General features: G+C 39.5%; 3 protein-coding genes, 2 long non-coding RNA genes and 2 pseudogenes across 6 annotated transcripts; 2 read left to right on the plus strand and 5 right to left on the minus strand.

Annotated features, from left to right (window-relative positions):
* The first annotated feature begins 12,327 nt into the window (after positions 1-12,327).
* Positions 12,328-13,257, plus strand: LOC138379675 (olfactory receptor 7A17-like). The gene has a single exon (XM_069464815.1). The coding sequence runs from the start codon at positions 12,328-12,330 to the stop codon at positions 13,255-13,257; it is 930 nt and encodes a 309-aa protein (XP_069320916.1).
* A 3,562-nt stretch (positions 13,258-16,819) lies between these two features.
* Positions 16,820-17,837, minus strand: LOC138379669 (olfactory receptor 7A17-like; annotated as a pseudogene).
* Positions 17,838-33,899: 16,062 nt separating this feature from the next.
* On the minus strand, positions 33,900-34,832 carry LOC138379670 (olfactory receptor 7A10-like; annotated as a pseudogene).
* A 16,928-nt stretch (positions 34,833-51,760) lies between these two features.
* LOC138379671 (ankyrin repeat domain-containing protein 26-like) lies at positions 51,761-113,213 on the minus strand. The gene is made up of 14 exons (XM_069464814.1): positions 113,162-113,213; positions 104,719-104,792; positions 100,355-100,521; positions 93,947-93,980; positions 93,526-93,667; positions 80,018-80,216; positions 78,476-78,674; positions 64,411-64,563; positions 58,545-58,615; positions 58,120-58,213; positions 56,946-57,019; positions 56,513-56,606; positions 52,220-52,398; positions 51,761-51,869 (listed from the first exon to the last, which is right to left on the minus strand). The coding sequence occupies exons 1-14, from the start codon at positions 113,172-113,174 to the stop codon at positions 51,761-51,763; spliced, it is 1,602 nt and encodes a 533-aa protein (XP_069320915.1). The 5' UTR covers positions 113,175-113,213.
* LOC138379672 (uncharacterized) lies at positions 59,756-62,140 on the plus strand. The gene is made up of 3 exons (XR_011232264.1): positions 59,756-59,806; positions 60,589-60,862; positions 61,707-62,140. It is a non-coding gene; the product is annotated as an uncharacterized lncRNA (long non-coding RNA).
* Positions 74,311-77,647, minus strand: LOC138379653 (chromatin target of PRMT1 protein-like). 2 transcript variants are annotated; one of them, XM_069464804.1, is made up of 3 exons: positions 77,317-77,647; positions 75,641-75,978; positions 74,311-75,502 (listed from the first exon to the last, which is right to left on the minus strand). In XM_069464804.1, the coding sequence occupies exons 1-3, from the start codon at positions 77,379-77,381 to the stop codon at positions 75,297-75,299; spliced, it is 609 nt and encodes a 202-aa protein (XP_069320905.1). In that variant the 5' UTR covers positions 77,382-77,647; the 3' UTR covers positions 74,311-75,296. The 2 variants fall into 2 exon arrangements, with proteins under 2 accessions (XP_069320905.1, XP_069320904.1); XM_069464803.1 differs by having other exon boundaries at positions 74,311-75,978.
* A 117-nt stretch (positions 113,214-113,330) lies between the features above and the next one.
* On the minus strand, positions 113,331-119,057 carry LOC138379654 (uncharacterized). The gene is made up of 3 exons (XR_011232262.1): positions 118,990-119,057; positions 115,192-115,285; positions 113,331-113,360 (listed from the first exon to the last, which is right to left on the minus strand). It is a non-coding gene; the product is annotated as an uncharacterized lncRNA (long non-coding RNA).
* Between the last annotated feature and the right edge of the window lie 25,122 nt (positions 119,058-144,179).

Here is a 144,179-nt window from a genome sequence, read left to right on the forward strand (position 1 = left end):
GCCACGCTCGGCGTGGAGGGACATGGCTGAGCTAAGGCATAAAAAAACAAAGGATTGCTGAACTACAGATTTTATATTTTTATTTTAATTTTTTTTTCTTTTTTGCCTTGCCTTGCCCTGCCCTGCCCTGCCCTACCCTGCCTAGCCTTGTCTATTTATTTTTTATGTTATTTATTTATTTAGTTTTTTCTTCTCTCTTTTTGCCTTCTAACTGGGGAGTCCTGGTGGGCTTCAGAACTCACCAGGCCCCTGGCTCTGGTACCTACCAGACCCTGAGCAGTCACCCCCAGCGTCGGCGATCTGCGGGCACGCGATTGCCATCTTGGGGCCCACAGCCAAGTTGCTGTGGAGCCATAGGGTGCCAAGAGTCTCCCTGGGCAGCTCCCTCCCCTGGTCCACGGACCCTCTATAGGGGCCCCACCCTTGTGTAAACACTGAGTACTTCTCCAGATGCGAGAGTGTGGAGCCTCGTCCCTGGGGACATTGGGCCAGGGCAGACTTTTGCCCGTGGGAGCTGCAGCAGCTTGGGCGCTGAGCAAGTGAGGGCACCATCCGCTCCCCATAGCTAGTATATTTCCTGCGGAAACAGACAGAAACCACCCCTATAGAGGAAGAACCAAAGGGAAACAAACAAATAAACAAACAAACAGAGAGTATTTCTGTCTGCAACTAGTGTGGACCCTGCCTGCCTACTGAAAGACCACAACACAGTGTCCTAATTCGCCAAAGCGGTCTTGGATCACTCCAATCCTCTAGGGCTGGACCCACCAGACGCAGCCCCCCAACTGAAATAGAAAAAACTCTAAATAATACACAACAGTCTCCCCCTCTTGACAAAGGAAGCAACATACCTAGACTGCTTCACAGCCTAAGAACAGAGTACAAGGTTGCTGTTAACCAGACTAAATCTATAAGAAAAGATCCAACGATATATCTAGATGGGAAGGGCCCAGCGAAAAACCACAGGGAGCACAAAGAATCAAACAGAAATTTCACCCCCAAAGAGAAATACCAGCTCTCAACCATTTGACACAAACCAGACTCAAAATACCAACATGTTACAGGAAGAATTTCAATTACGGTTTATAAACAAGCTGAATAATATACAAGAAACAATGGATAACCAACACAAAGAAACCACAAAAAAAAAAAAAATACAGGATTTGGAGGAAAAATTCACTAAAGAAATTGAAATATTGAAGAAAAACCAAACTGAACTCTTGAAATGAAGAATTCACTCAGAGAGCTACAAAACACTGTGGAAAGTCTCAAGAGCAGGGTAGATCAAACAGAGGAAAGAATCTCAGAGATTGAAGATAACTCTTTCCAACTAAATAAGTCAGTCACAGAGATAGATCAAAGAAATAAGAGAAATGATCAGAGTCTTCAAGAAATGTGAGATTATGTGAAGAAACCTAACGTGAGAGTTATTGGCATTCCTGAGGGTGAAGAAGATAATAAGTAAGGGTTGGACAAGCTATTTGAAGACATAATTGAGGAAAATTTTCCAGGCCTTGCTAAAACTCTAGACATACAGATTCAAGAAGCTCACATGACCCCTGGGAGATTCAAAGCAAATAGGAAAACACCACGCCACATAGTCATCAGGCTGACCAAAATATCCACTAAAGAGTCCCTTCTCTGAGCTGTAAGGAGAAAGAAACAAGTAACATACAAAGGAAAACCCATCAGAATTATGCCAGATTTCTCAACTGAAACCTTACAAGCAAGAAGAGGTTGGGGCCCCATTTTCACTCTTCTGAAACAGAATAATGCCCAGCCTAGAATCTTGTACCCAGCTAAGCTAAGTTTTCTATATGAAGGAGAAATTAAGACATTCTCAGATAAACAAAGGTTGAGGGAATTCACCAAGACAAGACCAGCCCTCCAAGAAGTACTCAAAAGAGAGTTACACATGGATCAGCACAAGAAAGACCCACGAATGTAAAACTACTCAAGAGCTAAAGATCAAATCCCAGATACCACAATGGCCCAAGAGAGAAAACATAGCAATGAAGTTCTACCCAACAAGTGGAACAGAAAACTGTCCCACTTTTCAGTTTTCTCAATAAATGTGAATGGCTTGAATTCCCCGCTCAAGAGACATAGACTGGCCCAATGGATAAAAAAACTCAAACCAAGTATCTGCTGTCTTCAGGAAACTCACCTAACCTGCAAAGATGCATTTAGACTGAAAATAAAAGGATGGAAATCAATATTTCAAGCAAACGGTAGCCAAAAGAAAGCTGGTGTGGCAATCTTAATTTCCAGTAACTTAGCTTTCAAACCAACAAAAGTAATAAAAGACAAATGTGGTTACTATATACTGGTTAAAGGCACAATTCAACAAGAAGACACGACTATACTCAATATATATGCACCCAACCTAGGTGCACCCAGATTCATAAAGTAAACCCTACTTGATCTGAACCAAATGATAGATAACAATACTGTAATAGCTGGAGACTTTAACACCCCACTGACAGTACAGGACAGATTCTCTAAACAGAAAATAAACAAAGACATAATGGACTTAAATAGAATGCTGGAACAAATGGGCATGACTGACATCTACAGGACATTCTACCCAAAGTCCACAGAATATACATTCTTCTCATCAGCTCACGGGACATTCTCTAAGATTGACCATATCCTAGGATATAAAGCATGTCTTAAAAAATTTAAAAAAATAGAAATTATACCATGCGGAATAAAAGTAATAGTGAACCCAAACAGAAACCCTCACTCTTACTCAAAGTCATGGAAGCTAAACAACTTTCTCCTGAACAATTATTATATAAAGGAAGAAATTAAGATGGAAATCAAAAGTTTCTTTGAATTAAATGACAATGGAGATACAACTTATCAAAATCTATGGGACACAGCTAAAGCAGTCCTGAGAGGAAAATTCATATCCATAAATGCCTATATCAAAAAGACAGAAAACTTGCAAATAAACAACCTTAAGAATAGACTCAAAGAGCTGGAGAAAGAAGAACAGAGTCACCCCAAACCCAGCAGAAGGCAAGAAATTACTAAGATTAAATCAGAATTAAATGAAAAGGACAACAAAGAAACTATAAGGGAAATTAATAAAACAAAAAGTTGGTTCTTTGAAAAGATAAACAAAATAGACACACCCCTGGCTAGACTAACCAAGAGCACAAAAGTAAAATCTCTAATAACCTCCATTAGGAACATGAAAGGAGAAATCACAACCGATGCCACAGAGATACAAGATATCATCTATGAATTCTACAAAAATCTTTATGCACACAAACTGGAGAATGTGGAGGAAATGGACAAATTTTTAGAAACACATAGTCTTCCCAGGCTCAACCAGGAAGAAATAGAGTACCTGAATAGACCAATATCAAGAACTGAATTCAAAACAGCAATAAAAAACCTTCCCAAAAAGAAAAGCCCTGGTCCAGATGGGTTCACACCTGAATTTTACCATACATACAAAGAAGAACTGGTGCCCATCCTACATAAACTATTCTCCAATATTGAGAAGAATGGAATTCTCCCCAACACGTTCTACCAAGCCAATATAACATTGATACCAAAACCAGGAAAGGATGCAACAAAAATAGAGAACTACAGACCAATTTCTCTCATGAATATAGACGTAAAAATTCTCAATAAAATACTAGCAAATCGAATCCAAGTGCTTATCAAAAAAATAATCCACCACGACCAAGTGGGCTTCATCCCAGAGATGCAGGGGTGGTTCAACATAGGTAAATCTATAAATGTAATTCACCACATAAATAGAAGCAAAAACAAGAACCATATGATCCTCTCAATAGATGCAGAAAAAGCATTTGACAAAATTCAACACCCTTTCATGATAAGAATGCTTAACAAAATAGGAATAGATGGAATGTACCTAAAAATGATACAAGCCATATATGACAAACCCACAGTCAACATCATTCTGAATGGGGAAAAATTGAAAGCATTCCCACTTCGAACTGGAACCAGACAGGGCTGTCCACTGTCCCCATTACTTTTCAACATAGTATTGGAAGTCCTTGCAAGAGCTATCAGGCAAGAGAGAGAATCAAGGGAATCCAAATAGGGAAAGAAGAGATCAAACTCTCACTCTTTGCTGATGATATGATGTTATATCTGGAAAACCCCCAGGATTCAACCATGAGACTCCTGGAATTGATTAACGAATATAGCAAAGTCTCAGGCTACAAAATCAATATACACAAATCAGAGGCATTTATATATGCCAATAACAGTCAATTGGAAAACCAAATTAAAGACTCAATACCCTTCAAAATAGCAACAAAGAAAATAAAATATCTAGGAATATACCTAACTAAAGAGGTAAAGGACCTCTGTAAGGAAAACTATGAAACACTGAGAAAAGTAATAGCAGAACTTGCAAATAGGTGGAAAACTATACCATGCTCGTGGATCGGAAGAATCAACATTGTTAAAAGGTCTATACTACCCAAAGTGATCTACAGATTCAATGCAATCCCTATTAAACTACCAACATCATTTTTCACAGATGTAGAGAAAATAATTATACGCTTTGTATGGAATCAGAAGATCCCGTATAGCAAAAGCAATTTTAAGCAATAAAAACAAAATGGGAGGTATTAATTTGTCAGACTTCAAACTATACTACAAGGTCGTGGTTCTTAAAACAGCCTGGTACTGGCACAAGTGCAGGAACACAGAGCAGTGGAACACAACAGAAAATCCAAATATAAAACCATCCTTATATAGACACCTAATTTTTGACAAAGCAGGCAAGAGCATACTGTGGGGACAAGAATCCCTATTCAATAAATGGTGCTGGAAAAATTGGTTAGCCACATGTAGAAGACTGAAACAGGACCCACAGCTTTCACCTCTCACAAAAATCAAATCACGGTGGATAACAGACTTAAACCTTAGGCGTGATACAATCAGAATTCTAGAAGAAAATGTAGGAAAGACTCTTACAGACATTGGCCTAGGCAAAGAATTTATGAAGAAGACCCCTAAGGCAATCACAGCAACAACAAAAATACATGAATGGGACACGATTAAATTAAAAAGCTTCTGCATGGCCAAAGAAACAGTCACAAGAATAAACAGACCACCTACAGAATAGGAACAAATTTTTGCATACTACACATAAGATAAAGGTCTGATAACAAGAATGTATTTAGAACTCAGGAAAGTCCATAAGAAAAAATCAAACAACCCTCTCAAAAAGTGGGCAAATGACATGAATAGAAATTTCTCAAAAGAAGATATAAGAATGGCTAACAAACATATGAAAAAATGCTCAACATCCCTAATCATCAGGGAAATGCAAATCAAAACCACAATGTGATATCACTTAACTCCAGTGAGAATGGCCTTTATCAAAAAAACCCAAAACAACACATGTTGGCGTGGATGTGGAGAGACAGGAACACTCATACACTGCTGGTGGGACTGCAAACTAGTGCAACCCCTGTGGAAAGCATTATGGAGGTATCTTAAACAGATTCAAGTAGACCTGCCATTTGATCCAGCAATCCCATTATTGGGCATATACCCAAAGGAAAAAAGGTCATTCTATAACAAAGACACCTGTACCCGAATGTTTATAGCAGCACAATTCACAATTGCAAAGATGTGGAACAACCCAAATGCCCATCATTACATGATTGGATTAGTAAACCGTGGTATATGTATACCATGGAATATTACTCAGCTATAAGAAATAATGAAGATACGACATCTCTATGGTTCTCCTGGAGAGAGTTGGAACCCATTATATTAAGTGAAGTATCCCAAGAATGGAAAAACAAGTATCACATGTAATCACCAGAAAATTGGTTTCCCTGATCATCACCTAAATACACATCTGGGATCGATACCAATTGGATATCAGACTGAGGTGGGGGGTGGGGGAGGGGATGGGTGTATGCCTACATAATGAGTGCATTGTGCACCGTTTGGGGAATGGTCACGCTTGAAGGTGCTGACTCGGGGGGTGGGGTGGGTAGGGGATGGATATATACCTACATGATGGGTGCAATGCGCACTGTCTGGGGAACGGACACGCCTGGAGATTTGACTTGTGGGAACAGGCGGTACATGGGCAACGTATGTAACCTGAAATTCTGTATCCCCCATAATAAGATTAAATAAAAATAAATATAAAAAATAAAATAAAATGTTACACAATATAAAAAAAGTTCAATGAGATCATCCTTATAGGGTGCTAAACTCAGGATAACTTGCATAAAAACATCTAGACATATCTCTTAAGATGTCTAAACTCTTTTACAAATGAAGGATAAACTAACAGCTCTTAACCCTGTTTTATAAATATGAAATTTCTAATTGTTTTGGCAAAAGCTTCACGAAAGCAAGCGATCCAGTTATCAATGGTTTTCGATCAAGAGAACACAGTTTACCCCTTGGCAAAGAGGGGAACAGCAATTTTTTGGAGATATCAAAGTCTGTGTTCCAATCAACTGTCAATGCTTTGGAGATCAAAGTGACCTATTCAGGACAGATTCCTCAGTTTATATTTTGGAGAACATTTCAGGTTTGGGTTCAAGTCTTAACAGGTTAGGTCTCTGGAAGGCAAGCAAGTCCGTGGAGAAGCAGCAATGAAGACCGGATCCACCTCATATGTAATCCAGTGTCTTGGGGACAGAGTATGCAACAGAAAAACAGTTCTTTCTGTGCAGAGCAATGTCCCTGAGGGAAATGATGTGCACAGGGTTGGAATCGCAAGAGGGAAATGTGCCTAATGAGCAGAAATACAAAGCTGGAAATATCTCCCCTGCTGTTGGCCCTATCATACACAGCCCTGGGCTGGATGAGACATGGTTGTCTCTTTTGGAGTCCTACATCTGCCTCAAGTTCTGATGTATCCCCTTTCCCTTCTGCCTTGTCTTTGGACTGAGTTTCGAAACCCATGGTCAACCATTCAGGAAGGAATTCTGACATGCACATGGAGATCTTCCTTTCAGAAAACCCATCAAGGTGAGTCCAATAGTCGAGTAGATGTTGTAGGAAAGGTCATGAAGAATGGAAGCCATGAATATATCCTTGAGGTCACCTGGGAGAAAATCTAGCTTAGCCAGAGTGGAGAGCTTGCTGTGGTTGTTTGCTTGCTTGCTAGATTAATTAATTGATTCATGTATTTACTTATGATGCTAAAAAGAGAAGTGAATATTGAATGCAGCAATGGAGGATGATAGGTGACAATTAAATGATGATAATGGAAGCCCAATTAGAAAAGAAACTGGAGGATTTAAGATGGTTCCAGAGGAAGCAGAACATACAACCATGTCTTAGCAACTAAGTGCAGAAGAGAAATGGGGTCTTCACCGTGGAGGGATATAAACTGAAGTACAGGCATTTGGTTTTTATTCTTAAGATGGGGCATATTTAGGCATGGTTCATATTGATGAGAAAGATCCAGACCAATGCATTTCCTCCAAATACTACTTGACAATAGCAGTTCATGATACAAACGTTTTGCAGTATCTTCCCCCATGCTGGCTATTCAAATGAAAAATGAAATTTATTTAACAGGTGAAAGGTGGTATAATAATGACTTTTACATTGCAATTATTTCCTTACCTGGGAGGCTCAATTTAGTTTTGTGTGTGTTAGACATGTATCACTGTGTTGAAAACTGTGCACATTCTGTGCTTTCGTATGGTGGCTTTTGAGTGTTTTTATTCCTTTTTTCATGCATTCTTTAAACATTTGGATTTTTTCACCAATTTTGGCATTTTGTTGTTTAGTTGATTTATGTAAGTGTCAATGTATTTGAGAAGAATGCATTAACAATATACATCTCGTGTAGCACAGTCATAGTGCATTGACTAATTGCATTGTAAATATAGAAAGTTCTGTGTGATTTGGCTAAATAAATTGTCATTTATACATACATTTTGAGTTTGTTTCCATGCCTTTCTTATTTCTAATTGTGCCTTTTGGCTTTGTATTAGGTCTATTTCTAGAGGTTGCCTCACCTTTGGCCATCATTTGGAAATCATTCTTTATCATCTGACTAAAGTGATATGTGGTTTTTTCTCAAGGTGGAGGTGGGGATTTTGTCACCCAGGTGACATTGAACAATGCCACGTTTGGCTTTCAACCTGGAGAAAGGTCAGCAGAGAACAGAGAAGCTTGGAAACTAATGCAATGCCCAGGACAAACTCCCCCAAAATAAATGACCTGAGCAAGAATTTCAGTAGTGCTGGGATTGAGAACCTCAAGTTAATGAATATCCATATTTTTAATATGTATAACTGTATTCAGATTGTTTTCCCAGGATCTTGTAATACTTCACATTTCTGCCAGGAAAATTAGAGTGTACTACTTTGCCACCTATTTAAAAGTTCTGTCCCCATTCAATGTGGCAGCTAAGTTATTTCCCAGGCTGAAGGGTTTGAAAGAGATTTCTTGTTGTTTTAAACTATTACTGGGCTTGAGCAAAAATGCATGTACAAGATCACGCTTTTGATTTGCTTATTGTTGTCTACCCAGTGTTCTACAGTCATCACCATTTCAGATGATTTTTACAGATTATTGTTTCTTCATTGCCACTTAGCAGTATATTTCTGGTCATAAAAAGTTTTAAATTTTATTATCTATATATATATGCCTACCTTCCCTTGTTTCTTGCTTTAGATAAGATGATTTGCCTATATGTAGATTTTTTATGTGGTTTTCTGCATATTCATCTAACAAGTATTATTTACTTTTACACTAATATCTTTAAACAAGATAGTTCTTTGTAAGATGTGAGACCAGGACAAATTTCTATGCCTTCCAGGTCCATAGACATTTATGCCAGCATTTATTCCATAATCCAGTCTTTTCCAACCAATTTGAAATATGGCCTTGTCATATATTAAATATGCATATATAGTGAGACCTATTTCCTGATTCATTCAATAAATAATGAGTATCTGCTATGTGCCAGAACATTCTAGGTGCATTATATGTTGTTTAATTCTATGCCTAGGGTTTTTTTGTTTTCTTTTTTAATTCAGGATATTATGGAGGTACAAATATTTTTGTTACATGAAAGGCATTTGCCTTACTCAAGACAGGCCACATGCATGTCCTTCCACCACACGGTGTGCCCATCTCCATTAGCTGTGGGTTTACCCATCCCCCACCCCCCCGTACCTGACTGGCACCCAGTTAGCGTTACTAGCACACGAGCACCTTAGTGTTGATCAATTACCAGTTTGACGGCGAGTACATGTGGTGCATGTTTTTCCATCCTTGTGATACCTCTCTTCGAAGGATGAGCTCCAGCTCTATCCAGAAGAATACAAGAGGTGATAGATCACCATTGTTTTGTGTAGTTGAGTAGTATTACATGGTTGCTAGTTAAATAATTTTTCTATTTTGATATTATTAAATTATTGTCATTATATATCCTGTGTCAGTTAATTTCTGTTCCGTCCAGTTTTGTTTGAGATGGTAGTTTTGAAATAATGTGGCTTTATTCCCCTGGCATTCTTTTTATTTCACTTCTCTTTGCTTTAATTTTGCTCTATAAAAAGCACACTTATGCACGTACATTTGTGAAAATGCTACAGTAATCAAAGCTGGTGAAGTTCCCACTGATTTGGATCACGTATATATCCATCCCCTCCCCCCCATCTGCCTGACACCAGATGAATGGTATTCCTATATGTGCACTTAGGTGTTGATCAGTTAAATCCAATTTCATGGTGAGTACATGTGGTGCTTATTCTTCCAGTCTTGGGATACTTCACTTAGTAGAATGGGTTCCAGCTCTATCCAGGATAATACAAGAGGTGCTATATCACCATTGTTTCTTGTAGCTGAATAGAACTCCATGGTATATATATACACACACACACACACACACACACACACCACATTTTATTAATCCACTCATGTATTGATGGGCACTTGGGTTGTTTCCACATCTTTCACCTCTCACAAAAATCAACTCACGGTGGATAACAGACTTAAACCTAGGGCATGCAACTATAAGAATTCTGAAGCTCAGACTCGGGGGGATGGGGAGGCATGGGCAATATATATAACCTGAACTTTTGTACCCCCATAATGAGCTGAAATTAAAAAAAAAAAGAATTCTAGAAGACAACGTTGGAAATAGTCTTCTAAACATTGGCTTAGGCAAAGAATTTATGAAGAAGACCCCAAAGGCAATCACAGCAAGAAGAAAAATAAATGAATGGGACCTGATCAAATTACAAAGCTTCTACACAGCCAAAGAAATAATCACGAGAGCAAATATACCTTTGTCTTTTAATATTTTTGCTGTACATTAGGGGATATGCCAGGAGTTGGAATGTCTTGCAAACTAAGGAAGTTATTTTTTCCTCACTGTCCCTTAGAGGCTACCTGAGTTTATTGGGTTCGCCTCCCCTTGAGGTCCAATTAATTTCTCTCTCTCTTTGTAGCTGGGCAGATTTTTAAAATATTTTGTTTTTATTTATTTATTTTTATTTCAGCATATTATGGGGGTACAGAAGTTTAGGTTACATATCTTTCCCATGCCCCCCACCCCTCCAAGTCAGAGCTTCAAGCGCGTCCATTCCCCAGACTTTAAACACAAGGCAGAAAATGGCCATACCAAATCAAGCCTCAAGGTTAAATGTATATGGGAGATTTCCAAACTGGAATTTCTGGGCACCATTTCATTATTCTCTTGGGAAAAGACAATTTGACATTGACAACTTGCCTGTATTCCATTCTTTTCTACTAGTGTGAGCAGGAGTTAGAAGAGCATGGGAGTAACATGTCTCTGGGAGGCCACAGTGTGCTGCATGTGTGGATGCATTAGGGGTGTTTGTGTGTGTGTGTTTGTGTGTGCATGCTTAGGGTGAGGCCGTCTTTCAGGGAAAGGGCACCTGGGCTCTGTGCTCCAAAGGTACTCATACTATAAAGGCTAAGATTCAAGGCCACAGTGGGAAACAAAGAGGGGATGCATTGCAATTCCTGGGACACCTTTGTAACCAAATGAATAAAGTACAAATGCAACAACGTCTGGACAGAGGGACTCCTTGTGTCTTCAAGTTTCAGCAGCCAGGAGGCCACCTCATTCCTCGACATCCCCAGACAACATCTCTCATCACTCTGCTCTTGCTCATTCCCCTGCCTCACTGGCTTCCTTGCAGGCTTTGAACACCTGAGGAACAGTTTCCTCAGGGTCTTTCATGATCATTTCTACTGCCTTGCACACACTTCTGCAGAGAGCACTGTGATTCCCTCCTGTCTGCCTCTTGGTGTCGATTGAATTCTCACCTTGTCTGCTGCTCTTTCCTGAATGTCCAGTAAAAAAGAAAAGAAAAGAAAAGAAAAAAACTCCCATGCTTTCCTTTTTACCTCTTTCTTTTTCTTCATAGGATTCATCACCATCTAACACAGCATGTGGTGAATTTTATTATTTGCTTGTATTTTGTCTCTGGTCGTTCGATTGCAGGGACTTCTGTTTCATAGCATCATTCATTCATTGTCTAGAAAGTGCCTGGAACATGTCAAAATTTACTTTATATTCCTCAAATGTGTGAAAGATTTTCTCATTAAAATTTTGGAATACAGGCCAGGTGAGGCGGCTCACACCTGTAATTCTAGCACTTTGGGAGGAGGAGGCAGGAGGATCACTTGAGCCCAGGAGTTCGAGGCTGCAGTGAGCTACGATGATGCCACTGCACTCCAGTAGTGAGAGAACGAGACCCTGTCTCACACTAAACAAACAAAAAAACAAGAAAAAAAACTCCTTTAGAATATATAGCCTCAGGGAAAGGCTGTGAGTGGGGCAGAAATTCTTAATGAGAGATTCCAGGTGATCCCCTAACAGGGACCAGGTCCTCACACAAAATATAGAAATTAAGTTCTTGTAGAATGGATGTTACCAGAGGCTGGGAGGGCTGGGGTGAGGGGTGGGGAGATGTTGGTCAGTAGATAGAAAATCACAGTTACATAGGAGGAGTAAGTCCAAGAGATCTATTGGACAGCATCATGGTGACTACAGTTGATGATATATTGTATTCTTAAAACATTCTAAAGGAGTGAATGTTAAGTATTTTCACCTCAAAAATGAGGACTTCATGAGGCAATGGAGATGACAATAATTAATAGCTAGATTTAGCCATTGCATAATTTATATGTACCTCAGAACATCATGTTGTGCAAGATACTTACAATTTTACTTGTCAAAGATAATAAAAATTTAAAAACAGAAATTAACTTTTGACTTTAAAATATAAGTGATAGCACTTCTGACAGGTTTGTAATGCAAGCTTGTGTCATGCTCTCCTTCTCACTTTTAGTTTTCCCATCAACCAGATGGAGCCAGAAAATGATACACGCATTTCAGAATTTCTTCTGCTGGGATTTTCAGAGGATCCAGAACTGCAACCCCTCCTCTTTGAGCTGTTCCTGTCCATGTACCTGATCACTGTGCTTGGGAACCTGCTCATCATCCTGGCCACAGTCTCAGACTCCCACCTGCACAGCCCCATGTACTTCTTCCTCTCCAACCTGTCCTTTTCTGACATCTGCTTGGTCTCGACCACTGTCCCAAAGATGCTGGTGAATGTGCAGACCCACAGCAAAGTCATATCCTACGCAGGCTGCATCACCCAGATGTACTTCTTTGTACTCTTTGTAGGGCTGGACAGCTTCCTCCTGACCGTGATGGCTTATGACCGGTTTGTGGCCATCTGCCACCCACTGCACTACGCGGTCACCATGAACCCCAGGCTCTGTGGGCTGCTGGTGCTGGTGTCTTGGATCATGAGTGCCCTGAGTTCCTTGTTAGAAAGCTTAGTGGTGCTGTGGGTGTGCTTCTGTCTGGACTTGGAAATCCCCCACTTTTTCTGTGAACTTAATGAGATAATCCACCTTGCCTGTTCTGACACCTTTCTTATTGACATGGTGATGTATTTCTCAGCTCTACTGCTGGGTGGTGGTTCCCTGGCTGGGATCCTTTACTCTTACTCTAAGATAGTTTCCTCCATACGTGCAATCTCCTCAGCTCAGGGGAAGTATAAAGCATTTTCCACCTGTGCATCTCACCTCGCGGTTGTCTCCTTATTTTACTGCACAAGCCTCGGGGTGTACCTCAGCTCTGCTGCTACACACAACTCACACTCCAGCGCAACAGCCTCGGTGATGTACACGGTGGTCACTCCCATGCTGAACCCCTTCATCTACAGCCTGAGGAATAAAGACATAAAGAGGGCTCTGAAGCAGTTCTTCAGAGGGAAGCAGTAAAAAAATACCATTTTGCAAGAAGTGTGTGTGATTTCAGTACTCTAAGCTCTAGAGCCTGAAATGGTGATTCATGAGTCAGATTGTGCAAGTACAATTTGCTCCTTCTAGTTATTTTCTGATATTTCAACTTCTTTGATCTTAGCTGCATTGTAGAATTTAATGTATTCTTATATAAAGATTACTGCTCTATGATATCCAACTGATTTTTGCATTATTTTCAAACTACAGTTCAAAAGGATTTGGAGATTCCTATTCATCCCACACTGTATTAACCCTAAATGACCAACCGCATTTGAAAAGTATAAGATCATTTGTATAATTTTATTGTAGATAAATATCTAATACCACGGATTTTCACTTTTGAGTTTGTCATTCCTGTCTCTTTCTTTTTTTTATTTCAGCATATTACAGAGGTACAAATGCTCTGGTCACATAAATTGTCTTTGCGCCACCAAGTCAGAGCTACAAGCGTGCCCATCCCCCAGATACTTTCCTGTTCCAAGATACTCTCTATTTTTGTCTTCTGCTATATGGCTCTTTTTTAAATGTCAGAATATTATGGGGATACACATATTTTGGTTACATAATTTGCTTTTGTACAGTTTGAGACAAAGTTACAAGTTTGCCCATTACCCAGTTAGTGTGCTTTGTGCCCATTAGGTGTGAATTTACCCATCCCCTCCGCACTCCAACCTGCCTGACACCCTATGAATGGTATCTCCATATGTGCACATCAGTTGTGATCGATTAGTACCAGTTTAATGTTGAGTACATGCGATGTTTGTTTTTCCATTCTCGTAATACCTCACTTAGAAGAATGGGCTCAGGCTCCATCCAGGATAATACAAGAGGTGCTAGATCACCGTATTTTATGGCCGAGTAGAACTCCATGGTACACATATACCACATTTTATTAATCCACTCATGTATTGGTGGGCACTTGGGTTGTTTCCACATCTTTGCAATTGTGAATTTTTCTGCTATATACACTTGAGTGCAGATTTTTTTTTTTTTGTAGAATGTCATTTTTCCCTTTGGGTAAATACCGAGTAGTGGGATTGCTGGATCAAATGGTAGTTCTACTTTTAGTCCTTCGACGTATCTCCATACTACCATCCACAGAGGTTGCACTAGTTTGCAGTCCCACCAGCAGTGTATGAGTGTTCCTATCTCTCCACATCCACACCAGCATTTGCTGTTTTTGGTAAAAGCCATTCTCACTGGAGACAAGTGATGTCTCATTGTGGTTTTGATTGTCATTCCTTGCCCTATCATACCTAACTGCTCATCCTGTGTTTTATAGCCGTCATGACATTTTATTGTCCTGATTAGCACCTGTCCTCTATTCAGCTCTGTTCCTACAGTGCCTGCTACATTCCTTAGCACAGAGTAGGAAGGCAAAATTTGGTCATCAAATACATATACCAAGTGTAGTCTATACAGAAAGAAAAACGTACAATGAATCAACTGACTTCATATGGCCCTAGATTCAGAGATGACGTTAATAATGACTAGTAAAAGTTTCAGTCAGATGTTGAACTATCATGGACAATTTGTTTTGATGATGCACATTATTCATTGAAGTGTGGAAGCTTGGTGTCCATGTGTAAGGAGGTTTGTTCATCCAAGTGAATGTTTTGGTGTCGTAGTCTATATTGTTTCATTGTATCATCTTGCTGTTTCCACTTAAAGTTTTCCAGTGCCACCCACAAATATGACTCCTTCCATTGTTCTAACAAATATATTCTTTGTTAAAAATATTTTTCATAAGCATTTGAGTCCAGGTAAGTGAACAATATGTGTATCCACACTATCATCAGCTGTGTTTTTTTTTTTTTCGCTTTTATACTCTAAATTCTCCCAAATCTTCATGATCAAAGTATGACTTATATAATACCTTCAGTTTCTTCCCATTATTGCCTCTGGGAATAGAGACTTCTCTCTGAGTTAGAATTTGTTCCTGCAGAAACATATATGTCCTTCCAAATTCGCCTCAATATCTAGAATCAATCTAAACTTATTTTTCTGTAAACTAGAACATGAACCTCAACATTGAAATGGAAGAAACTGACCACAAATTGGCTCAGGACAGAAGTGCTCTACTCCCACACACGACAACGTGAATGAACCTTAGAAACACAATCCAGAGACTCACGGCTAAATACAGTCTCCTGGGGAGGCCACCCGCTCCACGGTCTCATTAGGCACTAATGGCATTATACTAAACAAATTGATTTTAGGATGTCTTCATACACAGCAATAGTTAACTAGACAATAATTGAAGCAAACAGAACTGGGGGCAATGATAATAATCTGCCATTTTTATCTTTGGCATTTGTTCTGATATTTGAAGACAGCATCCATAATTAGTTTGTGATTCAACTTTATTTCAGATAACTGCATTCAAAAGTGACTACATGGAGAGTTCCTCCCAGGTTACAAGGAGCGGTTGGGAGGAAATGCACGTTTGTGCAGGAGAAGTTGTGAGCCTGAGTCACGTGAGTGGCCAGGAATTCAAACACACTTGTGGGCCCTCCTTTAAGCATGAAGACTGAAGAGGTTCCTGAGGCTAAGAGAAATATAATGGAAGGTATTGGTATTGTTCATTCATTGCCCCTTTAGTGATGATGACAAAATTTAGAAAAGGGGGTGATATGTCATCGATGGCAAAACAAAGAGCCATTGTTTTAGGTAGCACTGGATGTTTTCAAGCAGAAACAGAAAGATAATTCAATAAAAATTAAAACCCACGAACCGAACCGACACCCCACTGAATAAACCCTCACACATGGACACCGATCCTTCATACTTCAACAGGGGGCTGTACAACTTAAAAAGGAAATATTTTGCATAATAATGCAATGTGTGGTTTAAAACTTTGCTTCATCATCTTTGAGGTCCTCTGTCACTCTGTAGCCACATTAGGTGAATCTACTTGTTCAAATTTGTCCCTTGTGTAGACTCCACTTGGAGACATGTCATCAAGAACCAGTTTTTTCCAGTGACTGTGGTGAGCTCTGTGGACATGAGCAAGAGAACAAGACCCCAATGAGAGAATAAAACTCAGCGACTAATTATAAAATACTAACATGCTAAAGTCTGCATTTCAGGAAAAGAAGTTAAAATAGGAATATAAAAATGGTGGTAGAAGTGCAAGTAAAAAACTATGGTCTCAGATTTTCTTATACTATAAAATTATTTAGGTGTCCTCAGTTGCTAAGTGTATTTTTTTCCCAAAGGAGCAGTACAACTCATGAATATTCCTTTAGTAAAACTTAACGAAGAAATGTGGTATGACACATGCCACGTGAGAAGAAATTATACTTTAAAAAATCCATGTTGTCTTATGATATGAATAGGAATTTCCAGGTATTTCTGATCCAAGGTTGGGAATAACATTGGGGGGAAAAAATAGGAAAACAACAAAAGAAAAAATAATCAGATATCAGAATGAGCAGAAAGCCTAAGGAAGTATGTTATTTCAATTGCATAGAGATGTCAATGTCAAAAAAAAAACAAAAACGGAAATTGCAGGAAATAAATAGAAGAAATAGTTCTACTTTCACAATCTGACCAAAGAATCGCAGTTTCTGGCTCCAAGGCTTTGAGCCCTACAATCACGGCTGCCTCCTCCGTTGCAATACAATTGGCCCCTTTCTAGTTTCCCTCGGAAGAATCGTTTCAGAGCCCTCTTTATGTCTTTATTCCTCAGACTGTAGATGAAGGGGTTCAGCATGGGAGTGACCACCGTGTACATCACCGAGGCTGTTGCGCTGGAGTGTGAGTTGTGTGTAGCAGCAGAGCTGAGGTACACCCCGAGACTTGTGCAGTAAAATAAGGAGACGACCGCGAGGTGAGATGCACAGGTGGAAAATGCTTTATACTTCCCCTGGTGTGAGGAGATTGCACGTACGGAAGAAACAATCTTAGAGTATGAGTAAAGGATCCCAGCCAGGGTACAACCAGCCAACAGCACAGCCGCAAAATAAATCACCAAGTCATTGAGAAATGTATCAGGACAGGCAAGGTGGACCACCTGATTAAGTTCACACAAAAAGTGAGGGATTTCCAAGTCTGTACAGAAGGGCAGCTGCACTACCATTAAGCTTTGTAAGAGAGAATGCAGAGCACTGATGATACCAGATACTAGAACCAGCAGTCCACAGAGCCAGGGGTTCATGATGACCGTGTAGTGCAGGGGGTGACAGATGGCCATAAAAGGGTCATAGGCCATCACAGTCAGGAGGAAGTCATCTAACCCTGCAAAAAGCAATAAAAAGTACATCTGGGCGATGCAGCCTGCATAACTAATGACTTTGAGCCTGAATGCTCACCAGCATCTTCGGGATGCTTGTGGAGGTGAAACAGATGTCTACAAAGGACAGGACAGAGAGGAAGAAGTACATGGGCATGCGGAGGTGGGAGTCTGAGATGAACGCCAGGATGATGAACAGGTTCCCAAACACAGTGATCAAATACATGGCCAGGAACAGCCCAAATATGAGGGGCTGCTATTCTGGTTTCTCTGAAAATCCCAGAAGAAAAAATTCTGAAATCCATGTATTATTTCTTGGCCCCATGTGTTTGCTGTGGCTAGCAGTGAAGAGAAAAATAACATGATTTTTTTCTTGCTGATTTGCTTGAGTTCTTTATAGATTCCAGTTATCAGCCCTTTATCAGATGTATAGCATGCAAATATTTTCTCCCATTATGTAGGTTGTCTATTCACTCTAATGATTGCTTCCTTGGCTGTGCAGAAGCTTTTTAATTTGATCAGGTTTGATTTATTTATTTTTGTTGTTGCCTTGACTGCTTTTGGGGTCTTCTTCATAAATTCTTTGCCTGGATCAATGTAAAAAGTGGGGAAAAGACATGAAAAGATACTTTTCAAAAGAAGATAGACTAATGGCCAACAAACATATGAAAAAGTGCTCAACATTTCTAATCATCAGGGAAATGCAAATCAAAACCAGAAGGAGATATCACCTAACTCCAGTGAGAATGGCTCTTATCAAAAACTCCCAAAACAACAAATGCTGGTGTGGATGTGGAGAGATAGGAACACTCATAAACTGCTGGTGGGACTGCAAACTAGTACAACCTCTGTGGAAAGTAGTATGGCGATACCTCAAAGGACTAAAAGTAGACTTAACATTTGATCCAGCAATCCCACTACTGGGTATTACCCAAAGGAAATAAAGACATCCTATAAAAAAGACACTTGCAGTCGAATGTTTATAGCAGCACAATTCACAATTGCAAAGATAGGAGTCTCATTTTGGAGTACGACATCAGGTACCCCTGTTCTGAGGGCTGTTCATGCCCCACAAAACACACACACACAAACACACACACACACGCGCACAAACATGAACACCACACATTAGCCTCCTGGAGCATGTTCCCACCATGTCCTTCTCGCCCCCAGCCATGCTGATTAGGAAAAGAATGGACACAAGGCAAACTATCAACATCAGATGATATTTCCCCTAATGAATGTAGACAGACAAATTCCAGATAACTTCCCATGGATGTCCCATCAATGCTCCATTACAATATGACCATTTTGTGCCCTGGATTTAAAGAAGCATTTAAAAAATCTGCTCAATATAAACAGAGAGAAAGCTAAAATGAGCAAGGGGGGAGGAAAAATACTTAATATACTTAGGTGGTCCCTGAGAAACTGTAAGAAAGAGAAAGTTTCCTGGACTCTGTAGCCATTCCAACTCTGGTTTTATCCCCTTGGTGTGGAGAATAAGTAACAAAGCAACAAAATATTTATCTGAAAGAGAAAAGAGGGATTTCTATACAATGTCAAGTCACCTTGCAGATTGAACACTGCAGTAGAAAATGAGCAATGGGAGTAAACACACCAGTTCACAAAAGGAAATATACAAAACAATAGCAAAAGTAGAGAATTTGAAAAGATGAAACAGTCAAAGATTTTAATAAATGATATTAACTGCAAATCTTATGGAAATCAGAAAACCTGGTTTTGAATCTTTATTTATTTATTTATTTATTATTTTTTATTTTTTTGCTTTTTAGCTCATTATGGGGGTACAAAAGTTCAGGCTATTGCCCATGCCTCCCCATCCCCTCGAGTCTGAGCTTCAAGCGTGTCCATTCCCTAGACAATGCACATCGCACTCATCATGTAGGTGTGCACCCAACCCCTCCCCCCACCCCATCCCCCCAGTCAGAACTTCAAGCGTGTCCATTCCCCAGGCAGTGCGCATCGCACTCATCAAGTAGGCATACACCCATCCCTTCCACCCAGCCCCAACCTCTGTCCAATACCCAATTGGTGTTATTCCCAAATGTGCACTTAGGTGATGATCAGGGAAACCAGTTTGCTGGTGAGTACATGTGGTGCTTATTTTTCCATTCTTGGGATACTTCACTTAATAGAATGGGTTCCAACTCTCTCCAGGAGAACCAAAGAGATGCCATATCGCCATTATTTCTAATAGCTGAGTAATATTCCATGGTATACATATATCACATTTTGCTAATCCATTCATGAGTTGATGGGCATTTGGGTTGTTTCCACATCTTTGCGATTGTGAATTGTGCTGCTATAAACATTCGGGTGCAGGTGTCTTTTTTATAGAATGACTTTTGTTCTCTTGGGTAGATGCCCAATAATGGGATTGCTGGATCAAATGGTAGGTCTACTTGAATCTGTTTAAGGTATCTCCACATTGCTTTCCACAGGGGTTGCACTAGTTTGCAGCCCCACCAGCAGTGTATGAGTGTTCCTGTCTCTCCACATCTATGCCAACATGTATAGTTTTGGAACTTTTTGATAAAGGCCATTCTCACTGGAGTTAAGTGATATCTCATTGTGGTTTTGATTTGCATTTCGCTGATGATTAGAGATGTTGAACACTTTTTCATATGTTTGTTAGCCATTTTTATATCTTCTTTTGAAAAATTTCTATTCATGTCCTTTGCCCACTTTTTGATAGGGTTGTTCGATTTTTTCTTACCGATTTTCCTGAGTTCTAAATAGATTCTTGTTATCAGTCCTTTATCTGATGTGTACTATGCGAAAATTTTTTCCCATTCTGTAGGTTGTCTGTTTACTCTCGTGACTGTTTCTTTGGCTGTGCAGAAGCTTTTTAATTTGATCAGGTCCCATTTATTTATTTTTGTTGTTGCTGTGATTGCCTTACAAGTCTTCTTCATAAATTCTTTGCCTAGGCCAATGTCTGTAAGAGTCTTTCCTACATTTTCTTCTAGAATTCTAATAGTTTCTGACCTAAGGTTTAAGTCTGTTAACCACTGTGATTTGCTTTTTGTGAGAGGTGAAAGCTGTGGGTCCTGTTTTAGTCTTCTACATGTGGATATCCAGTTTTCCCAGCACCATTTATTAAATAAGGAATCTTTTCCCCAGAGTATGTTTTTGTCTGCTTTGTCAAAGATTAGATGGCTATATGAGGATGGTTTTATATTTGGATTTTCTATTCTGTTCCACTGGTCTGTGTCCCTGCACTTGTGCCAATACCAGGCAGTTTTAATAACCACAGCCTTGTAGTATAGTTTGAAGTCTGGCAAATTAATACCTCCCATTTTGTTTTTGTTGCTTAAGATTGCTTTTGCTAAACGGGGTCTTCTCTGCTTCCATACAAAACATAAAATTATTTTTTCTATATCGGTGAAAAATGATGTTGGTAATTTAATAGGGATTGCATTGAATCTGTAGATAACTTTGGGCAGTATAGACATTTTAACAATATTTATTCTACCGATTCATGAGCATAGTATGATTTTCCACCTATTTACATGTTCTGCGATTTCCTTCCTCAGTGTTTCATAGTTCTCCCTGTAGAGGTGTTTTACCTCCTTAGTTAAATATATTCCTAGGTATTTTATTTTCTTTGTTGCTATTTTGAAGGGTATTGAGTCCTTAATTTGGTTCTCTGTTTGACTGTTATTGGCATATATGAATGCCTTTGATTTGTGTGTATTGATTTTGTATCCTGAGACTTTAGTGAAGTCATTGACCAATTCCAGGAGTCTCTTGGTTGAATCCTTGGGGTTTTCTAGATATAACATCATATCATCAGCAAAGAGTGAGAGTTTGATCTCTTCTGTCCCTATTTGGACTCCCTTGCTTCTGCTCTCTTGCCTGATAGCTCTCGCAAGGACTTCCAATACTATGTTGAAAACTAATGGGGACAGTGGGCAGCCCTGTCTGGTTCCAGTTCTAAGTGGGAGTGCTTTCAATTTTTCCCCATTCAGAATGATGTTGACTGTGGGTTTGTCATATATGGCTTGTATCATTTTTAGGTAGGTTCCATCTATGCCTATTTTGTTAAGCGTTCTTCTCATAAAAGGGTGTTGAACTTTGTCAAATGCTTTTTCTGCATCTATTGAGAGGATCATATGGTTCTTGTTTTTGCTTCTATTTATGTGGTGAATTACATTTATAGATTTACTTATATTGAACCACCCCTGCATCTCTGGGATGAATCCCACTTGGTCGTGGTGGATTATTTTTTTGATAAGCACTTGGATTCGATTTGCTAGGATTTTATTGAGAATATTTGCATCTATATTCATAAGAGAAATTGGTCTGTAGTTTTCTTTTTTTTTTGTTGCATCCTTTCCTGGTTTTGGTATCAGGATTATGTTGGCTTGGTAAAAGTGTTGGGGAGAATCCCATCCTTCTCTATATTGGAGAATAGTTTATGTAGGATGGGCACCAGTTCTTCTTTGTAGGTACGGTAAAATTCAGGTTTGAACCCATCCGGTCCAGGGCTTTTCTTTTGGGGAAGGTTTTTTATTGCTGTTTCGATTTCAGATCTAGATATCAGTCTATTCAGGAATTCTATTTCTTCCTGGTTGAGCCTGGGAAGGCTGTGTGTTTCTAAGAATTTGTCCATTTCCTCCAGGTTTTCTAATTTATGTGCATAAAGATTTTTGTAGAATTCATAGATGATATCATGTATCTCTGTGGCATCAGTCGTGATTTCTCCTTTCTTGTTCCTGATGGAGGTTATAAGAGTTTTTTTCTTTTCTGCTCTTGGTTAGCCTAGCCAGAGGTGTGTCAATTTTGTTTATTTTTTCAAAGAACAAACTTTTTGTTTTATTAATCTGCCTTATGGCTTGATTTTTGTCCTTTTCATTTAGTTCTGATTTAATCTTAATAATTTCTCTCCTTCTGCTGGGTTTGGGGTTGGTCTGTTCTTCCTTCTCCAACTCTTTGAGTCTATTCATTAGATTGTCTATTTGTAAGTTTTCTGTCTATTTGGTATAGGCATTTATGGAAATAAATTTTCCTCTCAGGACTGCTTTAGCTGTGTCCCACAGATTTTGATAAGTTGTATCTCCTTTGTCGTTTAATTCAAAGAATCTTTTGATTTCAGACTTGATTTCTTCATTTATAAAATGATTGTTCAGGAGAAGGTTATTTAGCTGCCATGACTTTGAGTAGAAATGAGGATTTCTGTTAGGGTTCATTGTTACTTTTATTCCACTGTGATCTGACTAGATGCATGGTATAATTTCTATATTTTTAAATTTTTTAAGACATGGTTTATGTCCTAGGATATGGTCAATCTTAGAGAATGTCCCAAGAGCTGATGAGTACAAAGTATATTCTGTGGATTTTGGTTAGAATGTCCTGTAGATGTCAGTCAGGCCCATTTGTTCTAGCATTCTATTGAAGTCCATTATTTCTTTGTTTATTTTTTGTTTGGAGGATCTGTCCTGTACTGTCAGTGGTGTGTTAAAGTCTCCAACTATTAAAGTGTTGTTATCTATCGTTTGGTTCAGATCAAGTAGGGTTTGCTTTATGAATCTGGGTGCACCTAAGTTGGGTGCATATATATTAAGTATAGTTATGTCTTCTTGATGAATTTTACCCTTCACCAGTATATAGTAACCATCTATGTCTTTCATTACTTTTGTTGATTTAGAAACTAAGTTATCAGAGATTAAAACCACCATGCCAGCTTTCTTTTGGCTTCCATTTGCTTGAAATATTGATTTCCACCCTTTTATTTTCAGTCTAAATGCATCCTTGCAGATTAGATGAATTTCCTGAAGACAGCAGATACTTGGCTTATATTTTTTTATCCATTGGGCCAGTCTATGTCTCTTGAGTGGGGAATTCAATCCATTCACATTTAATGAGAGAACTGATAAGTGAGACCCATTGCTGTTCCTCATGTTAGGTTGAATTTCATTGATCTGTTTTCTCTCTTGAGCCATTGTGATAACTGGGTTTTTATCTTTATCTCTTGATTAGTTTTACATTCGTGGGTCCTTCTTGTGCTGGACCATGTGTAACTCTGTTTTGAGTACTTCTTGGAGAGCTGGTCTTGTCTTGGTGAGTTCTCTGAGTTTTTGTTTATCTGAGAATGTCTTAATTTCACCTTCATATATAAAACTGAGCTTAGCTGGGTACAGGATTCTAGGCTGGGCATTATTCTGTTTCAGAAGAGTGAGAATAGGGCCCCAATCTCTTCTTGCTTGTAATGTTTCAGTTGAGAAATCTGGCGTGATTCGGGTGGACTTTCCTTTGTATTTTACTTGTTTCTTTCTCCTTACAGCTCGAAGAAGGGCCTCTTTAGTGGATATTTTGGTCAGTCTGATAACTGCATGACGTGGTGTCTTCCTATTTGGTATGAATCTCCCAGGGGTTCTTTGAGCTTCTTGAACCTGTATATCTAGAGATTTGGCAAGGCCTGGGAAATTTTCCTCAATTATATCTTCAAATAGTTTATCCAACCCTTGCTTATTGTCTTCTTCACCCTCAGGAATGCCGATAACTCTCATGTTAGGCTTCTTCACATAATCCCACATTTCTTGTAGACTCTGGTCTTTTCTCTTGTTTCTTTGCTGTATCTCTGTGACTGACTTATTTAATTGGAAAGTGTTATCTTTGCTCTGTGAGATTCTTTCTGCTGTTTGATCTACCCTGCTCTTGAGACTTTCCACTGTGTTTTGTAGCTCCCTGAATAAATTCTTCATTTCCAGGAGTTCAGTTTGATTTTTCTTCAATATTTTAATTTCTTTGGTGAATTTTTCTTCCAAGTCCTGGATCTTTTTTGTGGTTTCTTTGTGTTGATTATCCATTTTTTCTTGCATAATGTTTAGCATGTTTATGATCCATGTTTGAAATTCTTCCTGTGACATGTTGCTATTTGGAATCTGGTTTGTGTTAATTGGTGGCGAACTAGTAATCCTCTTTGAGGGCGAGGTTTCATCTTGATTCTTTATACTTCCAGAGTTCTTTCACTGAGCCCTTCCCATCTGGGTGAATCCTTAAGATCCCTTCTTTCAGCTTTAGTCTGGATAGGGGCACGCCGTGAGCGCCAGGTAAGCTGCCTCCTCTGTCGCTAGGGGGAGCCCTTCGCGTGTTGTTCAGGATTTTGCTACCTCCGCTGGGGGGGGGCTGCTCCTCTTCCTCTCCCGAGGTGGTTTCCATCTCTCTCTGCGAGAAAGACAGTGGATAGGGGGAGGGGAGCGGCGCCCGCGTTCGCCCAGCACCCCAGCCGCTGCAGTTCCCGCGGGCGATGGTCCGCCCCGCCCCAATGTCCGCAAGGTCCACGCTCCACTCCCTCGCGACTGGGGAACCACTCAGTGTTCACACAAAGGCTGAGCTCCTAGTCGGGTCCCTGGACTAGGGAAGGGAGCCACCTGGTACCCAATGGCTCCGCAGGGTTTAGGCTGCGAAACCCGACAATGGCAGCCAGCCGTCTGCAGCACTGTCACTGGGGTTGAACGCTCAGCGACCGGCAGAGGCCAGAGGAGCCGGGTCGGGAGAATCCAGCCGCCTGCCTAAAGGAGACAGATCGGCGTCTGCTCCAGCCAGGACCGAGGCAGCCCGGCCGCCCGCATATAGGAGACAGTTGCTCGGCACCTCGGCCGCGCACAGCACTCCAGGGTCCAAAATGCCTCCCGCCAATGTCTCTTCTGCAGAGCCCCCGTCTCCCGCCGGGCGATTCTGCACCGACTTCGGGCAGATCCCCAATTGAGTGGGTCTGGAGGTCAGAGGGGGAACAAGATGCTTTCTTGTGGGGCTGAACCCACCCCACTCTCTGGTGAGGTGGGTACAGCCGTCCCGCGCTCCCTTCTCTAATGACCGTCCTGCACTCTCCAGATTTTCACGATTTCTTTCCCGATCACCTCAGTCCTTTCTCGCTCTCTCTCTGTCCCACGTTGATTCTCCGTGGGTTCACACGGCCGTTTTTGTGGGGGAGTGAACCTCTAGCATTGTGGCAGTCAGAGACCCATGCCTTCCACTCCGGGAGCACGAATCCAGGAGGTCACCACCATTCCGCCATCTTCCTTTTTTCCCAAATTTTGTAACCAAAACCTGTGTATCTCCGTAATAGTCTGTAATTCAAAAAAAGTTAAAAACTCCTTTAAAATTTGATGGAATCCTTTTTTATGATTTAATGACTTCTTTTTTTTTTTTTTTTTTCCAATGGATCATGCCAAACCTGTAGGAGTTATCATTGGGAATGTGATTAGAATAATTTGTGTAATAAAGCCCTTCATAGCTTAAAAAAAAATAAAACTCTTGGAACAGAGACTGGAAACTTGTAAATACTCAACAAATGAGAGTAACAATAGCTAAAATCTATTAAGGACTTCCACATGTCAAGCACTTGTGCTGTTTTATATGCCTTGGGTTCATTTTATCATCATGATCACTATTTTTTTTGATTTAATGAATGAAATATTTATAGCAATGCAGCAATAATAATTAACACGAACAGGTGATCGCTAGATGTTAGAGACTATTAAAAAACTGTCAATGCATGGTATCTTTGGATTTAACCCTCATATTTTATTCAAAAATATTTATGGTAATTATTTTAAAAAATTGAGACATAATTGTACATATTTACGGGGTCCATGTGATATTTTGATATAAGCATACAACGCGTAATGATCACGTCAGGGTAATTGGAATATCTATCACCTCAAATGTTTATCTTGTTGAGAACATTTCAAATGTTCTCTTCTGGCTGTTTTGAAATATACAATACATTACTGTTAACTGTAGACACACTACAAACACTGGAACTTACTCCTTTTGTCTGACTGTATTTTTATACCTATTAATCAACCTCTCTTCATCCCTCCCCCTCTCCCTACCCTTCCCAGCCTCTGATAACCATCATTCTACACTTGACCTCCGTGAAATCCCCTTTTTTAGCTCCCACATATGAGTGAGAACATGCGATGTGTGTCTTATTTCACTTGGCGTAGTGACCTCTAGGCTCATCCATGTTGCAGCCAATGACAGGATTTCATTCTTAATAGTATTCCATTGTGCATACACACCACATTTCCTTTACCCAGTCATATGCTGATGGGCACTCGGGTTGATTATGTGTCTTGGCTGTTGTGAATAGTGCCACAGTAAACACGGAAGTGCAGACATCTCTTTAATTACACTGATTTCCTTTCTTTTGGGTATATACACCCAGCAGTGGGGTTGCTGGATCGTAAGGCCAATCTAATTTAATCCTCGTAGCAACCCTATGAAGTTGGATATCACTATTATCCTCACTTTACAAAGGTGGAGACGGAGACACAGAGAGATTAAATAAACTAACGTCAGAAGACGTACGCTATGGGCTTGTCAGTGCTAACCACATGGAATCCCAGGGAAGGTTTCTTGAATGAATGAATAGATGAATGAATGAATGAATAAGATATTACAGATGAAAGAAAATGGGAGCATCTTTGATAGAGGGAATGAAGGTACTTGTAATGGCTCCAGAAATTCGGCTCAGATGGCTGGGTTAGAAATTTTGGGAGATACTGGGGATCTAAGAGAAGGTTGACCACTGTTCAGGAGGTGAGAGATCCTCAGAATTGGGTTCCAGAAGAGAGAGAGGGGAAGCAAGCTGAGAGGAAGCTAAGAAGAAAAGAAGATGAGAGAGACACAGGAATTGATTGGAATGCTTTAAGTGAATGGACTCTTAGCATCACATTATCCGCACTTGTGCCGACAAAGCTCTTCCTTTGACAGCTCTGCCTGCCCCCATCCACACCTGTTTTTCACACCAGGTGCTCCAAGGGCATTGCTGAGGTTCTAGTTCCCTCGATCCTTTCTTTCCTGGGTAGTGAAGGTTCAATTCAGCTTTGAGGAAGGGCAGGGATGTGGTGTCAGGAGTCCTCTGAGAGGGTCCTGGAAGAGTTGAGCTGTAGGAAAAAGGAGAAAGGGCATATTTACAACGTCTGAGGCCTCAGAGGTTGAATTCTCATGAATGCTCATTAAATTAATTGTTCTATTGTTACTTTAGTCTCTGAGCAATTTGGTTCCTGTGAACCAGGGAACCAAGATAGAAAGGAACTTCTTTTCTGCAGTTTTGGATCTTTGGGAGCATCTTGGATACCAGATAGGTATGTTCCTTCTTCTGGGGCTCTTTGTTTATGATGTTCGTTTCTTCTCCCTGGGTTTAACTCCCTTGCTCACTGGACTCTCCCATGAATGTTTTCTCAACATTTAAGGTGGAGTTTCTTGGCCAGGTGCAGTGGCTCATGCCTGTAATCCTAGCACTCTGGGAGGCCCAGGCGGGAGAATCGCTTGAGGTCAGGAGTTCCAGACCAGCCTGAGCAAGAGCAAGACCCTATCTCTACTAAAAATAGAAAAAATTAGCCAGGTGACTAAAAATAGAAAACATTTAGCTGGGCATGGTGGCACACACCTGTAGTCCCAGCTACTCAGGAGGCTGAGGCAGGAGGATTTCTTGAGCTCAGGAGTTTGAGGTTGCTATGAGCAAGGCTGATGCCAAGGCACTCTAGCCAGGGCAACAGAGTGAGACTGTGTCTCAAAGAAAAAAAAAGTGATGGTGTTTCTTTGTCTATCAAAGGCATGAGCACACATTTCAAGACCATCTGTTCCTCAGCACCTTATTTTGGAGTTGTGGACCGGGACCACACACCCAGCTCTGAACAAAACCATTGAAATGACTTCACCACAAGTTCTATTATTGCTATTGAAGGTGCAAAGTAGAGAGTTTCAGGCACGCAAAAGAGAAATACAGTGATGGGGGAATTGGTTGGATGCACAGGCAGGACTCTCTAGGTATCTGCATCTTTATAGGTTCAAAACAAACCCATTGGATGGTCCATGTTGTTTCAGTTCAGAGAGTACAAGCCCTCTTTAACAATTCACAAGGAGACGGCTTTTTAGAGCCCAAATCAAACATTACTAAAGCAGTTCTGGAAAATAAGAACAGTAGGACACGGAGCATCCTCTTCGAGTGACTATTTTCAGCCTGAAAGAGTAATCAACAAGATGAAACCTTTTTTTTTCCACTGGAAGAGAAGACCTGCTATGGGGTTCACAATGCTCACATGTTCAAATGTTGCAACATTCACCTGATCAATGCTTTATTCCTGGACTAACCTCCTACTTCTCTTCTCCATAAGTCATTGTTATCCCTTGGTATCATGGGGGATTGCTTCCAGGACCCCTGTAAATACCAAAATCTGCTGATGGTGAAGTCCCTTATATAAAATGGGGTAGTATTTGCATATAACCTACGTACATTCTCTTGTATCCTTTCAATCATCTCTTGATTACTTATAATTCCTAGCACGATGGAAATGCTATGTAAATAGTTGATGTACTGTATCTTTACAATTTGAATTCCAATGACCTTTACATCTCTTGGTGTCCATGTGTGCCCATTATTTAAGTCCCAATTATTAGAGAGTACACGCGGTATTCGTTTTTCCATTCCTGAGACACTTTGCTTAGAGTAGTGGTCTCTAGTTCTATCCAAGTTGCTGCAAATGACATGATTTCATTGCTTTTTGTGGTTGAGTAGTACTCCGTGATGTATAGAGATCATATTTTCTTAATTCACTCATGAATTGATGAGCACTTATATGGATTCCACATCTTTGCAGATGTGATGTACTGTAGGTGCGGATATACTGTGAGCTTTAAATCTGCTGCTCTGCCCTGCCTCCCTCATTCCCCTGGTTGTCACGGGCTGTGGTGGCAGGGCAGGCTGGTGAGGCAAGGTGTGCACACAGGGCAGGGCTGGCCCACAGGATGGGCACGTGCATGGGAGGCAGCAGGCCTGTAGGGCACAGTGCATGCAGGGCCCAGCACACGTGTGGGACAGAGTAGGCCTGCAGGGTGGGGTGCCTGCACAGGGGTGCAGGGATTGGGGTGACGTTGGTCAGAAGACACATAATTTCACTTACATAGGAAGAATAAGTTCTAGAGATCTATTGTACATCATGGTGACTAAGTTAATAACAATATAGTGTAAACTTGTGTTTGTTGAGATCTGATTTGTGGCCTAGGATGTGATTGATTTTAGAGAATGTTCCATGAGCTGATGAGAATATATATTTGGCTTTATTTGAGTGGAATGTTCTGTAGATGTCTGATAGACCCATTTGTTCTAGAGCTCTGTTTAAGTCTATTGTTTCTTTGCTTATTTTCTGCTTGGAGGATCTGTCCTGTTCAGTCAGTGGGGTGTTGAAATCCCCACCCACTCTGGCATTACTGTTTATCATACTATTTAGATCAAACAGGGTTTGCTTTATGTATCTGGATGCTCCTGTGTTGGGTGCATAAATGTTAAGAATTGTTAAGTCTTCTTGTTGGATTTTTCCTTTCACCATTATATAGTGACTATCTTTGTCTTTCTTTACTTTTGTTATTTTAAAGATTATGTTTTCTGATGTAAGAACAGCTACCCCCACTTTCTTTTGGCTTCCATTTGCCTGGAAGTTTGTTTTACAACCCTTGACTTTGAGTCTGAAAGTATCTTTGTGGGTTAGATGCACTTCCTGGACACAGCAGATACTTGGCTTGTGAATGGGATACATAAAAATGGTGTAGTCAAACAATGGAAGACAATACACCAATAAGAATGGTTGCTCTACAACCAAGTACAATAATAGGGATGAACTCATGAAATAAGGCAGACGTTAAAGAAGACATTGTATGATTCCTCTGTGCAAAATGCAAGAAGAGTCAATACTAATGTATAATGTTAGTATCATAATAGTGGTTACCTGGGTGGTGAGAGAGAGTGCTAGAACGTAGCACAGGTGAGAGAGTTCCTAAGCTGTATTCAATTTGCAGAAATTCATTGAGCTGAATATAATATTTGAATAAAACAATTCCTCCATGTAAAAAATGGGCTACACATGCCTCTATTGATATTATAAGAAATGTAACAGGGGTAGGCGTGACAAGATAGAGCAAAGATCAGGCCTACAGAAGAATGCTCATGCTATGGAGATTGAAAAGACCCAGAAATTGAGACAAGAATAGTGAAGGGGGAGCAGGGTAGGGCTGAGAGAAACCCAAGGACCCTCCACTGTTGAAGAAGGTTCTAGTTGGAGACCTTGCTCATGGCACGTCCATCTCTGTGTTCCTGGAGTTTCTGCAGGAAAAGTCCACCCTTCCCTCCTCTCTACTTCCCTGCATCACTTATGGGGCTCTCCTGCGTCATTAAAATGTTATCAGTGAAACAACAGTTCCCCCAGCTCATTAACCAATGTGTCAGAATAAGATTCATGGACATGATGAGGTATCTAAAAGAAAAAAAACATTTATTTCTTCTTAGTCTAAGAGTGGTAAGCTGGAGGGGAGGGTCAGTAAGGGGACATTTATATCTGGGGAGTCTTTATATCTTAGCAGTGGAATTTTCATGGCTTCTTATTAAACATGTCATTTGCTCCTCACTCTGTTCTCCAAGAGATGTATTCAACTGCTGAGGATGGAGGTGGAAGGAATCATTCTTCAAGGTTTGCGTCTTGAAGGATCTAATAAAAGTTCATCCATTGACTTGAAAATTGCATGGTGGTAGACCATTTGCAGAGACGTCCCCTTCACTGCTTTTCTCTATATCCATGACTTTCACAGTGTGACTGTGACTCTTCACGTCGAGAGGTGGAGTCTATTTCTCTACCTCTGAATCTGGGCTACATTTAGGTTAGTTTAGTTTAGGTTTTTTTTTTTTTTAAATTTGCTCTGGCCAATACAATAAGGTGGAAGTGACAGTATGCCTCAAGGGGTCTAGATGTGTTTCTGCTGATATCTTAATTGTAACCCTGCCTCTGCCATATGGACAAGTCCAGGCTAGCCTGCTGTAGCAGGAGAGATTATGTGGAGCTGTGTCCAGTTGTCCCAACCATGGTCTCCCTAGAGCAGCCTACAGACAGAAAACCCCCAAATTTGAGAGAACAAATACAACATTAATAGAACAACTCCAACTAACTCACAGCTGACCAAAGATGCATAGGAGACCAGCAGAGACCAGAAGACTTCTCCAACATAGACTCCCAGGCACTAGAAAAAGCATTATCTTAAACCATTTACTATCAGGATGACTTATTATGCAGCAATATCTTAGTGATACAATAATCAATGCCAATGGAACTGAGGACATTCAGAATAATCTGCTGCTTCCTTTTTTTTTTCTTTTACACTTGTTCTGATATTTGAAGGCAGCATTCATGATTACCTGGTTATTCATGTTTTGTTTTGTTTTTTCCCCAGATAACTGCATGAAAAAGAAACTACAATTAGGATTCCCTTTCAGGAAACCAGGAGGTTGGAAGGATGTGTGTAATTTTGTAGGAAGAACTTGTGACCATGAATCACAAGTCTCCATTCCCAGAGGGATTATTGGATTTCAAGCTTTTGGGTGAGTTGTCTTTGACCACGATGGTTGAAAAGAGTTTAGATCATAAAAGAAGTGAAGAAATTGGTGGTAGAGTAAATACACATATTGCCCACTCACCTGCATTTTAATGCTTATGACACAATCTGTTAAAGGGAAAAATATTTTTCTGGACAAGGTAAAGAGTTCTATTTGCAGCAGCACTGGAATTTTCAAGTAGAAACAGCAAGAGGGTACGATAAAATAATATAGACCATGACAACGAATCCTTCACTTGGATGAGCAAACCTTGTCACATGTGGACACCAAACTTTCACCCTTCGAGGAGTAGACATAAATCATCAAAAACAAATCTTCCATAGTAATTCAATATATGGTTGAAAATTTTATTACATTGTGTTTACAGTCATCTCTGACTATAAAGCCATATGAAGTCAATTGATTCATGCAAATTTTTCTTTCTGTATAGACAATACTTGGAACATATATTTGAAAAGCAATTTTTGCCTTCCTACTCTTTACCAGGGAATATAGCAGGTACTATGGACACTGAGCCGAAAGAGGACAGGATTCCAGCGAGGAGAGTAAAATGCCATGCCCAGCTATGAAACACCTTAGTGTGTTAAAGTCTACATTATCAGGAGGAGCAGTTACAGTAGCGATAGAGAAATGAATGACAAGTTTGTTATTTTCCGTCATTTTGGTAATAGCCATTTTAACTGGGGTAAGATGATAGCTCATTGTGACTTTGACTTGCATTTCTCTGTGATTGGTGATGTTGGTGAGGATGTGGAGAAAAGGGAACGCACTTACACTATTGGTGGAAATGTAAATTAGTTCAGCCACTATGGAAAACAGCATGGAGATTCCTCAAAAAACTGAGAATAGAGCTACCATATGATCCAGCAATCCCACTGCTGGGTATATATCCAAAAGAAAGGAAATCAGAGTACCAGAGTGATGCCTGCCTTCCCATGTTCATTGCAGCACTATTCACGGTGGTCAAGACAGGGAATCAGTCTAAGTGTCTATCAGCGGACAAATGGATAAAGAATATGTGGTATATAAATACAATGGAATGCAATTCAGCCCTAAAAAAATATGAGACCCTATCATTTGCAACAACATGGATAGAAGAACTAGAGGTCGTTACGTTAAGTGAAAGAAGCCAAATGTCGCACGTTTACACTCAATATGTGGAAGCTAAAAAATTTGAACTCTTGGAGGTAGAGAACAGAATGGTGGTTACCAGAGGTTAGGAAGGGTAGTGGGGAGGGGGGTTGAGGAGGGTTTGGTTAATGGGTGCAAAAATACAGTTAGGTAGAAGGAAAAATATCTAGTGTTCAGTAACACAATAGGGTGACCACAGTTAACAGTAATTTATTGTATATTTCAAAATAACTAGAAGAGTAGTTTTGGAATGTTCCCAACACAAAGTAATGATAAATGTTTGAGGCGATGGATAGCCAAATTACTCAGACTTGATCATTACACATTATATGCTTGTATCTATACATCGCATATACCCCATAAATATGTACAACTGTGATGTATCCATAAAATTAAACATATTAACAACAACAAAAAAAATAAATGGCAGACACAAAATGAAAAAAACTGTGGCCTCAGAAATTCTTCTCCAATAAAATTGTATAAATGACCTCAGTTGTCAATTGCAGTTTCTTCCAAAGGTCTACCACAACTCATCACTCTTTGGAACAAATAGGAATCTCCAAATTGTTTCTGACCCAAGGTTAGGAATAATCTTGAGAAGGTAGGAAAATGACAGAGGGAAAAAAATCTATTTAATATCAGAGAGAGCAGAAACCTTCATAAAGGAAGTTGCTTAAATTTGATAAAGCAGTTGAGTTCAAAGAAATGGAAACTTCAGGAAATAAAGAGAAGGAATAATTTCTACATCCATGATCTGATTAAACAATAGCCATCTCTGGCTCTGGGGCTTTGGGCCCTGCCATCATGGGTCTACCTTCAGCCCCAGGACAATTGGACCTATTCTAGTTTCCCTCCCAAAGAATCCTTCAGAGCCCTCTTTATGTCTTTATTCCTTAGGCTGTAGATGAAGGGGTTCAGCATGGGAGTGACCACCGTGTACATCACCGAGGCTGTTGCGCTGGAGTGTGAGTTGTGTGTAGCAGCAGAGCTGAGGTACATCCCGAGGCTTGTGCAGTAAAATAGAGAGACAACCGCGAGGTGAGATGCACGGGTGGAAAATGCTTTATACTTCCCCTGAGCCGAGGAGATTGCACGTGTGGAGGAAATTATCTTAGAGTAAGAATAAAGGATACCAGCAAAGCTTCCACCACCTAGCACTACAGCTAGAGAATACATCACCATGTGATGAATAAAAAGGTCTTAGAACAGGCGAGGTGTATTATCTGATCAATTTCACAGAAAAAGTGGGGGATTTCCAAGTGTCTACAAAAGGACAGTGACAACACCATTAAGCTTTCTAGCAAGGAATGCAGGATGTGTGATCCAGGACACCAGAACCAGCAGTCCACAGAGGCTTGGGTTCATGATGACCGTGTAGTGCAGGGGGTGACAGACAGCCACAAACCTGTCATAGGCCATCACGGTCAGGAGGAAGTTGTCCAGTCCTACAAAGAGTAAGAAATAGTACATCTGGGTGATGCAGCCTGCATAGGTTATGACTTTGTTCTGTGTCTGGATATTCACCAGCATCTTTGGGACAGTGGTCGAGACGAAGCAGATGCCTACAAAGGACAGGTTGGACAGGAAGAAGTACATGGGGCTGTGCAGGTGGGAGTCTGAGATTGTGGCCAGGATGATGAGCAGGTTCCCAAGCACAGTGATCAGGTACATGGACAGGAACAGCCCAAAGAGGACGGGCTGCAGTTCTGTGTCCTCTGAGAATCCTAGAAGATGAAATTCTGAAATATGTGTCTTATTTACTGGATCCATGTGGTTGACGTGACTACAAAAGAGAAAAAGAACAGGACACAAGAAGAACAGGACACAAGCATACGTAACAAACGTATCAGAAGTGCCATCATTTATATTGTATAGTCAAGAAGTTAATTTAAAAAAATAATTATTTATTTTTAAGTTGATAGTTAAAATTGTAGTGTGTACAACATGATGTTTTGAAATATATATACATTATGGAATGGCTAAATCTAGTTATCTAATATATGTATTATTTCACATAATCATCATTTTTATAGAGAAAACACTTAACATTCATTCTCAATATTTTTGGTGAATGCGATATATTGTCATTAGCTAGCCACCATGCTGTCCAATAGATCTGTTAAACTTACTCCTCCTAACTCTAATTTTGTATCCATTGACCAACATCTCTTCTCTCCCACAACTGCCCAGCCTCTGGGAACCTCCATTCTATGAGCAGTTAATTTCTGTATTTTGTGTGTGAATCTGGTACCTCTTAGGAGATCCCTTGTCATCTCTGATTAGGAACTTCTTTCCCACTCTCTGTCTTTCTCAAAGGGCATGTATTCTCCAGTTTCAGTGAGAAAATATTTCACTAATATAAATTCACTTTTGACATATTCCAGGTACTGTCTAGACAATGAGTGAATGGTGCTATAAAACAAAAATCCCTACAGTCTAATAACAGAGAAAGAAAACAAGCAAAAACCAAACCAAACCAGAACAAAACAAAAAACCATGTCACCACATGCTGCCCAATGCCTCTCACCTGTGGTCCAGCACTGTGGCACTGACCCACCATGAGCTGCCTCCCGCCATATGCTACCATTGCACCTGGACCTTGGTGGATTGAATATCCACAGCACTGACATCTACCTCCACTGCCTAGATAGCCTCACCCAGCAACTGCCACCACCGTGGGGAGATGAGGGCAGAGTAATCTCTTGCAACAGCAGCCTCCATGGAGTAGAACTCACCTAGCCCCCCACCCAAGCTTACAACAGTGGCCTGAAGACCAATCCACCACTCCATGTGAAGATCCCCAGGCACTGGCTTGGACTGTGACAACCACAGGGGAATGGAAAAACCACAGGCAAATGTGGCAATGCAGAACAGCTGCATTACAGGCTCTCAGGACATCGGTCCCTCTCCTGCCAGGTCAATCTTCCAGAGTAGAATACAAAGGTACCATCTAGGGCTGTCTCATTCTTCTCACTAATTAGGAGAGTTCCCAGAAAAGAAGAACAGGTGCACCACAAACCTATCTGCCCTGAGCTGAGACGAGGTTACAGATGAGAAGAAACCAGGAAAAGAACTCTGGAAACATGAAAAAAAACAAGTTCATTCAACAGCCCAAAGGATCTGTTGATCTACAGCAATGGACCTCAACCAAAAGGAAATTGATGAAATGTCAGAAATGGAATTTAGAATATGGATGGCAAATAAGATGAATCGGATTGATGAGAATGTTGAAAACTAACACAATGAAGCCAAAACTATTTCAGAAAATGAATGAAAAAAATGAAAAAGTCTCTAAAGAGATAGACAACATAAGAAAAGATACCAGAACTTAAAGAAATGAAAGAGTCATTTAGGGAATTTCAAAATACAGGAAAAAGCTTCAACAGCAGGCTGGACCAAGCAGAAGAAAGAATTTCAGAGCTTGAAGACAAGGGTTTGGACTAATCCAGTCAGTCAAAGAAGCAGAAAAAAAGAATTAAGAAAAATAAACAATCACTCAGAGAAATATGGAGTATGTACTAGGAGACAATATATGAGTTATAGGTATCTCTGACGGAGAGAAAGAAAAAGCAAAAAAGCATGAAAAACCTATTCAAGAGAATTATTGATGAAAACTTCCCTGGTATCACTAGAGATTCCGATATCCAGATTCAAGATGGTCATTGGACACTGGAAAATTCATAGCAACTGGGACATCTCCCAAACACATAGTCATTAACCTGGAGGATAACAGCAAACTTCTCATTATAAGCCAGAAGGGATTGGGGTCCCATTTTTAGTCTTCTTAAACAGGACAATTGCCAGCCAAGGATTTTGTATCCTGTGAAACTAAGTATCATAAATGATAAAGAAATAAAGACTTTCCCACACAAGAAAACCCTAAGGGAATTTGTTACCACTAGACCTGTCCTACAAGAAATTCCCCAATATGCACTATACATGGAACAGAGCAATAGATACCCACCTGCATAAAATCAACTGAAAGTTAAGGCTCACAACTCTTATAAAACAGTAGAACAAAAGAGAAAACAAAACAACAAGGTGTCATTCAACATGATGAACAGAACAGTATCCCACATGTCAATACTAACACTGAACCTTAATGGTCTTCATGCTCCACTTAAAAGACATAGGTTGGCTGAATGAATGAAAAAACACAACCTTAATATATGCTGTCTCCAAGAAACCCATATAACTTACAAGGACTCTCAAAGACTCAAGGTAAAGGAATGGAAAAAAATATTCCCTGCAAGTGGAAAACAAAAGTGAGCAGGTGTAGCCATTCTCCTATCAGATAAAATAGACTTGAAATCAATAATGGTTAAAAACAACAAAGGTAGTCATTATATAATGATAAAGGAGCAATTCAGCAAGACACACACACACACAAAGAAGATATGATAATACTAAATATATATGCACCTAGCACATTATATACACATATATTGTAGTACATTGTACTTTCTTCACCATTATACTGAAAGATCCAAATGAGCGGGAATGTCGCCTCTTTGTTTGACATTGTATTTTCACAAAGGTATTTAATGTGTGTGCATTATGTAGAAAAAATTAAAATAAGAAGTTATGAAATAAAAATAACTTCAGGGGAATAAAACCAGGCTAAATACTCATATAGTGATTTCAGAACAACTGTATTAAACAAAAGTGAATGGAACCTTAAAATTAACTGAAATGAGATAGAAATAAGAATAATTTATGGCACCATATTGATTAAATATTTAACTGGCAAAGACCAAGACATAAAGTTATATGATATATAACATTCTAGAATGTTCTGGCACATAGAAGATACTTATTATCTGTTACATGTATCAGGAAATAAGCCTCAGTATGTACTGACATTTAATATATGAGCAGGTGTATTTCACTTTAATTAGAAAGGGCTGGATTAGTGAATAAAAGCTGGCATAAATATCTATCTACCTGGAAGACAATGAATTTTGTTCCATCTCACATTTTACAAAGAATTAGCAGGTTTAAAAACTTTGGTGCAAAAGTAAACAATAGTTTTTACTTGAAAATCTAGCAAATTATGTATAAAATCTATGTGTAGGCAGACCATCTTAACTAAGGCAAGAACTGCAGAGGTAAGAAGATAGACATATATTTAACCAAACAAAAGGTAAGACTTTTTATGTCCAAATATGTCCCCCTAAAATCAATGGAGAAACAATAATCTGTAAAAAAAACCAAAAACAAAAACAAAAAACATTTGAAGTGTTGATAACTGTAGGAAAAAAGGGCATATCATTACATACAAATCAAAATGGGGGTCATGTACATGAATCTTTGCTGAAACCCAGTTTAACACAACAGCAAGAAATAAATCTCTTTCAAACACGTCAGCCTGTGAAAAATACATAAAGAGCTGCCACATTGAGTGGGGTTGGAACTTTTAAACAGGTAGCAAATGGGTCCTCTCTAATCTTGCTGACAGAAATGCAAAGTGTTATAAGATCTTGGGAAAACAATCTGGATACTGCTGTAAATATTTAAAATTCAGATACTCATTAACTCAAAGTTTCTCAATTCCAGCACTACTTAAATCCTGGCCAGCTCGTTTATTGTGATTGAGTCTGTCCTGTGCACTGCGTTATGTTTACCAGCATCCCTGTCCTCTGCCAACCCCTCCCCAAGGTGTCAGCCAAACATGTCATTGCTAAATGTCCCCTGGGGGCCAAAATCACCCCCAGGTGAGAACCAAAGTTTTAGCACAAAAATTCCAAAATATTTTTATAGCATTGATATAACAAAAAAGGAAAACATCTTTAAAAAAGACACTGAAACACAAAGAGCATTTGTGATATGTTTGTGAAGCTATTCATGCATTAGTATAAACACTGGGTGAATGCACACCTGTGCATTATATGCAAAGAGAAGGCTTAAAAGAAACTAAAATGTTGTGGAACAGAGTATATAAGTGAGGATTCGGCGAGGTTAAGTAGAGTGATTTCAGAAGGACTGTATGAAACAACATGAAAATCTGAAAAACCTTATATAAAGATATAAGATAGTAATAATTTAATGACATCAAAATGGGGCACTAATTCAAGATTAAATCACCCATATCCTGGAAATTAAAGAATATGGCAGGAAATCTGTTAAAATACGGGAAGGAAGAAGTTCTAATGTTATAATTTCATCTCACATAAATATATATAAATTTAAATATGTTTTTGAGAAATAAAGGACATATTTAGTCAGATAATGGTGATTTTAAAATTAGGGCCAAAATGATACAAAATCTAGAAACTGATTGAATACACAAAGCCAGGAAGCACAACAAGGAATAATAGAGGTATGAAAACAAGTTGAAAATGTATATATAAAAGGCAATTTGTTTAGCCAAATGATGCAGAAATACTTTCTACATCTGTAATGTGAGGAATGCAACATGATTGATGGATGGATTTTGCTACACAAAATTCATAAACTTTTACACATTCCCTTCAAATACATTGATTCTCACCCAAGAACTAAATGATCAATGCCAAAATTGGTGAAAATCTCCAATTCTTAATATTGAAAAAAATACAACAGAAAACTAACACAAATATTCTGAAGCCACCATATGAAAGCAAAACACACTGAGTGTTTGCAGTACAGTGGTAAACGTCTAGCAAACACAAGAATGTGTTTGGCCCCATTAGTAAGGAAATCGGTGCAAAGTAAAGGTGATTAATGTATCACTTTTCACCTTATAAATAAATTTTTTATATCATGTGAATACCCAGCATGAGAGAAGATACTGAAAAATGTTTGCTCATAAACTGTCATTATCAGGCAATATGTGGAAGGAATTCATTGGTCTAGATCTTTCTCATTAACATGGAATTGTGCTGAAAAATACTCCACCTTAAAATTAAAAAAGAACTGCCCTGACTTCAGTTTATATCTCTCCACAACTAATACTCTATTTCTTTTCTCCAAGTAATTGCAAAGATCCTTGGGCATACCTTCTATTTTTTACTGAAATGACTTTAAACTTCCCATTTTCTTATATAATTGGGATTCCATTCCTTAACTTTCTATTTTCTTATATAGTTGGGATTCCATTACTTAACTGTCAAAAAATAGCCCTCCATTGCTGAGTTCAGCACCATAAATGAATATTAATACATGAATCAATTAATTAATAAAGGAAACAAGCAAACGATGACAGCAATGTCTCCACTCTGGGAAGGCTAGGTTGGCTCTCAGGGGACCTCAGGCACATGTTCATGGCTTTCATTCTTCCCAACCCTTTGCTACAGGACCTACAGGGCTCTCAGACCCACCTTGATCGGTTTTCTGAAAGGAAGGTCTCCATGTGGAAGTGAGAATTCCACATGAATGGTTGATGACGGAAACTGAAGCTCTGTCCCCAGACAAGACAGGAGGAAAAGGTGAAGCTTTAGAACCTCAGTGGGATTTAGAACTTTTAGAAGAAACATCCGAGTTCCATCCAGCCCAAGGCTGCATGTGCTGAGGGCCAAAAGCAGAGGAGGTGTATACCGCTTTGTCTGTTTGCTCATGAGGCACACGCCATCTTGTTATTCCAACTCTGAAAATATCATTTCCCTCTGGGGCATTGCTCTGCCCCAGAAGGAATATTTTTCCTGCATTCTCTGTTCCCAGGACACCGCATTAATTGTGGGGTGAATCCAGTCTGTTACTTCCCCTTGGACTCACTTGCCTTCCAGGGACATGCAGGATGGTTGCACTGTGGGCCCGAGACAGGAGGGGGGATCCCTGGCCCACTTCGCAATGAGATTAGCGGAGGCAGGCAGCTGTCAGGCACACAAGCTGCCGACACCTCCCTCTCTCAGTAGTGACAGCAGTCTCTGTCTTTCGGGGGTCACAAAAGCACCCATATTCCCAGCTCCCACCCTGGCCCAGCTGCAGCAGAGGTGGTGGAGACTGAGGTGGGAGGATCACTTGAGGAGGCTCAGAGTTCAAGGACAGCGTGGGTGACATAGAGAGACCTCACCTCTAAAAAAACATGTAAATAAATAAAACCACAGTAAGATACTACTTTACACCCAATGGAGTGGCCAAAATGAAAAAGAATAACATTTCCAAGTGTTGGTGAACATATAGAGCAACCAGAACTCTCACACATTTATTTCGTCAGTGAAAAATGGTGCAGCCTACTTTGGAAAACAGTTTGGCAGTTTTGTAAAACTCAAACATATGCCCAGTATAAGGCCCAGCTATTCTACTGTTTTTACACAAGCGAAATGAAAACGTATGTCCCCACAAAGACTGTACAGTCATGTTTGCAGCAGGTTTGTTTATAATCGTTCAAACCTGGAAACATCCCAAATGTTCAACAGGTGAAGGGGTTAAAAGAAAACGTTGTGCTATAACCACAGGATTGAATGCTACTCAGCATCAAAGAGCAGTAAACTATAAAATGGAATGGGTGAATAGAATGAAAAATAACTCAAATATTTATAGCAGCACAATTCACAATTGCAAAGATGTGGAAACAACCCAAGTGCCCATCAATACATGAGTGGATTAGTAAAATGTGGTATATGTATACCATGGAGTATTACTCAGCTATAAGAAATAACGGTGATATAGAATCTCTTTTGTTCTCCTGGAGAGAGTTGGCACCCATTCTACTAAGTGAGGGATCCCAAGAATGGAAAAATAAGCACCACATGTACTCACCAGCAAATTGGTTTCCCTGATCATCACCTAAGTGCACATTTGGGAATAACACCAATTGGGGGCCGGACAGATGTGGGGGGTGGGGGGTGGGGGGTGGGGGGAGGAGATGGATGTATACCTACACAATGAGTGTGATGCACACTGTCTGGGGAATGGACACACTTCAAGCTCTGACTCGGGGGGATGGGGGGCATGGGCAATAAACCTGAACATTTGTACCCCGATGATAAGCTGAAATAAAAAAATAAAAATAAAAATAAATAAATAAAATAAAATGTGATATATGAGTACCATGGAATACTACTCAGCCATAAAAAATGGTCAACTAACACCTCTTGTATTAACCTGGATGGGACTCGAGACCATTCTTCAGTTGATTTTAAGTTACCAATTTTATCCAAAAATGTGATCAATCGACTTTTACCCAAGATATGAAGCTGTGATTGCTTTTTCTTCCTTAGTGGCATTGGTTTGAAATTTCAGAAAAAGTGTTGGGTAGCAGTAGTGGTAGGTGTATCTGTCTTCTATAGGAGCTTCGGAAAGCTCCCTCAAATAATTTCATGTCAGGGCTGATATTAGCTGACTATCAAGGAAGCTATTTTATCATGGTTAAGAAATATACTTCTGTTTACAGTTTTCTCAAAGATATTTCCTTGCAGAATCTTGTATTTATTGAGATGATCCTATTATATGTAGACAAATTTCTACCCATTTTCTGTAACATAATAAATTACCAATATGAAATGTTCATTGCTTCTTTGTGCTGAGTGCTACCTGGTCATCATATTTAGTATGAGTGACAAATTGATACAAGGATTTTATAGTTACTTTGAGTTTTTTCCATTTCTGCTAATTAGAGTAATGAGTGGGTTTTATTTTTTTACACTTCTGCTATGATAGCAGGACACTGTCTTTTGGTATCAGGGTTAAAACTGATTCTTAAAATTCATTGGGATAGTTATTTCACAGGGCTCTGAATAATTTTTATACATTGCAAATAGGTGAGATTTCAAAACTACTAATTTGACATCTTGTCTTTCGTGGGAGATAAATTTGGCTGATAATACAATTTCTTCTTTGATGATTGATCCATGATACTTAAAACATTTTTATTGATACATAATATTTGTACACATTTACAGAGCACATGTGATATTTTGTTACATGTATAGAATGTGTGATGAGCAAGTCGGGGTATTTAAAGTATTTACCACCTGAAGTAATTATCATTTCTATGTGTTGGGAACATTTTAAGTCTTCTCTTTTAGCTCTTTTGAAATAAACAATACATTGTTAATTAATCAAGTGTGTAGAAAACATCATGGCATTCTTACTGTTTACAGAAGTTATATATGGATCCATGACTTTTAAAATTACTATTACTATAAAGGAATTTAAAAGTAAACCACAAAAGTAATTCAAAGGATATTTGAGGAAAAAAAAAAAGGCTGGCTGACCAGGTGTCAGGGCAGTTAAACAGATGAAGTCAGCCTTGGGTGCAAAATTAGGTTTTGTGTCTAGATCTTCCAGTTAGCGGGAGTGACACAGGAGGAGACGGCAGCATTTGGAAACCCCACACTGACAGACAGAAGAGAAGAGGTCGTTAAAGCAAAGGCATCATCTCATCAATACATCAGGTTCCAGCAAATATGGACCACAGTTCTGAAATGCCGGTTGGTGGTTAATTTTGTCTTGCTTCTCTCTCTCTCTCTCTCTCTCGTCTCTCTTGCAGACATTTCCTTTAAATGGAACCAGAAAACCACACTGGGCTTCCAGTATTTCTCCTCCTGGGACTTTCTGAGAAGCTAGGGTTTCAGTCTGTTCTCTTTGTATTGTTCCTGTCTTTGTATCTGGTGACTGTCTTTGGGAACCTGCTCATCATCCTGGCCACTATCTCAGACTCCCACCTGCCCACCCCCATGTACTTCTTCCTCTCCAACCTGTCCTTTTCTGACATCTGTTTCACTTCCGCCACCATCCCAAAGATGCTGTGGAGCATCCAGGCACAGAGCAAATCCATCACCGGTGCCGGCTGCCTCACACAGATGTACTGTTTCATGGTTTTTGGACTTCTGGACAATCTGATTCCGATGGTCACAGCTTATGACCACTTTGTGGCCATCTGTCACCCCTTGCACTACACAGTCATCATGAACCCAGTGCTCTGTGTCCAGGTGCTTGTCCACACCGGGCTTGTCAGCATCCTGGGGGCCCTTCCTCGGAGAGTGACCGTGTTGCGGCTTCTTATGGTGCAGTCACTGAAATCCCACACTATTTCTGTGAGCTCCCTGAGGCTCTCCAGCTCTCCCGCTCTGACCCCTCCATCAATAATGTCATATTATACATTGTGACGGTGTCATGGGCTTCTTTCCTCTTGCTGAGATTCTTTTCTCTTCTTCTCCAACTGTTTTTTCTGTCCTGAGGATCTCAACAGCAGGGGGGAAGTATAAAGTGTTTTCCTCCTGTGGGTCTCACCTCTCAGTTGTCTGCCTGTTCTGTGGGACCTGCCTGGGGTCTAGCTCAGTTCCACATGGACACACGCTTCTCCGACAGGGGTGTTGCCTCGGTCCCATACACTGTAGTCACCCCCATGCTGAACCCCTTCATCTACAGCCTGAGGAACAGGGGCATGAAGGGGGCCCTGAGAAAGCTTCTGTGCAGTGGGACATCCTCTCAGTGACAGCAGCAATGATCCTGTGCCCCAACAAGTGTAACTAAAGACAATGGAACATATTTTTATGGCTGAGTAGTCAACTACAAAACACAATGGTGATGTAGCACCTCTCATATTATCCTGGGTAGAGCTTGAGCCCATCCCGCAAAGTGAGGTATCACAAGAATGGAAAAATAAGCACCACATGTACCCGCCATCAAATTGGTACTAACTGAATAATGTTCAGAAAGTTTATTACAAGAATTAAATAAGAAAACTGATGTACATCCCAGTCACAGGGTCTTCAATTAATACCATGGAATTGTTTCCTTTTTTTGGAACCTCAGAGTCAAAAGGTTATCACCCAACCCCTGCTCATGACACATTATTAGTACTTGGTCATGCTCTACATCTGATCATTAGCATTGTTTAACGCAGAACTTTGAATACGATAAATGCTTTCATAAACATGAACTGTGAAATGAAGTAATAATCCCACCAGTGATCTTTTCCATAAGGAAAGATCTATATAAATCAGTGCTCAAAATTAGAAATTTCATGGCACTGTAATAATTGTAATACGTCCAGACATTGACAATGACCACAGCACCATTATACCAAATTGATGTCTGTCTAAATCTAAATCTATCACTACATACAGTGATGAAAATTGTAAAACAAAAATAACCCATGACTTAAGTCCACTAAAATATTAATGACAACTTGGTTGTTTGGCTGCTTAAACAGCTGACATGAAGGCAGTTTTAGTGTCTAAAACTCAATGACACTGGTTTCAATTGAAATATCACTGAAAAGCTAATGAAGGCAAGAAACATCATTTAAAACACTATGTAAATTTCCATCAGGCATATATAGTACAAAATCACTTTCCTTTCATAAAGATTCTCCCATGTGATATATCTAATGGGAAACAATGAAAACATCATGTCAACAGCCCAGGAATAACATTTTATTATTTTTTAGATCATAGATTTTTTTCCATAAAATGGGTACATATTTTAATGTGGTTTTCAAAGTAGATCTTTATTTACACTGAGCTCATCAGCAGGTTAGAGGAGAGGATATATGGGATCCAGATGCAAATTCAGAAGCAGCTAGAAAGAAAAAGAAAGAATTATACTCTTCATCTAAAAGATAGTCACACACAGCTAACTAAATGTAAGTCAGTAAAAAGGAGTTGAGAATTTTAGGAGTGTTAGTAAGAATCAAAAATATGTATATACAATGCAAAGTTACTATTAAGTATAATTTGCCCATAGTTGCACACTGAATTAATTATTAATATCATTATGGTAAAGCAGCAGAGCTTCTGCTGTTCTCATTCTTTATTCATTTATTTTACAACCCTGTGCTAAGGTATATGGCCAGCACTGAAATTACAAGATGGAGATACAGTCCACCCTTCAACAACTGTATACTATAACCTGAAAAAACACAGAAAGAGCCCATTTCCATACTGCTCATAGATACCATGACAGGGATAAAACAGGGAAGTACCAGAACACATCCTCTGTTTGTGTCAATATTATAGGTCTTTTTGTTTTTGTTTTTGTTTTTTTCTGGCGGAGACAGTACATAGATTGATACCCACAGGATAGGGAGAAAGTATGGCAGATAGAAGAAAGAAGCCAATGCAAAGACCTGGAGGTGAAGAGGAACACTGGGGAATTTTAAGTGATTTAGGTTGACCAGATGCTAGAGCAAAGGGGCAGAGTATGGTAAGAGGCAAGAGATAAGGCTAAATAACTTCACAAGAACCACTTCCCCATGACCCTTCCTGATTTCCAATGACATTTATGTCTCTCTGTTGCCCATACATTCTCATCAATTAGTTCCTAGTTACTAGAGAATAAATGTGTTTTTTCTATTCGTGAGATACTTCACTTAGGATAATGGTCTCCAGTTCCATCCAAGTTGCTTCAAAACACATTACTTTATTCCTTTTTACAACTGAGTAGTACTCCACAGTGTATATATACCACATTTTACTAATCCACTCGAATTGATGGGCACTTAGGATGATTCTACATCTTTGCACTTGTGAATTTTGCTGCAGTAAATATTCAAGTGTAGGTGTCTCTTTGATAAAGTGATTTCTTTAGGGTAGATACCAAAAAGAAAACTACAGACCAATATCCCTTATGAATATAGATGCCAACATCCTTAAAAATGCTATCCAACCAAATTCAATAGCACATCAAAAAATAATTCACCATGATCAAGTGGGCTTCATCTCAGGAATGCAAGGATGGCTCAATATATGTCAATCAATAAATATGATTCAGGACATAAAGAGAAGCAAAAACAGGCCGGGCGCGGTGGCTCACGCCTGTAATCCTAGCACTCTGGGAGGCCAAGGTGGGCGGATCGTTTGAGCTCAGGAGTTCGAGACCAGCCTGAGCAAGAGCGAGACCCCATCTCTACTAAAAATAGAAAGAAATTATATGGACAGCTAAAAATATATATAGAAAAAGTTAGCCGGGCATGGTGGTGCATGCCTGTAGTCCCAGCTACTCGGGAGGCTGAGACAGGAGGATCCTTTGAGCTCAGGAGTTTGAGGTTGCTGTGAGCTAGGCTGACGCCACGGCACTCACTCTAGCCTGGGCAACAGAGTGAGACTCTGTCTCAAAAAAAAAAAAAAAAAAAGAGAAGCAAAAACAAAAGCATATGATCATCCCAATAGATGCAGAAAAAGCATTTGACAGAATCCAGCACTCTGTCATGATTAAAAACTCTCAAGAAACCAGGCAGAGAAGGAATATACCTCAAAACTATAAAAGACATATAAGACAAACCCACAGCTATCATCACACTGAATGGGGAAAAGTTGAAAGCATTCCCACTAAGAACTGGAAGATGAGGGTGCCCATGGTCACTACTTCTACTAAACATAGTACTGGAAGTCATAGCCAGAGCAATTAGGTAAAAGAAAAATAAAATGTACCCAAATCAGGAAAGAGGACAAACTACTGATTCTTGCTGCTGATATGATCTTATATCTAAAAAATCCAAAGACTCCACCAACAAGAATTGGTAAATAAATTCAGCAAAGTCTCCGGTTACAAAGTCAGTGCACGCAAACCAGTAGCATTTGTATATAGTAAAAGGAGCCAAGCTGGGAGTCAAATCAAAGACTCAATACCATTCACAATAGCTACAAAGAAAATGAAATGCTTAGGAATATACTTATCCAAGGAGGTGAAAGATCTCTACAAGGAGAACTAAGAAACTTTGATGAAAGAAATCACAGATGACACAAACAAATGGAAAAACAGCCCATGCTTATGGGTGGATGGAATCAACATTGTTCAAATGTCCACATTGTCCAAAGTCAGTAATAGATTTAATGCAATCCCCATCAAAGTACTAATGTCATATTTCACACATCTAGAAAAAATAATTTCATGCTTCATTTGGAACCAAAAAAGAGCAGAAATAGCCAAAGCAATCTTAAGCAAAAAGAGCAAATCTGGAGATATCACCTTATAAGCCTTTAAATCATACTACAAGGCTATAGTAACCAAAACAGCATGGTATAGAAAAAATATTTAATATAGTATCTATTACCAAGCAACAGAAAGGGATTCCACTTGCTATTTACAGTTTATTTCAGAAATCAACAACTATTTTCAATTTAATTAATAAATTTCTGCAACGTACCTTCTTCTAGTTTCTAGTTATGCTTCCTCCCAACTCCTGTATCTGAAATGAGACAAATATTACTACAATGTTTAAGTTAAACAAGAGAAATTATCATGGGAATAATACATTGCTTACAAAATGTGGCCTTAATGAAGGAATAGTTTTACAGATTAGAGCTAACTTCAGATTACGTAAATAAAAAGATATTCAGATGAGTAAAATAAAATTCCTACTTATTTTAAGTTTATGTAACAGAGAAAGAACATCTTGTGTAATTGTTTAGATTATTCTGATAAAAATACAGTTAATATTGGTATATTGAATATACACCATTTCAGAAGAGTGATGTTTCCTCTTATTAATATAAAGGTTAAATAATTCAAGTCATATTTTGCAATGAATGTGTTTCTTTGTCATTCTTAGCAGCACCCTCTTCTTTATAAAAGTTTAATCATTTTTTAAATTTCAGTGGATTTTTTCCTTAAAGTGAACTTTCCACTCTCCAGTTTTTGAAAATTAGAATTTTAAGGTATGTTCTATGCTAGTAATTTTTCAGCACAGAATCTTAAATACACACATGAAGAAAGTGTTACTGTCATAGTTTCCTATGAAAATTCTACTGCAAAAAATTAAAAATATTATGCTATCTGTATTATTACTAACATTTCTTTATTCATATAGACACAAAGATTTTAGAAAATCTGCTTGAAGAAAAGAATATATATAGATTAAAGTCAGTTTTCAACCATAGTTTCTTTGATACAAGACTTTGTAGGATTAGAAACAGAGAAAAGAATCTATTACTCTTTCATTGTAGCTTTGACTTCTCTTCAGAAATCACTATCAATTTTTTAAATATATGACTAATTAGAGTTAGCGACAAAATGACGAAATGTGTGAAAATATTTCAACAATATTACAAGTGTCCCCATCTAGAGTGCTCTTACTTGACTCTTTCATATAAAAGTATTCTCTCACTAAATGCCAAGAACAGGATCTCAGACTCTACTGAACATAGTAATATGTCATGGTGGTAATGATAATATGATAGCCAATGCCTTTATAAATTTTAGGTGTGAAGATTATGTTTTTTAACTTTTAAAAATAATTTTAGAAATGGGGTCTCAGTGTATTACTCAGAGTGGTCTAGAACTCCTGGCCTCAAGCAATCCCCCCACCTTGGCCTCCCAAAAAGCTGCATTACTGAGCCACCGTGCCTGCAAAGACAAAGGTTTTTGGTGAACAGATTTCCTAGTATTTTGAGAGACAGTTCTCTGTTACATCTCTGTGACAATAACATAAAGCACAGGCTTTATAAAATGTGTGAATGTGACAATAACACTACTAGCTAGGCCTCACAAAAGCAAAAATTAAATGTTAATACCAGATATAAAAGGAGAAGGCTTCATTGAAAGAATCTTTTATTACAATTAAGAAACACTATGTAAAATGTACATCTTTACCTGACCTGAACTGAGGAACTGCTAAGGTATAATCATCTTACCTTTCCCCCAAAAGCTCTTCTCCTGAGTATTTCCTACATATGCGTGATGGGTTTTATTACTTCTTTATACCCCTTTCGCAGGGACTTGCATAACACACATTTCACTTAGATAAAAATGAAATACTCTTCTCAACACATTGCTTACCTTTGCACTGAAGAAATCTCTCTCTAGATAGAGAAGTCTCATGGCATAACAAATTTAACTAGAGGCCATCTTTTTCTCCTAACTCTTAAAGAGGACCTGCTGGAAGTAGCTGCCTCTATTCCGACCCTGGAGTGTCCTCCGCCTCCATCAAGTCTCTTGCAGCCTTTCACTGACCCTTGAATATGTCACCACACAAATGACTGCTGAGGGCAACCGACGTTGGGAAAGAGATACCAGGTCAAACATGAGCGCTCAGAGGGAAAAGGGACAGACCCAGGCAAAGGAGAGGGAGCTGCTCTGGGACGGCCACCCAAGCGCTTAGTGACAGTGTTTCGATTTCTGATGGGTCCAGTTTTGTCGTAGTTGGTGGGAGGCTGGGGTGGTTTTGCCCATATTCATAAGTGAAGACTGGCAAATATTAAAGGACTTGTTAAAAGTCCCTTTCATTTTATTCCTATTTTACCATTGAATCACACATTTTTCCTCTTACTAGAAATATAGTATTGCTGACCCTACTTGAGTGACTTACTACACTGCCTGGCAGAGATCACAGCAAAAAGGAGAGAAAAATCTCTCGGTGATATTAATCCCTGTCCCATTCAGTCAGACAAGGTGCCCTCAGTGGCTCCTGAAGTGTGTGGAGCAATAGCTTAGGAGAGCCTGAATGTTGCCAGAAAAAATAAAAAAGCTTAATAAACTGATAATCTTCATTTTATGCATAATACCAAATCAAAAGCTACTTGGTCTTATGGAGTAAAAACATAAACCACTTTTAATAAAAACACTGTTCCTTTCTGTTTATTTCCAGGTACAGATTAGGTTTACACATGGCAGAGGTAGCTTCAAGTGCAACATTAATACAAAGAGCATATCTGAAACTTCATTTATACTTTTTCATTTTTAAATATAAGTATATGAAAACATAATATACAAAACAACAACGTATCAACAAATTTTAGCTAAGTACACAGCTTCTCTCATATTTAGTATCTTTCAAACTATGTCCCAGAGTAATCTAAGTGTCCACAGTTAGCACTGTAGGACTGGCCACACACAGTAGGACTGGTATATTAAGAACTCTTGTGTTTCTCCTCAAGCAGTTCAGTCCCGACCGCTGCTAGAGTCTGATGAGCTCTATGAAGATTGCAAAAATAAGTGGTTAGTATTTCATTTTTTTGTAAATTATTCCTAAATGACTTGCAATTTATAAAGTTGCCATAAGTAGATAAAATTTCCCATTAAACAGTGTTTTAACACTGAATATATGTCAGAGCGTGCCTACTGTTTGCAGTCACACTTTTAAAATCATTTCATAGATGTACATTTATTTCTAGAGAAAGTTCTAATAAGCAAGTAGTTCAGACAAAGTATGGCGGGGAGACAAATGGCCATCAATGATGCACTGCTTAACAGGCAGCGCTTGCTGCCTGCTGGAATGGCTCTCTCTGTAAGACTCTTGAGGATGCCACTGGAAATGGTTGTGTTTAAAGTGTAACTATGTGAGATGACAAATATGTTAAATTGCTAGACTGTAATAACCATAATAACGTAGTGATGTGCAAATGTGTTAAAACATCATGTTGTACTCCTTAAGTATACACAATAAAATATTAAAATTTAAACAAAGCTAGAAATACTTTCATTTAGTAAATTCGTTCAGAGGTTTAAAGAAAATCTCAGAGACATTGTCAAGCACTTGCTTTCACCGCCCTTGTACATTTCACCCATTATCTGGGAAAAATTAAGTATTTGGCAGTGAGGAATAGTTCAGAGCAACAACTTCTAGGGGAAAATGAGGTCACTGAGCTGGTGATCAAAAAGAGCTAATGCAGCTCCAGTGAAAATGAGCTGCCAACATTGTTACCAAGGTATCAAGGTGGGACCTGTCCTTTCTGTCTTCCACACACCTGACCCTCAGGCTGAACAATGTATCACTTTTAACCACTTTGTGAAGTATCCACCCCTTCATCCCTGTGTTAATCTTTCCATATTTCACAAGTCTGCCTTTGCGTAGAGTGGAAAACTACACAGGATAGTCTGTCCCAAGGTGCCCACTAGTGACGATACCGAAGATCGCAATCAAGGGAAGGTAATTTACGAAGTGGCAGAATATGATGAGAGAGCAGCCGCAGCAGCACGTGACTGTTGCGGTGTAAGTTCTGTCTTCCAAAAGGCAGTTAAACTCATTAGCATTTCTACTTAGGGAAATGCTGGCAAGCAATTTGTAACAATAGCACTGTCTGAAGTATAAAGCTTCAAACAAGGACTAAGAGATCAAGTTAACTACATGGTATTACATGGAGAAAAGGTATATAAAACCAGACAAAGGGAGAAAGACATGAACTACCCTAAAGCAATATGTCAAAGGTAATTTCACAAACATCATTTACCAAAATGATATTATCTAGTTTTCACTTCCAACTAATCTCGTGAGCCTCCTTTACCAAAACTTATGTTTCTGAGGCAAATTAATGAGCTTACTTTATTTTCTATGGTTCCATATTTTGACTTACTTGCTTAGTTCACCGGATGAGGATTTTCTACGTTTTAATTCTTTCACATAGAGTTGATTATGTCTTCTAAATGTGGTTTCATCAAAATCGTCTTGAGAAGTTTCTATTGGGGAGACTTCAGATTCCCCATATGTAACGCTGAGATCCATCTGAGTTTCCATCTGAGATGATGGTTGTGTCTAAAACAAATTGAAATTACAAATTTTTAGATAATTATAATATGAATAGTTATTGCATTTTTTAAGTTTTGAGTCAGTGATTCAGAGAATAATTTTAAATATGCAAAAAAGCAGAAATTTAAAATGTTTATCATCAATATCACCTAGTTAATGTAATTCAATATTAAATTGAATTTTAAAAAAGGAATGATTCTTATTTTGGTACTCATGTAATCTGATAATTCAAAGAAAAACAGAGTCATTTTAAATTCTTACAAATTGAACTATGTCCCTTAAGAACAATTCAAGAGTGTGGTCTAATCTCTAAATGAATTTTTTTTCTTTTCCTAATGTTCTTGTTTTATGCAAACTGGTCTTAATAATCAAGTAATTCTCCAGGGAGAATCATTAATCTGAAAGACCAATTTAGTTTTAATGCTGATGGAAACTGCAATATTTAAAGGGAAAAATAGATGCCACCTTCCCTCTAGAAATCTACAAAACAAAATAAAGTTTAAGTCTTCTCTATATTAATAATGTATGTTTTGCCTGATTCTTATAGCTTTTCAGTTTTTGGTTGTTTTCTAATTTGGGGGTTTTGATTTGTTTTGTTTTTTTACTTTCTTTTCTTTTTTTTTTTTGAGACAGGGTCACACTGTGTCTCTCAGACTACGGTGGCATGATCATAGCTCACTACAGCCTCCACCTTTGAGGCCCAAGTTATTGTCCTCCCTCAGCCTCTCAAGTAGCTGGAAGTACAGTCCATACACCACTACTCCTGGTAATTGTTTTATTTTCTTTATAGAGATGAATTCTTACCCTGTTACCCAGGCTTATCTGGAACTACTGGGCTCAAGTGATCCTCCCACCTCGGCCTCCCACAGTACTTGCATGACAGGCATAAGCCACCATGGGTGGTCTCTTGTGGTTTTTCTATCATCCTGTTTCTCTCCTTCCATTGAACTCTAATATTCTTTTTTTGAGACAGCGTCTGACTCCATCACCCAGGCTAAAGTGCACTGGCACCATCCCAGCTCACTACAGCCTCTTGAATTCCTGGGCTCAAGTGATCCTCCAGCCTCAGCCTCCAAGTAGCTGGGACTGCTGGTGTGTGTCACCATGATTGGCCATTTTTTTTCTAATTTTTTGTAGAGACGGGGTCTTGCTATATTGCCCAGGTTGGCCTTGAACTCCTGGCTTCAAGTGATCCTCCTGCCTTGGCCTCCCAAAGGGCTGGGATTAGATGTACTCTAATATTCTTTAATACATAGTCTCATCCAGAGATCTATTTTCATCATTGTCTTCTTTCATACTAAAATCTGATTTTCAATCCTATACTTCCAATTAAAACATTTTGAGGGCTATCAAGGCCCTATTCTTAGTCCTTAATTTGATTTTTTCTCAGCACCAACTGACCATACCCTCTCCTCTGCTCCGCTGACCCACCTTATTTCTAAATGCAGCACCCCTGATGTTTACTCTTATTCCTCTTTTTAAATTCTCTCAGAGCCCCTTAAATATCAAGGCTTTAGCCCAGATTCCCTGATCTATGCAGCCCTGACCTCTTTACTGAGGGCTCCTCCTTCTAGTTCACGTCTCACCGACAATGTTCTCAGCCACACACTCAGCAACATTCCTTGCCGTGGATTACTTGTGCAGACAGATATAGCTACTCTTCTACAGTCTACGTGTTTTCCTACTGTGCTACTTTGAGCGCAGTGTCATATTCTAATCTTGGGGGCACCGTCAGCCTTAGGCTGTTGACCAGCATATTTTGTCTTTTTTTTCTTTTTATAATGCAAAACTTTTCCTTGAGTGTTAGACTATTTATTATATGCCTTTGTTTCCTTGTGAATAATCTCCTTTTCCATAGAGAGATGACCACATGAAGTCTTGTAAAGCTCTTTCAGATGCCCAGTCATTTGGAGGATTGTGTCTTCCCAATCTGGATTCTTCACCTCAAAATTGTGTCCATTGAATGCCTTAACCCAGGCAGTCTCTGGCTTAGGAATTCATGAGATGAGAGCTTTGTGGAGAAGTTAAGGCTATTGATTCAGTTGGTGCAAAGCTGTTTCTTATGGCATTTTTGATTCACAGGGTACACCTCAAAGTGGTGAGTAATTCTAGGCCATATTTCTAACTCATTTCTATGGGAATCTACAGAAAATCACCCATTGTTTTTCAATAACCTAAATAGGTTTTGAGTATTCTTACAAATTTTTCAATTTTTGATGCCTTAATCTATTCCTGTAAGACACACATTTAGGGCATGTCTCCTGCCGTCCTCACTCACAGAAGACTCATCATCAAAATATTGTCGTCTCCCTTATATGAAAACTATGCTAATAAAATGTGACCAATTTATATGAAACCTAAGAGAAAGGCCAGTCAACAACCATGTTCTAGTTTCCCCGATAGGTGTATCTGTAAACAGAATTGCATCAATCTTCCTATCGTGACTTAAAGAAACTAGTTAGTAGGTGTATCTGCCTCATTGCTCCAATTTAGTCCTCACAAGGAAGTCACCTGATCTTCATTCCTACAAAGGAGAGCACGATGACACAAGACTCCTGTTCTGCATGGTAAACAGTTACATAGTTTTCACTACACATCAATAAATTCTTATAGTATCCTGGAATACACACCAGTCTTTTCTGAGATCATACTTTTAAGCCTTAAAAAGACTGATGAACACACGTGAAAGGGAAAAAGTTAGTTTCTGAACTTCCGGTGCCAGGAGCACTGTGCTGCCCTGTAATGCCTGCCACGGCATCTCTTTTGTTTTAAAATCCAAACAGAAAAACACATCCCTTCAGAGGAACAATCTCGCATAATGACCTAGTTCCCATTCTTGACGGGGAATACAAATCACAACATTAAAAGCAATTTATTCTCAAAATCTCACTGAACAGTTTTAGATTACAAGAGAATTTTGGAATTCTAGAATCATTCCTCAAATCTCTTCTTAGAATTGTAAAATATATCATAAACTGCTGGCAGCGACTCAGAGAGTTGTGCACCCATGTCCACAGCAGCATTATTTTCAATAGCAAAAACCACAGAAATAACCCCAATGTCCATCAGTGGATGAATAGATAAACAAAATGTGGCATATATAAAATATTCTTTTCAGGCTATCATAATCTCCTTATTAAAATCTTAATACCAAAATCATTAATTTTATGAATTCAGTTTCTTCCATAAAGTCAAGAGGACTTGCACTGCCAGTAGCGAGTAATATCAGTATGAATGCAATAAATATACCATCGGTGAGACTTTTCATATTGCCTAAAACATTCTTATATACAGATAGTCCCTGACTTCTAATGACCCAACTTACAATTTTTCAACTTTGCAATGGCATAAAACCTTTGCAATTTTGATATAATTATGATGCTTCAACTTAAAAGTTTTTGTTTACAATAGTGTGAAACCGTCTCAATTTCAATATGTTTTGAATTTTAAATTTTGATGTTTTTGCAGGCTAGCAATATGTGGTACAGGAGATATTCAGGACTGCATTATAAGGTAGACTTTGTGTGAGATTATGCTACCCAACTTTAGGCTAATGTAAGTGTTCTGAGAATGTTTAGGGTAGGCTAGGCTAAGCTACAATGTTCAGTAGCTTAGGGGGATTGGGCGTTTTAAATGCATTTTTGTCCTATGATACACTCCACTTACGGTGGGTTATCAGGATAGGACCCCACTGTATGTCATGGAGCATCTATACTATGGGCGGAGCATCCTGAATCTGAAAATCTGAAATTCAAAGTGCTCCAAAATCTTAATCTTCTTGCATGTGGACATGACACCACAAGTGGGAAATTCCACATCTGACTTCATGTGACAGGTTGCAGTGCAAACACACTCAAAGCTCTGCTTCATGCACAAAATCATTTCAAAACATTCCATAAAATTACCTGCAGGCTTAGTGCATAAGGTATTTGTGAAACATAAATAAACTGTGTGTTTAGACTTGGATCCTACCCTCAAGATATTTTATTGTGTGTATACAAATATTCTAAAATCTAAAACACTTCTCATCCCAAGCATTTTGGAGGAGGGATACTCAACCTGTACTATCAGAGAAATAAAATTCCCTTTCAGTATGACAGAAAGTAAGTGACTGACTTACGGAACTTGGACTTAACAGTTGCTTCTCATACTGCTCCATGTTGTCCATTGCCTCTCTGATGCTTGCTTTTAATTTTGAATTTTCAATTTCAAGGCTAAAATGTATATTTTGAAACAATTAATATCACAGATAAATTTTTAAAATACCAAATAATTTTTGAACAAACATCTGAAAATATAATTACATAATTTCTTAAAGATTTGAAAAGCAGATAATTTGGCAACTGTATCATTTTTCTAGCTGTATTTTGTGGATAATATGCAAAATTTAGAAAAATGTACAAAAGGTATGCATTTCAAAATAGCTTAAAGCTAAAACTTTTCCTTGGCTTCACACAGATGTACTTATTACCACAGCTGATATAATCTCATATTACACTGCTTATTTGCTTTATAAATACTCAAGTTATTTTGCGTGCTGCTATTAATTATACTTTTGCATGTGGTCTTCCATCTTCTTGTTCCATCTTAAAGTCTCTGTCAATTGATCTGCCAGGGATTTTTGCACCTAAACCAAAAAATTTGTAAAGATTTACACTTGGAAAACCAACATGTCCATCCATAGATGAATGGATAAACAAAATCTGGTATACGTATTTATAAAATATTTTTACACTATTGAAATATTTTTATTGAAATCTTACTACCCACATCATTAATTTTAGAAAGTAAGTCAATTTCTTCTATAAAGTCAAGGGGACTTGCACTACTCCTAGTAAGTACTATCATTATAAATAGAGTAATGTTTTCATCAATGAGACTTTTCATATTGTATAAAATATTCTTATATATAAATAATCCCTGACTTATGATGGTCTTACTTCCAATTTTTTGATTTTATAATGGTGTGAAACCACTGCAATTTTGACATAACGATGATGGTTCAACTTAAAATTTTTTGACTTTACTATGGTATGACACATCCCAATTTCAACGTATTTTTTAATTTTGAATTTTGACCTTTTTCCAGGCTAGCAACATGTTGTATGTGAGATATTCAATATTTATTATATGACAGGATTTGTATTAGATGATTTTACCCAGCTACAGGCTAATGTATGTGTTCTGAGCATGTTTCAGGTAGGATGGGCAAAGCTATGATGTTCAGTAGTTTACATGTATTAAAGGTGTTTTCATCTTATGATATTTTCAACTTACGACGGGTTTATCATGGTATGACACCCCTGTAAGTCAAGGAGAATCTGTACTACAGGTTGAGCATCATAATATCAAAACCTGAAATTGAAAATGCTGCAAAACCTTAATCTTCTTGAGGGTCGACATGACACCACAACTGGAAAATTTTACATCTGACTTCATGTGACAGGTTGCAGTGAAAACACACTCAAATTTGTTTCATGTACAAAATTATTTTAAAACATTATGTAAAAATACCTTCAGGCTTTGTGCATAAGTTGTGTATGTAACAAATAAATTTTGTGTTTACACTTGGATCCCAACCCCAAGATATTTCATTATGTATCTACAAATATTCCAAAATCCAAAACATTTCTGGGCCCAACCATTTTGGATGAGGGATACTCAACCTGTACTACGAGAGAAATAAAATTCCTTTTGGGTATGACAGAAAGGAAGAGACTGACTTACTGAACTTGCACGTAACAGGTGTTTCTCACGCTGCTCAAGTTTGTCCGCTTGCTCTTTGATGGTAACTTTTAATTTTGTATTTTCTATTTTGAGCCTAAAATATACATCATAAAATAATCTCAGATAATTTTTAAAAATATCATGTAATTTCAAACCAAACATCTGAAGATATCACTACATAAATTCTTAAAGATTTGAAAAGTAGATGATTTGGCAACTCTATCATTTTTTCTAGCTGTGTTCATGGAAAATGTGCAAATTATGACTAATGTACAAAAAGTATGCATTTCAAAATAGCTTAAAGCTGAAATTTTTCCTTGGCTTTACACGGATATAGTTATTATCATAACCGGTACAATTCTCAAACTATAAGCTTATTTGCTTTATAATACTCAAGTCATTTTTTGTGCTGCTTTAAATTGTACTTTGTCCTGTGGTCTTCCAGCTTCTCAGCACGTCGTCCAGTCTCTTTCAGCTGATTGTGCACTTCTTGTAGCTAAAACAGGGAATTTTTTAAAAATTACATTTGGAAATAACCTGCATTTCCATCAATGCATGAATGGATAAACAAAACGTGGTATATAGAAAACATGGTTTTTAGACTAACACACTTTTATTAAAAAAAAAATAATCTAGCACAGATCTGCCCATCACCTGTTTGTGTAGCTAAATTTTATTGGTGCACAGACACACCCCTTCATTCTGCATATTATTTATGGCTCCTTTTGTGCTGTAACCGCACAGTGGAGCTGTTGCAACAGGGACCTTCTGGCTCACAAAACCTAAGATTTATCTGGCCCTTTACACAGAAGTTTAGCAACCCCTGCTCTAGGATGAAAATACAACATTATTCTTGTTTTCAAATTATGTCATACCAGATAAATACTCAAATTTACAAAAGTGGTAAAATGGGAAAAGATGGAAAATTACATTATGGTGAGCGTTTCTATTTTTGTGTTCCAAGCACCACTGCTTGAACTGTAGTTTTATTTTATTTTTATGAATATATTTAGCTTTTTATAACAAGGCAACTTATAAACTTTCAACATCTAATATTGACCATCATATTTCCTTTTCAGGGAGAGAAAAAGACAATTTAAAAATAAACAGGATCAAAAGTGCAATAGAGAATGTCAATTCCAAGTAGGACCCTACGGTTCTGCTGACTCTCCCATCGCGTGGCAGGGCTCACGTCATCACTAGGAGAGAATTTATTTTTAAAGTGTCATCTTAAACTGTGAGGATGACTGTCAAACCTCAAAATTAAACATGGCAAAGGAGAAGCCATGTTAAAACTTCCACTTAACCGTCCCAACCATATCAGAGCCATGCTTTGCTGACCACATACGACCACACACAGTTTTCTTTTTCTTGTTTTAAACAAGAGAAAGCAGATAGATACCAGTTGGTAAATGGAACTGTCTATATTCATAGAGAGACACAGTATACTCTCTTGAGTCCAATATAAAGGGAAAAGAGAAAAAAGCTAGACTTCTACGCATCACTACACAGGGGCATAGCACCCTGCAGATTCCAGTAGAGTGAGGAGAGCATGTCTTCATTTTCACCCACAGGGTCAGTGGGGTTGATCCTGTAGATGACAATGAGAAGTTCCATGGAATACTTTGAGAGGCAAGGTCTACACACGGAAAGACCTGAGTCTGAATACCAGCTCCACCATTCCTAGGTATGTGACCTTGTGCAAAAAGGTCAAACTAACGGCTCAGTTTCTTCATCTATAAATGGAGAGAATAATAGTGTCCTCCTTCCTGGGATGTGGAAAGATTACATTGGGGAATATACCTAAAGTACTTGGAAAAGTATGAGGCACATAGTTACTATTAACATTATTATTTTACTTTTTTTTTTTTTACATTACAATGATTTTATTGGTTACAGATTGCTACATTCCAAGGCATATAACTTTATTACTCTGTGAGGAGCAGTAAAGATCTGAGGGGGGGGTCTTAGCTCTGGTACCGTTTGGCCTTCCTAATTATTTACAGGAAAAAAAGGGCAGAAATTGTGGCTGTATGTCACATGACTCCGGCTGCATAGTCACATTTGTTTCAAGGCTCAGAATAATCTAAAGTCCCAACAGTTTTAAGTTTGAGTTATTTAATTTCACATAACTTATGCAAATACTCCTGCCGTACTTTAAATCGTCTCCAGATTACTTACAATACCTAATACAGTGTAAATGCTATGTAAAAAGGTGTTGTACTATATTTTTAAAAATTTGTATTATTTTAATTGTTGTTATTTTTTTTTTAATTTTTGATCTGTAGTTTGTTGAATTGGTAGATTTGTAACCTGTGGATATGGAGGGCCCCCTGTATTAGCAGTACAATTTAGTAAGCCTTTTTTTTTTTTACTTTTGAAAAAATTCCTTTTTCTTTTTTTTTTTATTTCATCTTATTATGGGGGGTACAGAATTTCAGGTTACATACATTGAATTTTATCTTTTAGGCAGGTGGCACGCCCATGGAAGTGGTCTCCTACAGTTGCATTGAATCACTCTTCACACCACTGAAAGTGGCATCAAATAGGAAGCATGAGGTCCAGAATACATCCCTAGTGCTTCCTAGAACTGTCACCAGTTCCACTAGCCGGCAGAGCTTTTGTCTACTTATGAGAATTCATGGCTTTCTTCTGTCTGTAGCACTCGGTGGGATGGTCACGTACCGCGGTGCACAGACCAGCTCCAGGATTGAGCAGCATGGGACTGACGTGACCACCAGAGGTAGGCTAAAGCCACTGCCCTGAAAACACTGGACCCTATTGCTAAATCAAGGTGCCTGGAATAATTCGTTCCCAGCAACTGTATATTTGGGGTTGCGTTGGCAAGCACTCTGATGAGCAGATTAATGTTACGTGGTGTGGCAGATCAGAAGGGCTACAGCCGGAGCTCTTCAGTTGGTAAAGCAGTGCCTATCTACAAATCCCAGTTCTGACTATGTAATAAAGGAAGACTAATTTAAACTTTCTGTTTGATAGTGAGAAAGGCATGAGTATTTGAATGAACAATTCTTCCCTATTAGATTAAGTAGTTTCCATTTTAGATTTAATTGCTTAAAATACATTCAGAATAAAATTTTATTACATCAATCTCACAGAGAAGAGATTTTTGGTATGGTATAAAGTCTTTAATTTTACCCTAACAACTATGAAGAAAAAACATTTTCAATTTATATAAGCATAAGTGATGGGCACGTCAGATATTACTCCTCCCTTAGACAAATTTATGATCAGACAAGATTAACTCTCATAAAAAAAATCAAAGCAATGCAAAATGAAGGACTAACTTATTCTGCACAGACTAGACAACAAGGGCTGAGGCATAAGATCAATGAGAGTCACAACAGTCAGAAAAGCTTCATGAAGAAGGGGAGATTGTGCGCCAGGTCTGAATGCATGAGGCTAGATGACCAGAAACTGAAAAGGCAGCAAGGACAGCATGAGAAAGGCAGAAAGGTGGTGAAATCCACCAACTAACTCTGAGGATAATGTTCAATGGCAGGGAAATAAATCATATGTTCACATAATAACTTGTGAATGAATGTTCATGGCAATATTATACGTTATAGCCAAAAAGTGGAAACAACCTAAAGGTCCATCAAGTGCTGAATGGGTCGCTGGACAATAGGGTGTTATTGGACAATATTAAGCGATGCAGCAGTGTCACCCGCTACAGCACGGACGAACCCTGCAAACACGCCATGTGAAAGGAGCCGGTCATGAAGGACTACGTCCCGTGTGACTCCAGTATAGGAAACGTGCAGAACAGGCAAATCCATGGAGACGAAGGTAGATGGTGGTCGCCCGGGACTGGGGGAGCTGGGGGGCTACGATGAGGGTGGAGGTGATGGCTCTGGGATGCAGGGTTTCTTTTTACAGTGATGACCACGTTCTGAAATTGATTGTGGCGATGGTTACACAACTCTGTGAATATACTAAGAGACGTTTAAATGGGTGAACTCCATGGCATGTGAATGAGACCTCAATAAAAATCCAAGGGCAGGATCTGGATAATTTTCTTAATTCTCTCTTTTGACGTACGTGCTATACATGGCCTGAATATTTCTATGCTTTTCTGATACAATTTAAATGAAAGGAAAATAAAGGAAACTTAACCTTTCAAAAAGGTTGTAAATTAACCTAAAACATTTGCATTTTGAAGAATAGTATAATAGCCTTTCTGTACAAGCTAACCTGAAATCCAGGACATAAGTGTAGACAGATTCTGTATCGAGTCACAAAAGCAAAGATGAGAAATAAGACTATGTTCTGGAACATTCCCTTAGACATTATCCTCTGATTTAATCTGGCCTGCCTCACCATGGCAATAGAGAAATCACTAAAAACATTGTTTAACAGGAAAAACATTCTCTCAACTTCTGTGAAGAATGATGCATAATCCTCAAGTTTCCTAAGGGCGGCACATATTATAAGAAAATATACTTGTAATTATAAGAAAAGATGCCAGGACAAAAGTCACAGTTTAAGAAATAAGTGCATTATAAATATAATAAAATTGTAATAAAACTAATCATAAGGAAAATATGAAAGAAAGCTGTCCACTGAAACTAGTAACCTAAAATACTTTATATTATTGAACCTGCTCTAGATGAACTGTTGACAAGTTAAATTTCATACATACTTGACTTGTGATCTGACTTAATTGCTGCTTTGAATCCTGGGCCTCATCTTCTAAATGAGCGTGACAACGTGATTTCTTATTTTATTGTATTTTATGTTCCAACAATATTGCATACTTTAGGCCAGTGGAAGTGATCTCTTACAGTTGCACTGAATCATTCTTCACACCTCCGAAAGTGGCATCAAACAGGAAGCATGAAGCCCATGATACACCTCCAGTACTGCACAAAACTCACCAGTTCCACTAGTCAGCGGTACTTTTTTCCACTTCTAAGAATTCACAGCTTCTCTCTGTAGTACTCAGGGGGATGATCATGTACCGCAGGGCACAGAGCGCCTGGAGCCTTGAGTAGTATGGGACTGACATGACCATTAGAGGAAGAGTAAAGCCATTTGCCTGAAAACATTGGAACCTGTGGCTAAGTCAGGATGCCCGAATCAGCTCATTCCCAGCGCCTGTGGATGCTGGGCTGCGTTAGCAAGCACTCTGACGAGCACATTAAGGTTGTGCGGAACAGCACAGCCGAAAGGATGCAGCCAGAGGTTTGCAGCTGGTGCAGTGATATTAATCTACAAATCGCAGTTCGAGCTACATAGTGAAGGAAGGCTAACTTAAATTTTCTTTTTCATAAGGAAAAAAACATGAGTATTTGATTCAACAATTCTCCTCCACTAGAGTAAGTAGTTTCAGTTTTATATGTGATTGCTTAAAATATATTTAGAATAAAACTTTATTATGTCAGTGTTGCAGAGAAGAAATTATTGGTATGGATTAAAGTATTTCATTTTTATCCTGACAACTGTAAACCTAAAACATTTGGAGAAGAGTATAGTGGCCTTTCTGTACAAGTGAACCTGAAACCCATGAAATAAGTATACACAGAATCTGTATCCAGTCACAAAAGTGAACATAAGAAGTAAGACTATGTTCTAGATCATTCCATTACATATTATCTTCTGATTTAATCTGGCTTGCCTCACGATGGCAATAGAGATATCACTAAATATAATTTTTAATAGGAAAAAGGTTCTCTCAACTTCTCTGAAGGATGTATAATTGTCAAGTTTCCTAAGAGTAAAATATTATAAGAAAACATATAGGTAATGGTTAGAAAAAATGGCAGAATGAAAGTCAGAGTTTAAGAAATAAGTGTAACATCTGGGAACGACACCAATCGGATATCAGACTGAGGTGGGGGGTGGGGGAGGGGATGGGGGTATGCCTACACAATGAGTGCATTGCGCACCGTTTGGGGAATGGTAACGCTTGAAGGTGCTGACTCGGGAAGGGGGGGTGGGGAAGGGAGGGATATATACCTACATGATGGGTGCAACATGCACTACCTGGGGAACAGACACGCCTGGAGCTCTGATTTGGGGGGAAAGGCGGTATATGGGCAACGTATGTAACCTGCAATTCTGTATCCCCCATAATAATAAGATAAAAAAAAATAAAGTAAGCTAGAAGAAAAAAAAAAAAAAGAAATAAGTGTAAAGATCATAAAATTGTAATACATTTCATCATAACAAAAATACCAAAGAAAGCTGTCCCCTGAAACTTGTACCCCAAAATACTTTATACTATTGAACCAACTCTAGATGAACTGTTGACATGTTAAATTTCATACATACTTGACTGTTGGCCTGACTTAATTGCTTCTGTGAATTCTGAGCCTCATCTTCTAAATGAGCGTGACAACATGATTTAATCTCTAGCGAAGTCTGGGACCCAGAGAGCTTTTGTACAGTATCCACCAGTTCTTGCCGAAGTTGTCTCACAACTGCCTGATAAGACATTTTTGTTACTGATGTTATAAATCACCTCATTATTAAATTATGTTAACAATATTTAACATATATACTTTGAAAAATATCACCACATACATCGATTCACCTTCCTTTCCTTGTGTGTACCCATTCGTGTTTATCACCGAATTTGGCTAAGGACACCACAGGTGGTGCTATCTTCCTGCCAAATCAGTATTCTGTTACTCACACACAGATTTACTTCACTATTCATTCCTCCCCTGACGAATGTGAAATGCTTAACAACCCACTGACCACCTTCATAGGTATGCGGGCGGGACAGGTGGCGGTCAGTTCTACACCGTGAAACGTTTTCCCTCTGAGTTCCCCACGTATTCAATCCCTTACTTAAATCCTTCCAGTAGATTTCTATCTCAGAAGAAAAGTAAAATTCTAGTGGCCCTCTGGACCCTGGGTAACATGGACTCCACCTTCCTCCCCGACCTCAGGTCCTCAAACTCTGTCCCCTACCCAGTCCTTTCCCACTCTACATAAATCCTACCACCCCTGACTGCTCTGAAAATGGGGATCCAGTACCAAACTAATACACCACAGATAGCTGCAGTAATCTCTGTACTGGACAAAGTTATATCCAAATGTCAATCTTTGAGAGTTGAAATGAAAACTATGAGCAAATTGTTTGTAAAAATATTCAAAGTAAATTATAAATACTAGTAGGAAGACTAAATAAAATAAAGTTTTGCTGAATTTCAGCCCATTTATCCCAAATTATGATACAATTAAAGGTGGATGCCTTTAAAGAATTAATGATCATAAAATACATAATTTAAGATTAAAATATTCTCAGACTTAAGTCAAGTAGGCATGAATAAAAGTAAAATTGTAGAAACTAAAATGTGTAAAAATCTACTGAGGAAGTATTACAAGGTACAGCAATACACTTCAGTTCATCTGGAAAAGCTGGTATTAACTGTCAAAGTAAGCCACTTTATTGAATCTTAACTTCCAAATACACATTCCAGGTATGAGCACTTCTCTTTATCTGCATCATCATGGTCTTAAAATGAGGCAACATAAAGAGATTAAATTATTTCAGTATTAAAAGAATATGTTAGCAATATTACTCAATATCTATTAAAAATCGGTAACTTAAACTCTTAAAATTTCCTAAGTGACTCATTGTCTTTACTCAAAGTAAAGCATCTCTCAGCTCCAACATTTATTTGCTGGAAACAAGGTATGTGTCTAGGCTGATATCACAAACACATTTATCATCTTGATATTGTCACAATTCAACCAGATACAACATTTAGCCATCACCAAATATTAATGAAATTTTCTTCTAGGAAGTTTGAAAAAATATTTATTTCTTAATACTTACTTCTCTTTCCACTTTCTCTTTTTCATGTTGGTACACTCTTTCTTTTAAACGATTACATTCATGCATTAACTTCTGATTTTTCTCTTCTAACAGAAGACTATGCATTTTACTCTCAGCTTCAAGTGTTTTTACAGTCGCATGAAATTTGTGTTGGTTAGTAGTTAATGTCTTGTCTTTATTGGCAACTTCCTTGTGAGCATGATCTAGTTGTTGTTGAAGTAACATGTTTTTACGTTGCTCTTCAGATAATCTCTCCTCCAAAGACTCCTGCTTTATGATGTACTTATTCACTTTGTCTTGTTCACCTTGGAACATTCGTCCCATTTCCTTCCTTTGAAACTCTGTCTCCCTCAGGTCTCTTTGTGCACCTTCTAAAACCAGAGTCTTTTCTTGGAGAGCATCTCTTGTATGACGGAACTCAACTTGTAGCCTTCTGAATTTACTTTCGGATTCATGAAGCAGTTGAAAAAGGTTGTTGGCATGAGAATTCATATATTCCTCTCTACCAGACCACTCATCTTTTGCTTGCTGGAAAACAAACCCTAGGTCTTTTGCTGTGGTCTGACTTTGATCACGATCCTGAATAACAGCAGCCAGTCTAAGTTTGTATGACTCAACTTCTGTTTTCAGTTTTTCTTCGTTTTGTTTTTCTTCTTCCAGTTCATGTTTTAGTATTATATTCTCATGCGTTAGAAGAGTGATATTGCAATCATGCAAGAATATTGTATTGGTGACTCTTTCCCCGTTGAGTGTTATAGTCTTTTGAAGGTCATTAGCCTTTTCTTGTAAGATTTTGTTGTCCTCCAAATATTCCTTTTCCTTTTCTTCATTTTCCATTTTTATTGTGTTTATTTCTACTCTTAGATTGGCAATTTCATCACGCAACATGTGATTCTTACGCAACAGATCTGTTTCTTTGTCACGACTAGCAGAAATCTAAGTGAAACAAAGGAACGTGTTAGCTGTTACTCAATAAAACGGCATTCATAATTTCCTCTGAAGTTAAAAAATAACCTGTACATTTATATAATGAAAGTGTTGCAAATCAGTGGCTATCTAACTGGAAAAAGAAGGTGGATCCAAACCTCAAACCTTATAGAGCATCAACTCCGAAAGTTTCAAAAATTTATATGCGAAGGGGGGGAAGATGGCTGAGTAGAGACACGAGCTGTCAGATCATCCTGGAGGGAAGGAAGGGTTTCAGAGAAAGCAGAGGGGGCAAAGGGCACAGCTCGAATGTAGTTCTGGGGAAGTTGCCAGAGCCTGTCAGAGGTTTCACAGGGAAAAGGTTCAGAGCAGAGCAGGAAGAAAAAAGACATCAGCAGAGATCAACCCCAGAGAAGCTGGGTGCCTCGTGGAGAGGGTGGGTGGGGGATTTGTTTCTCCATCCCTCACACCTGTGGTAATCAGGTGGCCTCCAAGCTGCTTGGGAGCTTTTCCACCCACATGAGCCCAAGGGCTACTGCAACCAATGCAGTAGGGGCTTCTTGAAAATAGAGCATCAGGCTTCCAGCCCCTTTGGGCTCTCTCCAAACACCCATGATCTGGAAGCGAGATGGCAGGCTCCATACTGCTTTTCTGCCGATGGCATCTCTTTGTCCACCCCAGAGAGCACCGGCCCTTCAGTTTTCACGTCACCTGCTCCCACACAATTCCCAGCTCCTGCCCAGACGACAGTGGCTCTGGAGAATTTGTGTGATCCCAGAGCTTGGACATTTTGTGTGGGCTTCCCTCCAGGGAGAGGGACCGGAAGGGGCTGGAGTGCTGGCTCTCCTCTGTTCACAGTCTCTTTTCCTGCCCCCTCCCCCACCCACTGCAGCCAAGAGCAATGAGTGAGCTGAGACTCTCAAAAGTGGCTGAGTCCCCTGTGTTCTTGTACCCATGAGTCTGAGGTTTCCCCAGAGAGTGGGGCCCACACCTTTCCCTTTGAGGACCTGTGGTGGATGTAGGGGTACCTGGTCTGGGAGTTCCCTTCCCACCAGCACTCCCTGGGGATGTCTGCCAGTGGGATCGGCATGTGGGCCAGGTCCTGTAACCCCAGGACTCGACCAGGTTGCTTGGAGGCACAGAGGGGAGATCTGACAACTAAACTGGGGAAGCAAGGGAGCCCACGAGGGCACAGCTGACAGAAGAGTGCGGCGTGGGTCCAAGACTGCAGCAAACAGGTGGAGCACCGCTCCCCCCACAGGAAAGCCACACTTGCAGACTGGGGTGGGACCTTGGACAGGGAGTTCCCCCACCTTTGGCACCATTGCTGGCAAACTCAGTGAGTTCAGATGCCCGTCTGCAACCAGACACTGGAGGGAGACTTGTGGAGCAGGGCAGGAGGGAGAAGAGTGAATCTCACTCCAGACAGCCAGTCTCCGAATCCCAGATGGGCCCTTGCCCATGAGCAGACCTTCCAGTTTGGTGAAACTGCATCAGCACCCTTCCCAGCAGCTTTCCCCAGCAGCCTGGGAGCCGATCTTTGATCCTTGCAAGACAGTTCTAGGGCCTACGTCTGCGGAGCCTGAAGGCAGGCTTACCCCACCTGGCCCCACTCAGCCTCACTCCTGCATCCACCTCACTGAGGCGGAAAACTGGGAATCCCCTGGGAGCTCCAGGGCCCCTCCCAGTGCCTGTGGCATCCAGGCACTTCCCCTGAGGGGCTAGCCATGGTCACAGGCACAAAGGACAACATTGCAACTGGCCCTTTCCTGCAAGCACAAACCACTTGTACAGCCCATTACAGCATCTACTGACTCAGTCCAACAGGGCATGGCTGATTCTTACCCCAAGCACCACTTACCATCTCAAGAGATTAATCTGGGTATTCCAACTTAACTCACACTGCTGAGGAGAAGGAGAAGACAGAAAAATAGAAGCAGCCCATGGGGGCACTGCCTTTAAGGAGATGGGTAAAAGTTGCAGGCAGCTTGAGCTGTTAGGGGACCCCTCCACCTCTGCAGACCTCTAGGCTATTGGGGGACTGCTCAGAGTCTGTGCAAAGACATTGCAACAGAAAGCAGGCGCTGCAGAGATATGGCAGCTGTCAATCCTGGTTTCTGCAGCTAATGCCATCCTGAATGCTTAGGTGCATGCCACCAGGTCTGCTCAGGACTCGGCTTTCCAGCAGTAGCCCTCACATCACCCCTGCTAGGCCAGGGAGGGAGCACACAGAACAGACGCTCCCCCGTGCCATGAGCTGTGACTGGGAGCCACGCACCCCTCCGCGCTGTGGGGAATCTGAGCAGAAGACGAGACTCAGGCACCACAGGCACCATCTGGGAAGCCTTGGTTGACTGCCTCCGTGGGACTTAGGTCGGGGGAGAACCTCGGCTGACCAGCAGCCCTGGCCCACCTCCACAGTCATGAGGCCCCTTGGACAAAACGCTGCTGTGACGGGGCTGCAGCAGTCTCCCTGCTGGTGGAACAGCCCCCACCTCTGTGGCTCTGCCCTCGTGTTCCCCAGATACAGCTCAGAGTCCATTACTGCACCTGAGACTGAGGCTCTACAACTGTTGCTCCAGGGCCCCCACTGAGCCTATAACACCACCCCTAAGATTCTAGAGTTATGCCTGGGTCCCAAGACCCACCCTTGAGTCTCCACCAATGTCTCTGGGCTGGCAGAACAACCGTGAGGTCCAACACTTTAACAAGTCTTGAGCAGCCATTATTCCTGGACCTGGTTAGGACAAATGCTCACAACCCACTCACCCATGACCACTGCGTAGATAGACTTACTCAACTGCCACTGTCACCTCCACTGGATGACCTGGTGCAGAGCAAACCCTCACAACAAGAGCTTCCATGGAGAGAGTCGCATCCAGGCCCCAACTCAAAGTTCCAATAATGACTGGGGAACAATCCACTACCCTGCACAGAGATCATCCCACACTGGCTTGCACTGAGGGAATCACAGGGGAATGGGACAAAACAGGACAGCTGTTCTATAGGCTCTCAGTGCACCTGCACCTCCCTTGCTGGGTCAACACCCCAGAGTAGGACACAAAAGCTCCATCTAGGGTCTTCCCCTTCCCCTGACTAAACAGGAGAGTTCCCAGCAAAGGAGAACAGGTGCCCTGCGATCCTATTAGCCTGGAGCACAGAGAAGAGGATTCAGATGAGAAGAAATCAGCAAAACAACTCTGGCAACATGAAAAAACAAAACAATTTCACATTCCCAAGGGATCACAATGGAGCTACGGTAGTGGACTACAACCACAAGGAAATTGCCAAAATTACAGAAATGGAATTCAGAATATGGATGTCAAATAAGATCAATGGAACTGAAAAGAAAGTTGAAAACCAACAAAAAGAACTCAAAAAATATTTCAGGAAATTAATGAAAAAGTCACTAAAGTGCCAAACAACATAAGAGAGGATAAAATACTACAGAACTTAAAGAAATGAAAGAGTAATTTAGGGAATTCAAAACACAGCAGAAAGCTTTAGCAACAGACTAAACTGAGGAAAATAAAGAATCTCAGAGCTTGAAGATAAGACTCTTGAGGTAACCCAGACATTTAAAGAGGCAGAGAAGAGAATAAAAAACACTAAGTAATCACTTGGAGAGCTGCAGGATCATGTGAAGTGAACTAACATACGAATTATAGGTACCACCGAGGGAGAAGAAGAAAGAACTAAAAGCATGGAAAATGTATTTGAGAGAATTATTCAGAAAAACTTTCCTGATATCGCCAGAGATCCAGACGTTCAGATACAAGAAGGTCATTGAACACCAGCAACATTCATAGCAAATAAGTCATCCCCAAGACAGAGTAATCAAACTGGCCAAAGCCAAAATGAAGGAGAAAATTCTACAAGCAGCAAGACGAAAGTAACAACTGACCTACAAAGGAAAAGCCATCAGGCTAAGTGCAGGCTTCTCAGTGGAAACCTTACAAGCTAGAAGGGAGTGGGACCCCATCTTCAATCTTCTTAAACAGAACAACTGTCACCCTAGAATCTTGTATCCTGCAACACTAAGTTTCCCAATTGATGGAGAAATTAAGTTTTTTCCAGACAAGCAAACATTGAGGGAATTTATCATGACCAGACCTGTGCTGCAGGAAATACTCATAACTTCATGATACAGGAATTAGCACAATAGGGACCCACCAGTGTAAAATTATATAAAAAAGCTAAACCTCACATCTCTTGTAAAACAATAGCACAAGAGGGAAAATAAAGCAATAAGGTACTACCCAACATGATGAACACAACATCATACCATATAAATTCTATCACTCAACAATAATGGTTTAAATGCTCCACTTAAAAGACATATGCTCCAGTTCTAAGCAGGAATGCTTTCAGTTTATCCTCATTCATTATGATGTTGGCTGTGGCTTTGGTGTATATGGCTTTTAGCCATTCAAGGTAAGTTCCATCTATGCCTATTTTGTTAAGCATTCTTATCATAAAAGGGTGCTGAATTTTGTTGAATGCTTTTACTGCCTCTATGGAGAGGATTATATGAACTTTGTTTTTGCTTCTATTTATGTGGTGAATTACATTTATTGATTTGCATATGTTGAACCATCTCTGTGTCTCTGGGATGGCTTTGGTATCAGGGTGATGTTGGCTCCATAAAATTGAAGAGGATTGGGGAGAATTGGGGAGGATTCCTTCCTTTTCAATGTTGTGGAATAATTTCTGCAGGATAGGCACCAGTTCTTTGTATTAATAGGTCTGGTAAAATCTGGGTATGAAACTATCTGGTCCAGGACTTTTTTTTTCTTGGAAGATTTTTTGTTGCTGCTTCAATTTCAGTACTTGATATTGGTTTGTTCAGGAATTCCATTTCTTCTTGATTGAGCCCAGGGGGGCTGTCTGTTTCTAAGAATTTGCCCATTTCCTCCACATTTCCAGGTTATGTGCATAGAGATTTTCATAGTATTCAGAGATGATATTTTGTATTTCCATGGTATCAGTCGTAATTTCTCCTTTTTCATTCCTAATAGAGATTATTAGTGTCCTTTCTTTTCTGCTTCTGCTTAATCTGGTGAGAAGCATGTCAATTTTGTTTATCTTTTCAAAGAACCAACTGTTTGTTTCATTAATCTTCTGTATAGTTCTTTTATTATCTTTTTCATTTAGTTCCGCTCTGATCTTGGTTATTTCTTTGCTTCTGCTGTGTTTGGGAATGCTTTGCTCATCCTTTTCCAGTTCTTTGAGACAATTCATTATTAGATTATTGATTTGTGAACTTTCTGTCTTCTGAATGTAGGCATTTATGGCTAGGAACTTTCCTCTCAGGACTACTTTAGTTGTATCCCTCAGATTTTGATAACTTGTGTCACCATCATTTAGTTCAAAGAATCTTTTGATTTTCATTTTAATTTCCTCCTTGACCTATCATTCAGCACTAGGTTGTTTAGTGTCCATGACTTTGTATAGAGATGAGTGTTTCTGTTGGAGTTTATTTCTAATTTTTTCCACTGTTGTCTGAGAAGATGCATGGCATAATTTCTACATTGAGCCATGTTTTGTGGCCTAGGATGTGGTCAGTCTTAGAGACTGTCCCATGAACTGATGAGAAGAACATATTTTCAGTGGTTTTTGGGTAAAATGTTCTGTAGATGTCTATTAGGCCCATTTGTTCTAGAGTTCTGTTTAAGTCCATTGTTTCTTTATGCAGTGTTTGGAGAATCTGTCCTATTCTGTTAGAGGGGTGTTGAAGTCCCTGGCTATTATGGTGCTGCTGCTTATCATTTTGTTTAGATCGAGTAGGATTAGCTTTATGAATCTGGGTGCTCTTGTGATAGGTGTATAAATATTTAGAATTGTCATGTCTTCTTGTTGAATTGTTCCCTTTACCATTATATAATGACCATCTTTGTCTTTCACTACTTTTGTTGATTTGAAGACTAAGTGATGTGATGTTAGAATTGCTACACCAGCCTTCTTTGGGTTTCCATTTGCATGGAATATTGTTTTTCATCTCCACCTGGAGTCTAAATGAGTCCTTGTGGGTTAGATGTGTTTCGTGAAGACAGGAGACACTTGACTTGTATATATTTATCCATTCAGCCAGCCTGTGTCTCTTCAGTGGGCAGTTCAAGCCATTCAGATTTATTGAAAAAACTGACAAGTGGGGTGGATTTCTGTTCATCCTGTTGAGTAGGACTTTGTTGCTTTACTTTATTTCTTGAGCCATTGCGGTATCTAGTCTTTGACCTTTAGCTTTTGGGTGATTTTACACCGGTGACTGTCTATTGTGCTGATCTGTGTATAATGCAGTTCTGAGTACTTCCTACAGGGAAGGTCTTATCTTGACAAGCTCCCTCAGTGTTTGCTCATGTTAGAAAGACTTTGTTTCCCCCTCATATACATTACTTAGTTTTTCAGGATACAGAATTCTAGGCTGGCCATTATTCTGTTTGAGAAGACTAAGAATGGGACCCCAATCTCTTCTGGCTTGAAAGGTCTCAGGGACTGAAGAAAATCAGCAAGAAAAAAAAATCAAACAGCCCCATTAAAAAGTGGGCAAAGGACATGAACAGAAACTTTTCAGAAAAAGATAGATTAATGCCTAACATACGTGAAAAAATGCTCAACATCTCTAATCATCAGGGAAATGCAAATCAAAACCACAATGAGATAGCACTTAATTCCAGTGAGAATGGCTTTTATCAAAAAGTTCCAAAACAATAAATGTTGGCATGGATGAGGAGAGATAGAACACTCATACACCGCTGGTGGGACTGCAAACTAGTACAACCTGTATGGAAAGTAATATGGAGACACCTCAAACAACTAAAAGTAGAACTACCATTTGATCCAGCAATACCACTACTGGGAATCTACCCAAAGGAGCAAAAGACATTCTATAAAAAAGATATCTGCACTACAATGTTTATAGCAGCACAATTCACAATTGCAAAGATGTGGAAACAACCCAAGTGCCCATCAACATGAGTGGATTAATAAAATGTGGTATATGTATACCATGGAGTTCTACTCATCATTTTCACTTCTTTTCTGTGTGCCATGGCTACTTCTCTCTCTCTCTCCCCACTCCCTCCCTTTTTTCTCTTACTTTCCTTTCTGTCTTCCTTTCCTTTCCTCTTCCTTTTCTTCCTTCCTTCCTCCCTTCCTTCCTCCTTTCTTTTCTCTTTCTTTCTCCCTCTCCTGCCTTAACCTTTCCTTTCTCTTGCTTCCTTTCTTTCTCTTTCTTTCTTCTTTCTTTCTCTTTCCCTCTTTCCTTCGTCCTCCTTCCTTCCTCCCTCCCTCCGTTCTCCTCTCCTCTCCTTTCTTTCCTTTTCTTTTTCAGGAAAATAAATAAACTTTGTACTTCTGTCCACCCTAAACTTTGTTTGAGAATTCTTTCTCCACCCACTGTGAGCACCTTGTAAGTTTCCACCCTTTCAAGAAGATTTCTCTCTTTTTTTTTTTTTGAGAGAACAATTTGTTATAATTAACCAGAAATACAAGATTCCACTGAAACTGGAACAGTTGACAGAATATTGCTGTACTTAAACCTTCGAGGAACATACAAACAGGGTCAAACAAAGCCACTGAGAGGAAAAGCCCAAGATCGGTATGGGATAAACATGAAGATAATTGCATTCCAGCATGGGTATCTTCTGACCCCTCCCGGCAGTTCATCTACCACCATTCTCCCATCCTTCTCCCTCCGACACACCTGCCAAACCAAATGGCTTCTTCCCCTGTATTGCAGGTGTAAGCCAGCCCAATAGGACCCCTTTGGGATATGATATAAAGCCAAGAGAAAGTTTGTACATCTCATACTAGGGTAGAAAGTGCACGTACTCAACCCAGTACAAACGGTTATCATCTATGTGGGGGTCAATGCACATGGTAGTAACTTCAATCAAATCAGAGATGCTACCACAGGTAACCTGTTATGTGGCCCTATAGCGATGTCAATGTTCCCAATTTACTACACTAAATTGTCAATGTGGCAGAATGCATTTTTGAGCTCTAGATATTCTAAACACTCCTAGGAGGCTATTAAAGAGGATGTAGAACAGAACTCTACAACCTCAGAAACCTAGGCATTAGGGAGAATGCTGGCTCTTTCTGGGACCTTTCTGTGGGAGCAAAGAGATGAAGAGCATATGACAGTTGAGGGGAGGCACGAGGCCAACACATTTGATTTGTGTTCAAAGAGAAGTCTGAGCAAAGGAGGAAAACAAAAAAACCCAAAACCCCAACCAAAGGAAAAAAACAGTTTCATACAACACTGTATCAAAAAGTGAAAGGAACACCTAAATGCACAAACTAACTGGTGGCAAGTTAAGTCCATAGCCTATTGTGATAGGTCCATCCAGCATCAATCAAGTTTCTTCTCATCTGTTATCTGAAGGTTATTTACAGATGTGGTGACTTTAACAAGAGTCTCTCACAGGAGGGTGGGCAGGCTTCAATCATTGGTTTCAGGATCTGTCTGCGCCATGTAGGCATCCAACTCGGCATCCAGGTGTCCTTTTGTTTTCGACATGTATGCATCTAATTGGTTGTCCAGATGCTCCTTCGTCAACACAGGGCGAGCAAGGGCACCTCTCCCTCGTCCACGGCCTCGGCCTCTGCCTCCAAAGCCCCCTCTTCCCTGACCTATCATACCCCGACCTCTACCACCGATTCCGCCATGACCCATAGCTCCACGCCCTAGGCCCCCTCTCCCAGGACCTCCACGACCTCGAACACCACCTCTTCTTAAGCCCATTCGGGGAGCTACGGCTCGTCCACCTCGGAGCAGGTTTTGACCTCGGAGCGACATCCCGCCCCTAAGTAGGGTTCTGGTGGCACGTCCCCCACGCAGTCCTCCTCTGGGCAAGCCTCTCTGGATTATGGGTAGGCCTCGTCCTCCGATTGCTCCCCTGGCCAGGGTCCCTATGGGTCGGCCTAACCGTGCCTGGATGTTACTCTTACCCAGGTGCTGCTTTAAGCTCTGTTTAAGTTTTAATGCTGCCTGGACAGAGGGTCTATTCTCCATCTGCTGGGCCAGTCTTCTGTTTCTGGCACTGGCCAGCTGCTGTTGTTGCTGCATCGAAGCCCGAATATTCACTGGCATCGGTTGTTTGTTCTTCAGCATATTAGTAAAGCTTCAAGGTCGAACAAAATGGATGTTTAAATAAAAGCTTTATTACAAAACATTTATTGGCATTTTCATGGCTTGCTAGACCAGGAGCTCCAGATCCCACAAACTTTTAAGTAAAGTGGTACACTTAGATCAAGGCTGATGTGGGTTAAAGACTCCACAGTTTCCACAAACTTGCAAGAATCAGAAACTTAGAAATGCAGCTAAGTGCAGCACATTCAATCAAAAGTGATAACAAGGGCTCAGGTAACAGTTTTGAGAGAGGTGGAAAGTATGAAAAACACGCAATAAGCAGATATGATGACAAGAGACAGAAGATGCAGTTTCAAAGACAAACGAACAAAGCCTAAACCTTGGGAGACCTGAGGGAGCATTGTAAGGGCAAATATGAGAAAGGGCTACAGTACCTTCAGAGCTCATGGAAATAATGCACTCATATAAATTATAGGAGTGTAACAAATTTAAAAATATATTTGTCACTTAGTAACATGAATATAGATAATTAGTGTACCATGTCTTAAGAGATAAGGATAGAAGCACATGTGCTTCAAAAGAGGCAAAAATAGACACTAGATAAATCTCTTAGTGGTCTAACATCAATTTAATAGAATAATTGGCCAAAGGCACTCAATGAACAAAGCTCTCAGAGATAGAAACTGCCTTTAAATACTTTTACTTTTTCTTAGTCTCAAATGATCACTTTTTCTGACTCCAAGTGGTTACTTATGAAAGTTAGGCAAGTTCAATCATTTTAGAGCCTGTGGAGACACTCCTGTATTATTCCTGTCAAGGTAATTTAATGGAATGGAAGAGAAGAACACTTAACTGTAAAAGAATCCAAAACAAAAACAAACTAGAAGCAGAATGGAAAGAAAGTGAAATGGAGCAAAGCAAGTGCCTCTTACAAGGCCCAAGAATGACATTCAAGGGCCTTTGGACATATTCATGGCTTGCTACCTGCCTCTTACAGGCCAAACACAACACTGCTGGCCTTGGACTGGGCAGCAAGCCTACTGCAGCCAGGGTACCATGCTACCGTGCTGCACCACCCCTGTATCCAATGTAAAAAAAATGTGAAGAAAAGGGAGGGTGTTAGGAGTCTTTTTAAAATATATCCCACCAGATAAATATTTCAGATAGTTTAACATAAAAGTCTACTGATAAGGCGTTTTGAAACAACCGCCCAATTTGTTTTGTGTACCACATAAGATGCAACTAAGAACAGAGGTCTGTAGCCTTCTGTTGGTATTTAGCTTAAAACTGGTTTTGTGCATTGGACCCCAGGGCCAACTTAAGTAATGTTTTCTTAGGAAGGAGCTGAAGTTGCTGTTGGCTGCCTCACCGCTCATTTAGAGACATCTTGGTGGTGCTTTTTAGCACAACTTTCGGCGCTGACTGTGCAGCCATCTTCAAATCCCGAGAATCGAAGGAAACGGACGCCAGTGCTCCGCCCGGGGGCTGCCACCACGGCTGCGGCAGGCGGGCCTGGGACCGGCCGAACCTCAGTTGACGGTGGAGGGGCTCGGGTTAACTAGGTGGGCGGTTGGTTAGACGCGTAAGCGGTGGATTGCAAGGTTAGTTCGTTGTTGTTGGTTGGCTGTCTAGTCAGCCGATCCGCCTGCTCGCCGGGCCTGCCCTTTCCTGCCTTTCGTCTGTGCCACCACAGGTGCCGCCGCCGCCAACTCCCGCTCGGCGTCCCAAACAAAATGGCCGCCTCTCTTTTAAAATATTAATGATAGGCCGGGCGCGGTGGCTCACGCCTGTAATCCCAGCACTCTGGGAGGCCGAGGCGGGAGGATCGCTCAAGGTCAGGAGTTTGAGACCAGCCTGAGCAAGAGCGAGACCCCGTCTCTACTTAAAATAGAAGGAAATTATATGGATAGAAAATAGAAAAGAGAAAATAGAAAAAATAAAATAGAAAGAAATTAAAAGTATATATAGTAAAAATTAGGCAGGCATGGTGGCACATGCCTGTTGTCCCAGCTACTTGAGAGGCTGAGGCAGGAGGATTGCTTGAGCCCAGGAGTTTGAGGTTGCTGTGAGCTAGGCTGACACCATGGCACTCTAGCCCAGTCAACAGAATGAGACTTTGTCTTTAAAAAAAAAAATTAATGATAAATGAGATAAAATTTATAGAGGTCTTCATAGAAAATCTTGAGATTATTTGCTATTGCAATCATTTTTGTTTTCTCTCATTATGTTTGAGACAGTAATAAATGTGAAATGGGGGAAATGCACTGTACTAATTTATTAGGAACAAAACACTCAAATCATCATTAAGTACATAATATCGCATATCATCATTTTTAAAAGCTCTTTATACTGAAATAAGATACTACTTGGAGGCCAAGATTTATAATAAATAACGTTAGCTCTGAATGTCATAGTGTATTTTTAGGGTAACATTTTGGGTTTGTTTTAGCACTAAATAATAAATATTAAACCAAAGGAATATTATAAGTAATATTGATGAAATAAAATAATAATCATGAAATTTTTACCCAAGATTGATTTATCTCATTCAATTTCTTTCTTAGCGCCATCAGTTCCACATCTTGTGTTCTCAGAGTCTGTTCAAGTTGTTGTTTTACTTCAACTGCTTCCCTGTGTTGCTCCTTCGTTGTTCTTAACTTTGCTCTACTTTCTTCAGACACTATATGAGCATTTCTCCTCTTCTCTTCCTGTTGTCTTAAGGTGAATCTGCAGTTAAATATATTTTTCTTAAAATTAATTGTGTTAGAAAATGGAAAGTTTATTTTGTGATCTGGCTCATAACATATTGTTTGTTATCCTAATAAAATTTCTATGTTCTTAAATATGTTTCCTTTCCAGTTCTGAGGTTTTGAATTTGTCACTTGAATTTCTTCCAAAGGACATAACACTTGCAAGGTAGACATGAACAAATATTCTCCTAATTGGTAAGTTTCTTTTACTAGTTACTCTGGTAAATATGATGGGAAAAGATACTCAAAATTATTCAGTAAAGTTACAAGTTGAAAATTACCTCGTTTTTTACAGATAAAAAGTCACAATGATCCTTCAACTTGGATGGATCATTTAGAGATAACTAATTAAAAAGTTACTGTTTATAAACTAGTTGATAAATTCACTGGAAATAAATTTTCATCCTCACAAAATACTGTGGGTATTGCTAAAACTGATTTGCAGTGTAAGAGAACACCTTCAGATGTCTTTCACACAACATGTACCTACAGTTCAAGTCTAGGCTAAGGAGACTAATATCTGCTACCCGACTGTTTCTATGTTTCTTTTTTCAGAAACAATTTTAAATTATCTTGTTGACTACTATGATTTTATAAACAACTTTAAAATCCCTTTTGGAAAAAAATAAGCTCTAATATTTATTTAAATGATAAGGAATAATATGTGTTTTCAACATAGAACTTTAAATTAATTTTATCTGTTAGGAGAGAGAGATGTTGAATAAGCTAATAAATAATCACTTCCCATCTTACCTTTTATTCCCTGCATATTAAGAACAAAAGTGTGTAATTTTTTAAAGAAACTTCTTCTGGGTTGAGAAAAATGGCCAATTCATACTCTATTAGTTGAACTGTAAATTAGTATAAATTTTCTTGAGCATGATTTAGGAATAGTGATTCAAGACATTTTTAAAATATTCCAATACATTAACCAAATAATTCTATATTGAAGAACTTTTTTAAAGCAAATAATTTGAAATACAGAAAAAGATTTATATAAAAATGTTCTCACAACATTAATTATAATACAAAAAATTTTAAACCCCAAATTTACTTTGTTAAATAAGTAATGAGATTTCTCTATGGTAAACTTCTAACATAGTTATTAAAATTATGATTTTAAAAATATGCATTTATTAAGATATATTCACAGTTACAAACTTGTTATATTATTTGCAAGAATGTTACACTCCACAAGACTAAGATGATTTCTCCCCTGCTAAACCCCAGAAGGTAAGTCAGCAATTTCAAAAAATCTCCAACATATTTGTAGCCTAAAGGAAACAGTTCAAACATTTCTTTAAAACTAGAATGTCATACCTCAAACTGCAGCGTTCTCGTTCCCACTCAAATTTTTGTTTCTCTAACTCTGATTTTATTCCTTTTGCTTCGGATAGTTCCTTTTGAAGTAAGCGAACCTTAGTTTCCATTTTTTTAGCTTTTTCTGTAAGTTTTTTAAGTTCTTCCATTCTTTCACATAAAAGAACTGTGGTATGTTTTTTCAATACCCTAAAAGAGTCTGTATCAGGGTGAAAAAAAGATAGAAATAAAATATATGGGTACTTTTTCGATATACAGGACTGCACAGTTTTACACTCACTCATTCATACACTGAATAAACATATACTGAGTGCATACAATGGGGAACACATTATACTAAGCTCTGCAGATCACAGAGACAGCACCTCTGCTCTTATTTAGCTTTGGTGTAGTGAAGAACAAAGACAAAAAGGTGGCAATTATAAATTCAGATAGGTGCTGCGAGAAAACAGCTGTGTGATCACACAGGACGATTTGGTCCGTGTTGGGCCCAGGGAAGATGGCTCTGAGGAAGAGATGGCTACACTGAGGAATGGAGGGTGAGAAGCGAGCGGTGAAGCAAAGGGGGAAGAAAAGCATTCTCGCCACTCTAGGGCAGGTGCTGAAGCTCTACTGTAGTCTGCTTCTAGCCAAGGCAGAGGAACAGGTACTGAGTTTCCTTCTTACCTGAAACAACCAAAAAAATAAATAAAATAAGACAGATAAACACATTGAACAAAGATTCTCAAGACAGTGGACTTTAGGCAATGAAGACAAAGATCCCTGAGAAACAAAAAACAAATGAAGGAAACCTTAGGAATGTCCCAGATCCCTGCTTTGACAGAGTTTTCAGGACATGACACGTGGAGAAAACACTGAGGTAGACTCTACCAGACTCCCTGATTTGCAGTGATGAAGCTGAGAGTCTGAAAAAACCAAAGCAGACAGAGACCACAGGACAGAACACTGAAGAGGAGAGAAGAGTAAAGAACCCTGGAGATCTGCAGATTCCTTTTTAGGTAGTGAGCAGAGTTATGAGCAGTACATGTGTGCTAGAAAACTACTCGAGACTGAGGGAAAAACCTCATAAATAAATTGGAGGAAACCATGCCTGGTGCTCACACAGTACCAAGATGTGTTCATTACCATGAGAAAGGGCCAGACAAACACAGACTTCACAAGACAATGAATCATCAAAAAGGTCTTGCCTTGCAGGTAGGGCATCATCCCAAATCATAAAAGCAAGACCAGAGAAGATCAAGCTCTTTATAAGTAACTCAACTGTATCCCAATACATAACTCAAGATAAGTATAGGCATGGAAGACTTTTTTTTTTTTTTTTTAACAACCTGAAAAGATAGAGACGTAAATTACACTGTAAGAGATGTAAACTACACTGGATAGAAATAAACATAGATTAGACATCACAAAAAATCATAAATTTGAGATGCTGTGATCTATGAGAAAACTTCAAGGAAGTAATATTTGTCCCCAAAGAGAGAGGAAGAGAGATAGAATAAAAATTTGATAAAAAAAAATGGTCAAAAACTTTCACAACTTAGTAAAAACTATAATCCCACAGGTGCATGATGGGTCTGGCTGGGAGAGAAGAAAAGAGGTATACTGTTGTATTTTCTTATCCTTTACGTGATGTGGTATCATATTACTTGAAGGTGGACTGTGATAAGTTAAAATCATATACTAAAACTCCTAAAGCAACAACTAAGATAGCAAAACAAAGAGTTGTAGCTAATCATCCCAAAAGAGAGATAAAAACTGAATCATAACATGTTGAAATAAAAAAGAAAAAAAAAACCCTGAATCATAAAAATTAGTAGACTCATACAAAAGAAAGCATAAAGAGAAAAAACAGACAACAAAGAACAGCTAGGACTAATAGAAATCAATCAGCATGATGACAGAAAACCTAACTATGTCACTAATCACATCATACATGAAACTGGTCTGAAAACACCAAGTAAAAGGCTGACTGTCAGAGTGGATAAACAAGCAAAACCCAAATACATGCTGCCTATAAGAAATGCACTTTCAATGTCAAGACACAGGTTGCATAAAAGAAGGAAAAAGACATACCACACTACCCCTTGGAAAAAGAAGGCTTAGCTGGTGTGGCTATATTAGTACCAAAGTACTGTAGATGTCATAGCAAAAAAAATATTATCAACAATAAACAAGGTTATTTCATAATGATAAAAGATTCAATTAATCAAGAAAACATAATAGTCCTCAATGTTTATGCACCTAGTAACATAACAACTTCAAAATACATGAGGCAAAAAAATCACAGAATTGTGAAAAGAAATAGACAAAAATCACAAGTACGATCTGAGATTTCAATATCCCTTAATAAAAAGGTTAAGTCCAAAGGATTTAAAACCTATAACATATATTCCCTGACTGCAAAGCAATCAAATTAGAAATCAATAACAAAAATATCTCTGGAAAATATTTAAATATTTGGAAACTAAGTAAAACATATCTAAACCACCCTGGGTCAAAGAGGTAATGAAAAGAGAAACTAGAGAGAAAAAGATGGTGGAGTGGTGGTGACCTCCTGGATTCGTGCTCCTGGAGAGGAAAGCATAGATCTCCGCCTGCCACAACGCTAGAGGATTGCTCCCCCACAAGAACAGCAGTATGAATCCATGGAGAATCAGCATGGGACACAGAGATCAAGAAAAGACTGAGGTGAACGGGAAATAAGATCGCAAAAATCTGGAGAGTGCAGGACGGACAATAGAGAGGAGAGTATGGGACGGCTGTACCCACCTCACCAGGGAGTGAGGTGGGTTCAGCCCCACAGGAAAGCGACTTGTTTCCCCACTGACCTCCACACCCACTCAATTAGGGATCTGCCTGAAGTCAGTGCAGAATCACCGCGGGAGATGTGGGGCTCTGTGGAGAGGAGACATTAGCGGGAGGCATTTTGGACCCTAGAGCTCTGTGAGCGGACTGCAACTGGCGGGAGAGGGTTTGCGCTAAGCTGCAGTGACAGGCACCTAGGACACGCCAAACTGTCTCCTTTATGCGGGCGGCTGGGCTCCCTCAATTCCTGGCTCCTCCGGCCCCTACCTGACCCTGAACATTCACCCCCAGCACCAGCGATCTGCGGGCGCGCAGCCATTGTTGGGGTCCACAGCCTAGCCGCTGCGGAGCAATTGGGTACCGGGCGGCTCCCTGGGAGGCTCCCTCCCCTAGTCCCTGGACCCCCCCCCCAGGAGCTCCGCCTTTGCGTGAACACTGAGTGCTTCCCCAGTGGCGAGAGAGTGGAGCGTGGTCCTTGCGGACATTGGGGTGGGGCGGAACTTCGCCCCCGGGAGCTGCATCAACTGGGGCGCTGGGCGAACGAGGGCACCGCCCCCTCCCCCTAGCCACTGTCTTTCGTGCAGAGAGAGGCAGAAACCACCTTGGGGGAGGAAGAGGCAAGGAAAAAGTCACTTTCCGTCTGCAATTAGAACAGCCCAGTGACTTGACTCTCAAACCGGTTTTGGGTCACATTAATTCTCTGGGGCTGGACCCAACAGGAGTAGCCCCCCAGCTAAGGTAGCAAAATCCTGAACAACACGTGAAGGGCTCCCCCTAGCAACAGAGGAGGCAGCTCACCTGGGCTGCTACACAGCCTAAGATCAGCGCACACGGTGTGCCTCTATCCAGACTAAAGCTGAAAGAAGCTGAAAGAAGGCATCTAACGATTCATCCAGATGGGAAGGGCTCAGCGAAAGAACTCTAGGAGTGTAAAGAATCAAGCTGAAATCTTGCCCTCAAAGAGGGTTACTAGTTCTCTACCAATTGACACAAACCAGATTCAAAATAGCAACATGTCACAGGAAGAATTTCAAACATGGATCATAAATAAGCTGAATATTATGCAAGAAAAAATGGATAACCAACACAAAGAAACCACAAAAAAGATCCAGGACTTGGAAGAAAAATTCACTAAAGAAATTGAAATATTGAAGAAAAATCAAACTGAACTCCTGGAAATGAAGAATTTATTCAGGGAGCTACAAAACACAGTGGAAAGTCTCAAGAGCAGGGTAGATCAAATAGAAGAAAGAATCTCAGATATCGAGGATAACACTTTCCAATTAAATAAGTCAGTCACAGAGATACAGCAAAGAAATAAGAGAAAAGATCAGAGTCTACAAGAAATGTGGGATTATGTGAAGAAGCTTAACGTGAGAGTTATCAGCATTCCTGAGGGTGAAGAAGACAATAAGCAAGGGTTGGATAAACTATTTGAAGATATAATTGAGGAAAATTTCCCAGGCCTTGCCAAAACTCTAGATATACAGGTTCAAGAAGCTCAAAGAACCCCTGGGAGATTCATACCAAATAGGAAGACACCACGTCATGCAGTTATCAGACTGACCAAAATATCCACTAAAGAGGCCCTTCTTCGAGCTGTAAGGAGAAAGAAACAAGTAACATACAAAGGAAAATCCACCCGAATCACGCCAGATTTCTCAACTGAAACCTTACAAGCAAGAAGAGATTGGGGCCCTATTCTCACTCTTCTGAAACAGAATAATGCCCAGCCTAGAATCCTGTACCCAGCTAAGCTCAGTTTTATATATGAAGGTGAAATTAAGACATTCTCAGATAAACAAAAACTCAGAGAATTCACCAAGACAAGACCAGCTCTCCAAGAAGTACTCAAAACAGAGTAACACATGGACCAGCACAAGAAAGACCCACAAATGTAAAACTACTCAAGAGATAAAGATAAAAACCCAGTTATCACAATGGCTCAAGAGAGAAATCAAAACAACGAAATTCAATCCAACATTAGGAACAGAAATCTGTCTCACTTATCAGTTCTCTCATTAAATGTGAATGGATCGAATTCTCCACTAAAGAGACATAGACTAGCCCAATGGCTAAAAAAATATAAGCCAAGTATCTGCTGTCTTCAGGAAATTCATCTAATCTGCAAGGATGCATTTAGACTGAAAATAAAAGGGTGGAAATCAATATTTCAAGCAAATGGAAGCCAAAAGAAAGCTGGCATGGCGGTTTTAATCTCTGATAACTTAGTTTTTAAATCAACAAAAGTAATGAAAGACAAAGATGGTTACTATATACTGGTCAAGGGTAAAATTCAACAAGAAGACATAACTATACTTAATATATATGCACCCAACTTAGGTGCACCCAGATTCATAAAGCAAACCCTACTTGATCTGAACCAAACGATAGATAACAACACTTTAATAGTTGGAGACTTTAACACGCCACTGACAGTACAGGACAGATCCTCCAAACAAAAAATAAACAAAGAAATAATGGACTTAAATAGAATGCTAGAACAAATGGGCCTGACTGACATCTACAGGACATTCTAGCCAAAATCCACTGAATATACTTTCTTCTCATCAGCTCATGGAACATTCTCCAAGATTGACCATATCCTAGAACATAAAGCATATCTTAAAAAATTAAAAAAAATAGAAATTATACCATGCATCTTCTCAGATCACAGTGGAATAAAAGTAATAATGAACTCTAACAGAAATTCGCATTCCTACTCAAAGTCATGGAAGCTAAACAACCTTCTCCTGAACGATTATTTTATAAATGAAGAAATCGAGATGGAAATCAAAAGATTCTTTGAATTAAACGACAAAGGAGACACAACTTATCAAAATCTGTGGGACACAGCTAAAGCAGTCCTGAGAGGAAAATTTATTTCCATAAATGCCTATATCAAAAAGACAGAAAACTTACAAATAGACAATCTAATGAATGGACTCAAAGAGCTGGAGAAGGAAGAACAGATCAACCCCAAACCCAGCAGAAGGAGAGAAATTATTAAGATCAAATCAGAACTAAATGAAAAGGACAACAAACAAACCATAAGGGAGATTAATAAAACAAAAAGTTGGTTCTTTGAAAAAATAAACAAGATAGACACACCCCTGGCTCAACTAACCAAGAGCAGAAAGAAAAAACTCTAATAACCTCCATCAGGAACATGAAAGGAAAAATCACGACCGATGCCACAGAGATACATGATATCATCTATGAATTCTACAAAAATCCTTATGCACACAAATTGGAAAATGTGGAGGAAATGGACAAATTTTTAGAAACATACAGCCTTCCCAGGCTCAACCAGGAGGAAATAGAATTCCTGAATAGACCAATATCTAGATCTGAAATCGAAACAGCAATAAAAAAAACCTTCCCAAAAAGAAAAGCCGTGGACCAGATGGGTTCACACCTGAATTTTACCATACCTACAAAGAAGAACTGGTGCTCATCCTACATAAACTATTATCCAATATCGAGAAGGATGGAATTCTCCCCAACACATTTTACCAAGCCAACATAATTTTGATACCAAAACCAGGAAAGGATGCAACAAAAAAAGAAAACTACAGACCAATCTCCCTTATGAATATAGATGTAAAAATTCTCAATGAAATCCTAGCAAATCGAATCCAAGTGCTTATCAAAAAAATAATCCATCACGACCAAGTGGGCTTCATCCCAGAGAGGCAGGGATGGCTTAACATATGCAAATCTATAAATGTAATTCACCACATAAATAGAAGCAAAAATAAAGACCATATGATCCTCTCAATAGATGCAGAAAAAGCATTTGACAAAATTCAACACCCTTTTATGATAAGAGCACTTAAAATAGGCATAGACGGGGCCTATCTAAAAATGATACAAGCCATATATGACAAACCCACAGCCAACATCATACTGAATGGGGAAAAACTGAAAGCATTCCCACTTGGAACTGGAACCAGACAAGGCTGCCCACTGTCCCCATTACTTTTCAACATAGTATTGGAAGTCCTTGCGAGAGCTATCAGGCAAGAGAGCAGAAGCAAGGGTGTCCAAATAGAGACAGAAGAGATCAAACTCTCACTCTTTGCTGATGATATGATGTTATATCTAGAAAACCCCAAGGATTCAACCAAGAGACTCCTGGAATTGATCAATGAATTTAGTAAAGTCTTAGGATACAAAATGAATACACACAAATCAGAGGCATTCATATATGCCAATAACAGTCAAACGGAGAACCAAATTAAGGACTCAATACCCTTCAAAATAGCAACAAAGAAAATAAAATACCCAGGAATATATTTAACTAAGGAGGTAAAAGACCTCTATAGGGAGAACTATGAAACACTGAGGAAGGAAATCGCAGAACATGGAAATAGGTGGAAAACCATACCATGCTCGTGGATCGGAAGAATCAACATTGCTAAAATGTCTATATTGCCCAAAGTGATCTACAGATTCAATGCAATCCCTATTAAATTATCAACATCATTTTTCATAGATATAGAAAAAATAATTTTACGCTTTGTATGGAACCAGAGAAGACCCCGTTTAGCAAAAGCAATTTTAAGCAACAAAAACAAAATGGGAGGTATTAATTTGCCAGACTTCAAACTATACTACAAGGCTGTGATTATTAAAACTGCTTGGTATTGGCACAAGTGCAGGGACACAGACCACTGGAACAGAACAGAAAATCCAAATATAAAACCATCCTCATATAGCCATCTAATCTTTGACAAAGCAAACAAAAACATACTCTGGGGAAAAGATTCCTTATTTAACAAATGGTGCTGGGAAAACTGGATAGCCACATGTAGAAGACTAAAACAGGACTCACAGCTTTCACCTCTCACAAAAATCAAATCACGGTGGATAACAGACTTAAACCTTAGGTGCGAAACTATTAGAATTCTAGCAGAAAATGTAGGAAAGACTCTTACAGATATTGGCCTAGACAAAAAATTTATGAACAAGACTTGCAAGGCAATCACAGCAACAACAACAAAAAAAAAATAAATAAATGGGACCTGATCAAATTAAAAAGCTTCTGCACAGCCAAAGAAACAGTCATGACAGTAAACAGACAACCTACAGAATGGGAAAAATTTTTTGCATACTACACATCAGATAAAGGACTGATAACAAGAATCTATTTAGAACTCAGGAAAATCAGTAAGAAAAAATCAAACAACCCTATTAAAAAGTGGGCAAAGGACATGAATAGAAACTTTTCAAAGGAAGCTATAAAAATGGCTAACAAACATATGAAAAAATGTTCAACATCTCTAATCATCAGGGAAATGCAAATCAAAACCACAATGTGATATCAGTTAACTTCAGTGAGAATGGCCTTTATCAAAAGATCCCAGAACAATACATGTTGCTGTGGATGCGGAGAGACAGGAACACTCATACACTGCTGGTGGGACGGTAAACTAGTGCAACCCCTATGGAAAAGAATATGGAGATACCTTAAACAGATTCAAGTAGACCTACCATTCGATCCAGCAATCCCATTATTGGGCATCTACCCAGAAGAACAAAAGTCATTCTATAAAAAAGACACCTGCACCCGAATGTTTATAGCAGCACAATTCATAATTGAAAAGATGTGGAAACAACCCAAATGCCCATCAATTCCTGAGTGGATTAGCAAAATGTGGTATATATATATATATACATATATATACACCATGGAATATTACTCAGCTATAAGAAATAACGGTGATATGGCATCTCTTTGGTTCTCCTGGAGAGAGTTGGAACCCATTCTATTAAGTGAAGTATCCCAAGAATGGAAAAATAAGCACCACATGTACTCACCAGCAAACTGGTTTCCCTGAGTGCACATTTGGGAATAACACCAATTGGGTATCGGACAGAGGTGGGGGCTGGGGGGCGAGGATGGGTGTATACCTACTTGATGAGTGCGATGCACACTGCCTGGGGAATGGACACACTTGAAGCTCAGACTCGGGGGGATGGGGAGGCATGGGCAATATATATAACCTGAACTTTTGTACCCCCATAATGAGCTGAAATTAAAAAAAAATAATAATAATAATAAAAAAGAAAAGAGAAACTAGAAAGTATTTTGACTGAATGAAAATAGAAATATAACATAGCAGAATTTTTGGAATACAGCTATAACAGTTCTTAAATAAAAATTGCTAGAACTGAATGTGTATATTAGAAGAGTCTCAAATGAATGACCTTGATATCTACCTTAAGAAACTAGGCCGGGCGTGGTGGCTCACGCCTGTAATCCCAGCACTCTGGGAGGCCGAGGTGGGCGGATCGGTTGAGCTCAGGAGTTCGAGAGCAGCCTGAGCAAGAGCGAGACCCCATCTCTACTAAAAATAGAAAGAAATTATATGGACAGCTAAAAATATATATAGAAAAAATTAGCCGGGCATGGTGGCGCATGCCTGTAGTCCCAGCTACTCGGGAGGCTGAGACAGGAGGATCCCTTGAGCTCAGGAGTTTGAGGTTGCTGTGAGCAAGGCTGACGCCACGGCACTCACTCTAGCCCGGGCAACAGAGTGAGACTCTGTTTCAAAAAAAAAAAAAAAAAGAAAGAAACTAAAAAAAAAAAAAAAGAAAAAAGAAAAAAAGAAAGAAAGAAAAGAAAGACAAATGAAATCCAAAGCAAGAGGAAAGGAAATACTAACCATCTGCTATGGTCTGCATTCTATTTCCTTACAGCATTCCTGTGCTGAAACCTCCTCACTGAGGTAACGGTGCTGGGAGGTAGGTCTTCCGGGGGATGATTATGTCCTGAAGGCCAAGTCCTCATGAATGGGGTTAGTGCCCTTATACAAGAGACCTCATAGAGCTCCTTCACCCCTTCTGCCCTGGGATGACACAGGGGAAAAGAATGCACCTCTGACCCGGGAAGTGGTCTGTCACCAGACACCAAATCTGCCAGTGCTTGATCTTGGAATTCACAGCCTCCAGAATGTGACAAATCGATTTCTGTTGCTTATAAACTACCCAGCGTATGGCATGTTTTCATAGCAGGCTGAAGAGGCTATGACATCAAAGATGAAACCAACAGGGAAAATCAGTACGACCAAACACTTTGAGCTGATCGATAAATGTGATAAAAATATATCTAGCCAGGTTGATCAGGAAAAACAAAAGACAAATTATTAATTTCAGAAATGAGCACTGTGACATTATTACATAGTCTACATATACTAAAAGAATAACAAGGTGATATTATAAAATTTATGTGAATAAACATGACAACTTAGATGAAGTGGAAAAATTCCTTTAAAAACAAAAATTACCAAACCTCAATCAAAAAGGACTAGATGACTTGAATTGCCCTAAAGCTATAAAATAAAAGTTGTTGTTGAAAATCTTTTTACAAAGAAAACTCCAGGCCCAGAGAGCTATGCTGGTGAACACTACCAAACGTTCTAGGAAAAAATAAAATTCTGCACAAACTCTCCCCCAAAAATAGAAAGGAAAAATACGTTCCAACTCATTTCTATAATGCTAGCATTACCCTGAGCTAGAAAATGATATTACAAAAAAGAATACTCCCTCATGTGCATGGGTATCAAAATTCAACCATTTTTGTAGCAATCAAAATATCCTCCATTAGGTCAATGAATAAAGTGCGGTACAGCCATACAATGGAATATTAGTCACTACTAAGAAGAAATAGCTATCAAGCCATGAAGACACATGAAGGAACCTTAAATACATGTTATCAAGTGAAAGAAGCCAATCTAAAAAATGCTACATACTGCACAATTCCAACAATATGACATTCTGGAAACTGCAAAACTATGGATACAGTTAAAAAAAAAAATCTCTGGTTGCCAGGGGTGGGGAGCAGAGCAAAGGATAAACAGGTAGAGCACAGAGGATTTTTAGGGCAGTGAAAATACTTTGTATGATACCATAATGATGGATAGACGGTATTATACCTTTGTTCAAACCACAGAACGTACAGCATCAACAGTGAACCCTAAAGTAAACAATGGACTTTGGGAGATTATGATGTGTCAGTGTAGGTTCATCTGTGACCCACAGTGTAACAGCTGTACCGCCCTGGTGAGGCATATTGATAACAGGTGTAGCTACGCATGTGTGGGGCAGGGGGTATATGGAAAATCTCTGTGCCTTCTTCCCAGGTTTGCTGTAAACCCAAAATGGCTGTAAAAAAAATTAAGTCTGTAAAAAACTTCTCAACAAAACTTTAAAAAATCAATTCCAATGATGTTAAAATCTACCAAAAGGGCCAGTAGAACTCATAAGTGAATTTATCAAGGTACAGGCTATAAAATCAACATATAGATATCAGCTGTATTTCTAAATACTAGCAGTAAAATATAAAAACAAAATTTAAAAATAGCATTTACAACATCCTCAAAATATAAAATACTGATAAATCTGATCAAATAGGGAAGGACCTACACATAGAATACTACAAAACATCATTGAGAAAATTAACTATGACCTACGCAAATGGAGTAATAACCTTGTTCAGGAGTGGAAAGATTCCTTATTGATAAGATGTCAATTCTCCCCAGATTAACCTATAGATTCATCAGAAGTCCAATCTAATTCCCAGCAGGCCAGCAACTTTTTAGAAATGAACATTCTGATTCCAGCATTCATGTGCAAATGCAAAGGATCTAGAACAGCCAAAATAACCTTGAAGAAAACCAATATTGTAGGGCTGATATCAAGAATTGTTACAAATGTATGTGATCAAAACAGCATGATACTTGCACAGGTTGAGTATCCCTTATCCAAAATGCTTGAGACCAGTAGTGTTTCAGATTTTGGATTTTGTTTTCTGATTCTGAAATATGTACACATACATAATGAGATATCTTGGGGATGGAATCCAAATCTACACGTGAAATACACTGATGTTTCAATATACATCTTACATACATAGCATTAAGGGAATTTTATTCATTTTTAATAATTTTGTGCATGAAATCAAATTGGGGTATATGAGGCCATGGGTGGAATTTTCCACTTGTGGTGTCATACTGACACTCAAAAAGTTTCAGATTTAGGAGCCTTTCAAATATCACATTTTTGGGATAGGGATGCTCAACCTGTATGATGAGAGCCAAATACAGATGGTCCCTGACTTCAGACTGTTTGAAGTATGATTTTTCAACCTTATGATGGGTTTATTGAGGCATTAAATGAATTTTCAACTTCTGATGATTTCATCAGAATGCAACCCTATAGTTGAGGAGAATCTGTTGATCAGTGGAACCCAACAGAGAGTCCAGAAACAGATCCACACAGGTACAGCCAAATTCTTTTTGACAAAGGCACAATGGCAATGTACTGGATCAAGGACAGCCTTTTTGGAATATGGTGCTGGAACGATAGGATCTCCATTTCCAAAAACTGAACTTGAATCCATACCTCAAACCATAAACAAAGCAGAACACAAGATGGACTATAAATCTAAATGTAAGAACTAAAACTATACAACTTCTAGAAGCAAGCATAGGAGAAAAACCTTTGTGACCCTGCACTAGGTAAAGATTTCTTAGATATGACAAAGCAAAATCCATAATTAAACAAATAGATAAACTGGACTTTATTGAAATTTAAAACTTCTGCTATTCAAAAGATACTATTAAGAAAATGAAAAGCTGAACCACAAACTGGGAAAAATTCCCTGCAAAAAACATAGCTAATAAAGAAACAGTGTCTAGAATATATAAAGAACTCTTAAAACTCAACAAATAGAAAAATAATCTAACTTTTTAAATGACAAAAGGATTGAAGAGACATCTCACTAAACAAAATGTACAGCTGGCAAATAAGCACGTGGGAAGATGCCCAACATTATTAGTCATTAGGGTGGGGGGCACTAAAATCACAATCATATGCACGATACTCACCCATCAGAATGGCTAAACATTTAAACAATGGTAATAACTGTTTGTAATGATACAGAACAACTGAAGGGAATGGAAAACGTTACAAACACTTTGGAAAATAATTTAGCAATTTCTTAACAAGGGAGCACACAGGGCCATGAGAAGATCGCTGTAAGTGACGGATATGTTAACGCTCTTCAATACGTGGTGGGTTCACACGTGTATACATATGCCAAAACTTATCAAATTGTACATTTTACATATGTGCAGTTTATCGTATGCCAGTTATATCTCACTAAAGCTACTGACTGAAGGAACAAACACCTAACACAGTGGCTGGGACACAGAGAGAAAGAGGGTATAAAACAATGCAGGACAAGCTAGAATTAAGATCTTTAACTTTACAGCAATGAGAAGTGGTAGCTGGGTTTTAAACAGGGGGGTAACATGATCAGATCTGAATTTTTAACAGTATATAATATGGTTGGCAGGCAGAGCATGGTTTCAGGAGATGGGGTTGCAGGGACAACGGTGCTAAGGTTACTGCAGTATGCCAGGTGGGAGATACTGGTAATCTGACCTCGAGTAAAGACAGAGGAGAGAAGCAGAGTCAACAGAAAACCAGGAGTGCCATTCACACTGAAGAAGGTACAGTGGAATTCCCATGGCTCTGTGGCTGAGAGTGCACAACATATGCTAGCTCTCATTCTATTTTAACATAAACCGGATTTCTGACATGAAATCGGTGCTCTACGCCACAGTGCTAAGCAATGTGTTCATTCACTACTAGAAGATACATAAGAAGGCCTTATACTTATGCAGTGGTCCTACCTGTACGATGCCTTCCAAGTTGTTTAGGGAACAATGTAAAGTTCTTATAAATAAAGGAAGGCAACTCAAAATCCTCTGAGGTTGCTTCAGATGAGCAAGTTAAATCATCACGGTCATCCATAGAATGTGTTTGGTTTCTCATCTATAAAATATTCATAATATCACTATTTCAAAATGTCCCTGAAATATTTACAGCGTAAACTAAATGTACAGGAGTGGTAATTATCCTTTTCTATATAAGAGCAAAAACACAGATACTTCTTAAAAGTTCTTATTTGTGTTAAAAGGACATCTATGGCTATAATTTCTTAATTACTTTTTCAAAGCAAATGTCTTTAACAAAAGATTCTCTATTTTTTACTCTACCTTTTATAATGTATTTTTAACAATAATTTGGTTGATGGTTTATATTTTACAATACCTTGTTCTGTTTCTTAAATGTTCTCTTTGTAGGCCTAAAACAAATAAAAACAAATAATTTCTTTCAGGCAAGTAGTAAATATGTAAAATACAAAGTATATCTAAAACTATTGTGTTTTATAAAAATCTCTGCATTTGTCATTTATTTCTCCTGCTTATAAAGTTTTCAGATTTTTTGTTTTACAGGTAATATAAAATACAATAATTTTCTATGAGAGGGATTAAAGTATAAACAGAGTACCATTAGGGGATGAAGAAAACATGTATAAATAGTGCCATAATAAAGAGTTAAATTTAGATCAAGCTTTCTGACAGTCAAAGTAAAAGGGAAAACATGTTACTTGCATTATTTGACAGAAAGAAATTTCTGAGTTCTTCTCATTGCCCTTTTCAACAAAGACAACCATTTGCTGGCATTAAAACTTATTTGCAACATATTACTTACATGCTTATAGCAGGGAAACACTTTTTTTTTTTTTTTTTTGAGACAGAGTCTCACTCTGTTGCCCAGGCTAGAGTGAGTGCCGTGGCGTCAGCCTAGCTCACAGCAACCTCAAACTCCTGGGCTCAAGCGATCCTCCTGCCTCAGCCTCCCGAGTAGCTGGGACTACAGGCATGCGCCACCATGCCCGGCTAATTTTTTTTAATATATATATTTTTAGCTGTCCATATAATTTCTTTCTATTTTTAGTAGAGATGGGGTCTCGCTCTTGCTCAGGCTGGTCCCGAACTCCTGAGCTCAAACGATCCGCCCACCTCGGCCTCCCAGAGTGCTAGGATTACAGGCGTGAGCCACCACGCCCGGCTGGGAAACACTTTTTAAATCATGTTATCCATCAGCACTTTCAGGACTCACTATGCATTTACTCTGTCTTATTTAAAGCACTGTACCTGTGTTAAACTCATTTTAATGCTCACAATTCCATGAGGTAGGTACCATTTGAGGAGGAAACCAGGCACAGAAGGGCCAAGTAATCAGCCCGAGCACAGACAGCGGATCAGTGGCAGACCCAGCATTCGAACCCAGCAGTTCTGGCTCCAAAACACGTGTTTCATGATGTGCTACGAAAGTCATATGTATTTTCAACTGTTTTCAAGTGATATTATAGCAGATGGATCTATACAGACATTCAATTTCTGGCTATAACTATAAATAAACATTTCTGAATCTTTCTGTTTTCTGAAAGTAAAAAGCCTTTGTATCTAGGCAATTTTGGAAACCTACCTTCAATAAGCTCAAAATTTAATTTTCTAAAGGAATTGATCGCCAGGCGTTTGTTCATCTATCTGACTGTTTATTCATACACAGCATGACAGAGGAGAAAAACTAAAGCAGGAAAATGAATTTCTCTGTGTTGCAGGGGGGTGGTGGGAATATTAGATGCCCAGAAAAGGCCTTGCTGAGAAAGTGGCTTTGAGGTAAAAAGCCGAAGAGATGGAAGCAGCAAGCCCGGAGGGTGTCTGAGGAAAAAGGAGTCCAGACACAGGGCAGTGCCAAGTACACACGTGTGCCTGGAGAGCTTAAGAAACAGTGAGAAGTTCCATGTGGCGGGAGCAGAGCAAACGGGATGGGAAAATAGACACTGAAGTCAGACAGATACCAGCTTAGATCACGCACTGCCTTTTAGGTGTTAGGAAGAACTGGAATATGCTCTCAGTGAAACGGAAGGCAGTTAGAAGGTTTGAGCAGAGGAATGACAGAATCTGATTTATACTCTCCTAGGTCCACTGGGTTAAGAATTGCTGGGAAGAGGATTTTACAAAAGGACAAACGAGACGACCAATTATCAGTCCTTCACACTCATCTGGACAGCAGACGGTGGTCACTCGGGCATGGGAGACGTGACTGGCTTCTGGATATGTTTTCACAGAAGACCTGACGGGATTTGCTGACAGAGTAGATGTGAGCTGTCCGAGAGAGAGGAGTCAAGGGTGACACTGAGGTGCTTGGCAGAGCGACTGGAAGACTTGCCGCAACTCAAGCAGGAAAGACTGCGTGAGGGTGGCGCGAGAAGGTCAGCAGCAGCTCAGTCACGGACCTGAGGAGTTTGTGACACCCAACAGCTAACCCAAGAGAGGTGTCAAGTAAGAAGTTTGGTGTATAGGTTTGGAGTTAGGGAGAGACATCTGGGCTGGAGATATAAATTTGGAAATCATTAGCATAGACAAGGTAGTAAAAGTCATGAGAAAGCTGATCGAGGACTGAGTCCTGGGACAGTTCAATGAGTAAAAGGTCGGGGAGGAGGAGAAGCCCACAGAATAGACGAAGACGGATGGACTGGAGAGGCAGGGGGAAAACCAGGAGAGTGAGTGATATCCTGAATGCCAAGTGCAGAAAGAGTTGTGGAGGAAAGAGTTTGCCACTGGGCCAAATATTGCTGGGAGGTCAATACAATGAGGTCTGAGAAATTATGTCTAGATTAACAAAAGGAGAAATAAGTGGTAATCTGGAGAAAAACAATTTTGGCTGAGTGATGGGAGTGAAAACTACTCAAGTGAAGTCAAAAGTAAATGCAAATATGATCCAGTGAGTATAGAGAATTCTATAAAGGGTATCATACCTGAGCAGCATGATCATGAACAACCTAATTTTCTTCTTCCTCAGCTGCATTTTTCAATCGTCATATAATAACTATATAGTATATTTCAATACTTTAAGCATTTTTAAGATTATATATATGACAATTTTAGAAATGTCAGACTGTTATTCAATAAAAATTTATAAATTAATACAATTAAAAGACTGCTTGAACATTTCTATATTACAAGAGATTATCATTTTGCTCATGTTTATAAATAAGACTAAAGAATGACTGAAAATTTGAAGGGAAGTAGTTATGGTTTGATAAAAGTCAGCCAACTGTAGGATATTTTATATTCATCCAATATACAAAGTAATTAGTCACATTAAAATATTGAATTCTGTAATGGAAATTAAAAGGGGAGAAATGCAAAACATACTCATATTTTTAAACTGAAATTTTATAAATTATATAACATGAGATCTGTTGAATACTGTGGTGTGGCGCACACTGAAATACATAATCTGTTCAAAGGAAGGATAATGCGTGCCTGCAGGGTAACTTTAAAAACAAAACTTGCTGCATTAGCAGCACCTTGGTTTTATCAGAAGGGCCAGAAAACAAGTAGATGCGAGCCAAGTGCAGCCCACTGGCTGTTTTTGTAGGCAAAGTTTCATTGGAACACAGCCATGCCCATTCACTTATTTTCTATGACAGATTTTGGACTACAACAGAGACCTTACGGCCCACAAAGCCTAAAATATATTTACTATCTGGCTTTTTATAGAAAAGTTGGCCAACTCTTGTTTTAGTAGATCAAACATCCTTTGATATATTGTAATAAGTTTTATCCAATATACTGAAATGTTTATTAGAATATAGAATAGCTGGTACTATTCAGATTAGTTTGAGGTTCCAATATCTGAATACTCATGCATTGAGAACAAGAAACAAAAATGTAATAGCCTGTAACTTTCTTGGTAATACAGAGAGTGCCAGTATAGCATATAGCTGCCTTTTGCAACTCAGCAGATATTACAAAAATTCTTAGAAAATTTGCTGAAGTTGTGTCACTGAACTAAATGATTTAGGCATATTTTAATTAGAAAATGATCAGTATACTGTAGCTCTAACTTCATTTTTAAAAATGGTTGCATACCACATTATTTTACGGGTATGGCATTTTAACTATTTCCTTATGGATGGGTAGTTAAACTATCTCCTTGGCTGGGCACGGTGGCTTACACCTGTAATCCTAGCACTCTGGGAAGCCGAGGTGGGAAGATCACTTGAGCTCAGGAGTTTGAGACCATCCTGAGCAAGAGTGAGACATCGAGTCTACTAAAAATAGCAGAAAAAATTAGCCAGGTGTGATGGCACACACCTGTAGTCCCAGCTACTCAGGAGGCTGAAGCAGGAGGATTGCTTGAGCCCAGGTGTTTGAGGTTGCTGTGAGCTAGGCTGACACCATGATACTCCAGCCTGGGCAACAGAGCAAGACTCTGTCTCAAAAACAAACAAACAAAAAACCAACAAAAAAATCAAACTATCTCCAACTTTTTTTTTTTTTTTTATTTCATCTTGTTATGGGGGATACAGAATTGCAGGTTACATACGTTGCTCCTGTACCGCCTTTCCCCCCCAAGTCAGAGCTCCAGGCGTATCTGTTCCCCAGGTCGTGCGCCTTGCACCCATCGTGTAGGTATATATCCCTCCCTTCCCCACCCCCCTTCCCGAGTCAGCACCTTCAAGTGTTACCACTCCCCAAACGGTGCGCAATGCACTCAATGTGTAGGCATACCCCCATCCCCTCCCCCACCCCCCACCTCAGTCTGATATCCAATTGGTGTCATTCCCAGATTTGTATTTAGGTGATGATCAGGGAAACCAATTTTCTGGTGAGTACATGTGATGCTTGTTTTTCCATTCTTGGGATACTTCACTTAATATAATGGGTTCCAACTCTCTCCAGGAGAACCATAGAGATGTCGTATCTTCATCATTCCTTATAGCTGAGTAATATTCCATGGTATACATATATCACAGTTTACTAATCCAATCATGTATTGATGGGCACTTGGGTTGTTTCCACATCTTTGCTATTGTGAATTGTGCTGCTATAAACATTCGGGTACATGTGCCTTTGTTACAGAATGACCTTTTTTCCTTTGGGTATATGCCCAGTAATGGGATTGCTGGGTCAAATGGCAGGTCTACTTGAATCTGTTTAAGATACCTCCATAATGCTTTCCACAGGGGTTGCACTAGTTTGCAGTCCCACCAGCAGTGTATTAGTGTTCCTGTTTCTCCACACCCACGCCAACATGTGTTGTTTTGGGTTTTTTTGATAAAGGCCATTCTCATTGGAGTTAAGTGATATCTCATTGTGGTTTTGATTTGCATTTCTCTGATGATTAGGGATGTTGAGCATTTTTTCATATGTTTGTTAGCCATTCTTATATCTTCTTTCGAGAAGTTTCTATTCATGTCATTTGCCCACTTTTTGATAGGGTTGCTTGATTTTTTCTTGCTGATTTTCCTGAGTTCTAAATAGATTCTTGTTATCAGTCCTTTATCTGATGTGTAGTATGCAAAAATTTTTTCCCATTCTGTAGGTGGTCTGTTTATTCTCGTGACTGTTTCTTTGGCTGTGCAGAAGCTTTTTAATTTAATCATGTCCCATTCATTTATTTTTGTTGCTGCTGTGATTGCCTTGGGGGTCTTCTTCATAAATTCTTTGCCTAGGCCAATGTCTGTAAGAGTCTTTCCTACATTTTCTTCTAGAATTCTGATTGTATCACGCCTAAGGTTTAGGTCTGTTATCCACCGTGATTTGATTTTTGTGAGAGGTGAAAGCTGTGGGTCCTGTTTCAGTCTTCTACAAGTGGCTAACCAATTCTCCCAGCACCATTTATTGAATAGGAATTCTTGTCCCCAGAGTATATTCTTTCCCGCTTTGTCAAAAATTAGGTGACTATATGAGGATGGTTCTATATTTGGATTTTCTGTTGTGTTCCACTGGTCTGTGTCCCTGCACTTGTGCCAATACCAGGCTGTTTTAAGAACCACGGCCTTGTAGTGTAGTTTGAGGTCTGGCAAATTAATACCTCCCATTTTGTTTTTGTTGCTTAAAATTGCTTTTGCTATACGGGGTCTTCTTCGATTCCATACAAAGTGTATAATTATTTTCTCTACGTCTGTAAAGAATGATGTTGGTAATTTAATAGGGATTGCATTGAATCTGTAAATCACTTTGGGGAGTGCAGACATTTTAACAATGTTGATTCTTCCGATCCACGAGCATGGTATATTTTTCCATCTATTATCTCCAACTTTTTGATATGACAATGCTATAATAAATTTCTATAACATACACATATATATAACATATTTATAAAAATATCCTTAACATACATATTATATATCTTCACATGTATTATATATACATTGGCCTATTATATGTATGTATCACAGATAATAAATGTTCTTAACATGTCTGTGTGTTTCCATGTGTCACGTTTTCCTGTAAGATCAAGTCCCAGAATTGGAGCTGCTAGGTTAAGTGAGTGACATTTTAAGATTTTGATGCCCACTGCTAAATTACCTGTCCAAAAGGTTTTACCACTTTTATTGACCAACAGTCTCTGAGGATACCTTTTTCCTTACATTTCCCAATACTGGTTATTATTTTGTTTATACAATATCAGGATGAATGGAAAAAAATGGTATCTCATTGCTTGTTTATTTGTATTTTTCTAATTACCAGGAAAGGCTGAATATCCCTAGTAAAAGTATAAAATTTGTTAACCATAAATATTAGCCCAAATTAGAACACATTTTGTAGTACAATAACAATTATCTACTGTTAAATATTGCTACAGGCTCACCTATCCCGCTCTTCATTCTCTTTCCTAGCAAACTGCCGATGGTCAGTTTTTCCAACAGTTCTTTGTTGGACTAATCCGTCACCATCGCTGTCATCAGTCACATCATCACAGAAGTTTTCAAATACTTCTCTCTCAATACTTTTGTGCTTCTTCCTTGCTTTTTCAACCTAGAAGAAAAGATTGATATAAAGAATAATATTTACGACTTTATTCAATAAAAAGCACTTTTTTGTTTTCATTGGTTTTATGCAACATTAATAACAATTTAATTGTCATGATTATAGTCAGAACTATTTTGTCCTCATGTTAATTTTATCATTATATATAAATATTATCATATAATTATGGGATGCAATTATTATAATTTTTCATTGAAATATTCAGAAAGTCTGCTTCATTTCTCTTGGAGTAAATGAAACCGAATTTCCCCAAGTATCAAAAAGGGACCTTTATTAATTTTCGCTTGTATGGCCATCTACTCTTTGCTATCTAATATGAATTTTCACCCCATTTGACTGACAGAAATTGAAAAATAAAAAGACAAAGACACAAAATGTGTCATCTATCTTTAACACCTGGATTTTACATTAAACAGCCAGATTTAGAGGATGTGACACTGTGGGGCTTCAGGAATGGAAAGGAAGATATCCCTTTCTGCACTAAGCCATACTTTCCCCACTACATTTTACCAATCTTTTTTCAAGTGGATCCTGGAATATTACAAAATTGAAGGTGCTCACTGAAACCAAAGTTTGCCACAACACAAAAAGCAAAACAAAACTGTCGAGTTGTGAGTGTGAAATTCGGGGAAATGAGATGCTTTCCAAATTCACTTTCAGCAGCCATCAAATTTGATAGCCAGAGGATTTATAAGTAATTATCTGCTGCAGCCCCAGTATCTACTGGTAATGGAAGTAAAGCCAACAAAGAGTGATTGGTCCAAAGCTCCTAGAGTGCCATTATCTAGCATTTTACAGCACCAAAGAGATGACACAATTCCACAATGCTGAATCAGATAAATCATCTGATAAATTCAGCAAAGTAATCAAGAAAGTTAAAAGTGTCATTTTGGCAAAGTAATATAGTGCCTCAGCAGGAAAGGTGGGAGGCCTCACCTGCTTTACTTTTAAAGAAGAGAATCTCTAGATTTTGTCTGTTTTCAAAACTCAATGTACTGAACTCACCTTTCTACTTTGGAGTCAAATGGTAAACCTTAGGCTGAGAAGAAGATCATACATGCCAAAATGTACCATTTATTAAACAACATACTGTCATCGCCTGATGCAATAGAAATATTTGAGAGTGGTGATTTTTTAAAAAATATATGGAAATATATATATTTGCTGTCAAAAATATTTAAAGTGGTAGTGATGGATTTATAAGTTCCAACAGTTTGATTTAAACAGATAAACTTGTACATATGAAAGTACAATAAACAGATTCCTTTGGCTGGGAATATTTATTGCAACTCTCAAGCCCAGATACATTTTTTTAAACTGTTTTCAGTCATTGCTTCCTTCCCATTGTGTTCCTATTTTATTGTTTAAATAAATGCAGTTCACATTCAAGTAAATAGGGAAAAAATGCTGGAGCTTATTATATTTTTTTTAGCAATTTTCTTTATGCCCATCCTGGTTTACAAAGTCACATGGTATATGGCTCAATTACATTACCAGTTCATAGACCATATCGATGACTAATAGAGAGACAAAGGATGGTTAAGGAACAAAGATTATGAGAAAGTTTTCCTGAACTCCAATCATTTCGATAGCAGAAATTACCTATTTCTACACACAATTACATAGTCCAATAGTGCCATTTTACACATGGCCTTTCCATAAGCAGAAAATGAGACTGGATCACACAGTTGACAGGGAGAAAAAGAGTGGCAGCGAGTGGGCCCCTACGTCTTTTTGAAGTTGAACTTTTTCCTGCTGTAAAACCAGGAATTCTACTTGTAACATGCCTACCTCATTTACAAACCTTTGCATATATTCCTGTCATTCCTTTTAATAAGCTTTTGGTGTTCTGTCACTATATGGTGGGCAAGAACTCACATTTTCTAATTAAGTTTTCATGCGTTTATATTTATTAGCATTGTGGTTCTCATATAATGGTCCCTGGACCAAGTCCTGCATTGGTTTTCTTTTCTTGTAAGTGTCTGTAACAGCAAAAATAGTGTGCCTTTTTGTTTGAATTATATGTTTCATTTCTTTGTGGTAGGTAAGCTACAAATTAAAAAGACTTTTTAGATTACTAGACGGAGGCATATTTCTGATGTCTTATTTCCAATTAGTGGGTTTGGGGTTGATACTTTTTGTAATTTGCATATCAAACTCTTGGTGTTCTTTCAACTGTAACATCGTCTGAGATCCCTGCTTTTATAATTTTTGTATCATTATAAAAATTCTCCTCATCTTTGTTAAAAACATGTTCATTGCCAGTTATCATTTTCACAGTATAATTTATTTCCATTTCAATAAAGTTTAGAAGATGACAGAAGCACATTCTAGGGACCCAGAGTATGCGTCATAGGAAAGGCATCTCTGAGACTGAGGTCTTGTTCAGGAAATGCCACAAATACTACCAAGATAGGTACCTGAGGTGCTTATTTTTCCTCCCACAATTGAGCATATTATTTGTCAAATAAGAGGGTATTTCCTTTAAGGTTGTTCCTCCTTTAGAGTTAGTTAGCCTGGGGAAACAACTCCTCAGGGCAACAGTAATTTTACATTTTTCACAAATTTCACCAAACCTCTGTTTGAACTCATCTGTGATGAGCTTTAGTTTATTCCTCCACTCTACTTTGTCTTGTTTGATTCATATTTCCTCATATTTTACACATAGGGACAACCTGAATATACAGATATATTCACTCCATAATAATCCTTATTTAGTTTTAGTTTTTGAGATATTTTTTCCAAAGAAAAAGTAAATGATTAATTTGCTAATTTTGTTTCTCAGGTATCTTTTTTGATAGAGTGCATGTATTAAAAATAACTTTAAGTAATCAAGTATGGGCAAAGAAATATTAGAAAATAATTAAAATTTTACTGAATTAACTGTTAAACTTCTTAATCTATGTTTGGCTACCTGCAAATCACTGGATTATAACTAAGAAGAAAAAAAAAAAAACAGAGAAAAAAAAACCATGAATCAGCAGCAAACTAAATGTTGTCACTTTTTCTTTGGAATACACTTAATATATTGTGTTTTAAATCTACCAAAAATAAATTAGGAGATGATTTACAGTATTACAAAGGCTTCCTCACATAAAGTGAAAAATAATTTTCCTCAGCCTAAGGTGGGAGAAAAACATGAACCCAACACTTAACATTGGCACTCTTTGTTTAGAATTAACTTATTATGTTTTAAATCTACCAAAAATTCATTAGCAGGTGATTTGTAGTATGGCAAAGCCCTCCTCACTTAAAAAGACTTTTCCTCACCATACCTTAGTGAACCCCCATAGTGCATTTCAGTACTGTTTCTAAAGGTTAATAGCTAAAGACCAGGTAAACTTTACATTATTAGGAGACAAAATCAATGTCATTCAGAAAGCAAAGCCAATTCTTAAGTTTTCATTCAAATTATACACCATCATATGACAGTGTTACGTACATACACAGACTACCTGCTTAAGTCTAGGTCTGACATATTCTAATGTTCACTAGTGACACTGGACAAAATAATTTTGGTACTATTTACTAATTTCCTGCATGTAAATTAGTTACAAACTTACTGCTGTACCCTAGCACCAAAGGCCCCACTCTGCAAGTACGATTCTCTTCATAGGCATAGTCTTAATGACCCCATCCTCTCCCTGAATGTAGACACTGAAGTGAATTAGAGACCATGAGGCAAAAAAAAAAAAAAAAAAAAACCACGACGAAATTCACCTAGGCATTGGTGATGGGCAAAGTAAAACTGTAACTTTGGAAACACTGGGAATGATTAAACTTTTAACTTGAGTCCAACTCAGTGCCCATCACTGTGACATTGTTCGGAATTTCTATTGTTTAGTAATATGATACGATATTTGATGTTACCTTCCTTATCATATCATTAGAGACTAGGGGAACTTAACATTATTAGGAGACAATAACGTATAAAAATTAAAGGGAAAAAAATTCCAGAAATCTTTTGCCTCTATTCCAAGGGCAAATTTAGGTATAAGTTAGTATTCATTTTGAGAACATTTTAAGTGCTATAACTAGTTAAAAGGTTTTTAAAATAAATATCAAATTATGACAAATTGATTCTAAAATGCTAGTCCAAAAGGTAATTTCCTTTTGACTAGCCTACATTACTAATGCAAAGAAAACAATGTTAAACTAGAAACTGAAATCTAAATTTTTTTATACCTGTGGCTGGTTATTTTCACTTCCTTCCAGTTTTTCCTCCTCTTGTTCTGATGTTGCTACAACGTCTTGTTGTGCTGTCAAATCCATATAGTTAGTCAAAATGAGCTACTGAGGATGGTTCCATAAAAGCTATAGTCTTTATAAAAGTAGACAGAAAATTAAACTTCTTTTCATATTATAAATTGAGAGTGTAAATGAAGCTTAATCTGTAGAAGAATATTTACTTCTTTAAAAATACTAATTATCTAAAACTTCAAAAAACCACTCAGGGAGACACGAGATGTCCACCAGGTACCTGGCATACAAACATCTCAAAGATTCCCTCACAAATTCATCCACCCAACAGAAATGATCAAACCCTCAGAAAAATACCCAAAATATAAAAATACAATAAACACATATAAATTAACACCGCATACTGTTCTGTACTTCATGATAGGGCCTTTTTTTAACACCATTGTATGTATGTTATTTTTACCAATAAATTCACACATTTACTATTACTTTTTACACCCTGTTCTTTGTATCTGAAATGCTTGCCTCTGTTCTTCGGACACATTTCTTTCCATCTTTTAAGAATGAGACTGCTACATGAAATCTTCCTTGATTCTTGCTGTTCCCCCAAACAGGCATCTCCTTCTTTGGGCCAGCCTAAGGACTTCATTGATTTCTCTACTGTATCGTCCCACCTGAACTGTAAGTCATTTCTTCCCATGTTTATCCCCTTTGCTCCTGGACTGTAGGGGACAATCTTTCAAAACATCTTTGGACAAACAGGCTTTTATTGAATAAATAAATGTATAAATCTGGGTTTTGTATTTAAAATTTTTTAATTTTAATGTGCAATATAGTAAATATCAATGGATACAACCTACTTAATACAACCTACATGTGGCTATCCAATTTTCCCAGCACCATTTATTGAATAGGGATTCTTTTCCCCAGTGTATGTTTTTGTCAGCTTTGTCAAAGATCAGAAGACCATATGAGGATAGTTTATGTGTGGGTTCTCAGTCCTGTTCCATTGGTCTGTGTCTCTAGTCTTGTGCCAGTACCACGCTGTTTTGGTTATTATAGCCTTGTAGTATAGCTTGAAGACTGGTAAATTGATGCCTCCCAATTTGTTCTTTTTGCTTAAGGTTGTTTTGGCTATACTGGGTCTTCTCTGGTTTCATATGAAGTGTAGAATTATCTTTTCCAGATACGTGAAAAATGATGTTGGTATTTTAATATGGATTGCATTGAATCCGTAGATCACTTTGGGTAGTGTAGGCATTTTAACCATGTTGATTCTGATGATCCATGAGCATGGTCTGGTTTTCCATCTGTTTGTGTCCTCTGCTATTTTATTCTTCAGTGTTTCATAGTTCTCCCTTTAGAGGTCCTTCACCTCCTTAGTTAAACGTATTCCTAGGTGTTTTATTTTCTTTGTTGCTATTTTGAAAGGCACTCAGTCTCTGATTTGGTTCTCAGTTTCAGTGTTGTTGGCTTGTATGAATGCTGCTGATTTGTGTACATTGATTTTGTAACCTGAGGATTTGCTGAAATTATTTATCAATTCCAGTAATCTCTTGGCAGAATCTTTGGGGTGTTTTAGATATCAGATCATATCATCAGCAAAGAACAATTGTTTGACCTGTTCTGTCTCCATTGGGATGGCCTTCTTTTGTCTGATTGCTCTGGCTAGGGCTTCCAGCACCACGTTGAACAGGACTGGTGATAGAAGGCAACCTTCTCTGGTAACAGTTCTAAGTGGAAATGCTTTCAATTTTTCCCCATTCAGTATGATGTTGGCTGTGGGTTTGTCATATACAGTTTTTGTCATTTTGAGGTAATTCCCGTCTATGCCTATTTTGTTAAGCATTCTTATCACAAAGGGTGCTGAATTTTGTTGAATGCTTTTTCTGCATCTATCGAAAGGATCATATGGTCTTTGTTTTTGCTTCTATTTATGTGGTGAGTTAGATTATATATTTGGTATGTTAAACCATCCCTTGCATCTCTGGGATGAAGCCCGCTTGGTCATGATGGATTATTTTTTTGATGAGCAGCTGACTTCAATTTGCTAGGATTTTATTGGCAATTTTTACATCTATAATCATAAGGGATATTGGTCTATAGTTTTCTTTGCTGGGTTCCTGTTAGTAGGTGGTGTTTGCTAGAGAGAACAAGCTGCCGTGTTGTTTTGGATCCTGTGACCAACACCACCACAACGGAGGCAGGTCAGGGAATGAGGCTGGGCAAGGTTAGGTTGGGTGAGCCTGCCCTCCAGCTCCACAAATGCTGGTAAAATGTACACAGGGACTAAAGGACCATTCCCCACCTCTGGGATAAGCTGCCGGGGAGGGACTGAAGTGGCCCCAGTCAAACAGAAAGTCTGCTCTCTGACCCCAGAAAACTCCAACAGGACGACGCTCCACCAGGGGAATAGTGGCAGCTCAAGGAACTCTTGGATCAACCTGAATTCCCTATTAAATTGAGTGGTGGTGGGGGCAGCTGCTCTGATTTGGCCTGAGGCACCAGAGGCACTCAATTGCCATGGGAACCAGTATTTATGCAAATTGGGTCCCCCAGGTTCAGTAAACCCCAATATGGCAGTTCTGGGGGGCGGGGGTGGAGCAGATGCATTTACAGACCCCTGCTCTCCTGTGCTCCTCTATATCCTCCCAATGGGCATGGGCTCTCACTCACTGCCTGACCCTGAAACCACGTCCTCTCCCCCATGCCTTCCTGCCCCACCATCAGCAGGCAGGCACGCCGAACACCTGTGGGCAGGAGGGTCACCACATGAGGGGGCCCTGCTGGCTCAGGGTGAAAAAGCACACCAGGCACTGAAAGGGGCCACTCAGCACAGAGAACTCCAGCAGCTGCTATGGTGGGGGAGGGAAAGGGGAAGAGGCCATGGTTTTCCTGTATTGCTCTCAAACTGGGGGGCAAGAACCAGTCCACCCTCCTCCTCTCTGTGGCTGCAGCACTGCGACCACCCTCCTCTCTGAGCCGCAGCAGCCACCCTGTCCGAGGCAGGCTCGGCCAGGAGTGCCCTCCCCCACCTGAGGCAGGCTCAGCCACTCAGTGTAAGCTCAGCCAGGACAGTGATCCCCATTTCCTGAGCCGGGCTCGGTCGCTCAGCACAGGCTCGGCCAGAAGCCCACTCCCTGCTGACTGAGCCAGGCTCGGTCACTCAGCACAGGGGCCCTCTGGTTCCTTGTGACTCTCCTCCACTAGATTACAGCCCTGTGTCCCTTTGCAGGCCTGATGCATCAAGATCGGGGAAGGGAAAAAATCTCTTACCCTTTCCCTGAGCTCCAGAAATCCCACAATTTGGTTTGGGCCAATTTCTCCCTTCTATCCTCCTCTCTCTCAGCTGTTCAGTTCCTGCTGGTGGTGACCTGGACTCCACTGGTGTCAGATCCTGTGGTCCACTCCTGATCAGCTATCACCCTCTGCACCCCTCAGTCCAAACCTCAACTCCTCTACCAGGAAGGTCCGATAAGCCTCGACTCTAGTCAGCCATCTTGCCTGCTCTTGGCTGGCAGTTGTTCTATTTCAAAAGGTTGAAGATGGACCCCCACCCCTTCTGATTTGGGTTTCTCCCGAGAATTCTGCTATTAGCCTGATGACTTTTTCTGGTAGGTCAGTTGTTATTCACATCTAGCCACTTCTAGAATTTTCCCCTTCATTTTGATTTTGGCCAGGTTAACTACTGTGCATCTTGGAGATGTCCTATTTGCTATGAATCTTCCTGGTGTTTGATGTCCATCTTGTAACTGCATATCTGCATCTCTGGTGATACCAGAGAAATTTTCCTCAATAATTCCCTCAAATAGGTTTTCCATGATTTTTGCAATTTCTTCGTCTCCCTCAGGGATATCTACAATTTGAATGTTAGTTTGCTTCACATAGTCACACATGTCTCTCAATGATTTCTCACACTGTTTTATACTCCTTTCTGTCTCCTTGCATGACTGAGTTATCTCGAGAGCTTTGCCTTCCATCTCTGAGACTCTTTCTTCTCCTTGGTTTAGTCTGTAGTGTAGCTGATGTTTTCTGCTATGTTTTGAAGCTCCCTAAATTATTCTTTCATTTCTTTAAGTTCTGTATTATCCTGGATTATGTTGTCTAGCTCTCCAGTGACTTTTTCACTTTTTATTTTCTGAAAGATTTTTTTGGCTTCTTTTGGATGGTTTTCAACTTTCTCTTCAATTTCATTCATCTTATTTCTCTTCAATTCCATCCATATTCTGAATTCCATTTCTGCCATTTTGGCAATTTCCTTGTCAGAGTCCACTACCGCATCTCCACTGTGATTCCTTGGGGGTGTCAAACTGTTTTGGCTTTCTTATTACCAGGATTCTTTTGCTGTTTTTTTCTCATCTGAATCCTCTTCTCTCAGCTCCAGGCTAATAGGATTGCAGGACACTTGTTCTCCTTTGCTGGGAACTTTCCTGTTTAGTTAGTGGAAGGGGAGCTGTAGCTTTTGTGATGTACTCTGGAATGCTGTACCATCAAGGGAGAGAGCCTATATAACATCTGCTCTGTTTTAACACTCAGTTTGAGCCAGTGCTGAATAATATTCATGTGGGGTGGAGGGTTATTCCCCAGATTCTGGTTGGAAGTTTGCATTGGGGCTAGGGGCAACCCTCTCCACTATGGCTGTTGTTGTGGGAGAATGCTCTGGCTGGGCTCAGCTAATGGAGGTGACAGTGGCAGCTGGGTGAGTCTATTTAGGCAGTGGTTATAGGTGACTGGGCAGTGGGATTTTGCAGGACCCAAGTCAATGAATAATGTCTGCTCATGGCTGTGATGTCCCAGGGGAAGCAACGGACCTCTGGGAGCTTCCATCACACTAGCAGCAATGTTGGAGACTCAGGGATAGTGTCTTGGGGCCTAAGCTATCAAAATCTATGGGACTCTTTGAAAGCATTCCTCAGGGGAAAATTCATAGCCTTAAATGCCTATATCAAATAGACAGAAAGATCAGAAATTAAAAACCTAATGTCAAATCTCAAACAACTAGAAAGGGAAGAACAAACCAAACCCAAAGTCAGCAGAACAAGAAATAACAAATAACAAATAACAGAACAGAACAAGAAAAAACAGAGCATAATTAAATGAAATGGAAAAAATAAAAAAAAATCAATGAAACACAAAGTTGGTTATTTGAAGAGATAAACAAAATTGACAGACTGATTGCTAGATTAACCAGGAATAGAAGAGTGAGGAGCTAAATGACTTAAATAAAAAATGAAAAAGGAGACATTATAAATGATACCACAAAAATACAAAAAAAAATCTATGAATACTAAGAAAATCTCTGTGCACATAAACTAGAAAACATAGAGAGAATAGAAAAATTCCTGGAAATATATATCCTCCTGAGACTCAGTCAGGAAGAAATAGAATTCCTGAGCAGACCAGTAATGGACAAAATATCCAAGCAGTAATAAAAAATCATTTAACACCAAAAAAAGCCCCAGACCAGATGGATTCAAAGCCAAATTCTACCATACCCACAAAGAAGAGCTAGCACCCATACTACAAAAATTATTCCATAACACAGAGGAGGATGGAATTCTCCCCAGTGCATTCTATGAAGCCAGTATCACTTTGATACCAAAGCCAGGAAAAGGCACACATAAGAAAGAATACTACAGACCAATATCCTTATGAATAGAGATGCAAAAATCCTCAATAAAATGCTACCAAACCAAATTCTGGAACACATCAAAAAAATAATTCAACATGACTAAGTGGGCTTCCCCCCAGGGATGCAAGGATGGTTCAACATATGCAAATCAATAAATGTGACTCATCTTATAAAGACAAGCAAAAACAAAGATCGTACGATCATCTCAACAGATGCAGAAAAAGCATTTGACAAAATTCAGCACCCTTTCAAGATAAAAACCCTCAAAAACTTGGCATAGAAGGAACGTATCTCAGAATTATAAAAATCATATATGACAAACCAACAGAGATCATCATGCTGGATGGGAGAAAAGTTGAAAGCGTTCCCGCTAGGAAGGGGAACAAGACAAGCATGCCCCCTGTCACCACTTCTAGTCAGAAGTCCCAGCCAGAGCAATCAGGTAAGGCAAAGAAAGAAAGGGTATCCAAACTGGGAAAGAGGAGATCAAACTATTGTACTTCACTGACAACATCATCTTCTACCTAGAAAACCCCAAAGACTCTACCAAGAGATTCCTGGAACTGATAAATAAGTTCACCAAAGTCTCAGGGTGCAAATTCAAGGTGCATAAATCAGTAGTATTTCTATACACCAATAAATAACAGACAAACTGAGAGTCAAATCAAAGATTCAATAACATTTACAATAGGTACAAAGAAAATAAAATACCTAGGCATATAATGATACTTAACCAAGGAGGTGAAAAATCTCTACAAGGAGAACTGTGAAACCCTGAGGAAAGAAATTGCAGAGGACCCAAACAAATGGAAACATATATCATGCTTATGGGTTGGCAAAATCGACATTGTTAAAATGTCCATACTATCCAAAGTGATTTACAATTCAATGCAATCTCCATGAAAATACCAATGTCATATTTCACAGATATAGAAAAAATAATTTTACACATTGTTTAGAACCAGAAAAGAGCCCGAATAGTCAAAGCAATGTTAAAAAAAAAAATAACAAATCTAAAGGCATCACATCACCAGACTTCAAAGTATACTACAAGGCTACAGTAACCAAAACAGCATGGTATTGGTACAAAAATAGAGACACAGTGTAACAAAATAGAGTGTTACACAGTGTTACACAGACCAGTGTAACAAAATAGAGAATCCAGAAAAAAAACAAAACAAACAAAAAAAACACCTACCTATGAAAAACTGATCTTCAACAAAACAGTCAACAATGTAAACTGGAGAAATGAAGCCCTTTTTCAATAAATGGTGTTGGGAAAAACTGGATAGCCACATGCAGAAGAATGAAACAGGATCCTTATCTCTCACCACTCACAAAAATTAACTCAATATGTATAAAACACTTAAACCTGAGACAGGAAACCATAAGAATTCTAGAGGAAAATATAGGAAAATCCCTTCTAGATATCATCTTCCCACAGACTTTATTAAAAAGACCACAATGGCAATCATGGCAACAACAAAAAATAAATAAATGGGATTTGATTACACCAAAAAGCTTCTACATAGCCAAGGAAATAACCAACACAGCAAATAGACAACCTACAGAATGGGAGAAAATATTCACAAGATATACATCTGACAAACGGCTAACAATAACCAGAATCTACAAGGAACTCAAGAACATCAGCAAGAAAAAAACACACAACCCCATTAAAAAGCAGGCAAAAGACGTCAACAGAAGCTTCTCAAAAGAAGATAGACAAATGACCAATAAACTTGAAAAAATGCTCAACATTGCTATGTATCAGGGAAATGCAAATTAAAACTACAGTAAGATATCACCTTACCCCTGTTATTAAATAGAATGGCTTTTATTAAAAAGTCCAAAAACAATAGATGATGGCATGGATGCAGAGAGAAAGTAACACTCATACACTGTTGGTGGGACTGCAAATTAGCACAGGCCTTATGGAAAACAGTGTGGAGATTCTTCAAAGAAATAAAAGTAGGGCTACCATTCGATGAAACAATCCCACTGCTGTTTATCTACCAAAAGGAAAGAGGTCTTTCTATCAAAAAGACACATGCACTCAAAGTTTATCGCAGCACAACTCACAACAGTAAAGATGTAGAATCAACCCAGGTGCCCATCAATTCATGAGTGGATTAATAAAATGTGGTCTATGTATGCCATAGATTACTACTCAGCCATAAAAAATGATGAATTAATGCCTTTTCAAGCAATTTGGATGAAACTAGAGATCATTCTCCTAAGTGAAGTATCTCAAGATTGCAAAAAAAAAAAAAACCCACAAACAAACAATATACAACAAAAAACATCACCTGTACTAATGAGCACACATGTACACGGATGAAAGTAAAACTCAGTGGAACTCAAGTGGTGGCAGGAGGAGGGGAGGGGCAAAAACGTACCTAATGGGTACAATGAACACTATGTGGGTAATGGGCACACCTATAGTCATGACTCAAGCATTACAAAAGCGACTCATGTAAACAAAAATATTTGTACCCCCTTAATATTTTTAAATTAATAAAAACATGGTTGACATATTACCATAAAGCATTTCTCTAGGTAAAGATCAGAATTCCCATGAGCATTGGAAACACTATAAAAATTGTGGAGTCTCATAATTCACCTGTGCATTCCATAATGAGTACAGGGATTCCAAATGGGAACTTAAGGGAGGCAGAAAGACCTCTTGATCCCAGGAGCTCAAAGGTGAACTCTGTGAGCCACGATCAGGCCAGTGCACTGCACCCAGCATGACACAGCAAGGCCGTGTTTCTAAAGCAACAACAACAAAGTTACCTGATCTGGACATCTGCACATTCTTCCTTCGTACTGTTTTTCTCAAACTAGAAACTTTCCTTGTAATGGTATGCCCAGTCGCCTGTGAAACAGAGTGTATCATCATCAGTAATGTACATTTCATACAATGTTTGGTGAATAATTCCAGATAAAAAAATAAATGTTTTTACCTTCAACAGATGATGTTTTTCAGGAGGCCCTAATAAATAAAAGGCACACACAATCAATTAAATATGACAAAGCCAATCAAACAGTCATGGAGAGTTAGTCTTGAGCTGGATCCTATAGCTAGGCTTTGAAAATAACTACTTTATGCTTTCTGTTTTGTTTTCTTCATGCAGACAGCAACATGACAGAATGAACTAAAGAAAAATACATTTAATACAATATGCAATTAAGATTTCAAAAGTGAGATTATGTTTCAATGAAAACAACTAAAATAGCAAAGTGCACATATACCAATGTGAACAGTGATCTTTAATCAGAGCAGCAAATCATGACCCTGAGAGAATAAATGACAAGGCTGATGGCAGAAGCCAACAGCATATCTTTAACGCAACACGCCAGAAGGGAAAGGGACCCCATCTTCAATTGACTCAAACAGAACAACTGCCAGCCTTGAATTTTGTATCCTGCAAAACAAAGTTTCACAATTGATGGAGAAATTAAGTCTTCTCCAGACAAGCAAACACTGAGGGAATTTGCCATGACCGGACCTACCCTGCACAAAATACTCAGAACAGCGTTACACAGAAATCAGCACAGCAGATACACACCAGTGTAGCCACCTTAAAAAAATACCTCACAACTCTTATAAAACAATAGAACAAAAGGTAAAACTGAGCAACAAGGGACCATCCAACAGGATGAGCAGACCAACACCCCGCATGTCAAGGATATGTGGGGAGGGTATACCTTTATATTTCAAATCAATGAAGTAGTCATTGAAAAGAAAAACAAAGTTCAAGGAATGCGCTATATACTTTTATAGTGTCTAATATTACTCTCCAAAGGTATACCATAGTAATGTCTTAATGATATTTGGGAAACAGCTATTTTAGATATAAAAATAGTTTTCTGAGAAACAGCAAGGCTTGTATATTCAAATTAATCTCATTTGATTAACTAATATCAGTGCAACACACATCTCTGGTGCCTAACAGTTACAGAGAGGAGAAATGAATGACTGTGGTTTAGCCCAGTCCCACCACTCCTTCTCCTTCCAGTAACCTCTGGGGCAGCAATAACCTAATCTTACGCGTGAGTGCAAATTTCCAGCCTCCACCTGAAGTGGGTTCTCTCAAGTTTCCTCATCATTAACTGCAAAAGTACCCAGCTAACTTCTTTCTTTCCTCCCTCTGTGCCCACTCACAATCCCTCTTCCTTTACAAAAGGAATCTCCAAATCAGGTCTCCATTCTTTCCACACATCATTTCCACCACTTCTTTTCTCTTTGTTTAGCAGCAATATCTTATGTCTATAATTTTGATGCTTTCATTTGTTTGTTCTTTCCCCTATGGCTACAAACATGCTCAGAAATAAGAGCAGGGAAATTTTGCACTGCTTCTCCGACGGATTTTGGTACTGGGAGCTCACGTTATTTTCTTCCCACCATTCTAATGCCTGGCTCTACCTTTTATTAGGGAAGAATTATTTTATTTCACCACCCTGCATTATACACACCTGCTCCCTTTCCCTTCAAGTACGCCCTCCTGTACTCTCTGCCTTGCCCATTCTTCACTCCCCTTTTCTCCTTTCCCCTTCCTTTCCCCTGACTTTCATCCTTTCCTCCCATGTTAGACTATCTTGAAATGGAACTAAGAATTCACTTCCTTTGGTGGCACTCTCACATTCATCTGTGGCTGACACCTGATAAGACATACAACTTTTCTCCATTTCACTTCTCTTTTTTTGTTCCTGTTGACTATGCATTTAATAGGTGATTTTCCTAGCCTATTAGCATATGTCAGTGCTTGTGTGTTTCAATAACCTTTCTGACAAATGGCTTTTCAATGAAATACGCTTCTTACCTTCTGCTTCCTCAGTTACTGTCTTTTTTCCTTTTGCATTGGCAGCCCCAGAAGAATGACGAAGATCCTTCTGCTTAAGATTCTCTGCGAAACTCTGTTAAAAGTAATTATGATATTCAGTTTCAATTAGATTATAAGAAGAAGTTCCATCAGGATTTCCTAATCACGTTCTTCAAAAATATCTCAATTTTCTATTGTAAAATCAATTATACTTATAAATAAGGGAAGCAGGTACTGAAAACCAAAACATTCCAATAGAGGACCTCAGCTATGCTCTCTACATGGACCTTATCTGTCATCAGCACATCACTATTGATTCTGTAAACCGAGCATGGATAGTCAAAGGAAACATATTCACAGACAAAGTATTAATTTGTGTGCATAATTAAAAAATGAATTTGCTTCAAAATACACAACTCTACTTGCATTCCCCACCAAAAATAAGAGAACATTCTTAAAATAGAATAGCCTGGCTGTTATACTTACAGCATTAAATATTTTCTAGAAAATATTCTAGAAACATTTTTAGTGTTAAAACTAGATACTTGGCATAATGGGAAACTTTGGAGTATGTCACATTGAGGATAAACTGAACATTGTCCAAGCGGCTTTATTTAGGTAAACAAGGCCTGGAAAAATAGTTTTTGATAAAATTTATACTGATAGGAAAAATGGTTGAATAAAAGGACACCACAGTAAGAAAAAAACCTTTCCTTTATCTTATGTTTAAATCAAAGCAACCAAATCGTGCATATAGTACACAACTCTTTCCCAGTTAACAAATAATGTCAAGAAAGTATAGGAGGCTTAATGAAAAGGCAAGAACCAAAACATTTCTTTTTGAAGCACCCATAATGTGCCAGGTACTTACTTGTACATTTTCTTTTCTACACAATATAATGATGAAAAAAAAGTCATGATGAAGATAGTTAACCCACTCTCTGCTTTCTGGTCATTCCAGGTTCAGAGTAAGATGGTGAACAGATGTGATTAATACAACGTGTATAAGTAGAAAATCAGAATGAATCAGACAATCAATAAAGCAAAAACCAGAGTAGTGGCAGGTGAACCTTCTACCTCTTTTTGACCTTGAACTTTTCCTTTCTCAAAAGCCAGGAACTCTACCTGTATCATGCCTACCCTATTCTTAAACCTTTGCATACCTTGCTGTATTTCTTCTTTTAGATATCCTTTTCTCTTTCATTTTTTTAAATTTCAGAATGCTCTGTAACTATGTGGTGAAGAAGGACTTGTATTTTCTAATGCACTTTTCATGATTTTATGATGACTAGCATTGCTCTTATCAAATAATGCCTTCAGGAACACTGCTGCCTGTATATATTGGGTTTCTTTTCTTGTGAGTGTCTGTAACAGCAGAAATACTGTGCCTTTTTGTTTGAAGCATATGCTTCATTTCTTTGCAGCAGGTAAGCCACAAACTGAAAAGGCTTCTGGATCACTAGATTGAGGCCTATTTCCAATGTCTAATTTCCAATTACTGGTGGTTGGGGTCATATTTTTTGTCACTTCCATATCAAATGCTTGGTGTTCTTTCACTTCAAGTGTAACTGCTGAGTTCCTTGCTTTTTCAGTGTCTGTATCATTAAAAATTTCTCCTCACCTGTGTTAGAAACATGCTCAGTGTCTGTCTGAGTTGTTGTCATTTTCACAGTATAATGTATTTTCATTTAAACACAGCTGAGAGGATGACTGGCAAGAGCATTCCAGGGACACAAAGTAGGAAGGAGATAAAAAGACATTTCCAAGACTGAGGTCTTATGTTCAGGAAATGCCTGAATGCTACAGAGATGGATACTCTCAGTGTGCGCCTTCATCCTCACAATCAAGTATCTTTTTTGTCAAGTTAGAGGGTGTTCCCTTTAAGTTTGTTCCTCCTTTAGAGTTATCGTGCAGTGTCTCTGCCCAAGGATGACACAGGAAAGTGACTCCCAATGCTGAGAGCCACCTGAAGTCGAAGTGCGTCCTTGGCTTCATACAAGAAAGAATTCTGGAGCAAGCCAGCAAGATAGAGCAAAAGCGAGATTCATTCAAAACCTATAGGAAGTTAGAAAGTCTACTCCACACACAGAATAGACGCAGGCCCTCCCTGCAGAACAGAACTGCCCCCCACCCCGGCTTCCTATTGTCTTTCCATTTAAGCAATGGGGTGGTGGTCCTCCACCATCTGGGTTCTCACTGGCTAAAACTTGCCCTGCCTTCATCGCGTTTTGATCAGGGCACTTGGAGACTTTGTTTGGAGGCTTCCTGACTCGGGAGGCAATGCTGCAGCGATGTCCACAGCAACCACTAAGGCATCACCGGCAGCGATGCCGTACACAGAGCAGGACCTGCCAGTTCCCTGTCTGAAGGACAAGCAGGAATTTTGTATTATTGCCAAATTCACCATTCTCTGCTGGAACTCATTTCTCTTGAGCTTTAATTAATTTCTCCAATCAACTTTGCCTTGTTTGATCCACAGTTGCTCATACTCTGGACGTAAGGAAGTCATGAACATACAGATACACTCTGCTGACCACAATGCTCATTTAGTGCTACTTCTTGAGACATGTCTTGCTTATGCAAAGGTGGAAGATTAATGTGCTTAGATTCTAAGTTGTGTTTTTTGTCAGGATGTGTGTTTTCAAAATAATTTTTTCATTACCAATCAACTATAGGAAAAGGAACTTCCAAAGTAATTGTAATTTACCAGTACAACTTCTTCAATTTAAATTTATGTACCCACACATCACTGGGATGTGAAAAATAACTTTCCTTAGACAACAGTAAAAAAAAAAAAATATGAACTAGCAAATCTGTCACACTTGGGTAGGAATTAACATAATTTATTACTTTTTACGCACACCAAAATGAATGTGCAGATGATTTCTACCATTACAAAGCTTTCCTCCTGTAAGAAGATTTTACCTCAGCATACATAAAATAATGAACCCCTACACTGTATTGCAGTAGTGTTTCTAAAGGTTAATAACTGGAAAGAGGCAAACATAACATTATTAGGAAACAAAATCAACACCAGTTGAAAAGAAAAGCCAATCCTTCCATGTTAATTCAACTTATATAACATAATATGACAGTGTCACGTACCTACACAGACTATCTATTAAAGCCCAGGTCTAGTATACTCTAAACCACACCAATGACAGTGGACAAAATAATTTTGATACCACATCCTGGCTGAGAGGATGTACATAAGTGACAAACTTACTGGTGTATCTAACACCAGGGACCTCATTGTGGGAGGAATGATTCTCTTCACAGGCACAGGCCTCATGACCCCACTGTCTCCCTGACTGTAGATACTGACGTGAATCAGAGACCACAAGGCAGAAGACATATTTAACCTAGGCCTCACTGACTGGCAATACGACAGTGTATATGTAGAAACACTGGGAATGATTGCTCTTTTGCCATGAGTCCAACTCAATGGCCACCACTGGGAAATTGTTCATAATTTTGATTGCTGAGTACTAGGAGTCTGTTCTCGATGTTACCTTCCTTATCATATAAGGAGCTTATACAATCAAAGAGCAAACAAAATTCCAGAAATCCTTCACCTCACTTCCAGGGGCAAAGATAAGACATAAGTTACTATTCAATTAAAAAATGTTTTAAGCTTTATAACTACTTATAACAATTTTAACATTATTAAATTTTGACCCATTCATCCTAAAATGCCATTCCAAAAGGAAAAGTGCCTTGGACTGGGTCACGTGATTAATGTAAAAAAAAACCCCCAAAAAACATTAAACCAGGAATTTAAATATAATTTTCTTATACCTGTGGCTGGTTCTTTTCACTTCTTTCACGCTCTGCTTCCGCTGGCTGTGATGTTGCCACAAAGTCTCCTTGTGCTGTCAAATCCATATATTTGGTTAAAACGACCTACTTAGAACAGTTCCATAAGAGCTACAGTCTTCATAAAAAGAGAGAAATTAAAAGCTTTTTTTTTTTTTTTTTGTAATGCTTCTGTAACTTGAGAATGTGGAAATGAAACATAATCTGTAGCAGAATATTTATTTCTTTCAAAAAATGCTTTCAGTTATCTAAAACTTCAAGAAACCACTAGGGGAAGCACTAGACATCACCAGGTGCCTGGCAAACAAACAACTGACAGATTCACGCACAAATTCATTCACCCAACAGAAAAGAACTGAACCATCACACACAAAACACAATTAAAGTATAACAAAACATATGAAGAAACACTGTGTACTGTTGTCTACATTATAACATTAACACTACCTTTTTAGCCACATGCAGACAACGTGGTTCTCATTAAAGATTGCTAAAGTTTCTCTAACTTACTGAACATTTATCAGCATACACTCTCTTCCTTATATAATCAATCTTTTCATCTGCTATTCTGAAAATTTCCTTCCATCTTTTAAGACTCAGGCTAAAACGTGTAGCACTCCCTGATTCCGCCCCTTTCGCCACACAAACAGGCATCTCATTCATTAGGGCTGCACTTCAGGACCGTACTGATTTCTCTACTCTAACTTCCCCACCTCAACTGTCAGTCATTTCTTTCCATGGCTGTCCCCTCTCTGCCTGGAATGTAGGCAATAATCCTCCAAAACATGTTGGGAAAAACAATTTTCATCTACTTAACTCAATACTTATATTGCCAGTCGGATTAGGAGGATAGAAAGGAAAACGGCTTTTCCAGAGAACATGTCTGACCTGAGACTTAAAGATGGAGGTGAAGACCGATGAAAAGCTGTAGAGGCTGGGGAGAAAGTGAGACGCGGCCCGGAAGCAGCAGGAGCAAGAGAGAAGCCTGAAAGTGCATGTGCGTCTGACTCACATAGAGGGACTGGTGAAAAGGGCTTTCCCCCTTTGGATAATGACACAGAGAAAGGCAGACGGGGACAGGGCTAACGGTGGACATGGGGGCAGAAGTCAGGTTATGAAAGCTGTGTATGATATTGTAAGCTACTTGGATGCTCATAATTCAAGGAAGGGTTCATCCTTTTCTTGGCCATGGAGAGACATCACTGTAACTACTACAGGGAGAAGGAATTCCGGAGGCATATGAAGAAATGGAAGGAGACGGAGTGCAAGGCAATATTGCCACACAAAGGCAATGCAGGCCTGAAATGAACGAGTGTTCACAGAGACCTTTCAGATATAAAATATCACTGCCCTGTCTACCATGCATTTTAACTCAATACCTACATAGATAAATATGGGTTTCGTATTTGACATATTTAGGATTTCAGAGTACAACATTGTAAATATTAACGAAGATCAACAGAAGATCCTGGGGATCCCCAAGAATTTATACTTCCATTACTTCCTCTTCTTCTCCACATGCAGAGAGGTTTAGTTAAATGTGGCGTGTTCAATGTGATCCAATATTATAAGGCACTTACATTAAATCATGGATACACCTGTCACTAGGGATAGATCTCAAAAATACTACCTATCATGGAGCAAGTAAAAAAGCTGCTGAATGATGCATACAGTGTACACCACTTCTATAAAAGTTTAGCACCTGAAAGGAGGCTGAATATAATATTTATGACCACAGACATATGTACTAACATATCTTCAAAGGACACGGCCATGAGAGCCAGCTAATTCCAGGTGCTGCTTAATTCGGCACAATAGTTTTCAATACTACCAAAGGACCCTAAGGCCAAAAAGGTTCAGGATCACTGTTTCAAAGACTACATCTACCAAATAGTCATGAACAGATGCTAACTTACTTTCCTGTTTTCAATGATCACGGAAACCTCCGCCCCAAGCCAACCCCACAAAACACAGTCTGCTAGTCAGAACTCAGGACTGCCTCGATATCATCAGTGTAATGACCATCAGATGACAAAGCTCAAGTTAAAACATGACTCACCATGCTCACATAGAGCCTTCCTGTAGGTAAAGGTGAGAATTGCAATAAGCATTGGAAACACTGGGAAAATCATGCCCTCTCCTAGTTTACCACAGTCCATTCCGTAACCAACCCAGGGATGACACACTGGGAACCTGACAGAGGCACAAAGACCCCTTGAGGCCAGAAGTTTGAAGTTACAGTGAGCCATGCTTGGGCCATGGCACACCAGCCTGGGAGACACAGCGAGACCTCGCCTCCACACAACAATAGAAAAATTTACCTGATCCCAACGTCCACAGCTTCTTGTCACGTACAGCTGTTTTCGGTCTCGCAACTTTCACAGGGAGGGGACGTTCAGTGTCCTTTGAAACAAAGCGTATCATGTCTTCAATAGGCAACCCCTACAATGCACTTCAGTACTGTTTCTCAAGGTTAATAAGTGGAGACTAGGCAAACTTTGCATTACTAGTAGATAAAATCAACACCAGTCAGAAAGAAAAGCCAATCCTAAAATGCTAATTCAAATTCTGTACCATAGTAGGACAGAGTCAAGTACCCGACAGACTCTGTGCTTAACTACAGGTCAAGTATACGTTAATGCCCACTAAGGACAGGTGACAAAATGACTTTCAAACCATTTACTGATTTCCTGCATAATGTAAGTCGCAACCCACTGGCGGATCCTCTCACCAAAGGCCCCATTCTGGGGAGTGGAATTCTCTTCAGGGGCACGGGCTGCATGAGCCCATCCTCTCCCTGAACCTAGACACTGAAGGGAATCAGAGAGCACAGGGCAGGAGACACATCTGACGTAGGCTTTACTGACTGGCAATATGAAATGCAAACTTTGACACTTTGGGAATGATGACTCATTAAATGTGAGTCCAACGAAAGGCCATGAGTGTGACATTTTTGACAATTTGAATTGCCTAGTCATGGGAGTCAGTTTTATGTTATGTTCCTTTTCACATAAGGAGGGTATAAAAATTAAGGAACGAACACAGTTTCAGAAATCCTTTGTGTCTATTCCAACGGCAAAGACTACCTGTAACTTACCATTCAGTTTGAGAATGTTCTGAGTTTTATGACAACTTAAGAGATTTTTAAAATGAAATATTAAATTACGGCCCACTGGTTCTAAAATGCTGTTCCAAAAGGAAAAAAATCCCCTCTGCTATGTCATGTTAGTCATAAAAGAAAACAATCTTAAACAAGTAACTTATAGATAACTTTCTTATACCCGTGTCTCGTTAATTTCACTTCCTGGTGACTCCTCATCGTCTTCCTCTGATGGTGTGCCAAAGTCTTCTTTTGCTGTCAAATCCATACATTTAGTTAAAATGAGCTTAGAGCAATGCCATAAAAGCTATCATCTTCATAAAACTATATGGAAAATTAGAGATTTTTTGCTGTTATAAATTCAGAGATGGCAAATGAAGCCTAAAGTGTAGCAGAATGTTTACTTTTTTTTAAAAAAAAATGCTCCTAACTATCTAAAACTTGAAGAAACCACTCCAGAGAGGCACTTGATGTCACCGCTACCTGGCATACAAACATCCCAAAGGTTCACTCAGAAATTCACACACCCAACAGAAATGAACACAACCATCAGACTCAAAACACAATTGATCACTACAGTGAAACACATAAAGGAACACTGTATAGTGTCGACTACTTCATAATATTGACAGGACCTTTTGAGATACATGCCGACCATGTGCTTCTTACTAATGATTGGAAAAAAAAAATCACTCTTATTTTCTGCAGCTCTAAGAGCGAACACCCATTGCCTTATGTCGGAGATGCTTTCCTCTAGTAGTCCCACAACTTTCTTTCGTCTTTTAAGACCCAGGTTCCTGTGTGAAGTCCTCCTTGTTTCTGGCCTTTTCCCCACAGAAACAGGCATCTCCTTCCTTGGGGCTGCCTCAGGACCTTCCTGATGTCTCTACTCTAACTTCCCCACCTCAACTGTCAGTCATTTCTTTCCATGGCTGTCCCCTCTGTTCCTGGAGCATAGAGAATAAACCTCCAAGACATCTTTGGAAGAACAATCTCTATCTACTTGGCCCGATAAACATTGGCAATGGGCCTATGGGGCTAGACAGGAAAATGGCTTTTCCAAAGACCATGCCTGACCTGAGACTTAAAGATGGAGGTGAAGCCTGAAGAAAAGCTGTAGAGGCCGGGGAGAGAGTGAGAGGCGGCCGAGAAAGCAGCAGGAGCAAGAGAGAAGCCTGAAAGTGCATGTGCGTCTGTCTAACATAGAGGGACTGGTGAAAAGGGCTTTCCCCGTTTGGATAATGCCACAGAGAAAGGCAGACGGGGACAGGGCTAACGGTGGGCATGGGGGCAGAAGTCAGGTTATGAAAGCTGTGTATGATATTGTCAGCTACTTGGATGCTCATAAATGAAGGAAGGGTTCATCATTTTCTTTGCCCTGGAGAGACATCACTGTAAGTACTACAGGGAGAAGGAATTCCGGAGGTATATGAAGAAATGGAAGGAGACGGAGTGCAAGGCAATATGGCCACACAAAGGCAATGCAGGCCTGAAATGAACGAGTGTTCGCAGAGACATTTCAGATATAAAATATCACTGCCCTGTCTACCATGCGTTTTAACTCTATACCTACATAGATAAATATGGGTTTCGTATTTGACATATTTAGGATTTCAGAGTACAACATTGCAAATATTAACGAAGATCAACAGAAGCACCTGGGGATCCCCAAGAATTAGCTGAAGAAGAAGAATTTATACTTCCATTAGTTCCCCTTCTTATCCATATGCAGAGAGGTTTAGTTAAATGTGGTGTGTTCAATGTGATCCAATATTATACGGCATTTACATTAATTCATGGATACACGTGTCACTAGGGATAGATCTCAAAAATACTACCTATGATGGAGCAAGTAAAAAAGCTGCTGAATGATGCATACAGTGTACACCACTTCTATAAAAGTTTAGCACCTGAAAGGAGGCTGAATATAATATTTATGACCACAGACATATGTACTAACATATCTTCAAAGGACATGGCCATGATAGCCAGCTAATTCCAGGTGCTGCTTAATTCGGCACAACAGTTTTCAATACTACCAAAGGACCCTAAGGCCAAAAAGGTTCAGGATCACTGTTTCAAAGACTACGTCTACCAAATAGTCACGAACAGATGATAACTTACTTTCCTGTTTTCAATGATCACGGAAACCTCCGCCCCAAGCCAACCCCACAAAACACAGTCTGCTAGTCAGAACTCAGGACTGCCTCGAAATCATCAGTGTAATGACCATCAGATGACATAACTCAAGTTAAAACATGACTCACCATGCTCACATAGAGCCTTCCTCTAGGTAAAGGTGAGAATTGCAATAAGCATTGGAAACACTGGGAAAATCATGCCCTCTCCTAGTTCACCTCTGTCCCTTCCCTACCCAACCCAGGGATGGCACACTGGGAACCTGACGGAGGCAAAAGACCCCTTGAGCCCAGTAGTTTGAAGTTGCAGTTAGCCATGCTCAAGCCATGGCACACCTGCCTGGGAGACACAGCGAGACCTCGCCTCCACACAACAATAGAAAAATTTACCTGATCCCAATGTCCACAGCTTCTTGTCGCGTACAGCTGTTTTTGGTCTCGCAACTGTCACTGGGAAGGGACGCTCAGTGTCCTTTGAAACAAAGCGTATCATGTCTTCAATAGGCAACCCCTACAATGCACTTCAGTACTGTTTCTCAAGGTTAATAAGTGGAGACTAGGCAAACTTTACATTACTAGTAGATAAAATCAACACCAGTCAGAAAGAATAGCCAATCCTAAAATGCTAATTCAAATTCTGTACCATAGTAGGACAGTGTCAAGTACCCGACAGACTCTGTGCTTAACTACAGGTCTAGTATACGTTAATGCCCACTAAGGACAGGTGACAAAATGACTTTCAAACCATTTACTGATTTCCTGCATAATGTAAGTCACAACCCACTGGCGGATCCTCTCACCAAAGGCCCCATTCTGGGGGCTGCATGAGCCCATCCTCTCCCTGAACCTAGACACTGAAGGGAATCAGAGAGCACAGGGCAGGAGACACATCTGACCTAGGCTTTACTGACCGGCAATATGAAATGCAAACTTTGACACTTTGGGAATGATGACTCATTAAATGTGAGTCCAACGAAAGGCCATGAGTGTGACATTTTTTACAATTTGAATTGCCTAGTCATGGGAGTCAGTCTTATGTTATGTTCCTTTTCACATAAGGAGGGTATAAAAATTAAGGAACGAACACAGTTTCAGAAATCCTTTGTGTCTATTCCAACGGCAAAGACTACCTGTAACTTACCATTCAGTTTGAGAATGTTCTGAGTTTTATGACAACTTAAGAGATTTTTAAAATGAAATATTAAATTACGGCCCACTGGTTCTAAAATGCTGTTCCAAAAGGAAAAAAATCCCCTCTGCTATGCCATGTTTGTCATAAAAAGAAAACAATCTTAAACAAGTAACTTATAGATAACTTTCTTATACCCGTGTCTCGTTAATTTCACTTCCTGGCGACTCCTCATCGTCTTCCTCTGATGGTGTGCCAAAGTCTTCTTTTGCTGTCAAATCCATACATTTAGTTAAAATCAGCTTAGAGCAATGCCATAAAAGCTATCATCTTCATAAAACTATACGGAAAATTAAAGATTTTTGCTGTTATAAATTCAGAGATGGCAAATGAAGCCTAAAGTGTAGCAGAATGTTTACTTTTTTTTAAAAAAAAATGCTCCTAACTATCTAAAACTTGAAGAAACCACTCCAGAGAGGCACTTGATGTCACCAGCTACCTGGCATACAAACATCCCAAAGGTTCACTCAGAAATTCACGCACCCAACAGAAATGAACACAACCATCAGACTCAAAACACAATTGATCTCTACAGTGAAACACATAAAGGAACACTGTATAGTGTCGGCTACTTCATAATATTGACAGGACCTTTTGAGATACATGTCCTTCTTACTAATGATTGGAAAAAAAAATCACTCTTATTTTCTGCAGCTCTAAGAGCGAACACCCATTGCCTTATGTCGGAGATACTTTCCTCTAGTAGTCCGACAACTTTCTTTCGTCTTTTAAGACCCAGGTTCCTGTGTGAAGTCCTCCTTGTTTCTGGCCTTTTCCCCACAGAAACAGGCATCTCCTTCCTTGGGGCTGCCTCAGGACCTTCCTGATGTCTCTACTCTTACTTCCCCACCTCAACTGTCAGTCATTTCTTTCCATGGCTGTCCCCTCTGTTCCTGGAGCATAGGGAATAACCCTCCAAGACATCTTTGGAAGAACAATCTCTATCTACTTGGCCCGATAAACATTGGCAATGGGCCTATGGGGCTAGAAAGGAAAATGGCTTTTCCAAAGACCATGCCTGACTTGAGACTTAAAGACGGAGGTGAAGCCCGGAGAACAGCTGTAGAGGCCGGGGAGAAAGTGAGAGGCGGCCGGGAAGCAGCAGGAGCAAGAGAGAAGCCTGAAAGTGCATGTGCGTCTATCTAACATAGAGGGACTGGTGAAAAGGGCTTTCCCACTTTGGATAATGCCACAGAGAAAGGCAGACGGGGACAGGGCTAACGGTGGACATGGGGGCAGAAGTCAGGTTAGGAAAGCTGTGTATGATATTGTCAGCTATTTGGATGCTCATAATTCAAGGAAGGGTTCATCATTTTCTTTGCCCTGGAGAGACATCATTGTAAGTACTACAGGGAGAAGGAATTCCGGAGGTATATGAAGAAATGGAAGGAGACGGAGTGCAAGGCAATATTGCCACACAAAGGCAATGCAGGCCTGAAATGAACGAGTGTTCACAGAGACCTTTCAGATATAAAATATCACTGCCCTGTCTACCATGCGTTTTAACTCTATACCTACATAGATAAATATGGGTTTCGTATTTGACATATTTAGGATGTTAGAGTACAACATTGCAAATATTAACGAAGATCAACAGAAGCACCTGGGGATCCCCAAGAATTAGCTGAAGAAGAAGAATTTATACTTCCATTAGTTCCTCTTCTTATCCATATGCAGAGAGGTTTAGTTAAATGTGGTGTGTTCAATGTGATCCAATATTATACGGCACTTACATTAATTCATGGATACACGTGTCACTAGGGATAGATCTCAAAAATACTACCTATGATGGAGCAAGTAAAAAAGCTGCTGAATGATGCATACAGTGTACACCACTTCTATAAAAGTTTAGCACCTGAAAGGAGGCTGAATATAATATTTATGACCACAGACATATGTACTAACATATCTTCAAAGGACATGGCCATGATAGCCAGCTAATTCCAGGTGCTGCTTAATTTGGCACAACAGTTTTCAACACTACCAAAGGACCCTAAGGCCAAAAAGGTTCAGGATCACTGTCTCAAAGACTACGTCTACCAAATAGTCACGAACAGATGCTAACTTACTTTCCTGTTTTCAATGATCACGGAAACCTCCGCCCCAAGCCAACCTCACAAAACACAGTCTGCTAGTCAGAACTCAGGACTGCCTCAAAATCATCAGTGTAATGACCATCAGATGACATAACTCAAGTTAAAACATGACTCACCATGCTCACATAGAGCCTTCCTCTAGGTAAAGGTGAGAATTGCAATAAGCATTGGAAACACTGGGAAAATCATGCCCTCTCCTAGTTCACCTCTGTCCCTTCCCTAACCAACACAGGGATGGCACACTGGGAACCTGACGGAGGCAAAAGACCCCTTGAGCCCAGTAGTTTGAAGTTGCAGTTAGCCATGCTCAAGCCATGGCACACCAGCCTGGGAGACACAGCGAGACCTCGCTTCCACACAACAATAGAAAAATTTACCTGATCCCAATGTCCACAGCTTCTTGTCGCGTACAGCTGTTTTTGGTCTCGCAAATGTCACTGGGAAGGGACGCTCAGTGTCCTTTGAAACAAAGCGTATCATGTCTTCAATAGGCAACCCCTACAATGCACTTCAGTACTGTTTCTCAAGGTTAATAAGTGGAGACTAGGCAAACTTTACATTACTAGTAGATAAAATCAACAACAGTCAGAAAGAAAAGCCAATCCTAAAATGCTAATTCAAATTCTGTACCATAGTAGGACAGAGTCAAGTACTCGACAGACTCTGTGCTTAACTACAGGTCTAGTATACGTTAATGCCCACAAAGGACAGGTGACAAAATGACTTTCAAACCATTTACTGATTTCCTGCATAATGTAAGTCGCAACCCACTGGCGGATCCTCTCACCAAAGGCCCCATTCTGGGGGGTGCGATTCTCTTCAGGGGCACGGGCTGCAAGAGCCCATCCTCTCCCTGAACCTAGACACTGAAGGGAATCAGAGAGCACAGGGCAGGGCACACATCTGACCTAGGCTTTACTGACCGGCAATATGAAATGCAAACTTTGACACTTTGGGAATGATGACTCATTAAATATGAGTGCAACGAAAGGCCATTAGTGTGACATTTTTGACAATTTGAATTGCCTAGTCATGGGAGTCAGTTTTATGTTATGTTCCTTTTCACGTAAGGAGGGTATAAAAATTAAGGAACGAACACAGTTTCAGAAATCCTTTGTGTCTATTCCAACGGCAAAGACTACCTGTAACTTACCATTCAGTTTGAGAATGTTCTGAGTTTTATGACAACTTAAGAGATTTTTAAAATGAAATATTAAATTACGGCCCACTGGTTCTAAAATGCTGTTCCAAAAGGAAAAAAATCCCCTCTGCTATGTCATGTTAGTCATAAAAGAAAACAATCTTAAACAAGTAACTTATAGATAACTTTCTTATACCCGTGTCTCGTTAATTTCACTTCCTGGCGACTCTTCATCGTCTTCCCCTGATGGTGTGCCAAAGTCTTCTTTTGCTGTCAAATCCATACATTTAGTTAAAATGAGCTTAGAGCAATGCCATAAAAGCTATCATCTTCATAAAACTACGTGGAAAATTAAAGATTTTTTGCTTTTATAAATTCAGAGACGGCAAATGAAGCCTAAAGTGTAGCAGAATGTTTACTTTTTTTTAAAAAAAATGCTCCTAATTATCTAAAACTTGAAGAAACCACTCCAGGGAGGCACTTGATGTCACCAGCTACCTGGCATACAAACATCCCAAAGGTTCACTCAGAAATTCACACACCCAACAGAAATGAACACAACCATCAGACTCAAAACACAATTGATCACTACAGTGAAACACATAAAGGAACACTGTATAGTGTCAACTACCCTCATAATATTAACAGGACTTTTTGAGATACATGCCGAGCATGTGCTTCTTACTAATGATTGGAAAAAAGAAATCACTCTTATTTACTGCAGCTCTAGGAGCGAACACCCATTGCCTTATGTCGGAGATGCTTTCCTCTAGTAGTTCCACAACTTTCTTTCGTCTTTTAAGACCCAGGTTCCTGTGTGAAGTCCTCCTTGTTTCTGGCCCTTTCCCCACAGAAACAGGCATCTCCTTCCTTGGGGCTGCCTCAGGACCTTCCTGATGTCTCTGCTCTAACTTCCCCACCTCAACTGTCAGTCATTTCTTTCCATGGCTGTCCCCTCTGTTCCTGGAGCATAGAGAATAAACCTCCAAGACATCTTTGGAAGAACAATCTCTATCTACTTGGCCCGATAAACATTGGCAATGGGCCTATGGGGCTAGAAAGGAAAATGGCTTTTCCAAAGACCATGCCTGACTTGAGACTTAAAGACGGAGGTGAAGCCCGGAGAACAGCTGTAGAGGCCGGGGAGAAAGTGAGAGGCGGCCGGGAAGCAGCAGGAGCAAGAGAGAAGCCTGAAAGTGCATGTGCGTCTATCTAACATAGAGGGACTGGTGAAAAGGGCTTTCCCACTTTGGATAATGCCACAGAGAAAGGCAGACGGGGACAGGGCTAACGGTGGACATGGGGGCAGAAGTCAGGTTAGGAAAGCTGTGTATGATATTGTCAGCTACTTGGATGCTCATAATTCAAGGAAGGGTTCTTCATTTTCTTTGCCCTGGAGAGACATCATTGTAAGTACTACAGGGAGAAGGAATTCTGGAGGCATATGAAGAAATGGAAGGAGACGGAGTGCAAGGCAATATTGCCACACAAAGGCATTGCAGGCCTGAAATGAACGAGTGTTCGCAGAGACATTTCAGATATAAAATATCACTGCCCTGTCTACCATGCGTTTTAACTCTATACCTACATAATTATGGGTTTCGTATTTGACATATTTAGGATTTTAGAGTACAACATTGCAAATGTTAACGAAGATCAACAGAAGCACCTGGGGATCCCCAAGAATTAGCTGAAGAAGAATTTATACTTCCATTAGTTCCCCTTCTTATCTACATGCAGAGAGGTTTAGTTAAATGTGGTGTGTTCAATGTGATCCAATATTATACGGCACTTACATTAATTCACGGATACACGTGTCTCTAGGGATAGATCTCAAAAATACTACCTATGATGGAGCAAGTAAAAAGCTGCTGAATGATGCATACAGTGTACACCACTTCTATAAAAGTTTAGCACCTGAAAGGAGGCTGAATATAATATTTATGACCATAGACATATGTACTAACATATCTTCAAAGGACATGGCCATGATAGCCAGCTAATTCCAGGTGCTGCTTAATTCGGCACAACACTTTTCAATACTACCAAAGGACCCTAAGGCCAAAAAGGTTCAGGATCACTGTTTAAAGACTACGTCTACCAAATAGTCACGAACAGATGCTAACTTACTTTCCTGTTTTCAATGATCACGGAAACCTCCGCCCCAAGCCAACCCCACAAAACACAGTCTGCTAGTCAGAACTCAGGACTGCCTCAAAATCATCAGTGTAATGGCCATCAGATGACATAACTCAAGTTAAAACATGACTCACCATGCTCACATAGAGCCTTCCTCTAGGTAAAGGTGAGAATTGCAATAAGCATTGGAAACACTGGGAAAATCATGCTCTCTCCTAGTTCACCTCTGTCCCTTCCCTAACCAACACAGGGATGGCACACTGGGAACCTGACGGAGGCAAAAGACCCCTTGAGCCCAGTAGTTTGAAGTTGCAGTTAGCCATGCTCAAGCCATGGCACACCAGCCTGGGAGACACAGCGAGACCTCGCCTCCACACAACAATAGAAAAATTTACCTGATCCCAATGTCCACAGCTTCTTGTCGCGTACAGCTGTTTTTGGTCTCGCAAATGTCACTGGGAAGGGACGCTCAGTGTCCTTTGAAACAAAGCGTATCATGTCTTCAATAGGCAACCCCTACAATGCACTTCAGTACTGTTTCTCAAGGTTAATAAGTGGAGACTAGGCAAACTTTACATTACTAGTAGATAAAATCAACACCAGTCAGAAAGAAAAGCCAATCCTAAAATGCTAATTCAAATTCTGTACCATAGTAGGACAGTGTCAAGTACCCGACAGACTCTGTGCTTAACTACAGGTCTAGTATACGTTAATGCCCACAAAGGACAGGTGACAAAATGACTTTCAAACCATTTACTGATTTCCTGCATAATGTAAGTCGCAATCCACTGGTGGACCCTCTCACCAAAGGCCCCATTCTGGGGGGTGCGATTCTCTTCAGGGGCACGGGCTGCATGAGCCCATCCTCGCCCTGAACCTACACACTGAAGGGAATCAGAGACCACAGGGCAGGAGACACATTTGACCTAGGCTTTACTGACCGGCAATATGAAATGTAAACTTTGAAACTTTGGGAATGATGACTCATTAAATGTGAGTCCAAAGAAAGGCCATGAGTGTGACATTTTTCACAATTTGAATCGCCTAGTCATGCGCATCAGTTTTATGCTACGTTCCTTTTCACATAAGGAGGGTATGAAAATTAAGGAACGAACACAATTTCAGAAATCCTTTGCGTCTATTCCAACAGCAAAGACTGCCTGTAACTTACCATTCAGTTTGAGAATATTCTGAGTTTTATGACAACTTAAGAAGTTTTTAAAATGAAATATTAAATTACGGCCCACTGGTTCTAAAATGCTGTTTCAAAAGGGAAAAATCCCCTCTGCTATGTCATGTTAGTCATACAAAGAAAACAATCTTAAACAAGTAACTTATAGATAACTTTCTTATACCCGTATCTCGTTAATTTCACTTCCTGGCGACTCTTCTTCGTCTTCCCCTGATGGTGTGCCAAAGTCTTCTTCTTTTGCTGTCAAATCGATACCTTTAGTTAAAATGAGGTTAGAGCAATGCCGTAAAAGCTATCATCTTGATAATACTATATGGAAAATTAAAGATTTTTTGCTTTTATACATTCAGAGCCGGAAAATGAAGCTTGAAGTGTAGCAGAATGTTTACTCTTTAAAAAAATGCTCCTAATTATCTAAAACTTGAAGAAACCACTCCGGGGAAGCACTCGATGTCACCAGCTACCTGGCATACAAACATCTCAAACGTTCACTCAGAAATTCATCCGCCGAACAGAAATGAACACAAACATTAGACTCAAAACACAATTGAACACTACAGTGAAACACATAAAGGAACACTGTACAGTGTTGTCCACTTCATAACATTAACAGGACCTTTTGAGATACATGCCGAGCATGTGCTTCTTACTAATGATTGGAAAAAAAAAATCACTCTTATTTTCTGTAGCTCTAAGAGCAAACACCCTATGCCTTATATCAGAGATGCTTTCCTCTAGTAGTCCAAAAACTTTCTTTCATCTTTTAAGATCCAGCTTCCTGTGTGATGTCCTCCTTGATTCTGGCTCTTTCCCCACAGAAACAGGCATCTCCTTCCTTGGGGCTGCCTCAGGACCTTACTGATTTCCCTACTCCAACTTCCCCACCTCAACTGTCTTTCATTTCTTTCCATGGCTGTCCCCTCTGTTCCTGGAGTGTAGGGAATAACCCTCCAAAACATCTTTGAAACAACACTCTCTATCTACTTGGCTCCATAAAAACTGGCATTGGGCTTAAGGGGCTAGAAAGGAAAATGGCTTTTCCAAAGGTCATGCCTGCCCTGAGACTTAAAGATGGAGGTGAAGCTGGAAGAAAAGCTCTAGAGGCCGGGGAGAAAGTGAGAGGCCGCCGGGAAGCAGCAGGAGCGAGAGAGAAGCCTGAAAGTGCATGTCCTTCTGTGTAATATAGAAGACTGGTGAAACGGCCTTTCCTCCTATCCACAGTGCCACAGGAAGAGGCAGACAGGGAGAGGGCTAACGATGGACATGTGGGCAGAAGTCAGATTATGAGAGCTTTTTATCAAATTGGAAGGTAGTAGGATAGTAATAATTGAAGGAAACAGTCATCCTTTTGTTCCCATTGCAGAGACATTACTGTAACTACCACAGGAAGAAAGAATTCCGGAGGCATATAAGGAAATGGAAGGAGATGAAGTAGAAGGCAATAATGCTAAACAAAGGGAAGGCAGGCCTGACACGAATGAATGACTGCTTGCAGAAAGATTTCCAATCTAAAATGTCAGTGCCTTGTATATTATGCATTGTAACTCAATGCATCGAGAGATAATTCTGTGTTTTGTTTTACATGTTTTTCATTTTAATGTACAATATTCTAAACATCAAAGGATACACAGCATTTAATGTAAACGCTGTCAGCAATCTCCAATTAATTTTACTTCCACGTTCCCATCTCTTATCCACATACAGAATATTTTGTTAAATATGGTACACACAGGTGAGGCAGTATTAAAAGGAACTTAACTTAAACCAGGGATACTTGTATCAATACAGATAGATCTGAAAGACATTACATAATGTTGAGGGGAAAAAATGCAGAAAGACACATACAGTACACACTATTTATATAAAATTTTAGAACATGGATAAAAGGTCCATACAATATTTACAACCAAACATTGATGTAGGAACATGTCATGAGAGTGCGTGGGAATGATAACTGGCTACCTTCAGGTGTTGCTTCATTCTACACAATGTCTTTTGATCCTACAAAAGGACCCTAAGCCCACACAGTTTCAGGATCATCATTTTAAAGTCGCAGTCTACCAAAGAGTCCTTAAGAAATGATTCATTTCTTTCCCCTTTTCATTATTCACAGATACCTTTCCCCCTCACACACACAGACAGAAAGTCAGACAACTGCAACCTATAAGTCCCTAAATATCACGAGTATAATGACAAGACGGTAAAGTTACTAACGGTAAATCATGACTGACATGTTAGCAGAATGCTTTCCTCAAGGAAAAGATCAGAATTCCAATAAGCAATTGAAACACTAGAAAAATCACGCACTCTCCTCATTCACCTCCCTCAATTTCCGAACAAAGTCAGGGATTGCAAACTGGGAACTTCATGGATGCAGAAACACCTCTACCCCAGGACTTTGAGGTTGCAGGGAGCCCTCATTGGGCCACTGCACATCAGCCTCGGTGAACCACAAGACCTTGGCTCTAAGTAACAACAACAAATATACATACCTGGTCTGGCTGGTTCCACCCCTACTCTTCCTCTACTCATTCTCCGACGAAGAACATTCCAAATGATGACACGCTTACTGGGCTTTAAAGAAAGTGTAACATACTTTCAATAATCAACTCCTATAATATATTTAAATACGGCTTCCAGAGGTTACTATTAGGAAACTATGCAAGCTTTACAAAACTAGGAGCTGAAATCAAGCCCAGTCAGGTAGAAAAGCCAAACATTAAACCTTAATGCAAATCACACACCACAACATGACAGCGATATGTACCGACACAGATTGTCTCCTTCAGTCCAGGTCTCCCGTATTCTAACACCCACTAATGACAGCAGATATAATAAGTTCGGTACCATTTGATGACTTCCCACATGGAAAATAGTTGGACATTTACTGCTGTATCCTAACACTGAAGACCCCATTATGCGAGGTACGATTCTCTTCATAGGCACAATCCCCATGACCCCATCCTCTCCCTGAGTGTGGACACTGAAGGGAATCAGACACCACACGGCAGAGGAAATATTTAATCGAGCCATTGCTGACTGGCAATATGAAAATGGACATTTTCAAATATTGGCCATGATTACTCTTGGATATGAGTCCAACTCAATGGCTATGACTGTGAAATCGTTGATAATTTGGGTTGCTTAGTACTATGTGTCACTTCTTGATGTGGCTTCCTCATCATGTAAGGAGGACACAAAAATTAAAGAGGAAACAAACTTCCAGAAATCCTTTGCCTCTACTCAAAGGGAAATGATTAGCTAGAAGTTATTCTTCAGTTGAAGGATGTCTTGAGTTTTGTTACTACTTAAAATTAAATACTAAATTCTAACCCATTCATTCTCAAATGCTATTCCAAAAGGAAATGCCCCCGTGCTATGTCATCTCAGTCATGCAAAGAAAGCAATATTAAATTTGATTGTAATTTTCTGGTACCTTTTTCGCCGCAATTTCAGGTCCTTTGGGCTCTTCCTCCCCTTGCTCTGATGTCACAGAGTCATGTTCTGCTGTCAATTCCACAGATTTAGTTAAAATGAGCTACTTAGAACGAATCCATAAAAACTTTAGACTTCATAAACACAGAAAATTAAAGAATTTTGACTAGTATAAATTGAGAGAGTATAAGTGAAGCTTAATGGGTAGCAGAATGTTTACATGCTTAAAAAAGTCTCCTAACTATGTAAAACTTCAAGACACCACTCACGGAGGGAACCGGATGTCACCAGCCACCAGGCACACAAGCGTCTCAAAGATCCACTCACAAAATCATCCACGTGTCAGAAATGAACAAAGCCATGAGAAACACAACAAAATTGTAATGTATAGCAAAACATAGGAAGGAACACTGGGTACTGCTGTCTACTTCATGACAGTAACCCTGGCTTTTTAACCACATGCAGCACATGTGCTTCTCAGTAAACATTGCTAAAATTACCCTAACTTTTTGTGCCTTTACAATGTACACCCTGTTCCTCATATCGCTAATGCTTTCCTCTGCTATTCTGACAAATTTCCTTCCATCTTTTAACACTCAGGTTGCTATGTGAAGTTCTCCTTATTTTGCCTCCTTTCCCAGATAAACAGGCATTCCTTCCTTAGGGCTGCCTGAGGACCTTACTGATTTCTCGACTCTAACTTCCCCACCTCAACTGTCAGTCATTTCTTTCCATGGCTGTCCCCTATGTTCCTGGAGCGTAGGGAATAACCCTCCAAAACGTCTTTGGAAGGACAATCTCTACCTACTTTGCTCCATAAACACTGGCAGTGGGCTTACGGGGCTACAAAGGAAAACAGCTTTTCCAAAGACCATGACTGACCTGAGACTTAAAGACGGAGCTGAAGCCTGAAGAAAAGCTGTAGAGGCCGGGGAGAAAGTGAGAGGCGGCCAGGAAAGCAGCAGGAGCGAGAGAGCAGCCTGAAAGTGCATGTGCGTCTATCTAACATAGAGGGACTGGTGAAAAGGGCTTTCCCCCTTTGGATAATGCCACAGAGAAAGGCAGACGGGGACAGGGCTAACAGTGGACCTGGGGGCAGAAGTCAGGTTATGAAAGCTGTGTATGATATTGTCAGCTACTTGGATGCTCATTATTCAAGGAAGGGTTCATCATTTTCTTTGCCCTGGAGAGACATCACTCTAAGTACTACAGGGAGAAGGAATTCCGGAGACATATGAAGAAATGGAAGGAGACGGAGTGCAAGGCAATATTGCCACACAAAGGCAATGCAGGCCTGAAAAGAACGAGTGTTTGCCGAGACACTTCAGATACAAAATATCACTGCGCTGTCTACCATGCGTTTTAATTCAATACCTGCATAGATAAATATGTGTTTCATATTTTACATATTTAGGATTTCAAGGTATAACATTGCAAATATTAACAAAGATCAACAGAAGCTCCTGGGGATACAAAAGAATTTATACTTCCATTAGTTCCCCTTCTTATTCACATGCAGAGAGGTTTAGTTAAATGTGGTGTGTTCAATGTGATCCAATATTATAAGGCACTTACATTAAATCACAGATACACGTGTGACTAGGGATAGATCTCAAAAATACTACCTATCATGGAGCAAGTAAAAAAGCTGCTGAATGATGCATACAGTGTACACCACTTCTATAAAAGTTTAGCACCTGAAAGGAGGCTGAATATAATATTTATGACCACAGACATATGTACTAACATATCTTCAAAGGACATGGCCATGATAGCCAGCTAATTCCAGGTGCTGCTTAATTCGGCACAACACTTTTCAATAGTACCAAAGGGTCCTAAGGCCAAAAAGGTTAAGGATCACTGTTTCAAAGACTACGTCTACCAAATAGTCACGAACAGATGCTAACTTACTTTCCTGTTTTCAATGATCACGGAAACCTCCGCCCCAAGCCAACCCCACAAAACACAGTCTGCTAGTCAGAACTCAGGACTGCCTCAAAATCATCAGTGTAATGACCATCAGATGACATAACTCAAGTTAAAACATGACTCACCATGCTCACATAGAGCCTTCCTCTAGGTAAAGGTGAGAATTGCAATAAGCATTGGAAACACTGGGAAAATCATACCCTCTCCTAGTTCACCTCTGTCCATTCCCTAACCAACACAGGGATGGCACACTGGGAACCTGACGGAGGCAAAAGACCCCTTGAGCCCAGTAGTTTGAAGTTGCAGTTAGCCATGCTCAAGCCATGGCACACCTGCCTGGGAGACACAGCGAGACCTCGCCTCCACACAACAATAGAAAAATTTACCTGATCCCAATGTCCACAGCTCCTTGTCGCGTACAGCTGTTTTTGGTCTCGCAACTGTCACTGGAAGGGGACGCTCAGTGTCCTTTGAAACAAAGCGTATCATGTCTTCAATAGGCAACCCCTACAATGCACTTCAGTACTGTTTTTCAAGGTTGATGAGTGGAGACTAGGCAAACTTTACATTACTAGTAGATAAAATCAACACCAGTCAGAAAGAAAAGCCAATCCTAAAATGCTAATTCAAATTCTGTACCATAGTAGGACAGTGTCAAGTACCCGACAGACTCTGTACTTAACTACAGGTCTAGTATACGTTAATGCCCACTAAGGACAGGTGACAAAATGACTTTCAAACCATTTACTGATTTCCTGCATAATGTAAGTCGCAACCCACTGGCGGATCCTCTCACCAAAGGCCCCATTCTGGGGAGTGGAATTCTCTTCAGGGGCACGGGCTGCATGAGCCCATCCTCTCCCTGAACCTAGACACTGAAGGGAATCAGAGAGCACAGGGCAGGGCACACATCTGACCTAGGCTTTACTGACCGGCAATATGAAATGCAAACATTGACACTTTGGGAATGATGACTCATTAAATATGAGTCCAACGAAGGGCCATGAGTGTGACATTTTTGACAATTTGAATTGCCTAATCATGGGAGTCAGTTTTATGTTATGTTCCTTTTCACGTAAGGAGGGTATAAAAATTAAGGAACGAACACAATTTCAGAAATCCTTTGTGTCTATTCCAACGGCAAAGACTACCTGTAACTTACCATTCAGTTTGAGAATGTTCTGAGTTTTATGACAACTTAAGAGATTTTTAAAATGAAATATTAAATTACGGCCCACTGGTTCTAAAATGCTGTTCCAAAAGGAATAAAATCCCCTCTGCTATGTCATGTTAGTCATACAAAGAAAACAATCTTAAACAAGTAACTTATATATAACTTTCTTGTACCCGTGTCTCGTTAATTTCACTTCCTGGCGACTCTTCATCGTCTTCCCCTGATGGTGTGCCAAAGTCTTCTTTTGCTGTCAAATCCATACATTTAGTTAAAATGAGCTTAGAGCAATGCCATAAAAACTATCATCTTCATAAAACTATGTGGAAAATTAAAGATTTTTTGCTTTTATAAATTCAGAGACGGCAAATGAAGCCTAAAGTGTAGCAGAATGTTTACTTTTTAAAAAAAAAAAATGCTCCTAATTATCTAAAACTTGAAGAAACCACTCCAGGGAGGCACTTGATGTCACCAGCTACCTGGCATACAAACATCCCAAAGGTTCACTCAGAAATTCACACACCCAACAGAAATGAACACAACCATCAGACTCAAAACACAATTGATCACTACAGTGAAACACATAAAGGAACACTGTATAGTGTCGACTACTTCATAATATTAACAGCACCTTTTGAGATACATGCCGAGCATGTGCTTCTTACTAATGATTGGAAAAAAAAAATCACTCTTATTTTCTGCAGCTCTAAGAGCGAACACCCATTGCCTTATGTCGGAAATGCTTTCCTCTAGTAGTCCGACAACTTTCTTTCGTCTTTTAAGACCCAGGTTCCTGTGTGATATCCTCCTTGTTTCTGGCCCTTTCCCCACAGAAACAGGCATCTCCTTCCTTGGGGCTGCCTCAGGACCTTCCTGATGTCTCTACTCTTACTTCCCCACCTCAACTGTCAGTCATTTCTTTCCATGGCTGTCCCCTCTGTTCCTGGAGCATAGGGAATAAACCTCCAAGACATCTTTGGAAGAACAATCTCTATCTACTTGGCCCGATAAACATTGGCAATGGGCCTATGGGGCTAGAAAGGAAAATGGCTTTTCCAAAGACCATGCCTGACTTGAGACTTAAAGACGGAGGTGAAGCCCGGAGAACAGCTGTAGAGGCCGGGGAGAAAGTGAGAGGCGGCCGGGAAGCAGCAGGAGCAAGAGAGAAGCCTGAAAGTGCATGTGCGTCTATCTAACATAGAGGGACTGGTGAAAAGGGCTTTCCCCCTTTGGATAATGCCACAGAGAAAGGCAGACGGGGACAGGGCTAACGGTGGACATGGGGGAAGAAGTCAGGTTAGGAAAGCTGTGTATGATATTGTCAGCTACTTGGATGCTCATAATTCAAGGAAGGGTTCATCATTTTCTTTGCCCTGGAGAGACATCATTGTAAGTACTACAGGGAGAAGGAATTCCGGAGACATATGAAGAAATGGAAGGAGACGGAGTGCAAGGCAATATTGCCACACAAAGGCAGTGCAGGCCTGAAAAGAACGAGTGTTTGCCGAGACACTTCAGATACAAAATATCACTGCGCTGTCTACCATGCGTTTTAATTCAATACCTGCATAGATAAATATGTGTTTCATATTTTACATATTTAGGATTTCAAGGTATAACATTGCAAATATTAACAAAGATCAACAGAAGCTCCTGGGGATACTAAAGAATTTATACTTCCATTAGTTCCCCTTCTTATCCACATGCAGAGAGGTTTAGTTAAATGTGGTGTGTTCAATGTGATCCAATATTATAAGGCACTTACATTAAATCACAGATACACGTGTGACTAGGGATAGATCTCAAAAATACTACCTATGATGGAGCAAGTAAAAAAGCTGCTGAATGATGCATACAGTGTACACCACTTCTATAAAAGTTTAGCACCTGAAAGGAGGCTGAATATAATATTTATGACCACAGACATATGTACTAACATATCTTCAAAGGACATGGCCATGATAGCCAGCTAATTCCAGGTGCTGCTTAATTCGGCACAACACTTTTCAATAGTACCAAAGGGTCCTAAGGCCAAAAAGGTTAAGGATCACTGTTTCAAAGACTACGTCTACCAAATAGTCACGAACAGATGCTAACTTACTTTCCTGTTTTCAATGATCACGGAAACCTCCGCCCCAAGCCAACCCCACAAAACACAGTCTGCTACTCAGAACTCAGGACTGCCTCAAAATCATCAGTGTAATGACCATCAGATGACATAACTCAAGTTAAAACATGACTCACCATGCTCACATAGAGCCTTCCTCTAGGTAAAGGTGAGAATTGCAATAAGCATTGGAAACACTGGGAATATCATGCCCTCTCCTAGCTCACCTCTGTCCATTCCCTAACCAACACAGGGATGGCACACTGGGAACCTGACGGAGGCAAAAGACCCCTTGAGCCCAGTAGTTTGAAGTTACAGTTAGCCATGCTCAAGCCATGGCAACCAGCCTGGGAGACACAGCGAGACCTCGCCTCCACACAACAATAGAAAAATTTACCTGATCCCAATGTCCACAGCTTCTTGTCGCGTACAGCTGTTTTTGGTCTCGCAACTGTCACTGGAAGGGGACGCTCAGTGTCCTTTGAAACAAAGCGTATCATGTCTTCAATAGGCAACCCCTACAATGCACTTCAGTACTGTTTTTCAAGGTTGATGAGTGGAGACTAGGCAAACTTTACATTACTAGGAGATAAAATCAACACCAGTCAGAAAGAAAAGCCAATCCTAAAATGCTAATTCAAATTCTGTACCATAGTAGGACAGTGTCAAGTACCCGACAGACTCTGTACTTAACTACAGGTCTAGTATACGTTAATGCCCACTAAGGACAGGTGACAAAATGACTTTCAAACCATTTACTGATTTCCTGCATAATGTAAGTCGCAACCCACTGGCGGATCCTCTCACCAAAGGCCCCATTCTGGGGAGTGGAATTCTCTTCAGGGGCACGGGCTGCATGAGCCCATCCTCTCCCTGAACCTACACACTGAAGGGAATCAGAGAGCACAGGGCAGGAGACACATCTGACGTAGGCTTTACTGACCGGCAATATGAAATGCAAACTTTGACACTTTGGGAATGATGACTCATTAAATATGAGTCCAACGAAGGGCCATGAGTGTGACATTTTTGACTATTTGAATTGCCTAATCATGGGAGTCAGTGTTATGTTATGTTCCTTTTCACGTAAGGAGGGTATAAAAATTAAGGAACGAACACAATTTCAGAAATCCTTTGTGTCTATTCCAACGGCAAAGACTACCTGTAACTTACCATTCAGTTTGAGAATGTTCTGAGTTTTATGACAACTTAAGAGATTTTTAAAATGAAATATTAAATTACGGCCCACTGGTTCTAAAATGCTGTTCCAAAAGGAATAAAATCCCCTCTGCTATGTCATGTTAGTCATACAAAGAAAACAATCTTAAACAAGTAACTTATATATAACTTTCTTGTACCCGTGTCTCGTTAATTTCACTTCCTGGCGACTCTTCATCGTCTTCCCCTGATGGTGTGCCAAAGTCTTCTTTTGCTGTCAAATCCATACATTTAGTTAAAATGAGCTTAGAGCAATGCCATAAAAACTATCATCTTCATAAAACTATGTGGAAAATTAAAGATTTTTTGCTTTTATAAATTCAGAGACGGCAAATGAAGCCTAAAGTGTAGCAGAATGTTTACTTTTTTTAAAAAAAAAAATGCTCCTAATTATCTAAAACTTGAAGAAACCACTCCAGGGAGGCACTTGATGTCACCAGCTACCTGGCATACAAACATCCCAAAGGTTCACTCAGAAATTCACACACCCAACAGAAATGAACACAACCATCAGACTCAAAACACAATTGATCACTACAGTGAAACACATAAAGGAACACTGTAGAGTGTCGACTACTTCATAATATTAACAGCACCTTTTGAGATACATGCCGAGCATGTGCTTCTTACTAATGATTGGAAAAAAAAATCACTCTTATTTTCTGCAGCTCTAAGAGCAAACACCCATTGCCTTATGTCGGAAATGCTTTCCTCTAGTAGTCCGACAACTTTCTTTCGTCTTTTAAGACCCAGGTTCCTGTGTGATGTCCTCCTTGTTTCTGGCCCTTTCCCCACAGAAACAGGCATCTCCTTCCTTGGGGCTGCCTCAGGACCTTCCTGATGTCTCTACTCTTACTTCCCCACCTCAACTGTCAGTCATTTCTTTCCATGGCTGTCCCCTCTGTTCCTGGAGCATAGGGAATAAACCTCCAAGACATCTTTGGAAGAACAATCTCTATCTACTTGGCCCGATAAACATTGGCAATGGCCCTTGGGGCTAGAAAGGAAAATGGCTTTTCCAAAGACCATGCCTGACTTGAGACTTAAAGACGGAGGTGAAGCCCGGAGAACAGCTGTAGAGGCCGGGGAGAAAGTGAGAGGCGGCCGGGAAGCAGCAGGAGCAAGAGAGAAGCCTGAAAGTGCATGTGCGTCTATCTAACATAGAGGGACTGGTGAAAAGGGCTTTCCCCCTTTGGATAATGCCACAGAGAAAGGCAGACGGGGACAGGGCTAACGGTGGACATGGGGGCAGAAGTCAGGTTAGGAAAGCTGTGTATGATATTGTCAGCTACTTGGATGCTCATAATTCAAGGAAGGGTTCATCATTTTCTTTGCCCTGGAGAGACATCATTGTAAGTACTACAGGGAGAAGGAATTCCGGTGGCATATGAAGAAATGGAAGGAGACGGAGTGCAAGGCAATATTGCCACACAAAGGCAATGCAGGCCTGAAATGAACGAGTGTTCGCAGAGACATTTCAGATATAAAATATCACTGCCCTGTCTACCATGCGTTTTAAGTCTATACCTACATAGATAAATATGGGTTTCGTATTTGACATATTTAGGATTTCAGAGTACAACATTGCAAATATTAACGAAGATCAACAGAAGCACCTGGGGATCCCCAAGAATTAGCTGAAGAAGAAGAATTTATACTTCCATTAGTTCCCCTTCTTATCCATATGCAGAGAGGTTTAGTTAAATGTGGTGTGTTCAATGTGATCCAATATTATACGGCACTTACATTAATTCACGGATACACGTGTCACTAGGGATAGATCTCAAAAATACTACCTATGATGGAGCAAGTAAAAAAGCTGCTGAATGATGCATACAGTGTACACCACTTCTATAAAAGTTTAGCACCTGAAAGGAGGCTGAATATAATATTTATGACCACAGACATATGTACTAACATATCTTCAAAGGACATGGCCATGATAGCCAGCTAATTCCAGGTGCTGCTTAATTCGGCACAACAGTTTTCAACACTACCAAAGGACCCTAAGGCCAAAAAGGTTCAGGATCACTGTTTCAAAGACTACGTCTACCAAATAGTCACGAACAGATGCTAACTTACTTTCCTGTTTTCAATGATCACGGAAACCTCCGCCCCAAGCCAACCCCACAAAACACAGTCTGCTAGTCAGAACTCAGGACTGCCTCAAAATCATCAGTGTAATGACCATCAGATGACATAACTCAAGTTAAAACATGACTCACCATGCTCACATAGAGCCTTCCTCTAGGTAAAGGTGAGAATTGCAATAAGCATTGGAAACACTGGGAAAATCATGCCCTCTCCTAGTTCACCT

This window comes from Eulemur rufifrons, unplaced genomic scaffold, assembly GCF_041146395.1.
Source record: "Eulemur rufifrons isolate Redbay unplaced genomic scaffold, OSU_ERuf_1 scaffold_114, whole genome shotgun sequence".
NCBI classification, from domain to species: domain Eukaryota; kingdom Metazoa; phylum Chordata; class Mammalia; order Primates; family Lemuridae; genus Eulemur; species Eulemur rufifrons.

Coding starts and splice junctions, on each gene's coding strand:
- LOC138379653 (XM_069464803.1), bottom strand. CDS start 77,381: ATGGCTGCACAGTCAGCGCCGAAAGTTGTGCTAAAAAGCACCACCAAG. Junction 75,979..77,316: donor AAGATGTCTCTAAATGAGCG/GTGAGGCAGCCA, acceptor TCGACCTTGAAG/CTTTACTAATATGCTGAAGA.
- LOC138379675 (XM_069464815.1), top strand. CDS start 12,328: ATGGAGCCAGAAAATGATACACGCATTTCAGAATTTCTTCTGCTGGGA.
- LOC138379671 (XM_069464814.1), bottom strand. Junction 93,981..100,354: donor GAGAATGAAGAGCGGGATAG/GTGAGCCTGTAG, acceptor TATTTGTTTTAG/GCCTACAAAGAGAACATTTA. Junction 52,399..56,512: donor AACTGTTAAGTCCAAGTTCC/GTAAGTCAGTCA, acceptor AATTTGTTTTAG/ACACAACCATCATCTCAGAT.